General features: G+C 39.4%; 9 protein-coding genes across 14 annotated transcripts; 4 read left to right on the forward strand and 5 right to left on the reverse strand.

Annotated features, from left to right (window-relative positions):
- Positions 1-11,025: 11,025 nt before the first annotated feature.
- knl1 (kinetochore scaffold 1) lies at positions 11,026-26,196 on the reverse strand. The gene is made up of 32 exons (XM_075459439.1): positions 26,038-26,196; positions 25,371-25,405; positions 25,159-25,195; positions 25,011-25,070; positions 24,171-24,253; positions 24,025-24,080; positions 23,911-23,932; positions 23,772-23,815; positions 23,619-23,671; positions 22,794-23,529; positions 22,427-22,476; positions 21,709-22,303; positions 21,093-21,151; positions 20,244-20,829; positions 19,946-19,998; positions 17,175-19,793; positions 16,459-16,573; positions 16,301-16,359; positions 16,122-16,220; positions 15,898-16,013; positions 15,542-15,632; positions 15,162-15,278; positions 14,987-15,074; positions 14,771-14,833; positions 14,583-14,622; positions 14,356-14,460; positions 14,164-14,264; positions 13,858-13,923; positions 13,574-13,683; positions 13,142-13,263; positions 12,696-12,821; positions 11,026-11,756 (listed from the first exon to the last, which is right to left on the reverse strand). The coding sequence occupies exons 2-32, from the start codon at positions 25,397-25,399 to the stop codon at positions 11,660-11,662; spliced, it is 6,597 nt and encodes a 2,198-aa protein (XP_075315554.1). The 5' UTR covers positions 25,400-25,405; positions 26,038-26,196; the 3' UTR covers positions 11,026-11,659.
- A 280-nt stretch (positions 26,197-26,476) lies between these two features.
- Positions 26,477-29,048, forward strand: knstrn (kinetochore localized astrin (SPAG5) binding protein). Its single transcript, XM_075459431.1, has 9 exons — positions 26,477-26,522; positions 27,057-27,122; positions 27,217-27,343; positions 27,477-27,506; positions 27,607-27,706; positions 27,788-27,902; positions 28,003-28,064; positions 28,320-28,394; positions 28,501-29,048. The coding sequence occupies exons 2-9, from the start codon at positions 27,101-27,103 to the stop codon at positions 28,627-28,629; spliced, it is 660 nt and encodes a 219-aa protein (XP_075315546.1). The 5' UTR covers positions 26,477-26,522; positions 27,057-27,100; the 3' UTR covers positions 28,630-29,048.
- LOC142375421 (adhesion G-protein coupled receptor G2-like) lies at positions 28,060-40,517 on the reverse strand. Its single transcript, XM_075459430.1, has 16 exons — positions 40,247-40,517; positions 39,922-40,050; positions 39,008-39,055; positions 38,787-38,909; positions 38,520-38,654; positions 36,870-37,023; positions 35,761-35,923; positions 33,951-34,085; positions 33,725-33,835; positions 33,600-33,639; positions 31,724-31,824; positions 31,495-31,616; positions 30,592-30,860; positions 30,377-30,470; positions 30,005-30,288; positions 28,060-29,386 (listed from the first exon to the last, which is right to left on the reverse strand). Exons 1-16 carry the CDS (start codon positions 40,308-40,310, stop codon positions 29,232-29,234), a joined length of 2,127 nt encoding a protein of 708 aa, XP_075315545.1. The 5' UTR covers positions 40,311-40,517; the 3' UTR covers positions 28,060-29,231.
- Positions 40,518-44,028: 3,511 nt separating this feature from the next.
- mtif3 (mitochondrial translational initiation factor 3) lies at positions 44,029-51,476 on the forward strand. 3 transcript variants are annotated; one of them, XM_075459805.1, is made up of 4 exons: positions 44,029-44,223; positions 46,032-46,491; positions 49,105-49,256; positions 49,475-51,476. In XM_075459805.1, the coding sequence occupies exons 2-4, from the start codon at positions 46,035-46,037 to the stop codon at positions 49,712-49,714; spliced, it is 849 nt and encodes a 282-aa protein (XP_075315920.1). In that variant the 5' UTR covers positions 44,029-44,223; positions 46,032-46,034; the 3' UTR covers positions 49,715-51,476. The 3 variants fall into 3 exon arrangements, with proteins under 3 accessions (XP_075315920.1, XP_075315921.1, XP_075315922.1); XM_075459806.1 differs by lacking the exon at positions 44,029-44,223 and adding an exon at positions 44,257-44,331; XM_075459807.1 differs by lacking the exon at positions 44,029-44,223 and adding an exon at positions 45,482-45,745.
- heca (hdc homolog, cell cycle regulator) lies at positions 51,178-61,421 on the reverse strand. The gene is made up of 5 exons (XM_075459804.1): positions 61,005-61,421; positions 56,379-57,435; positions 54,618-54,784; positions 52,888-53,042; positions 51,178-51,671 (listed from the first exon to the last, which is right to left on the reverse strand). Exons 1-5 carry the CDS (start codon positions 61,156-61,158, stop codon positions 51,507-51,509), a joined length of 1,698 nt encoding a protein of 565 aa, XP_075315919.1. The 5' UTR covers positions 61,159-61,421; the 3' UTR covers positions 51,178-51,506.
- Positions 61,422-62,479: 1,058 nt separating this feature from the next.
- abracl (ABRA C-terminal like) lies at positions 62,480-67,291 on the reverse strand. Its single transcript, XM_075459092.1, has 3 exons — positions 67,206-67,291; positions 65,771-65,836; positions 62,480-65,619 (listed from the first exon to the last, which is right to left on the reverse strand). Exons 2-3 carry the CDS (start codon positions 65,829-65,831, stop codon positions 65,435-65,437), a joined length of 246 nt encoding a protein of 81 aa, XP_075315207.1. The 5' UTR covers positions 65,832-65,836; positions 67,206-67,291; the 3' UTR covers positions 62,480-65,434.
- Positions 67,292-69,484: 2,193 nt separating this feature from the next.
- Positions 69,485-87,555, forward strand: reps1 (RALBP1 associated Eps domain containing 1). Of its 4 annotated transcripts, none has more exons than XM_075458861.1 (19): positions 69,485-70,254; positions 72,531-72,654; positions 75,404-75,633; positions 76,349-76,511; positions 76,814-76,944; positions 78,281-78,443; positions 78,542-78,605; positions 79,163-79,317; positions 80,236-80,357; positions 80,754-80,834; positions 82,230-82,317; positions 82,871-82,972; positions 83,671-83,731; positions 83,948-84,146; positions 84,270-84,464; positions 84,898-84,987; positions 85,154-85,311; positions 85,433-85,538; positions 85,632-87,555. In XM_075458861.1, the coding sequence occupies exons 1-19, from the start codon at positions 70,102-70,104 to the stop codon at positions 85,698-85,700; spliced, it is 2,454 nt and encodes an 817-aa protein (XP_075314976.1). In that variant the 5' UTR covers positions 69,485-70,101; the 3' UTR covers positions 85,701-87,555. The 4 variants fall into 4 exon arrangements, with proteins under 4 accessions (XP_075314976.1, XP_075314977.1, XP_075314978.1 ...); XM_075458862.1 differs by having other exon boundaries at positions 85,157-85,311; XM_075458863.1 differs by having other exon boundaries at positions 76,814-76,878.
- A 2,264-nt stretch (positions 87,556-89,819) lies between these two features.
- Positions 89,820-99,828, reverse strand: clu (clusterin). Its single transcript, XM_075459127.1, has 10 exons — positions 99,725-99,828; positions 95,315-95,476; positions 94,630-94,778; positions 94,301-94,471; positions 93,883-94,053; positions 92,986-93,190; positions 92,372-92,512; positions 91,621-91,841; positions 90,646-90,827; positions 89,820-90,460 (listed from the first exon to the last, which is right to left on the reverse strand). The coding sequence occupies exons 2-10, from the start codon at positions 95,430-95,432 to the stop codon at positions 90,448-90,450; spliced, it is 1,371 nt and encodes a 456-aa protein (XP_075315242.1). The 5' UTR covers positions 95,433-95,476; positions 99,725-99,828; the 3' UTR covers positions 89,820-90,447.
- Positions 99,829-110,921: 11,093 nt separating this feature from the next.
- On the forward strand, positions 110,922-132,419 carry scara3 (scavenger receptor class A, member 3). The gene is made up of 12 exons (XM_075459341.1): positions 110,922-111,389; positions 120,778-120,813; positions 121,406-121,450; positions 122,036-122,155; positions 125,500-125,580; positions 126,184-126,302; positions 126,479-126,723; positions 127,068-127,287; positions 127,690-127,778; positions 128,078-128,270; positions 128,642-128,819; positions 128,918-132,419. Exons 1-12 carry the CDS (start codon positions 111,383-111,385, stop codon positions 129,409-129,411), a joined length of 1,827 nt encoding a protein of 608 aa, XP_075315456.1. The 5' UTR covers positions 110,922-111,382; the 3' UTR covers positions 129,412-132,419.
- Positions 132,420-142,065: the final 9,646 nt, after the last annotated feature.

Here is a 142,065-nt window from a genome sequence, read left to right on the forward strand (position 1 = left end):
GTCAACTTTGATTTGATGTCACTGCCAGCTCAGAGGTCAACCTCTGAGTCAAATGGGATGCAACATTTGCAACAGGTCAATTGTTCGGCAACAGTATCATCATTTAGCTGTTGATGAGTGCATGTTGTCATCTTAAAGCATTCAGTCGATGACCCTTTCAGCTTCTTATCAGACAAAACATGACGTGAAATCCTGCCTCCTCGCTGTGCTGAGTAATGAATAAGAAATGGGTGGGGAAGTTCTTTCACACAAACTCTATCGAGAAGGGTGAGGCTGCATGATGTCACCCTCTAACATCAATAACAGCCTTATGATGAAAAACAATCTGCAGAAACTCCAATCTCCATGGGGCTGACTTCCTCTAACAAGCGAGCACCAGTCCACCGCCCACTACACAAGGACAGGACGTAACACTTTTGCAAACTGATTTACATCTAAATAAATACGAGCTTAGACGAAACAATGTGCAGACCCAAAGGAGGAACCGGCGTCTCTCTGCTGGGCAAATTCAATTTGTATCACCCGATCCGGCCAAGCTGCAGGGCACGATAAGACGGGAGGGACTGCTGGGTTGAAGCATTGTGCTGGTGTAAACCTCCTCTGGTTTGCTGGCACACTCTGAAAAGTTAACACAAAGAAACTATAACAGATGAAAAGAGAGATGAAACAACAACAAGTATAAATACATGAGGATAAATAAACGTTCCTATCAAATCAAGCATTTGTCTGGAATCAGTCTGTGAAGTTTGATTTTTGTAGACACACATGCAGGTGCAGCCAGTGCACAGCTCTAACTTACAGGGAACAAGAAGTGTCAGTGGACATAAAAATAGAAGTCTCAAGGTCTGAAAAGATAACACTAGATTTTTCTCACTGTCAACATAACCGCATAATGAAATCAAATAATGAATGCACGTCTGCACTTTCTATGTGCTTCTTTTTAGGAAATATATCTTAGAAATTAGTAAAAACATTAACATTGCTCAGTCACAACAAAAACCAAACAAAAAATCCCAACAAAAGTACTGCTAATGCACTAAAATATGTGCTTGTGTCTGATCTCTTATTATAAATGGTCTTTATAGATCAGAATTCATGAGTGTTGGTTTCCAGCTGTTAATGCTGCAGCTGCTTTTAAACTACATCTCTACTTTATCTCCTATTTTTTATTTTTTTGTGTGTAAAATTGTCAATGATTTGGAAAGTTAATTGAAATTAAATAATCTGGAATGCCTCTGATGGAGTTACTAAGACATAAACTAGATTCAACTTAGATACAAAAGCTTATCACTGAAAGAACGATCTTCTGAGCCAGAGGAGCTGAAGAAACCTCTGGCTAAAGGCACAATGTTATTTGATCAGTATGTTGTATTGAAAGTGTGCAGTGACGTCCATAATGCTGTGCAATATCAGTTCATTCTGCTACTTTGAGTCACTGGCTCTGATGCTGCTGCCCAAACAGATGGCTGCAAAGAAAACTGCACCACAAACTACAGACTTATTGAAAATATGTAACATCTTTCAGCAAAAAAACAAACCAAAATGAATAAATAGATAAAGATACACACTTCAGGAAATAAAATTTGTTCCATCCCATCTAGTTAACTGCCTCAGTGTTGAATTTCCAGTCTAGTCTGTTCTCCAGGTGAACACCCATGTATCTGTAGGGTATGTGGCTCTGTTCAGTGTGCTGCTTGTAACTCACTGGCAGAACCACTCCTCCTCAGTGACAAGTTGTCTGTTATGGTTATATTCATGTGCTGTTTGGGTGTTGTCACAGCCGTGGAAATGCCTCTGAACTTCTCCAAGTAGAACGAAGTCACTCTTTCTTAGGAGAGGTTTAATGCCACCACCTAATGCTGTGTCTATTCCTGGGCCTCTTGTGAACATCACTTACAAAGAGGTTTTTCCAAAAGTCTTATCAGCTCCTCAGACAGATCCTGGGGCACCCATAAAGTGTTAATCCCATTCTCCTAAGAACATGCAGGAGCACGGCCATCTTAGTCATGACCAATTACTGTCTGCAGCCGGTTGATGAAGGCCAGACTTCCCTCGACTTAGTTCCACGCCAACCCTGGAGCCTCCTGGAGCCTCCTGAAGCCTCCTGAAGCCACCAAAACCTCTCTTCCAGTCTGTCCACGATGCTCACCCTGCTCTCTCTTTTTGTCTTCATGAACGTAAATAGTGTCTTTTCTAGGTTAAAAACATAAATTCAAATGAAAAAATAGAATTAGATTATTTTAATTTAAAACTCAGCTTAAGGTAAGCTTCTTATTTCTTTATATATACACTTTTCCTTTAACCCCATTTTTAAGAAAGATTCACAAGCAAATGCATTTTCCGATAAAGATAAAAGTTAATGTTAACTGATGTAAAAACATTGTCAGATTCATTGATAAGAACACCCTTGTTTGGAGTTGAAAAAGCTTTTGAAACCAAATTTGGAGCCACGTTGCTTCAAAGTACACTTTGCTATTGTAAAGTCAGTGCACTAATGCTTATTTTAGAGGGAAAATCTTTTTTTGTGGCCTATCCATAGTAAAGTTTATCAGTCAGAGTCAAGCAGGGATTTAGGCCAGGGCCTTGGGGAATGCACTTAGCCAAGGTGGCTGCTGCGTCTCTGTTAGCAAGCTCAAGGTGTGGGTCAAGATGGCCGGTTTTCACCCGTCCAGCAGTCTGGACGTTCAGCCGCCACCGGCCTTGTCGAGGAGACGCTCCTAATTCCTCACACACAAGGTTAGATTTCAAAATAGCGCCACATGTCAAAAGGGCGCTTGATAACACAGCACAGAAATGTGCACTTTGTGTGTTAGAGATCTGTGAGGAGCTGACGGAGGATCCTTGGTGAAGACAGAGATGGTATGGTGACAGGACCAACCTATCAAGGACCACAGTAAGGTAAGTCCATGGTAAAACTTTGCTGTTTTACTGCAGATTCTCTGCTCTCATCAACTTGTATCGCTGTATGCCACACACTTTGAGTTATTTAAGCTGAAGAAATGTTTCCCTGAGATGTTGGAGAGTGAAAATTGAACTTACAGGGGAGCAAAAAACTAAAAGTTTGCCGTCTTCAGCTTTACAAAGTAATGAAATGTCAGTGTTGTGTTTAAATGTTGCACCATCCATAGATATTCTGTATGTGTGCCTCCTGATCATGGCTACAGAGGGTTGGGGTTGCCAGTTTGTTTGGGCTATGATGGTTTGTTGCTGAGAAAAGCACACGTGTTGCCCATAGCCAGGCAAGCTTGCAATACGCCATGGTCAAAGTTAAATCAGTGCATTGGGACAAGTACTCACAGAGCAAATGGACAGGAGGCATCCATCAAGGTTGAGAAGGAAACAAATGAGTTCGTACAGGACCTCTATCGGAGGAAAGATTCATATATTTCAAGCTTCAGTGGTTCCTTTTAAATGGGCTGATGCCTGCCTGGCGTCGCTGAAGTGAACTGTAGGTTGTTGCTTTGCTTTGATAACATTATTCACAGAGGAAAGTTGAGAAACCTTTAACAAGCAGCAGCACAGATACCAGCAAATCAAATAGTGGACTTCATGGCGTGTCTGATCACGTGACTGATTGTCACTATAATACAGAATGACAGGCATGCCCATCTTTGAGCGCTGATGTCTGCGTGACTCCAGCCTGAGAGAGCAGCACAGTTCCTTCTTCTTCCTGTCACTCATGCTTATACCGAAGGTTGATTTGGAATAACCAGTTAACTTAATACCCATGTCTTTGGAAGCTGGAGTACCCAGAGAAAGCATGTGGGGGAATCTAACAAAAGGTCCAACAAGATGCTGTGGAGCTGCTCAGCCTCTCATAGATACTCTGCTTAAATATTTCTATTTTGTGCCGTTTATCCATCCACTCCAGTACATTTCACTGAATGCTGTGTACTTCTTTTTTTCATCATACTAGGTTTATTTAACAAGTTTAGTTCCTGTAGTAGTTACTATTTTTTATATATTGCAAAATATGTAGTAAGAATGTAAAGAAAGTATTGGAAGTTGTTAAACAGTGATTTATTCCCTGAACTCATTACAGTGTTCAAATGAGCCAATATCTCGTCCAATGTCCAAAAACTGAACTGTATAGCAGAACTTTGCTTTTTCTTCTTTCTTCTACCATCAATCCCCAAACTCCTCACATTTACTGGTTGCCCCTGTTAATAAAAACATTTATATAAAGTAGCTCAATCAGCTCCACCTCCAGAAGCTTCAACAGTAATATGCAGCTTACACACTGATCCTTCAGTATGAAGAATTTAATAATGCCTTTTTTGATAATAAATCAGTCAGAGAGAACAAACCCTCACTCTTCCCTTGATACATTAGTTAGGGAGCTTTCATGAAGGACCTCCACCTGTCCCTGTAAGGTATGATACTTTTTTTAAGAAAGAGAACCCGATTCATTCTTTGACTAAAGCTACAAAGGATGCACTATCGTAGGTTTGAGTTACAAGTAAGAGAACTGTGCTTGAACTTAAGCTATTATCACAGTTTAAGCTTAAATTGCTGAAGTTACTTGGCTGGAGACGAGGAACAAATCATCTGAAGATTTTATTTTGCCAAAATTTTAAAAGATAATCCTTTCCTGTGATAATTTTCAAAAGACAGCAACAGGCAGATGTTAAATGTTCATGCAAAATGTAGATTAATAGATTATTTTAGAGACTTTTTATCAAGCAAACTCGATAATAGAGCAGCATAAAATACCTGTACCATAAACTGTTGCATACCATGTGGCAGGACCTAAAGTGGTGCTGCTCTTCCGCTGAATGATACAACTCTGTTACTGATCTGTCGTCATTATTCTACCAGAGAATAGGAACCGCACCCACAATGCTCTTAGTTTGGTGGAATTTCTGGCTCTTGTTTGTCTTCCTTGGATACAAATAGACACAAAATGGCATTGGGCTGAAGCAAAGAGATTAAAGTTTGGGTCCTGTCAGCTGTAAGTAATACTCAAGTAATTTGCTTTAGATGCACTACAAGTCTAAATTTGTAGATATAGATGGTTTAGAAGAATGACGAACAGCTCCTGCATCACCAGTTACCTTTTGAGTTCATACTTTATCCTTAACTTACATGCAACATATCTTTAATCATCTTTAATCACACAAATTCTGGTTTAAGGTTGCTATACTGTATAATGAACAGATGTGGTTCATTATATACTTTGCTATGACCAGGATTTAGCCTAGCCAAGCGGTGATGCTGGTAGAACTCCTGTGAAAATATTTGACATGCCACCAACAAAATGAACTCCATTGTTTTCTTAGTATTCACAAAAAAAAGCATCATATTTCTAGACATTCCTAAAGTCACACTGCCAAACACCTGACTATAAATTTCATTTCTATAATTCACATCACAATCCACTCATTACCAGTCATTTCATTCATTCCTCACAGCACATGCAAAGCCCCCCCCCGCCAGCATGTTGTCCGGATTGGTTCTTCCAATATTTTACGTTGAACATACAGTCTTTCTGAGACTTTAGATGGCGCCCTGCAGATTCAAAGCAGAAATCCTAATGGTTTATTATACGAATGACATTTAATACAGTTACATGCACAGATGACTCAAGCTACATTCAGAGCATGGCCGGACCATTTAACTGGACCAGTGTCCTTGTAACTGTTTACCTGCATGGAAGCAAAACTGAATTAATGACTGAAGTACGTCCAGTGTGGCAGTGTTGTGGAATGTGTGAGAAAACGTTGACATTCTGCTGCTTCAAACTCTCTCTGTGGGAGTCATTGCACATGTAAGTAAAGCTGAATTCATGGCAGAGACATTATCAAATTTAGCAGTATTAATTTACACTTAAAATACACAAAAAGATGGAACTTTGGAGCATGCATCTACATGCAGGGGTGATTTGATCCCCCACCTGCACTATCTGGGTGTGTTAGCCACTTAAGAAGTTTGATTTCATTCGTGGTGTTCGGACAAACATGTTGACATGCATTGTAAAAGTCTGGCTTCGGTCAGACTGACAGCTTACTTGTGTTTTGTAAATGTGCTATTTGACTGCTACAGTCTGTTTGCACAATTGCAATAATAATTAAAAAAAAAAAAGCATTAATTGCAAAAATTCACACATGCAAAATGTTTCATCTACTGTCGTTATAAGTGTTTCGAACATGTGAGTTTTTCATTATAATTTCATCAACAACCCATGTTAGGTTCTCTCTGCACAGCAGCACAGAAATTCGGGGGATGGGGGCGGTATGTTAATAACTCTTTGGTACTTCCCTGCTAATGAGATGAAATGTGTCCCCACAGAAGTTAAATAAAACTCTGGACTGGATGGTCTCTGTGGCTGCTCTGATCATTGAAGCTTGATACTATGGGACAGCTGCTGCTCCTCAGTGCCCCCTGCTAAGAGGGAGCCTATTTTAACCAGCCAGACCCATTGTCTTGTACTAAGAATGACTAGAGAATGTGGCAGCTCCGTGGGTCACATAGTCCTTCCTTGTGTATTGGTGATTAGGGTGAGGGGCAGGACGTGGTCATGCCCCCCTGTCATTCGCATCACCGTGGGAGCACATGCCATCAGAGCTAATTACCTGCCTGGAAGGACCAATTAAGATGCTCTCTAATGCTCCCTAACAATATAACCTAAGCTCCACAGACGGCCTACAGTATAGAGCGGGATGATTGTGAGTGGGAAATGTTGGGTGGGGGTCGCTGATGGACACGGGAGCATGGCATGACAACTGCGTAGACAAGGCCTCACACACCTCCGTTTCGACACACAAAGTCACAGTTTTATGTGGGATCCTTTGTGCTGGTACTTTATTTCAAAGGTTTCTCTAACCTTTAAAGTAAAATAGTGAGAAAACAATAATGCTGTATTATCAAATGTATAGAAATCGGTCATATTCTTCTTATTGGCCACATTTGTTTAAGTGCCAGAATGCATTTTGATTGATTAAGTTTTCTTTTGTGCACTGTATGTCCTACAAATGTTGGATATGTTACATATTTATACTCACTTAAAAATGTATGTCTGCCAATTAAAACTGAAAATTAAATGGATGTGTCAGGAGTGGATATATGTGGTATCAGAGTCCCTGCCTTTCTTTTAGCACACTTGAATGTACAGTGTAAGACCTTTCGAGTGCAACGGATGTTGTTAATGGCAGTAGAAACCCACAAGGCAATTCCTCAACTCCAGTTATTGTACCATTCCTCTAAATTTGAGACTGCTCCTCTCGTTGACAGTATTACATGCTTTCTCTGTCCAGCAAATTTCCAAACTGTGCTATCTTTGTTGCGAGTAAAGCTGCCACAGCTGGACTCCAGCAGCAGTGCGAGATGATTAAATTATGTACGAAACGTGGACGAGTTGTTCGATGGATTCATTTGGATACAAGGTCAGAGGAAGAGGACAGCTGAGGTGAATTACTAAACTCTGGATGTGTTGCTGCCCTGTAAGTACGGCTACAGTGATGGCTGCAGTTTTAACTTCATCTAGATCTTTTTACAAGGAGCAAGATTTTGGTACCGGCAGCTTTCTGGTTTCCCCTTGTAGTCATTTATTGGTCCAAGATGTATTGACTAGTCCCATTTATCAGGTCTTGGTTGTATGCATGTGTTGGGTGGAAGAGAATCTTGAAACTCTCATATGATGATCAATCGTAAAAATCAAGCAATGCAGAGAACACTGGCTCCAGAACTGGATCCCAACAGAATCCCATCACATTAATATATATTACACAGAAATATAATGTGCGAGTCCATCAGTGTTAGGATTTAGATCTAGTTATCAAACCCAGGAATCTATGATCAAGATTTAAATACCAGCAACCAACACCATAGTTGCTGTTGGTTGCTCAGCTTTAGCATTAATTCAAATCTATGTGAAGGAGATGAGTAATCAGCACTTATTCTATGAATCTGTATTTTGGCACAGGCCAGGAACTAAAATGATGGTTATGGAAACCTCTCTTAACAACAACATATACAGCACAATATCATGTCAACACTGTATAATTAGCAATTTTTATTTGGCCAATACTTTGAGTTGTAACCCGAGGGTGACACCTAATAAATTCAGCCATCTTACTCTGTCGTGTAGTATGTTACAGTCCTCAGCAAAATCATTCAGCTTCAATTGCATTAGATTTCACATGCAGTGGAGGAGGATGAATAATTGGGTGGACTGCTGCAAAATCTTAAAAAGTGCTTAATATTCATAAAGCACTCAGAGCCAAAGATGGCATCTGCTTGGTGGCCTGAAAGAGTCCTGAAATGAACCTCTACCATTAGGACAGAAATGTTGCATCATCAGATAATGGTGGTCTCTCAGAAACACTTTATGCTGATTGAGTAACAAAGCGAGATCCTCCCAATGTAGGGGTCAAGATTTTTCTCTATTGTTTGAAAAAAGAAACGACAGAGACGCCATCAAGTTTCAGAGAATATTTCACTGTTTCCAGCATTTAAATGTGAATTAACATATACAGTAGCTGTCATGTTCAAGTTTTACCTCAAAGCTCATAACCGTCATAGCTGATGTTTCTATTCCAATGGTTAAAATGGTCTTTACAAGTAGATTTATGTACAATAAAATGCACACGCTTCTCATGTCTGACTACCTGGAATAAAGCTCCCGTGTGATTGGTAGCCGGCTGCAGTACCTGAAAACGAATGAATCTGTAAAGCAGTCTTCCATCATCCCAAACAAATTATATTACCCCAATCCTTTCTTCTTTCTGTTGTCAGCAGAGAACACTGATGAGGTTACTTGGGTGAAATACTGCTCCTGGATCTCAGGATAAACAGATTTGAACCAGGTCACTCGAGGCCAAATGTTCCACTTGACAGAATTAGGCTTTTGTTGTGGTGACAATGGGTTGATACCTAATTTAATCTAAAATGCAATAAAATGTTTGTCTGTCGGGCAGAAAAAAAAATACATATATTTCACCAGATGATGTACTTTGAGTGAAGCACAAACATCCCCAATTGCTGAAGTGTATGGAACCCTCGTAAAATCCTTCTCTCATGGGTTTTAGTTCAGATCCCAACAACAAGCACAGTGTCATTTAGTGATACACTTCCATGCAATGATCAATGACTGGAGGGATTTAAGGACATAGATACAGACTTTTGTAATGCCCTGACTGTAAATAGCACTATGAGGTTGACATTTGTGGCTTCAAGAAAAATAGAATCAACTATATAATAGTTTGCCATGAATTCTGGATGACAACCATCTCTCCCTGTGTTTGCCTGATGAAAGGCAAGCACAGAAACATCACAATTAATTTAAATCATTCAAACAGAAAAACTGCTTTGCTGCTCAAGCTTACAAATGAAGAAGACCGAAGGACGTCTGGTGCCATAAGGTGGAGCTTTTATCTTTAACAGTATTTGAATTAACACGCTCCTCCTCACTGTCACACGTCCAGGACCCAACTGGCAGAGCAGTGTACAATGTGACACCAGCATTCAGACTCATAATACATCTGAAGCATGGTGCCGGTTATGGGCCCTCATCCTGAAAGCAGCAGTTTCTGGTCCTACCTGCTTTTTCAGTTTTATTCCGATTTATTTCTGTGCACATTCCACCATCTACCCACCATGGAAAGAAAAGCAGGAGTTGTCCTGGATCTCATGAGTTCCACCTTCAGCTCCTTTGTTTTGTTGATGCTTAGCTACCCGCTCTGCTACCCTGACCCACCCACCTTATGTTTAAGAGTTATTCCCTTAAAATAGCTCTAAAATCTAACTATATTATAACTAATTAACTAATTAACTAATTTATATTATAAACATTGGGATAAAACTTTCTCATTTTGCTGACGCAATATGTAAGAGCACCGACTCGAGCTAATTTCTGCTGTTATGTGACAAGGAGGGAAAAAAAAACAGATACAATCCCAAACAGAAAATTCGACCATCCCTTAAACTGGATTACTCTTGAGTTAGTTGAAAATCCTTGCTCCTATTTGCACTTTTGTATGATAATCTAATAAAATAATCACTCGGGCTCTTAAACGAATAACAAATAACTTCCACTGATCGATTAAAATCAAATCGAGTTGACCCTTTGGAGGTCAGGAGACCCATACGCTGCTGTCCTCCATTTAGTTTGACAGCAGCCATTGTTCCTGGGGGCAGGAGGGTGGAACCCGTCTCCCTGATGGCTCACTCGAGGGTGACGGTTTGGAAAGTCCACTCTGACCCTTGACGTTGCAGCTCAGGGAGTGGACTGTCAGTGCCCACTCCCTCCATCCTCTTGGAGGCTCGTCTCTGGTCGTTTGACCTTTCAGATGAACTCTGGACACTGTCCATGTCAGTCACTTCTTGACCATTCTGGGCTGAGGACAGCTGCAAGATCAAGCTCACGTTTTCTACTCCTCATTTTGCCTTTAACTGATTCTAAGTAAGTAAGGATGGTTTGATCTGGCAATACAGCTACAACAACAATAAGTCGTACACTTTACGATATTGCTATGAAATGATGTTTCATGAAAAAGCTGGGAACTTTAAGTCTAAATTTCCCATCTGATGGAATCAAAGCAGTAGAATATATTTCACATTTGTCGGCAGGAGCCCATAAATTCAAGCTCTTCATTCTTCCAATAATGTGAATTCAAACTTATTTATGGTTTATAGCCCACTCTCTACTACTTGTCCTTATTAACACGTTCTAATTTCCCCATTTTAAGAGTAATATTAGCAAATCACTATGGCAGAAACTTCCGTTTTTTTCCCAGCAAGAGACGATGGCTTTGGCATTATATATTTCATAAATCCATAGCGCCCTCTAAAGCTTAATCACAGAACAGCAAGTGCAGCAGAAACCATTCATTTGCTGTTCATGTTCCAGCATCACTACATCTCTAACCTCGCTTCACATTCTGCTAATCGTTTCTCATTACTGAAACATGATAAAACAAGTTATGGAAGGATTGATGTAAACCTACAAATGTTCCGTGAGGCGTGGCAGACAAACTCACTCACAGAATATTAATGCAAAACATGTATATTTATTTTACAACTCCTGCTTTTAAATGGCAACAGTAGCAATCGTTGTACATCTTTAAAGATTATGTGTTGATGGCGGTCTCAGTGTGAACAAAATAAAAGATATTTACATGCTGAATGCTTAGTTGTTCACTGAGTCGCTATAAGATGACGGTGCATGTCCACCATCTAGAGGGGACTGTGGAAGCTGCTCCGGAACACCGAAAGGCAACTGAGCTAAAATAATCATGATCACTGAGAGACATAGAAATTAAACCAAATTCTTATCTGGAAGAAACTCACTCCTCTTTTACACTTTTCAATAACAGGAATAAATTCCTAATAGCTCAAAATCTTTTCTATAAACTAATGTTGAAGCATAGAACTTTTTTGAAGCGGCCTATGTTGAAAACACCAGTTTTACTCCTTTTTCTAACAGTACGTTTATGTACATTTAACTATTAGATTCATTAGAAGGACACATAAGAAAAAAAAAAAAAAAATCAGTTATTTTACAACATAAGCGAGTGGAAACTGTACACATATTTTCTTTTGATTTGATTTTTGTTTTTAGTCCTTGGAATAGAATTTAAAGTTTTTAACACCTATACTGTTCAACAGAGTTTGATTACAAACGGTTCAGATGGAAAATGTGATGGCGGACGTATTCCTGATCTCAACAGAGCAGAGTATCATGAATCTTTTTGACGATCTTGGTCAAGAGGTTCTTGGCTGGAGTGAATGCTGCCACGATTTCTTCAATCTGTTGGATCCTGCAAATAAATGAAAAGACTGAATATAACACTTTGTCTCGTTTCATCTGGCTTTAAAAGATGTTGCAGTGCTGCTTGTTTGTTAACACTTAAGAACTGCCAATACTACAAAGAAATGTTACACTCAAGAATTTATTCATAGTGGATCCACATCACTAATCTGATGTGAACTTCAGGGATCTATTCAGTATCTGTCCATGAAAATTCTGACCGAAACAGTGTTCAGAAGTTAAATGAGAAGCATTTTGTTTGGAGAAAGGAAAACATACTCCAGTAGAAGAACTTTAGCCCATTTGTAAAACATAGTGGCAAGTGTGATAATTCGGAACCGTTGCAGGACTGAAACAATGAATTTGGGAGTAATAACGCCACATTTTTAAACGTGAGAGAACCTTGGCCACAACTGTCCTGAGTACACAGGTCGTTCTAACAAAGAGCGGCTGGATAAAGGTAATGTTTTGGAAAGGCCTTGTTAAAATCCTGTCTTTAATTCAGCTAAATGGTGTAACGGGCCCTGAAATGAGCAGTTCCTATAGGGAAATCCACAGATTTCCCAGAGTTGAAGCTGTCCAGGACTGATCAACAGTTACTGGAAATATTTAGAAACTGCAGCAGACACTGAAACAAATACATACTGATACTGGATCCTTTTCCACCATAAAATGAATGACAATTAAAAAAAATAAATAAATCTTATTTATTTAATTGGGTTGTGTTCATCTTTTATTCTGTGTAACATTTTTTTTTATTTTTTTTTTTTTATCTTGGACTGAGTTGATCTAGTTGGACTGGTGTGGTAACCTGATGCTGTATTAGGTCAAGTTAATCCAGAAATACAGAGAACTCTTCAGCATCACTGTACATAATGCAGCTTTAACAATGTTGAATGCTTAAAGAGTACAAGCAGACTTTTTTAAGCTTCTGATTATCATTACTTACGTTGTGCTTCCAATGATGTTGTTGAAGCTTTCAACGTGAAGAACGCAGAGTTGGTCTGCCAAACTGACGGAGAAGACCACCTCAAACTTGGAACATTTCTTGAGACTGCTGAAGACGATGTGCACTCTGGAAGAAGAAAACAAGATATCTTACAGGATGTAAACTCTCTGCTGGTTTAAAATTGCACGATGACTTGCACACACATCTAGATGTGAGTCTTAATCTATATTTATTAGGACAAAATGTCACAATGTTGTTGTTCACATGGAACTACATTATAGTCATAGTATCACTGCTGACATGAGAGGGGAAACATCAAACATTCAACATAAATCCCAGCTGAAGTGAGAAAGGAGTGCAGCAGGTTGGTGACTCAGATAAACATTTGCATGGATATTTGATAAAGGAGGGAAATAAGAATCATCTTCTGTGGAGCAGATTCTTACTGAGTGTCCATGCAGCTGATGTGGAGTATATCGAGCCGCAGACCTCCCCACATTCTCAGCAGACGCAGCTCCTCTCCCAGCAGACGACAACGACTCACCACCAAGCTGACGTCATGAAGCAGCTGAACGAAACAGCAGACAAGCTTTGGCTGAAAATTCCATTTACAGTCACAGTTTTATTGATTTATTTTTCTTATTTCTTTGTCGTCTGTCTCGTCGATGTCTAATAGAACACCATTAGTCACTTTCATCTGTCGTGCCGTCTCTCACTGGTGGCGCATCAGCTAGTGTTTCTGTCATGATGAAAGCCGGCAAACAAGAAGCTAGGTGGACTTTTGTGCTTGTGGCTATTTGCATCGTCTGTGAAAAAGTCCAGAATCCAGAACGGGTCAACTTTAACCAGACCTGAAAGTCATCTTTATTCACACCGACCTTGGGAACATGCCTCCTCGTTGGGTATTTCTCCACCCAGGCCGATTCTCCCTCAATGTACTGGGAGACCAGTTTGTGAACGAGCTGGGCATTGAACTGGGACTTCTCCTCTGGTAAGAAAACACATTTTCTTTTTTACAAAATCATCTTCACAAAGGAAAAGAGGTTTATTTAGCCTGGGAAATAACAAGCACAGATGATGTAGAGATGCATTTGAACCAATACAAAAGCAACATATTCACTTAGATCGTAGCAACAATAACTCCTGTGTTTTATTGTCTCACCGTCGAGCTCTAATTTGAAGGCAATTTTTGTTATTTTCTGCTCCGGTCCACTGTCTGCGTCATTTCCTTAAAAAGTAGAAAACATTTTAGGATATTAGAGTGATCTTAAAGTGAACAAATCTCCAGAAGTGTGAGGAAACTGTAGCTAGAAGTTAAAAGCGTTGGAGAACAAGCCTACAGACTAAAAAGCAGGAAGTGACATCAGTGACTGAAGTGTGGCTGGAAGCATTATCACAGGCCTTTAGAGATCAATTACTCAGATGTTTTAACCATCAGCCTGTATGAGGTAACACAGAAAAATCCTACCAGTGGACTTTTTGTACGCCAACTGCAGGAGCACGGTCTCATGGAGAAAAGTGTAGACTGTGCAGTTGTGCCTCTTCTCTCCGATCTTCCATTCATGCAACCTAATGTAAAAAGCATACAAATAGGATTTCCCTTTAAGATTCTGGCATATCAGAAATGTTGTTAGAAAAACCGATGAATTCAGAAACTGACGTGTCGAGCATGTCCACGTGGCTCTCCAGGTTCCTCGTCTCAGCTTTCAGTCTGTTGAGTTTACTGGAATTCTGCTTTTTCTGCATCTCCAGTTCAGTTATTTGTCTAAAATAAGAAACAAAAAGTAAGTCTTTATACATTTAGTGATTTTGCTTTATAACTACAGGCAAAAATAAAACATTGCTATTAAAATCAATTGGACAGGCTACTTGATAATCTCAACTCACCTGTTGTTATCTTCCAAAGTTTCAGTGACTTTCTTCATTCCTGTTGAGAACAAACAGAAAACAAAGTACAATGACTTACTCTGTTCAAGTCAAGTGAGAAAAACAAAAACAATAACGTAATAATAATACCAATCAAATAAATAAATAAACATAAATATATTTTTTAAACTAGCTGTATCACTAGTTACCTTCCTGCAGTGATTTCAGACTTGGTTCGTCTTCAGAGTCTTTTTCCTCAACTGCAGCAAGTTCTAAATGAAAGAGGGAAAAAACAACAGGTCAAGCTGTTATAACTCATCTGCTGTAGTGCTGTTGACAATTTCAGTTATTTAGTCTATTAAGAAAAATCCACAAAAGTGGATGGAATCGCCAACAAGACGGTCACCTGTCAACTGTAGCCATACCTGCTTCTAATTCACCAATGCGGTCATCCAGACTTTTTATCATCACATCTGCCTCCTCTATTGTTCCTCTCAACTTCTGATGCTCCTCCTGAAACAAAAGAACAAATCTAAATTACGTTTCAGGTTGGAAACAAAGCCCAATGTTAAAGTTTACTACTCTAAGAGAAGGTCTTACCAGGTTAGCCCGCTTAAGATTTGAGTTGAGGACCTCCTTCATTTCATGATGCTGAACTTTGCTTGTTTTTCTAAAGAAGTTATTTCTTTCCTTCAGTTTAGCACCAAAAGATTTGATCTGTTGGTTTAAACAAATATGATGAAGGTGAAAAGTGATCCTGAGCTAAATTCCATACTGTCACTGTTTCACACACACGCACAAAAAAAGCCGTACGGACTAAATCTAAAAATGTTCATTTAAAGGTTCTTTAAAAAAGTGAGTTGTTGTGCTGCAATCAATAAGTAATATTAGCCCATCGGACATCGTGAAAGTCACAAGAAACAGAGATGATACCGACTGACATTGTAGTTTTAGAAGGAAATTGAATGGTCTTTTAATACCTCTTTCTCTGACGAGTACCTCATCTCTTCCAAAAGAGGTCTATTAACAGTTGTAAGATGTTTGTCCAGATCCCGCATTCGACCCTTTAACCTGGACAGAGAATGAAAACAAACTTCTTTAACCCTTAAACCTACAGCCAAGTTCACCGAACAACTAATGAGCAATTTCAAACTTCAGCTCTTTTTTTAAGAGGCATTCAGGTTACAAGAGGCTGTAAGAACTTGAAGACACAAACTCTTCTCATGGAGATAAAAACAAATGTTTACGCACATTTCTTTAGATACTAAATGTACAGAGTTTTCCTCCTTTTTTTTTTTTTACTCATAAAGATGTTTTCAAGCTGAAGTTTACATACCCTTCCACCTTCTCTGCGAGGGTCTGGATGTCCGTCTCATAGACCAGCTGTTTAGGACGGCTTATGTGCCGGTCTTTTAATAAATCTATTGATGTGCTGTCTGTGTCAGACAAAAGCTTCAAGAACAAATAGACAAAAAGAAAACATTACAGTAGTATATTTGACTGTTTATCCTGTACAGACTGATGCATCTTCTATTCAAATGGAGATTGAATTGAACTCACTCTGCCGGGAACAACACTTTGCCGAGGATTATGGATGACAAAGTCTATGTTGAAGAGTTTGAAAAACTCTAAAACTGTTATTGTGCCATCTTCGAGTTTCTGTAATCAACCATTGAGCGGAGTTACATATGAGACCAGCAAAAAATGTGCTTTCAAAATGTATGTGAAAACAAACATACTTTCTGAGCATCACTGGTGTAATCCTCCAGCTGGGATTCAAACAGGCTGTGTTTAGTAGCTGTAATAAAGAAAAAAATAAAATAAAATCATAGATGATTAACAGGTGTGAGCGTCACAGGATCTAAATCACAGCCATCCATTTCAAATCAAAACTCACTGGACTCATAGGCAGCTTCACATCTGCTGGCTGAGTGACTATAGCTGGAGGACTCGATGGACTGTGTGGTGATATGAGCTGTAGCGATGTCACTGTCACACTCAACAGCGTCACACTGAAGTGTCGGAGGAGAAAAAAAAGCAAAGAAAAGTCTTAAAAAAAAAAAAGAACACCACAATACAAAGTAGTTACATATATCTTGAAAATGCAATCTTCATTCTCTCATCTGTGACATTTACTTAAATAATGATACCTATTTGTTTGTTTAAAAAGGGCCTTGAATTATCACGAGTGACACGCAACCCAATTTACCCAAGATCTAATAAAAACCTAATGTGAACAGAACTGAACCCAGAACTGGGTTTATTTCAAGGGTCACTAGGTGTTTTTTTATTTGAAACAACAGTTCAGGAAATACCTAATTTAACTGGTTCAAACTTAATGGAAACTTCAAAATACAATCACTTATGTGGAAATATCTATTAATCTGATTTTATCCAGTATACCAAGACAAGTCAACAAGGAAGTGGCTTTGACTTTGCATTATTTTGGAAATGAAACCCTGATACATATCCACTAAACAGGGGCCAAACAAAGACAATTAAGAAGCATTTCTTTAAAAAAAAACAAAAAACCTGATCTTTTGCTCAGTTAGAATTTCAGAATATACAGAACTCAACCTTAGTTCACACGTAAAGTGTTCAAAATGAACGTACCTGCTCAATAAACTCAGTGGATGCTTTGAGTCTCTTGTCGCCCTCCTTACTGTCGCCATACTCTGGCAGAGGTCTCTTTTGTCTGTGGACGGCGCCGATGAAAACATCTTCTGCTAAAGGCTCAAACACGTTGAACTCCTGGGAAGGACTCTCCTTTTCAGAGACTTTAGCAGGACTCCTGGTGTCCAGCGTTTCTGACACATCTTCATAGCTGCACAGCTCTTCATCACAGATATCACTGACATCATTTTCAAAGTCATTCAGCTGACTGGTTACATTGACATTAACTGTCCTTGTAGTTTCTCCCACAGAAAAAATCCTCTTTGAATTCTCAATGTTGCTTCTACGAGGAAGTTTTGCCTTAAAGCCTCCCACAGATAGTCTCGACATAAGCTGTTTCGTTTTCAAGTTGAAAGGAGTTGCAGCAGAAGTTTGTTCATCTTGCGAAACAACTTGAGCTTGCGTGTCATCTTGTGTATTTGCCAAACCTATTTCCAGCTCTGGAGCAGCTTCAGGTGGGGATGTGGGTTTATCGTTTGAATAATCATTCAGGTCGTGGTCTGATTGAGGCAAAGGTGCTGTGCAGCTATCCGTGGCCGTAGCATCTGGAGCTGTATTTATCATGTGGCTCAAACGTCTGACCTTTGACTGGAGATCAGCTAAACTCACTCGTCTAGATGTTCGTGAACGCTTGGCATCAACACCTTGGTCCACAGCGTTTGGTGAACTTTCCATCATCCGTGTCGAACGACAAGCTGCAGTTCCTGGTTCATGTTCTTTCATGGTCTCCGTTTCATTCGAGTCGAAAGAATGTGGAGGATTTGGGATTTCTGCATCATCGGGGCTGGATGATCCCAGTGCCTCAATGTTCTGAAAAGTCAACTTGGTTTCCCTCACATGGTCGGAACTTGGGTCCTGTGTTGAAAAAAGACCTCGAGGGGGCTCATCTGTGCACGTTTGTCCCAAAATGCACCCCGTTTGAACCTCAGTCATGTCCATACTTGCACTGATTTCTGGACAGTCAGTCATTGTTTCATTTACTGGCGTCTCGTCGACAGCTGAAACCAAACCTGGAGCTTCATAATAAGCATTTGTGTCAGGTTTCTGCGTTTCTAGCTGACCCACAGAGTCGTTTGAAGCTTGAGTTTCTGGTAGGAACGGTGCATCAGCAGCATCTGCTTTAGAAATAGCCCAGGGACCAGTTTCAGACAGTGAGTTTTTTAATTCTTGATCTAAACCATGTGCTGATGAAGACCCTTTTGAATGTGGAACACAGGTGTCACCGTCAGCCTTCCTCACACTAACAGAAGAACTGATATTTTCATGAATGGGTGCGGCACTTTGGTGTGGTAAAAATGAATCTGACATGGAGGTACCGGCAATATTAACGGTGAGGCTCTGGGTCATATCCATAGCGGCATCATCTGTAGTGAACCTCACAGTTTTCTCTCCACAAGTAGACACAAAGTCTGCATTTTGGTGATTTGATTTCAGTCCAAAGTTGGTGGGATTGTTTACAATGGGACTTTGTGTCCCATCCCTGAGTGTGTTATTTGCAGTGAACCTCCCAGTCTTCTCTGTGTTAGCAGGTAATAAGTCCACATTTTGGTTTAATGTAGGTTCAAAATTGGTGGCAATATCTATAGTGTGGCTTCTTGTCACGTCCATGGCATCAGCATTAGCTGTAAACCTAACTGTCTTCTCTCCGTTGGCAGGTAAAAGGTTCACATTTTGGTGTGACAGCATATTTATATTTAAATCAGTAGCAATGTTTACAGTGCGACTTTGTGTCACATCCATTGCTGCAGCTTTAGCAGTGAACCTCTTTGTTTTCTCTTCGTTCGCAGTTACAAAGGCCAAATTTTGGCGTGAAAGCATATTCAGATCAGTGGAAATGTTAACAGTGTGGCTTCTTGTCACATCCATGGCTGCGTCATTGGCACTAAACCTCACGGTCTTCTCTCCACTGGCAGGTAAGAGGTCCACATTTTGGTGTGACAGCATATCTAACTGAGTGGCAATGTTAACAGTGGGACTTTGTGTCCCATCCCTGAGTGTGTTATTTGCAGTGAACCTCCCAGTCTTCTCTGTGTTAGCAGGTAATAAGTCCACATTTTGGTTTAATGTAGGTTCAAAATTGGTGGCAATATCTATAGTGTGGCTTCTTGTCACGTCCATGGCATCAGCATTAGCCGTAAACCTAACCGTCTTCTCTCCGTTGGCAGGTAAAAGGTTCACATTTTGGTGAGAAAGCATATTCAGATCAGTGGAAATGTTAACAGTGTGGCTTCTTGTCACATCCATGGCTGCGTCATTGGCACTAAACCTCACGGTCTTCTCTCCACTGGCAGGTAAGAGGTCCACATGTTGGTGTGACAGCACATCTAACTGAGTGGCAATGTTTGCAGTGTGACTTTGTGTGACATCCATGGCTGCAGCTTTTTCAGTAAACCTCCCTGTTGTCTCTCCGTTTGCTGGTAAGTCGGCATTTTGGTACGACTGCAGTGGTAACTTACTGACAATGTTTGCAGTGAGACTTTGTGTAAGCTCCATACAGGCATCATCAGAAGAAAACCTCACTGTTTTATCTCGGCAGTCATCTTCAGCATCAAACTGAATCTGAGGATGACACGCAAGAAGAAAACAATCAACTTTTCGCTGAAATGTTAAATAACCACAATTCATGAAATTACAATCAAATAAAAAGGAATTATTTGCTACTTTTATCTTTTAAGAAAGGAAGGTCAGAGAAAGCTTGTGTTTAATCTCACCTGATGTCTTTGCACCGTCTTCTTTAAAGAACTCTTCAACAAGTTTCCCACAACTACACAGAGATGGAGAAAGGAGTTAGACACAATTCAAGCCTAAACAAAGCAGCTCTCCGAGTAGAATTTCAATCTTTAGCCAATTCTTACAGTAAGCTGTTTTTTTGCAACAAGAAGATGCATTGAAGAGCACATTTTCAAAGTATTACTTTGTATTTCACGTTTAAATCTACTCATTCAGAGCTGTTCTGATTATTGCGCTGAAGTATTTGGCCATCAGCCAAGTCATAAAAGGTTTTTGTACCTTGAGAGTTTGATGAGCCAAGGGCTTCACTGCTCTGCTGATGTGAAGTCATCTCTGCCTTTTTCAGTTTACCACTTTGTTGGTACATGCCTTCTGTGGGTAAACGACACTGCAGAGGATCATCTGTACCTGGAGTTTCTACAATGTGGCTTGTCTGAACCCCTGTCATATCCCTGCTCACATCACCTCCCAGAATGCAGCCTGTTTGAGCTTCAGTCATATCCATGCTCATGTCATCTTCAGGACACACTGTTTCATTAGAGGATCGTGCAGGTGTAGGTGCCATTCTTGTAATCTCAGGATAAACACTGTAGTCACTTGGTTTGGATAAACTTGTCAAAAGGTCCAAACTGTGTGTGGATGAAGATCTGTTTTCACCTTTTTGTTTCCTCACAGAATTGACGGAATCTGACATCAAAACAGTTTTCTCTCCGCATGTGGTCGAAAAGTCTCCATTTCGGGTCAACTGCGGGTTGAGATCAGTGGCAATATTTATAGTGTGACTTCGTGTCACATCCATACAGGCATCATCAGCAGAAAACTTCACTGTTTTCTCTCCGTAGTCATCCTCAGTAGCAAGTTTTTCCTGTGGAAAAGGAGGAGGCCGATCACTGCCAGTGTCCGACAAGAGAAACTCCTACTATTGACCATACATTTAGATCCAATATTGGCGTCATCGGTTCATTATCAAAACAATTAACAAATTCAGCGCAACTATAAATAGAATAAATGTCCAGTACCGACCAGATATATGACAAAAACCTTTTGAATACTCAACATTAAAGTACATTATTCATCAATTAATCTATCGGAAAGTATTGATAAGAAAATTAAAGTTGTTAATCTCACCTGTTGTCTTTTCAGCGGTGTCTTTAAAGATGGCTTTAATGAAGTTTCCATGCCTAGATCTGGAGACATACGTTAAAAAGCACTTAACATTTAAAACTCAGGTTAACCATGTGAACAGTTGACAAGGAATTTAAGGTATGTTTATGTGTAAAAATCTGTAATGAAATGGAAACAAGAGTTTTTTTTCCAGTTAAAAAAACTGACCGATGACTCCTGCCAATCAAAAATAAATAAATCAGTGTTGCTGCTGTTAGATTTATGTGAAAATGAACCCATAATCAACTGACAGTCAAGCAAAACAAAACATCAACTCTGGATTTCAGAAATTTAAGTTGTTTTTAAATTTATTTTACACATGCGGAGTATCAATAGAGGTAAATATAATTATATAGACTAAACACCTTCAACTCTAATGTTATTTTTGGTCTAAAAACATATAAATCATGTTGTTAAAAAAACAAAAACAAAACATAAATAATCCACATTACTAAATTAACTACAGTGTCAATGTTGCATCATTCCTTTTTGTTTTTACTGCTGTTACTTAGTTGTTATCACTCTTGTTGATCTTTGGTTCACTTGAGTCTAAATAAACTGTAGTTTGTAGTTTCCATACCTTTATGGGGAGGCGATCTGAATCCTTTTCTGCTCTGCTGTCCTGAAGTTACATCTGATTTCTTCTGACTTTCACAGAGAGGGTACAAGTCTTGTGAGGGAACGAGAAACTGAAAAGGATCATCCGACTCAGTGAGGACTCTGATGCGTCCCGTTTGAGCTTCTGTGATGTCCATGCTCACATCACCTCCCAAAATGTGGTCCGTCTGAACTTCAGTGCTTAGGCCACCTTTGGGACTGATTATGCCTCCACTAAATGGTTCACCGCTGCTTCTGCTCGTATTTAGCGACCAGTTTTCTTTACCTGCACCAGCCCTTGGTGTTTTATTCTGTGACACGGAGCCAACAGTGTCCATGCCCTGTTTAAAGGGTGGGGCAGTGTTAGGTTTCATTCTGTGAATCTCAGGATTTCCACTGCTCTCACTCGGTTTGGAAAGCCTCACAAGAAATTCATTAAATCCTGGATCCAATCTTTGCCCTGGAGCTAATGAACCACTAGCAATGCTCACTGTGTGGCTCCGAGTCATGTCCATGAACTCATCATCTGCAGTGAACATTATGGTTTTCTCTCTGCATTCTTTTGGATTGGAGCTGATCTGCGAAACAAAAGACACCAAGTAAACGCATACCGTAACAATTACCGATTCTCAAAACCGAACATACGTTTTTTATACACGTTGCACTTTTCAAAATTCATGCGGAATCATTCTGAAACTCACAACAGGTCTTTGATGAGTGTGCAGAGGAGGGTTTATCAAGGATTTCCTTCCTGAATGTGGAAAATGAGAAATAGAAAGAATTTGAAAAGTTACGAGTTAACTTTTCTAGTTGACAGAAAACATGACGCATTACACTGACAGGCACTCCAAAGCTGTAGCTGTGCACATTCATGAAGACATTCACCTGAAACTCCTCCTGAACAAAAAAAGATGTTGTACAACTGCTCTCAAAGGTTCAATAGTACTCATCATCACTAATAATCTGACCTTGATGTTTGCCTGCAGTGTAAAGAGTGCCTCTTGAAGTGGAGTCTGTCAAAACCTACGATAGAATACTGAAACCATTTAAAAATATAGGTTTTCGTACCTTTTGGATCAGCGGATCCCAAAGTTTCACTGCTTGGCTGCCGTTTAATTTCCGTCATCTGCGATGCTCTTTTGTCAGAGTGGGCATACATGTCTTGAGTGGGAAAAAGACACTGAAAGGGATCATCATCAATGATTCCCAGAATACGGCCTGTCTGAGCTTCAGTCATATCCATGCTCACATCATTTTGTGGACAGAATGCACTTCCATTCAATGATTCTCCAATCTTCTTGGTGGTATTAAGTGACTTTGGAACCTGGTTTTCTTTGTCCACATCATCTATATGCGTTTTATTCAGGCCAAGGGAGACGTTCGTGTCTTCAGATGAGGAACCAGCAAAAGGTGCCATCTTGGTGATTACAGCATTGCTGCTGGAGCCACTTGGTTTGGAGAGACTTGCAAGGAAGTTTTCAAATCCAGGATCCAAACAAGGTACTTTTGCAGGTACGTTCTTCTTCTCTACTCTACTTAAATCTGCGTTTCTGCCCGTCGATAGTGATATTGACCCACTCGCCATGTTTCCAATATGACTCAGAGACACATCTGTGGATCCATCATCTAAAGCCACTCTTCGTTCTCTGCCTGTGAGTAAAAAGTCATAGTTTTGGGATGTATCTCCAAGCAACCCTGCATCATTGCCGATGTTTATGGTGTGACTGTGGGTCATGTCCATAACTGCATCCTCTGAGGAAAACACCACTGTCTTCTCCCCGTCATTCCCACTGTCAACGTTGATCTAAAAAAGTTTGATTAAGTCGTGTCATTGAATCGCCCTTAAATATCAAGTCAGAAAACTGATAAAAAACAGTGACAAAATAAACTTACCATGTCTCTTTGTTGAGAAATATGTAGAGGAGCACTCAACAGGTTTTCTATACCTATATTTGAACATTTAATAACCATGATTTGCACCATAACAGAGCATGTTAACATTTGCTGTTTAGAAAATTAAAACAGAAGAATGAAACAAAATCCTACCCATGATTTGCTGACCCCCATCTTCAGTGGCCGTCACCTGAACCCTTTTGTAAGGAAACAGAGTATTAAGGTTGAATTTGTAAATCTTAAACTGAAATGCAGTTAAATAAGCATAGCTGTAAAGAAAATATCACCTTACCTTGTCTGTGTTGTTGCAGCTGCTGCGGAATAACACAGCAGAACAATTATACAGTCGCTTTAAATAAAAAATAAAGAAAATGTATATCGATACGCATACTACGATATTACGTACTTGCTGTCATTAACTCTTGCAGAGGACTTCGGGTAGGGGAGACATTCTTGGCGTCCCTAATCAAATAAATAAAAAAAGAAAACAACCGGTTAGGTTAGAATGACAGCATGTAAAAATCAAGCCTGATTTTTGTCCTGACGACTCACTTGGCAAACAGAAGAACATCGTTGGCAGGGGCAAAACTGACTCTCCTTGAATTCCTTTTTTCTGTTGCTTTGGCACTTTCCACCTTAGTGAAAATAAAAACAGTATAAAGATAAACTGCTTGACCACTATACATTGTTATATCTTTATATTATTGTAGAGATGAATATAGCCAATTAGTAATATATTATCGTGACAATTTTCAAGGAAATGTGGTCATTTTATTTTATACTCCCACATAAGATGCAGTGCTATATATATATATATATACACACAGTGTTTTAAATTGCACAGTTGGATATATATTTGGTTGATATACTGCCCATTAAACTGTTAAACTGTTCAGTCTTGGTGAGTGTGTGTGGTCTACTGGGAGTTCTGCTGGTTGTAAAGTCTGACAAAGCTGTACTCACTCTTCTCAAACAACAAACGCTTTATTTATGGCAGCACTGCAGCTTTTGCATAGCTCATCCATAGCTAAATGAGGCTTCTACAGAAAGAAATAATGGTTCCATACAGTTCCTTACATATGGAGGTAAAAATAAATGTAAATGGTGTTAAACAAATAGAGCATTATTAAGAATAAAGGTTAGGTAAAAAGTTAGTTATGTAGTTCCAAGATGGTGGGGTGAGACATTAGGTTTTTGTACACTATTTGAAGCTCCGACAGTGACAAGATTATGTCACAGTGTTGTTGTTTTTTTAAATATACTTATCATTGGATTGTTATCGGTGGGACAACAGACGGATGCAAAAGTGTCCAATGGCGGAAAAAAAGGTAATAACAGGTATGACGTGGGATATTTTGTTTGGAACATCATTATCACTAATTCCAATGTTACCTCGTTTTCCTGTTGTTCGGGGTCACGGATTATGGTTGATTTCCGAGGAGCTTTTAAAATCTAAAAATAAAAAAAATGTAAACAACATGAATCTAGGTCACTGCCCACATGAAATACTTTGTTCTTTGTGCACTTCGCAAACACTGACCGAGGAAATGCGCCGCTTGGAATATCCACTGCCTTCCCTGTAACACAAAATGGAATCAGATGATGGATTTGCATTTTGGCTGGCTGTTTTCACTTGCAGCACAACAGTCACATCACACTAAATATGTCAGAGTGGAGTGTAAAGATGCTGAAGATGGAAAAAATGTTGCTTTGTGGTTCACCCAGTGGTTCAGTATCATTAGTTTTACTTACACATTCTTGGCAGGATCCAGAGGCTCCATCTTCAACTACAAGAATATAAAAACATACATTGATTCACAGCCTTTGCAAAATATATGTTAAATGAAGTTGAAGAGACACATTTGTTGTTTAGTGATTTACTTTCACTGGTATACTGTACGAATTGCCAGAGAGCATTAAATTAATAACCAAACAATCATTTACAGGACAACTGTGGTGTGCAGCAGCAGCTTGTCACATCGAAAGGGCTATTCTCCCGAATTTATGGTTTCTATCGTATTTTATGGGGAGGGAGACATGGGTCGAGCAGAGGTTGTGGGCTTTTTATAATTGTTTTTAACTTTTATCAGCAAGCTAAATGCGCTAATATAAAGCGAGACATATTTGTACCATAACTGAGGCTAAAACACTTTAAATAATCAACCAGTAAGTACATTGCCAAGTCGCATAGGTCATTGGTCACTACTCATTTCATCCAAAACCCGTCTTCCAAAAAATCTTAACTCAGTAATTTTCTTTATTTTCACATAATCGATCGAATGCCAACAATCATTGCACGCAACTACAAAAACATATATTAGTGTTGTTAAACAGTTAGCGCTAACGTTAGTGTTAGCTGGCTATTCACAAAATGACAACATAATAACTACGAACACTAGAAAAACATGTCACCACATACCTTCAAGTTGTTAGGAGCTATTTACCTCGTTTTATGACGGATACATATGTGTTATTACTTGCTAACTGACTTTAAACTGTTTTCACGAGACGTAAGTTTGGCAATGAATCAATGCACGAACCCACAACTGGAAGCTAACATCAACGAGCTTCAAAGCTAACGTCTGGAGTTTTGAATTTAGCCGCCCCCACGCATGCGTACTGAATTTCTGCGCGTGTGATTCGTCTCACATATTTTCTTGTTTTACTTGCTCATTTTGGTCGTTAAAAATATCCAAATCAAAATTATAATTTTTCTTTAAAAAATTACAAAGTTTAAGTGAAATGAATCGAGGAATACAAACCTTTTGGAGACCAGTAAGGTCGTATTATTTACACCGGAAACCGTTGACTAACCGGAAGTGATCATTGAGGGCGGGACATTTTTAAAATTCGTGCGGCTCAGTTTCTGACTGTTATCCTTTTCAGCGTAACCTCACCTCAACGGTAGGGATTAATATCTTATTATTGTACAAAGTTGCTGCAGTGAGTACTGTTTGATAATATAGTCAGTTGTAATAGTTGTAAAGAACTCAACCTGAGCTCCCAAAGAGTAACATATCGTAATTCTGTGTTGAGCAAACACGTGAAACATTGATCATTTTATGTGTACGCCTATGTGCGTGGTGAGTGTTTTAGTTGAATATCTGCAGCTGAAGTCAACCTCAAACATTCAATTTGCTGTGTTTTGATACTCTTTTAGGCACCGGTTTGTGTCTTTTATGCAAGGACTTATGATGACTTATTTTTAATTTCTTTTATAAATGTTACCACCAATCCTAAAAACACTAGCTATCATGTGTCAAAATTTAATGGAATGAAATGCAGCAAAGCTCCACAGACATTAGGTTTTACTTACAAGTATTTATTCTCCTTCAGTCCTAATTAAATTTTTAGTCTAAGTGTCACTAGTCTCGTGAGGTGATAGTAAAACAATTTGTTTTTGTCTGTGCCTTGAAATTTTGTTATGTCTCCATACAGGTGTCTTTATCATTGCTGACATTCAATTCACTTTGGAAAAAGCCATGTCTTCAAAAATTCCAAGATGTAAGCTGATGTAAATATTATTTCACTTTCCTGGAGATTACATTTTTTGTGCACGAGGTAAATAAAGATGTCATATGGTTGTGAATATTCCCAGGTAATAATTTACCTGCAGAAGCCAAGAAAACTGGCCATAAACCTGAATCCAAAGATCCAGCAACTGTGTCCACAGCAGCCAATGCTGTCCATAAATCAGATGGCGGCCTTAAAGGCCAAAACGAAAGGTGAGAGTTGGTGTATGTCCTCTCCTGTCACTTAGTCAGCAGATGTTTTAAAGAACAACATGTCTGTGTGCATCTGACACCTGTTTGGCTCTGCATTTTTACATCATTGCTCCTCTTTGTTTTGTTTTTTTAGAAAAAACATCCCTCCTAAAGTTCACAAAGGGTAAGTCGTACATTATTTTACCTAACCTGACATACAGTGGGCTTTTCTTTTTTTTTTTTTTAATTTTATTTCCCCATAACGTAATTGCTCCTCTCTGTAGGATTTCCACCAGGTATGGGCAACAGGCAGAGCTCAAGGAACAAAATCAGCACCTTATGACTGCCAAAGAAGAACTGCAGAAAAACCTGTCAGAGACGCAGGTAAAAAAAAAGTAACAACCAAGAGCATTTATTGTCTTTTTTGTTTAGCCATCATATTCTAAATTCATTTTCATATTGTAGCAAAGAGTTGCTGAGTTGGAGCTGCGGTTCAGTGAGCTTAAGAAGGAGAATGCAGACGTCCATAAAAACCTACAGGACTGTCATGTTGTCTTAGTTTCTGCTAAAATAGACCCAGGTAAATATATAGATTGCATACAAACACCATATCCATGTTTAGTTTGTGCTTTTTATCAGCCATGTAACCCATTAGAACTAACCATACTTTTAATTCTTAGTTTTAGGAGAAAAAGTTGGAGAGGCTGTACGGCAGAATGAAGGACAAAGGAAAGAAGTTGTGGTAAATACAGAGTTTTATTTAGCTTTACATGATGTTATGTGTACAGTCATGCTTAATTTGTCATAAACATCACATCAAATTCACACAAATGATTAAGACCTGGAACAAAATTCAAGTCAAATTTAAACATACACTTATTAATTAGTTTCATGTCACATAATCACTTAAAAGAAGATAAAATATTGTTAACACACACATATGGTTTTGGGTATCGCAGACAGAGCCACCCTCTAAATATCTTTGTCTTTATGTCAGAGTGTTTCCACAGACCTGCTGAAGGAGTTAAAAGCTTTTGGCGATATTGCGTTACAGCAGCGTGCTCGGCTGGAGGTGAGTAAACCCCGGTCGCATTTTATAATGTGCTTTTGCTTTCTCTGATCAGTGTAACTTTGTTACTGGCAGTGGTTGATGTTTCACTGTGCCATTTTACTTTTAGGAAATCCAGACAACAATGGTGGACCTCAATAAAGCACGAGACATTATGGAGCAGGAAAGGGAGAACTTTTCGCAGCAGGCGGCTGAAATGGAACAAGCTCTAACGGAAGCAGAGGAACTCTTACTGTAAAGGTGTAGAACAATCTCTTAACTAGGAAAAAGAAGAGTTGTGTTTTTATATATATATATATATATATATATATATATATATATATATATATGTATATTTACTGATGCATAGCATGAGATTCCTATTCCTATTACTTTCTATGTTCAGCATCCCTTCATTTTACAGTGAAACGCAAATTACACAGCAGGTTCTTAGATTGAACATGATGTGAAATGTTAAAATCCTCCACATCCCATTTAAGAGGAATTTTTTTTGTGTGTTTTAAGTTGAACGTTGAAAGTAATCCGATATATTAGGCATTAGTAATCTTTAACTGTTTAATTTAAAAGGTGCACTAAAGTTATTTAATTGCATCAAATATTCACCTGTGTCCGATCCTTACTGTATTAAAGATGTGAAACTCTTACAGAATAAAAACTCTAAACTCTATCAATTCTAAGTATTTCTTAAATATTAATAATAATGAATATGATGGAAAATATGCTTCCTATTGCTACACGAAATAAGAACGTTATATATCAGATTAGACTCTAAATATAATTCATAGTACTTTTGTCTGAGCCATGAACTGTTCATCATAGCCCTCTTTGTTTTAGAGCTTGTTACTTCATGTAGGGGTTGCTAACGTTGTCCAGTCTAGTTTTAAGACTGCACGTGCTGGTGCTGGTGCTGCTCTGTGAGCTGTTGTTGCTGCTCACATTGGCCTTTTTCAATCCCAAGTTGCTCGTGTGGTTGTAGTAGATGAACAGGAAGAAACCTGCCAGTCACAGAAAGAAAGAAAGGAAAGAAGTTGTTGTTTTTTTTACAGGGGAATAACTAGACTGCAAAAATATCATTCAGTACTGTAGGTGAGTATGATGGACAACCGATAAATTCACCTTTTCTTAGTCAAATATTCTAAATGCACCTGTGTAGCCACCTTTCTTTTGAATATATGCCATGTGCCTCCTATCCATGGAGCCTGAAAGGGGACAACTCATTGTTGAGGCATTTGTTAGCTTCTTCTTGAATGTAAATACTACATACTGAGATAGTTGCCTTATGACTTAGCTTTAAAATACTCTATTTTTGCTAACTGCTAATCACTAACATTATTTATTAGATTCGCTTCCTGTTCTGTAAACAGCTGGGAATGCAACAGTTCCTGAGCTTAATTCACCATTGTTGTGTCACCATAAAAGATTCCTGTTATACACAGCCAATTAATTTGTAGTTAAAAAATGTTAACGATGAATCATCATCTTGTGAAAAAAAGAAGCAACTAATCTGCATGAGGAGTGACTTCAAAATAGTCTTAAATTATGCATTTGAGTATTATCATTCAGATTATTTCGAGCTGCTGGATCATATACAAGCCGGTCACAAATGTGGATACCTTGGAAAGAATTGAGGATTGTGAAAATGTAGGTGGCAGGGATCCGGAGGACACCGTAGGCGAAGAAGGCAAAACCCCACGTGATACCGAGCATGAAACACAGGCCCATGATGACTGTGACGCTTTTGCCATTTTCACTTTCTTGTGTGTTGTCCTTTTTAATTTTCTTGAGATTAAAGAGCCACGACAGAACGATGATGGCCGTACTGAAGGTGAAGAGGAAGACCAACGCATAGTAGCCTATGTTGACTATATAGTGAATGTCATTGTCAGTTATCCAGCACCTTGAAGCAGGGAGATGAATTAAATGTTTTATGAATTTTTCAAAGGAAAAATGGTGATTATGGCATGCAACATTATCTTGTCTCTCACATGGCCACGCTGTATTTAGGGTTATCAGTGTAGATGGTCAGTTCCCCATATTTTCCGAAGATAAGCAAGAGAATCACAACTACACTCGGTAGTACTGGAAAAGCAAATTAATACAAACAGTTTGTTACAAAATTGCAAAAGTCATATCCATTGGCAGATCAAAAAGCAAATGAAAAAGTCTGTTTTTGGAGGATAAAATACTGGCATGTACTTACCCCAGGAAGCAGCTGAGACTTTGAGTATGTAGCGTTTGATTACAACTTGGCCCCCTTTGTACATCTGCAGGCAGAGGTGGAAGCCCTGCGCAGCAAACCAACTAAAAGTGGCCAACATAAAGTAATGCATGACAGCCGCCATGATCTTACAGCCCAAAGAGTTTTTCATCGCGGCCACATAGTTGTTAATCAGGAAGGTGAGGTTCATCAGCAACATTGATGACACCAGGCAGATGAAGATAGTTGTGGTTTCACTGGCTTTAGTCTTCCTGTGAAGTATCATTAACAGAAAGGATACACATTATGTTTGTTTTTTTTTAAGGTTCCCTTTACTTTCTTTTTGCCTCCCAAACTGCATTTGCTTGCAGCTTCATTTTAAGAGGCAGTTTTTCTAGAAATAAGCAGCCGCAGATCGGTGCTCACAGTAAATTATGACTAACTTGAGGTTAGGGAGGCCTAGTTTTAATGATTAAAAAATAGGGAGTGAGAGAGCTGCAAAAGTTAAGTGAGTTTCTGAAGGCAGCAGACCTCTGACAGACTTCCCTTTTTTGCTTTGTAAACACTGCTGGTTTTCGGAGGTAGGTGATGAAGTGACTTTCAGACAGGCTCATGGAAGAGACGCGTGTTTTCCATTGCACTCGCACAACAAGGCCACTATTCAACAATCTCATTTCCATACTTGATATAAACAGTATAGGTCTGTTCTGGAAAGCTTATTTACATAAATGTTCCAAACCTCAGCCACAGTGGAACAGCACCACTGTTGAGCAAAGAGTTTTTTCTGGTTTCCTCTTGCGTTATCGCAAGCACAGTTTTAAACATCAGCATTCCTCAGACACGATTTCACGTTATTTTGTAATGTAAAAGACCTGTTTGTGTGAATAAATGTATTTCTATTGTTACCTTGAAAAAAAGTGCAGGAAGAGGATTATGCCGAGGAAGAAAATGGACAAACCACAGCCAACTTGTGTGATGATGGTCAGTATGTTCAGGTCAGAGCTTGAGATGGTTTCATTAATGGGAGTCTGCAAAAACAAAAAGCAAAGCTGGAAAAATAAGCACTTGAAAGTTTTAAGTTTGAGCATTCTCATTTGGTGAAATATGATGTGAAAATCTTTTTTTAAAAACTGACCATTAATATGGCAAAGAATGTCAAATGTGAGCACCGGCATGTAATAGCGTTGTCTTTTTCAAAGGTTTCACATCCTTCTTCAGTCCAGTTCGGTTTATTACCTGTGAGACCAGAACAAGAAATGAAAGAGTGCAGAGCAGAAACTAGAGGAGGTGAAGAACAACAAAGTTTGCTCTAGAATTAAGAATTTGGCCTTTGTTCTTCTGGTGAGTGCACCACGTTTCTGATTGGTTTCAAGTTCATTTTCAACTGCTGTACTCCACACTGTCATACACAACATTTCAGAAAACAGCAAAACACGAGAGGTGTACTGAAAAGCAGGATGACGGGTTAGTGAGCTACTGTATGTGGAGCGTAAAGTTAGAGCTTTTAACCTGGTTAAATCACCATGGTAACTGATGCTAAACACAAGCCGCTCTGGCTGAACTTGTGCCCAAAGTTTAGCCTCTGAATTGTCTCCATTTTCAACAGTAAAATCAGACTGAGGTGACATTTTTAGGCAGATGTGTTGAATATATACTATCGGAGAACTTCTCGTGTATTCTCTTTTAGCCCTGTCTCACCAGAAGTAATCAATTGGAACGTTTGTCCACACGTGCAATATGCTATAGTTTCACAGTCATGACATAGAAATGATGAGATGACAAGGTTTTGGTAGGCAATTGTTTTGTGTTGGATAACATCGTATCCCTGACAATGTATAGTTTCTAATCCTAACCATGCATTTTTGAACATCTAAACCTGACCTGTGTACTCAAATTCTAACCCTAAACATGTACTTTTCATTTCTAACCATAACAAACAACGAGTGGGAGCAAAGTAGAAAAGTGTATGGACTTGAATAGATTGTGCAGCAGCGTATCTGAAGCAGCAAGCGCTCACTTAAAAGAGCAGAGGGCTTAAATGCAGCCAACAACCCCTCTGTCCGCCCTTTGTGGAGTTCTTGTTCCACTCAAGAGGGGTAACCCGTTGCCGTTATTATGTCATGAGCGTATGCACGTTGCAACAGGAGTGGAAATGTCATCAGTCGTTCTCTTAATAGAGAACTGAGAAAGAAAATGTAGCGATTGCATCTTTTTTTTGTTTTTTTACCCTTTACTGTGAAATTGATATGCACTGTATTTCTCTGTGGGCCAAGAGACATATTTTCACTTACCCTAATTGAAGGTAGAGCATGAACGAAGTTTTATGGGTGTGCACCCAGAACCAAGGAGAAGAAGTCCTGGGCTTAATAAAGCAAGTTGATGATCATTCATTTTTAGCTTTAGGTTTTGTTGAGCCAGTTGTGTTTTGTGAAATGTTGTGTTTTGCACCTCAGGGTAACTTTCTATGAGACACACATCCCAAATACCACACAGACCAAGCAATAAAACATGAATCCCACATCAAATGAGGCTGTGAGGACTGAACAGCTGCCAGTCCCTGCACTTCTCTGTCTTTGTTGCGCTCCTACAGCAAAAACTGGGTGTTTAGAAAAAAAGATTTACCAGCAAAGCTGAGTCCCACTTTCTGCAGCCTCAGGCAGTGACCATCAGTATACAGCTGGCCACAAATATAATGCGACATTTGTTTCCTGCTTTTGTTTGTCTTCCCAATCAGGCACTTCGGCTAAAAAAAGTGCTCCGTTACCCACGAGAGATCATTGACAATGCCGTTGCTATATTTATTCAAGTCTTGACAGGTCACAAATGTCACAGGTCACTAAGAAAAGTGTCTGTTACACTATCTCACTGCATTTTTCAGCATTTTGTAAAAAGTGTCAGGCTGCTGACTCTCCATCGGGTGTATAGTTTTGGTAGATTAACAGGGGCAAATTTCAGTCTCTTACACCAACACTCTTAATGATTAAGTAAGAAAAAAAAAACAAAGATGTTACCTTCACCATTCCATGAATTACAATGTGGAATCTGTCTGTCCTGTGAACAAAATAGAGCTGGACTAAATATACGCTCTTAACAGTCATGCTTTAAAAACAAGAGGCTTTCTTTTTTTTGGACTCACATATTTGGTGTTCTTGAAAGTGAGGTTTACTGTGTCTGTAAGATTCTTGATATCTGCTCCCATCTCAACTGCTACAACCTCATCACCTAAAAGAGTGCTGTTGTTGTCATCCTGGGAAAAGTAAGCAAAACAAAACTATACCACCACATAACAGTAACGCACACACAATTCCAGGGGAATGGAACATTTCATATAAAAATGATAACAGGACTTTTTTTCCCCATACCTGAGTCATATTCGTGAATCGTAGGACAGCTGCAAATGATGCGCTTATATTTGAGGCCACCGCCTTTTCAAAAGCTTCCTTTGACACAGAGATAGTTCTTGAAAATGCATCCAGGAGTGTGTTGTCATCTATAATCTGCAGGAAAGGACATGACAAGTGTGTTTCCAAAGCACTTCAGAGTACAATGCTGCGTGGCTATTAGGATTCAGGTTATCTTAAAAAGCCCTGTGGCCATAAACATACAGCTGTTTCAAATATTTTAATCAATAGCATTGCAAAAAATAGCTAAACTGGTCATGCTTTTCTGGTAATGTTTACAAACCGCATTTCCGGAAAAGCTGGGAAGCTTACTAAAATGCAAATTAATGCATTTAAATGTCATTTTTCTTTCCTTTGAACTTCAGCAGAAACAAGTATGTATTCAGAAGATTTAAACAAATCTAAAATTTGATGCCAATTACCGAATAGAAAGGCAGTGATGGTAAAGTAACATACAAGTAACATTACTCTTGAAGATATAAGAATCGGCATCGATGTAGACCCTTATAAGAGAATTTTGGAAAACCAATTTGGAGAAACAAGTTAAGTCCTCAAGGCACTTCTCTTTTACAAGGTTTGTGTTTTTTTTATTTATTATTACAAATCCCACTCTGCATAACTTACAGCAGCGGAGCTGCATAGATAGTCCAGACTTGTCTCCTACTGAAACTAAATGACCCATCAAGTGGAAGAGAAACAGACAACAGCAGCCACGGACTGCAGAGCAGCTAAAATCTTGTGTTCAGCAAGAATGGAAACAGATTCCTCTTGCAAAACTTCAACTATTAGTATACTCAGTTCCCAAATGACTAAGAAGTATAATTAAAAGGAAGACTTTTCCTATTGAAGGCTTTGACATTGGAAGCTCCTGTAACCTGATCTTAGGCTCCGTAGGTGGTGGTGAGTGGTTTTTGTCAGCCCTTATTTATCTGTTTTGTACAGGTGAGCCCGGTGAACTGAGTTTCCATTTTGCAGGTTTCCTGCCAGGCCAGGTCAGCTGCTGTTTTGTCCAGCTACTGTTCAGTCTAGCTTTTGTTCAGTTTGTTTCTTTGCCCAGCTCTGTTTTGTTAATATACATTTTGTTTGCCAAGTTTAGTGTTGATTTACTATTGGTTTAGTTGTGTTTCAGTGCTTTTGCTTTGTCATCGTTTCAGTGGCATTTTTACTTTAGTAATTCTAATCTTTGGTTCATCCAACTGTTTTGCTTATATATTGGTTCATTGGTTCTGTCATTCCTTGTGCTGCCTTATCATGGTTGACTGTTGATCCTTTTGTAAGCTTTTCTCTTTTAGGAGCAGTGTATTGGATTGTGGGGAGGCTAAGCACTTGTGGAGAGGTCCCTTAACATTGTTGCATGAGTAGAAGCACTGGGACTATTTTAATTTTAGTAATGATAAAAATGTAATTATAACCTTTATTTCACTTTTGGTGTCTTTATTTTTGATTTTTCTCCTAGCAGCTCCAGCCCAGGTTGATTTTGTGCGTAATAGAATCAATTTTATATTTCTCTGGTTTGTCTGACTCTCTAATTACATAACCATCAGCTGTCATGCTGGATTCGATATATCTTGATCTTGAGGTTAATTTGTGTGGCTGCCATTTGACATAAATGGGGTGAAAGCGGTGTTTACAACAGTTCTAAGTTTAAAAAGTCACAGGTGGGTCTTGTAATGTTCAAATCTTAATTTCTTAAAAATGCACCACTATTCAGAATATTTCAGTGTCTTGGATGACTCGGCATATGTGTGATTGTCAAATGTAATGCACCCACTTTAATGCTGTCCGCTGGAGACTGATAAGCAAAGGATACTCCTTCCATCTCCTCAGGTTCTGGTCCTTTCACTAAGATTCCTGTGACTCCTTCTGCTACTGACAATGAAGCTGAGGTTCCCTTCATGGTAGCTACTAAGTTTTCCATGTTCTTCATCAGGTTGCTGTGGACAGATTAAGGAATATTCTTTCCACACAGATGTAAGACAGATACCTTTTCTAAACTGACTGAAAGCTTTTACAAAGTTCTCTAGGAAATAAGCTATAAATATGAACAGATGTAATATTTTTTTAACAAATTGCACAATTTACTGAAATGTTATTGCTCATATTGAATACATTATTAAAACACTCCCCTCTCTAATGTAGATCAGAGAAATTGAAAGTAAAAATGACATGTTCCAGCACTTGCAAAATACACATACGAGGAGACTCAAGTATTTTGTTTGTACACAAACTGACACAGTTTGTGATTTTGCCTCCCTATTTTCTGATGACCACATCAGGCTCAATCATTTCACCTCAAGTCTGACAGCAAATTGTCATCTGTGCATCGAAGAGGGAAAAAAAGATGATATGGACATGTTTCAGAAGTGCTTGAAAACATAATTTTCAAGCCCCAACAGGCCCCAGCATCTTTTTACTTATGCAAGCTCCCTGTGGGCCTTAAAAATTCCAAATTTAGGAGAGAAGAAGAGATGCTCGTTTAAGGAAAGACTGGTCAAGGTGATTTAGGTTTATCCTCAATTTCATGATTTAACTTTAAGCCATTAAGACCTGATAAAACACATGAGTCTCAATAGGTTGAGGTGTTTTGAATGGTGCATGCTTTCCAATGATGAACCTAAACACAGAGGTAGAGGCAACAAACTCCTTCTGCAAATGATCCCACAGCAGCACACAACAGGAATAACAGATGCAGTGGTACTTTTATGCTAAGATCCTGTAAAAGCATCAGCTCAGATTGTAGCTGTGTATACATCTACTGCCTTCAAAGTCTACATCAGTGTGTGCAGACTAACACAGAAAACATGAATTTGCTTCAACTCAAAGCAAGCAAGTGAAAAATATTTAAGAGAAGCATTAATTGATCCATAAAACATATCTTACGCAGCTTCGGATGCTGGAACCTTTCCGTCAACAATCTGGGGCGTATTGTTCATTTTTATTTTCTCGTCAGGGATTTTCAGTGGGCTGTCACAGTTGACACACTCCATCTCTTTTTTTGTCACGTTTATTATGTACTTGTCATTGTACGGTTGATCTGAAAAGAAAGAGCATTTAGTCTTACCTCGAGCATTTTTCATAAACATTTCAAGAAGAAAGACATGGGAAGAACTCTCTGCTTTTAGTCTAAGTTTTATAACAAAATAAAACTAAGTACACCCCATGATTCTACAGCTTGTAGAACTAACTGTAATAACTTGAGGGAATCTTTTTCTGACCTTGTCGGTTCCTCACATTGTTTTAGATTATTTTTCTTCTTTATAATAATGCTTCGGTTCACTGAGGTTTGCAGCATTGGTTTATGCGCAGCTCTCTTAAGGTCCCACCACAGCATTTCAATCAGGTTGAGGTCTAGACTTCGACTGGACCATTGCAACACCTCGATGATTCTCTTTTTCATACATTCTGTTGTAGATGTACTGCTGTGGTTGGGATCATTGTCCTGTTGCATGACCCAGCTTCAATTACGTGGAAAGGTAGAGACATAGTCTTCATTTGTGGGATTTTATTAATCGAAAAGTTTGATAAACACAATGTCTGATGACACTTGACATATTACACTGTCATTGTTCATTTAACAAATAGTCAAAATGTAGAGGTTTGTGAAAAACTAAGTACATCCCATGTATTACTTAGCCACATGCTGCTTGTCGAGCCACCTGTAGCAACCACAACCTAAAGTAATCATTTTGTGTACGATGTTATCAGTCTCCGCAAACGATGTATGGTGGACTCAGTGACTGCAAGGTGCCCAGGTCCTGTGGCTTCAGAACAAGCCCAGATCATCAGCCCTCCACCACCGTGCTTGACAGCTGGTGTGAGGTTTTTGTGCTGATATGCTGTGTTTGGTTTCCTCCAAACGTGCTGCTGTGCATTATGAGCAAACATCTCCACTTTGGTCTGGTCTGTCTAAAGGACATTGTTCCAGAAGTCTTGTGGTTTGTTCAGATGCAGCTTTGCAAACCTAAGCTGTGCTGCCATGTTCTTTTTAGAGAGAAGAGGCTTTCTCCTGCAGCCCTTCCACACAAGCCATACCTGTTCAGTTTTTTTCTAATTGTGCTGTCATGATCGTTAAGATTTAACATGCTAACTGAGGTTGTTTTACACAATTCTTAAGATTCAAAATGATTTTAAATTAACTTTGGTTAAGGTAGGCCACAATGTTTTCCTCATTCAATCCAAGTAGATTCTAATACCCAAACGTCAACCAATTCTGTATTAAGCATATGTAATCAGCTAGTAAAACAAAAGCAAAAGTGTGGAAAACGTTAGGCGGTGCAGATAAATTTGGTTCTCACTCATTCTTTTTTCTCAACATGTGTGACTTTTCTCCTCTTGAGAAGAAAAAAGGATGTGAATAAATATAAAATTTTTGTCACTAAGCCCAAAGTACAACATGCATCACTACTTCTTAAAGACCGTGTTCACAGCATGAGCAACAAAAAAAGCCAAAAGTGATAGTTAAGTTTAGAGACCTGCAGAAATATAGATACATTTATACATTTATGTTTTACTTATCAAAAGGAAACTCACCTTCTTTACTGCAGTAAGTTTCATCATACTTAGATTTTTTACATGCAGTCTTTGTTGATACGTTTCCAATATGGCAGCTGCTTGTATTACCACCATCTCCAAATGAACTTGAAGGTATCGGAGATGTGTCACGGTCTAGAAAATGTATAAAAACACATTATTTGTGCAGATAATATTTATTCACACCACCAGGCAAAATAAACAAATTCTATTGCTCCACATTGAAAAGGGACCGAAAAAAATCTAAATACTTTTCCGTAATATTACCTGGACAGAATTTTGAGCAGTTATTCCGCAAAACATATAAAAACATATCTTTATTGGCAACAGATTTAGGGAGGTAGAGAAGTCCGTCATTATCCAATTGAGGCCACCTTTTCCATAAAATTTCTGTTGATTATAAACAGAAATGCACATTTAAATTCGATTAAAATCTTGTTGCAAATAATCCTATATTTTGCAAATAGAAAGGGGTAAGCTGAACTCACTGTGTTTGGTTATGTTGCTGTTAAGAAAAATCATGCAAGAATGTCCAGCTGAAAAGTAAAGAATTCCTTTTAAACACTCATACCTGCTTTCACAAAATACAGTATCATGCAGCAGTTACCCAAAGGCCACATTAGTTACAAACACAAATATGCAAAGAAATAATAAAATCTTACTCTGGTTGTTTATTGGTGCACCGTCTAATTGACCTGCTGCTTTAACTAACTACTGTGACGTGCAAATGTTTGTGCACTGTCACTGTTTTAATGTATGCGAGAGGTTGAGCTGATCTCTGGAAATACTTCTTTTAATACCATTTTAAACCAGATTAGTGTATCATTTTTGTTTTGTACGATCTCAGAATGGGAAAATTAAAGGGCAACACACAAACGTTTTGGCCCACCAAGAAATTTCTTTTTTATGTCTGTGAACTTAATAAGATTGTTAAAGCTATGGCATTTCACCATTATCTTTAGGAAAGATCAGAGGATGAAAATTTGAAAACTTTATAAATAGTCTGACACCTGAGATCTCATCAGCAACAAACAGCAATGAGCTTTTTGTATGCAGCTGCCGAGCACTCTGGAAATAAAAATCTTTGGGCTTACAAAGCAGGAGATGGGAATTCAGAAAAGTTTATCAGCAGCGACTGGTGCTGAAGGTGAGATTTAGAAAACCTGGACCGACACGACAGTCCATGACCGTCTGACATACATTTCTAAATGATGGTACTGACGGATTGAACTGATACGAATCCAAAGACATTGTAATTCTTAACTTTGTGAACATGTGTCATTTTTTTCTCTAAAAAATCCTAATGTAATGAACAACTGCGAGAACAAACTCTGAAGAAATGAAAATGTAAAATAGGACACATTTGAAATAATAAAGCATAAGTAACACAGATCTGACTCACCATTTTCACAAAAATTTGATGCTTTGACGATGCCATAGAAGTTATCAGCAACAATATATGTTTTTGTGTCATTGTCAAAACAGTTTTTGATTTTCGAGTCTTGACGTGACGGTTTTGCTGATAAAATATCTGAATGAAAATAGAACACAAGGTAAGCGTGGGAATGAAATGGTTTCATGTCAGATGAAAGAACATGAAATGTTCCCACTTCTTCTTCTACAAAACACTTCTTGTTTAGTATGATTAAGTAAAAGAAAAGCACATGTGAGACACAAACTGACATCACGAGGTCCCTGTCAAGATCTAACAGAAAGTATGTACTTACAAATGGAACAAATCCACAAGAAGACCACCAACACAAGCTGATTTCTCCAGCTGAGCCGAGCCATGTTGTTCTGTTGGCTTCACGTCTTGGTCTGTGATCCTTTTAACAGCTACTGCTGATGACTAATATGTACAGAATTGTTACAAAGTACTTTTACTGCAAATGCTTTTCAACCAAAAAAAGGAAATGTTATTCTTAATTTTCCCTGGTTGAGAATAGAGTATTGCTCCGCAGCAGAGAAAAGGAACAACTGAACCTTTTGGCCAGTTGAAGATTTTGCCAGACTTTGCATATGTACCTGCTACAAATGTTTTCTTTTGCAAATTTCCTGAAAAAAAGGAAGAATATTCTAAACTCGCATGCAAAACAGGAACATAAACATGCTGGACATCCCTTTGCAGTCCCTCGTCCTAGTTTCCTCATGCCTGTATTGCAGTCCAAGGTTGGATCCCTCTCTTCCACTTACCTGCCTGCTCGCCCCATTGTCAACTCAGAAGCTTGCACCGCAGCCAGCATCCTCCCCTCTATCTTAGATTCCCTCTGGAAAATAAAGTTCCACGCTGTCCCGGATTCAGCTCACACTTCATTAATTGATCAATTCTGTTTCTCCAATCCTCCCAGTGTTCTGTGTCTGCACTTGAGTCCATACCTTCAGGCAGATAGTCACCTAGCAGTGACAGCAACAGCATTATTTCTGTCAGGTTTTTGATATCTGTTGTTGATTTGAATTTTACTGTAGTTTTGTGGTTCTTTGTGCTTGTCTTATTTCCAGAATGTATCCTTGTTTTTTAAACATGGGCTGTGTGTTATATCTCGGACTACTCACTGTATAGCTGACTGCAGGCGAGTTCTCCATTTTCTAATGTATAGAGAGATTTTACATATCCTTTATAGTGTGCTTGTCAGGGTGGGATGGGCACAGATTAATGACAGGTTTAAGTTAAACTAAGCTTAGTTTAACTAAACTTAAATAGAAAGCAAAGCCAAGCTGGAATAACGTAAAACTAAACTATAAAAAGAAGGCAAAGCGCAAGAACGAACAAAACCTTTCATGTCACACGCATGAAAGATGGCAATTTTACCATTACAACAGTCCAGTATCAATTAGAGAATGGATAACAGCTGAGATAATTAACACAGTGTGAGTGAGTGTGTGGAGCAAACTACCAGAACATGAAGACTGAGAAAACATGAGTGAGAACTTAAAATTCAATTTGCAAGCCTGTGATTCCCAACAAGACTTTAAGCATCATGTTGGAATTAATGTTAAGATTTGAGTGGAAAGGCACAAAACTCGAACCACTTCTATTCCAAAGTTAATAGACTTGTGGATAAACAATATACTGATGATTTACTCACGGTTGTCAGGTTAAAACTTTTCATTCTGCTTTGTATTTACCCCACAAAGCAAATAGTCAAATTTAGTCAGAATGAAAATTTGGTTGTGACCTATTTGTACACGCACGTTACTTTGCTGTGTAGAGGCTGTGATAGTGTCTACTGAAATATGTTAGCCTGGTGTTGGCAAATATGGTTGTTAATGAAGAAAGAAATAAAACAGACAGCAGCTAAATCCAAAATTAGAGAGTAAAAAGAGCTGTTGAGTTGTTGAAAATGAGTTGTTTAAAAAAAAAAAAAAAAAGTCATGATAATAATAATAATTTACGTAGCTTACAAAATTTAAGCTTATGCTTGAATTTCCTTCGGGATCAATAAAGTATCTATCTATCTATCTATCTATCTATCTATCTATCTATCTATCTATCTATCTATCTATCTATCTATCTATCTATCTATCTATCTATCGCCAAGCTTTTCATTCTGGAATTAAGACACACATGTTCAGGTCTAAACTCTTTTAAATGTGCTCAACTGAAATATATTATCAATTTCAAGGTAATTATCAAACTATGATGGATGGAAAGCTAAAAGAACACATATTGTTTGTAGACCGTGTTTACCCATCACATTCCCATATTGTTAAAAGTCCAGTGACTTTTACTCTGAAAAAATAATAAGTCAAAGAAGACTTATCTCATTTTATCATACATATAGAATAATGCTGGTGAAGTTGGCTTATTTCCCCTTCTCTATGGCAATTCATGAAAGCATGTATGTTCTGCATCTGTCAGCTAATAAACATATATGTTTCTTCTCTGAAATCGTTAATCTATTTTAGTTTGATTTATTATATATATACATATATTAGTTTGATTTTTTCATTTGCATTTTGTTGGCTTGTGGTTTCAGTAGTGATGCATATTAGTCTGCATTTTCTTCGCTTGCTTGTTGTTTGAACTAGCCTGGCGTCAACGCCTGTATCTGGGGGGGACTGGAGCCTATCCCAACTGTCAAGTCTCCTACAACTCTGCCAAACTCACTCTGCAACAGTCGTATTGTCAGAAAAAATAGCAATAAAGTGATATAAAGTGACAACAGCTGCGCAGATCTGCGTGCCCACGAAAAAGAAACAGTCTGCCTCAGACTCATCCTTCAAGAGAAGTCTGACACAGTGTCCTGCCACCTCTGGGAGGGAAATACATTCAGTTTGTGGTCGCATGCCAGTTGACAGTGTTGCTATCTGCCCTGGCGTCATGTGAGCAAACACAGGAAGAGAAATGGACTCATCAAACCTGCCTGTTAGTAATTTTGGTGTCTCTCAGATAAATGGTTGGAACAGCTTTGCAATTAGTTAAGTTGCAAAACCAAGCTTTTGTTTCTGGGTCAAATTTGTGAAATGCCTCTCTAAAAAAATGTCTTTAAGTATAACTGTGAAAACACACCAACATAAAACCGGTCAGAATTGGTTGAGTCTGGTTCCTCCAAAGAGTCAATGTGGTGACCCTGCCTTTCTGAGGTTGAGGGTCAAAGCACAATCCTCAGCCAAAATGCTGATGGCTGATTTTGCTTGAGACATGTCTTGTAACACAGTAAAACACTATGTCAACATGTTAACGAGGTCAAAAAGATTAGTTTTAGCAGAGGAGGACTTTTTAAACTTCTCACAGGACTTTTTTTTCTTGTGGAAATAAAGTTTAGTTTTCACTTCCCTTTTGAACCTGAAAGAAGCAACTTTTACAAAAGTTGTTTTACAAAAATAAAAGCAAGCAAGCCTGAATCATGTTTCCACTCAAGTTAAAATATACCCTTACCAACCATGTTAGATTTTAGATTGAGTGTGTTTTACTAGTAACTACATTTTGATGGGTCTGTGCTTTGAATAGGAAAGAAAGGAGCCTACTTTGGAATAAAGTGAAGAGTGCTCATACTTCTGATAGCCAGCAGTAAATTTTGCTGTACAAGTGAAGCCAACATGGTTGATTTTATCACAAGAAATTAAAACTTTATTCAAATCAAGTACTCATCTGATGGCTATGGAGTACTGATTGAATTGAAATTTATGTCACTCTTGCTAGTTTGTGCTCCTTTAAAAAAATGAGAGTCCTGAAACTGCAGCCTCCTTTACTGAGGTATGCATATGAGGTGTCATAATACAAAATAAATACAACAATATTATTTTCCCCGCATTTTGCCTTTTGTGTCTTGCTCATTTCTACTGAAGAGCACCAGCTCCCTATAAAGTATGCTGCCCTTTGCTCGATGCCATGACAAACCCCCATCAGGCCACACCAATGAATAAATCCAAATGAGCCAGAAACAGGACTTTACATAAAATGCTAATTATGTTCCGTGTATGACGAACTTTTTCATTTAACTGGTGGCAAAACCTCTTTCACCGATCTAACTGTTTGCCAAGTCAAACTACAACAGTCTCACATTGTATTCTTGATGCTTTTGATAGAGCTGACCCTGTTATGGTTTGCCGTCGTGTCCTCCTTTGTCCTCAGGAGGGCAGCACACCGCTTTTCTGTCGCATGTTCCGGTAGAATTAAACGAAGAAGTGAACCACGGAAGAAGACACAACAGTCCCCCTGCAGCTGCGCACGGAAAGCACAGATAAACGACATTGATCTACAGTGAGTAAAACAAGCCCAATTTTAAGACACACTGAGAGGGTTTTATTTGCTGTCGAGGACAAATATATTAGCATGTCTGCTAATTAGCGCATTTGTGCATATAAAAAGGTTTGTGACACCTACTGTGCTATTAGTTTAATCAAAGAAGAAGTGTCGAGGACACCTGACATTTGGACTGTTCATTAGATTTAACTTGACTGTTTCTGTCATATTATTATTATTATTATTATTATTATTATAATATGCAGTCATTATAAAGGTCTCAGGCTACTGTTTAAATAATTTAAAAGTCATTTGGAATAGGTTTATACATTTAAGGCATTTAATGAACTCCGATCAGTTGGTTGTTGATTAATGCACTGATGAATTTTCTCTAGGATTTATCTTCAATTGTTAGTGGGCAAACTCATCTTTATCAACACTACAGATATAATATTGAATCGTGAGTTGAAAGACAACTTCACACTTCACCCTTTCAACTAAAAACACAACCTGTGTATTAAAAAATACCTAAATAACTTCATCTCATAATCACTTATCTGAAAAAAAATGATAAATACTGTGGATTTGGAATGTGCTGTGATATGATTCACTGACATGCTGGCAGGTTAATTTCAGTTTATTGATCAGCTGCCTGATTGTTGATCACAGTTTATGTGTATACAAATATATCTGCCAAACCCAAAATATGCTCACATTTGGCCCTCAGCTGGTATCTTTCTTTCTTTCTTTGTGTCTTTCTTATTTTGTTGTAGCTGAACCTAGCAAGAAAGTGTAAAACAATTAGAAAATCATGTAGTCTAATTGGTGTATGACAGTGCAGATCCTGGCAATTTGGTAATATGTCTTGGCTTGTTTAATGAGTTGCTTTATGTTTTTTTTACCATCTAACGTGCCAGACTTTCTTGTAAACTTTTAAAGTGGTTTTGAGCAACAGTTCTTCTGGATTTCTGAAGATCTCTCAAAGTTTTTCTTGGGACATTGACTAAATTTTCACTTAGTTTCAGTCCAGTCATTTTACCTGGCAATTTAAGTCACTTAACATTGACCTATGAATTATTCAGGCATAAAAAAATAAAGGCTCCTAACTCAAGAGATGAAACAGTGTTGTGTCTAGACATCTTAGCTAAGAGCCCATTTTTAATTGTATCTTTTGGAACTTTGTTACTAGCAGCCTGTCGCAAAGACAGAAAAATGAGTTCCCATTTCTTTAGTAAACACAGTTTTTTACAGATGGCAACATGGTGATTCCCAATGAGCCATTAGCTGAAAACTTGGCATATATCAGCATCCTGTCCAGTGTGTCCTGAAAGAAAATGGTCTCCATGGAAGGGTGGCTGTCAAGAAGCCGTTCTTAAGGAAGGGAAACAGGGAGAAAAGGCTGAGCTGTGCCAAAGGACACAAGAAGTGGGCTGAAAATCAGTGGCAGCAGGTCTGATGGAGGGATGAATCCTCCCCAGAGCCCGGACCTCAACATTGTTGAAGCAGTGTGGGATCACCTTGACAGAGAACGGAATAAAAGGTAGCTGACATCTAAAGAAGAACTTTGGGATGTCCTTCAAGAAGCCTGGAGAACTGTTCCTGGGATTAAATGACAAGAAAGCTCATCTAAAAGGGTTCAGGCTGCGTTGAAGAATAAATGCACTCATACCAATTGGCAACTTTCAAGCTTGTTCAAACTCTGCTTTCTATGAATGTTTACACCTTTTTTTTTTTTTTTAAATCTCTGCACTTATTTCCATTTTTTTCAGGCAAGATATGAATTCGCAATTTCCTATTATCACATTCTCTCTTCCCTTTTCAACCAGGATATGTCTGCAGGTTGTGTGAGGTGGCTTCTTAGCCATGCAGGGAGAACTTTGTGCATCGGCAGGCCCGGCTACTGGACGCCAGCATCAAGATTAACTATATGCAGCGAAAGACACAACATCGTTGCTGCTTCATGGAGACGGTCTCCTTTCTCCACAGCGATTGATGATACAGAACAGACTCCTACACCCAAGAAAAAGAAGCAGGATCCCAGAGCTCATGCCTCTATTAGCAGTGTTGGCCGTAAGATCCCTCAGCGAGAGATTCAGGTGATCAGTGAGACTGGTGAGAACCTGGGTATCATGCATCGAGCAGATGTGATCAGAGTCATGGATGAGAAGAGTCTGAAATTGGTGCTACTGAGTGAACACAAAGAGCCCCCGGTGTACCGGCTGATGAGCGGCAAACAGATCCACGAAGAGCAGCTGAAACTGCGGGAGAAGAACAAGACGAAGGCAGGTACGCAGACTGGTTTGATACAGCGTTGCGTTGAAGTTGGGAAAACGTTTCTCATATTTACCTTGTACTTGTTCAGCAGAAGGGAGTTTATTTTTGTGAAATCATTCAAATTCATTGGATCTATATAAACTTTGGTACTTCAGGTTGACTTTCTATAGATTCAAAACAAATGAACAAGCCAAAATAAGGCTGCGCGGGAACATGTTTATTGTTACTCTTCATGGATTTATAGATGTCATGTTGAACAATCAGCCCTTGTGTCTTAATTAAAGGTGCCGTTATGGAGATTAGCGCCCCTTTTCCACCCCCGAGCTAGCCTTACTCTACTAGCGCGACACTACACTACACGACACCAGTACCATTTCCTTTTCAACACAAACCGTGACCTGGAAGTGGGCGGAGTCGGCCCGTTCACCACTAACGTGACGTCGGTTTCAGGCGACTACAAAGTGTCACGCCGCGGTTAGTCAAAAGTAAACACAACGATGGAGTGTAATGTGTAATGCAGTTGACAATTCATATTGTTTAGTTAAACCAAGCTCTTTATTAAAAAAGACAGTACAAAAGTAAACAGCAGGAGTTGTCTCAGATACAGGCGTCGACGCCAGTGTTGGTGCCGGTGGAATGCAGATCAGCTGTTGCCTCAGCTGCAGATTGCGATGCCAGTGTCGGTTCTGAAGCCTGCGGGATTGGAGGATCTTCGCTGACCTCAGCAACCGAACACTCATCGGTTGCACAAACCGAGTCTTGAGGGAAAATAAAAAGTGCGAACATACGAAACGCATCCACGTAACCGCATAGGTGAGACACTGTGCTAGCAATCCAAAACAGCGTTGTTTGCGAGCTCACTCAGAACAACTTACATTAGACACCTGTGTAACTTTTTACACAAGTTAAAGACTGAACATGTATTTGTTACGATATAAAACATGCATTTGTTAAGATATAAGCGTTGCACCAAGGGGATAAGAACAACACTTACCATTTTCCATCGCCTCCAACAAAGACGTCGCCGTATCCATGCCGTTCGCCGGGCGGTGACCGTAAATGCCGTCCATTTGGTCAAACCACTTCCATGTCTTTCGGTTTGACCCACTCCGGCTGTTGTGGTCCTTTATCTGCCGGTAATCACTCTTCAGCTTGTCTCACTCTTCAGCTTCTTCAGTTTGTCTCGGCACTGCTGAGAATTCCGGTGATTGCCATGGCTAGCCATCAGCTTGGCTATATCCTGGAACACCTTCTCATTTCGTGTCACTCCGTCCAGTTCCTTCTGTATGCGGTCCTCGGCCACCACACACAGAAAGGTCTGCAGGTCTCATCGTCCATGGGTTGGCTTTCCTTCTCTGGTCTTCCATCTTCACAATTCTGTTTATTCTCTGTTGCTCTCGCAGGTGTGTACCGGTACTAAAAATCGTAATGGGTCCCACCTTCAACCCGCGAATGAAAAGCTCCCAATCAGGGTAGAGTCGTACCGTGTAGAGCCGTACCGGTACAAAAATGTTCGGTGGAAAAGGGGCATTAGTTTTTGGTGTTAATTCACACAGATCAGGACTTTAGGATATGCTGTCGTACGTATTCCTCTTAAAATCTGATGGTATCATTTGGTCACAGGAAGTAATCACTACTGTGCGAAGATGAAGGCGATCAGTGTAAAAGGACGCAGGGAGTTTGTTTTTTCTGTAATTTACTGACTTTGCTTTTAAATGAAAATAAAAAAGTAAGACTTTTAAACAAGGCACCACTTCTCACACATACAAAAGCACACATCTCCATCTGTCTAATATACTAGAAGAAGCTTTGAATGTACACATTTAATCCAAAACTACGTCTAATCTATACTATTGTAATTAGAATCCAGCCAAAAGCTTTCCCATATGTTGACAATATGTTTAGATGTTTTTTATGATTTTTTTTTTTTTTTTTAATCTCTGAGGTGTAACACACAAACTGTAAAAAATGAGTTTGTTACAATTCCCATTCCTCCAGCACCCTTCTATCAGTTATTCCCAGCTTCACGAGTCGGTGAAACATTTTAAATGTTTTCTACGTCGCAAATGATGGAAACTAATGTTTGAAAAGCTAAGAATTTCCAAAGCTCGCCCCCTTCAGTTCCCTTCTGCCAGGGTGAGCCACCAACATTTATTCTAAGTGGAATGTAGCCTCACTCAGTTCTTCCAGCCTCTTGTAAAGCTGTTTTCTGCAAGAGCAAACACAAGAGGCTTCAGGTTTCTTTTGAGTGGGATTTCTTTCCACAACAGAAACTTTAAGGAGCTGACAGGAGTGAAGGAGTTTCCCTTAAATAGATTTAAGTGTCTGTCACATTTGGAATAATTCCATCGCTATACTTAGCTGTTTGAAAGAAGCACCTAGTGCTGCTAAGCTCCTAGCCATTGAGTTGCCTGTCCGTTGATGCCTCCATCTGCCAGATTGTTTGTGTTGAGGCTGTAGAGTAAAACCAGCAAAAAATAGGGAAAAAAGAACCAATTAGTTTGGAAGGTAAAATTAGTTTAGTTGCTGTAATGACAACAAATTGTTTGTCGACGACATGCCAGACAAACCTTTTTTATTCATTGCCCTGCAAAGTAAGTGACCACTCCTGCGTTATTTCCTCAGCTCCTGTGCAGATGAAGGAGCTGGCCTTTTCAGCTGGCATTGCATCCCATGACCTCACCACCAAACTGAAACAAGTGGAGACCTGGCTGGATAAGAAACAGCATGTTCGGATCACTCTGCGGGCAGGACATGCAAACACTGGGGTTAACCTGGTGAGGATGAAAACAAAGATGATGTTCATATTTCATGAATGTTGGCTGTGTGATGGCCATGAGACGAAAACAGGAAAAAATATAACACCTATCGCAGTTTTCCTAAACTGCACAGTTGACTTTTCTCTAAAGGTCATATCGGGTGAAAGGTCATTGGAGGAATATCCCCCAAAACATCCACCCATAACAGTGACACCATTTGCGTTTTCTTCCTGCAGGGCGACGCTCTGGAGCAAATGGTGGAACAAATGGATGTAACGGTGGGCTTCGTCTCCAGACCAAAAGTCATAAGAGACGGTCAGGCGGCCATGTGCATCCTTCGACCGCCGTCAGCGAAGGAACTGTCGCAAATAGAAAAGAACAAAGCTGCTGAGTCGCAAACTGCTAGCTCCAGTTCTGAGGCCCATCAGAGTAAAACTGCTCCTGAGAGCAGCACAGACACAACAGCAGGGATGTGATTAGAAAATAACACCCTTTACTAAAGTAAGTCAGTGCCTAATGTCACAGTCTGGTTCATCAATCAGACTCTGTCGTGCAATAGCATTCAACATGGATGGATGGACTGCTGGAAGGGCACTTTGGGCACAGAATGGAGGGCTCAAGGGTTCATGGTACTTCTTGTGCAGCAGTTACTCTTAATGTCTTGTTGTCAAGTCAATCAGGTGACTACAAAGGGACACAAAGTTATACAGAAAAAGAGGGAAAACTCCAAAAGCATTAACATAGACACCCACAAACAATCGCAAAACAATAAAACTTGAAAATTTAACATGCTACATAACTGTAAATACAACTAAGTATGCGAAATGGGGCACAGTTACCTAACGGGGACACAAAACTGTAAAACTCGAAAATTATACGTAGAAAATAACTACAAATAGACTCAAAATGAATACTGATACGAAAGGAAAACATCAGTAGGATACCAATAGACCCAAAGAGAGAGCCTAGGAAAGCTTAAAAAAAAAAGCAGAATGATTACAAAAACAAAGAAAATGACAACAAATACCTGCAAAATAGCTACAAATGTGCAAATTATGACAATTAATCAATCAAAAGATGAAACAAAATTACCTTAAAAATGCTAAGAATAACTGCAGCGGGAGGAAAATGACTTTTTATACTCCCATAAAAAGAATAACCCAAGAATAACTCCATTGGACACACACATGTTTGTTTCTTATTCAACATACAATGTGGGATTAAAGTGTCACGTTATCTTTAGATATTCGGGATGCTGAAAAGACTTTTCTCAGAGGTAAATTTATACGTCAAAGCAAGAGGAGAGAACAGATAAGGAGGCACATATTAGGTAAACCAGACACGAAATGACCATGAAAACGACTACAAAAAGACAAAACAATAAAGTTTCTGAATAGATACGCAAAAAAAAAAAAATACAGAGAGAAACGATTATCAAGCTACAAAGTTATGACCCCATGCAGCCAGGATATCTTGGGATGGTTAAATGTGCCGTTGTACCTGATCATCGCTGTTTGTTTTCATTGTGAACAAGAGAACACAAAAACCTTGTTGGATAGTTGGAGTATGGACAAAGATGAAGCTTGTTAAAAACATTCACTTCAGCATCACTCTCATTAAAACTGTGAAATAACAAAGTGCATCCCATATGAGGAAGTATCCTTCATCTCTCTGAGGAGTTTATCAAATTTTTCTTTGGGAGGAAGAACACTGGAAGTGTCTCTGGCTTGCAAAGGTATGTTCGTATGCATGTTTGGGATTGCAGGGATTTTTGGCCCAAGCGAGCTCCTGTTATTCATCACATCAGGCATTTCTGGCTTCTTTTTTTTTTTATGCTAGTTGTACAAGATGCAATAAGATGCAACGGAAGTTGGAATGAATTTGTCATGGTTGAAGATGCTCCTTTAAAAAAAAAGAAAGAAAAAAAGTCAAACCAACATCAGTGTGAATCTTTATCTTTATTTAGGATTGTTTTTGGTAAAAAATAAAAGCAAATTTGGCATACAATTACATTCACTTGTCACAGATAAATGTGTTTGCTTGACTTGAATGTCAGCTCCACACTTTATCAACACTTCTCTCCGACAGCAGAGACGCTGCCTTAGAACTTTTCTCTTTAAACCAGCGACATACTTTTTTCCATACATAAAAAAAACAGAGAGAACTTAAAACTATTAAACCACCTTAAGGCCCCAAAAATAATATCTTTCCTAGATTGTGTTAGAAAAAAAACAAAAGCAGCTCAACTAGCATGCATTAAAACATTTGTCAATAAGCCTCAAGCACTTTGTAGGAGGAGAAAGGTTTAACAAAATGATAGTCCAGGTTGCCGCAGTGAGGGCACTGCTGGACGTTGCTGTACTCGGAGAAATACTGCATTCCGACTCGAACGTCCACCACCGGCTTCCCGCAGTGCTTACAGTTGAGACGAGCCTGAGGATACACAGCAAACGGGTCGGGTAACAGACGGAGTTCAAGCCGCAAGCAAAAGTAACTTAGACAAAATAAAGGCCAAGTCAAACTCCATTTATTTATAACCCACGCTCTTCATTCAAAGTGATAAAGAAAAAGACAAAAGTTCACAGATAAAAACCCATTTTACTCCGCAACATGTACTTTGCAGGTTCAAGAAAACTGAATATTATTTATCATAATATCCTGATATAGGAGTTCATACCAGCACTCTGCAATCTCATTCAGTGCTTTTCCTTCTTGTGATTTAAGTTTATTTTGATGTGCAGACTTTCGTGAGTTCAAAACAAAGAATTTTTCAGATGATCTTTTCTTTTTTCTCATAGTTTCTTTAACCTCTCTTTCATGCAGAGCTACGTTTACACGACTGTTTGGCTCACAAGGAAGAAACGTGGGTGGATATGGCTGTGCTATGAAAAAAAAAGTGTTTGAAATTGTTGTAAAAGAGCACTTTGGGTATTTTGATAGTCGGATCAACTGTATTGGACCATACAATTTAACAACCTCGACAACAAAAATTGTCATAAGGTACCGGTACCTTCGTAGCAAAGCAAAGCCAAAGTTCTGATAAGTTTACTTATCTTTCTGTTGTCATTCACGTCTAGTATACAAGAAATAGCTGCAGCAACAAGTACAGAACGTGACTTCAAAGTTGTGTTTGCACATCTATTTAAAATTCAGGGACAGACAACGCTGAGCAAACCTTTAAATCAACATCACGTTGTCTAAATATTCCTACCCTGGTACTGTTCACAGTGAGAATTCCTGTTTTTGCTTAAAAGCAGCAGTAAAACATGCTGTAAACACGGGACTGACTTATCATAATCCTAAAAATGAAAGCTGGCTCAGAGATCTTTTTACTTTGGGCACGTTGACACATTTCCTGTGAAAGCAGAAGCTGCTTTCTTCCAGGAAAAGCCCAGTCTGCTCAGAGCGGTCTGATCAAACACCGCCGACCATCCTGAACCAGCTCCACTCAAATGGGAAATTTGAAATGTACATTTCATTAGATGTCAGATTGGCCCAGAGTACAAGGTGAGACATGGACATGAAGATTACTGCTTTTGGATTCCTGAGAGGAGGAATCAGGTGTTTGATTTGATCTTTTTGTCTTTGTTTTGTCAAGTTACTGCTTTCCCTGTTTTAATCGCAACCCCTGAGATATCAATGTGTCTACCTGGCAACACGGCGACGCAGCCAGTATGTCGTAGGTGTACATGGTACCCAGCTGATGCCAGCTCCCGTCCCAGCGTGACTTGCACTTGATGCACACAATCTTGTGGACGCCCTCTAGACAGTCCACGCAGATGGCGTAGAGGTGCATTAACCTACCTGTTGCAAGAAGAATGAGGAACTATTAGCTTAGTTTAAAATAAAAGGTCATCGGGGTAATTCTGAATCAATTTATACAGTATGCAGACCAGAGCGGTGCTTATAAATCCAAATGTGTTAAATATTAGCAGCATTTTTGCTTAAAAAGTTACATTTTCATTTACCTATTTATTTTGTGCTTGATTAATTGATCAATTAACTTTGGCAGGTCTACACTAAAGCAGTCAGGATGGAAAACACCAATAAATAATACCGTGGTGCCAGATTTCCCTGCTGATGTGATTTTATTTCCTAAAAGAGCAGTCAGGAGGAAACCTCCTCAGCCCCATGCTGTCAAGAGTGAGCCAAAAAAAAAAAGCAGTAAAGAACTGTTCAAAATTAAGTGAAATACATTCAAAAGCTATACTACTTGCCAGTTTATTACATGCAGTTACACAATTTCAGAATTTCTGGTGTTTTTTTTCTGAACTTGCTTAAAAGGACTGCATCCCTCTTTTCTAAAGGCAAGATGGAAGCTCAAAATGTTATTTCTAAATGAAAAATTTAAAATATAGCAATAGCCACTCTGACAAAATGATCACAATATAGTAGTCATAGTCACCCAACCCTATTTTAGATGTGTGTGAGACCATTTACACTTCTCCTTCGCCAGCATTTCCATTCGGGTAGACCGAAGGAGATGGAAAACTGAATAATTCTTTCATATTTATGCATATCAAGGACACAGATATCAAAGCTTGGGGTGGGGTGTAGTACATCAAAGAAGCTCCATATTGCTGCTGTGCTCATTCACATTCATGCTGGACTGTGCAGAAGCCAGAGGAAAAGCTTTCATGTCTAAATACACTGTGGAGTGAAGGACCCATCTTTCTTTATTTTAGGAACGCTGCAACAGTCTGAGCACAGAGTAGCGATAATATCATCTATTTTTATTCTGGGACTCGACTACAGTCACTTTGCATAAGATACAGTTTAAAAAATCCTTATTTATTTCATACTGCCTTAAGGCGACCCCTTGGTAAAGCCCACTTTCCTGTGAGTGGTACATTTCTGGAAGCCTTACAAGGGCAGTGTTTGTCAGCATCCCTTCTTTATCTTATGAGTGTTCATGTTCCAAATATACTTGTGCCAAGTAACATACTTCTTGCTTTTGATTGGAAATGGCAGCTTGTTTCTAAATCCAAGCTGTATTATGAGAGTGGATAGCACATCCAACAGTGTTTGGTCCTGACACCCCAAACTGACACCAAGAACCAGCAGCAAGAAAAAGACCTCCTTTTGTGTCTTGGATTGGCTGCATTGGGACAGAAAAGTAGCTTCTGAACATTCTGCAAAGACAGCATCCAAAGGCCAGCTCGGACATGTGATCTATGTCTTTGCAAGAGGAAAGCTTTCAGGAAATAAAAAAAGCTAACGTTGCCTGTAAAACATTGCTCTGTTGTCACTGAACAACCGACAAATGATACTAGCTGCCTGTATTTGTTTGCTCAGGTAAAATAAATGCCGGAAAACAAATTAATTGCTATATATATACAAAACTCTTTACTTTTACATGTTGCTCTTTAAAAACCTGACCTTGAAGGTGGCAGGGGACATCGTACTCAATCTCATCGTGGCGTGACGGGCTAAGAAACAGCGTCCCGTCGACCAGAGGAAACTGTTCAAAGACAGGCAGTGAGCGGTGGCACAGCGCACAGTTGACCACGTTCCTCTGGCTCGCACTGAGGGCAGACAGGATAAACCTAAAGTACAACAAGGACACAATAAAAACAGTCAGAAACTCACTTCCACTGGACTGCTCGGGCAGCTTTCTGTAGCACGTTTTTCCAAAGTATGGTTTTAGCAGGAGCAAAATTTAAAAACATCCTCTTGTACCTTCTGGAATGATCTTGTAGTGCTTCATACAGCCTTTTTTAGAATGGAAACAAACCCCATACAAAGACCACAACAATTATTCTATCACTCATCACATCGGTGAATCACACCTTCACACTAAACGATGTAATTCTTAACTGACATGACTCACATAAGGACTCACTGAATAATTGGACTAAAGAATGAACCAAAAACTCACCTGCAGACAGAAAAAGATGCAAAACAAGACAAATTGTTACAAGGAGCTCTAAATTCAAATATTAAAGTACAAAAAAAAAAAAAGTTCGATTTAAAAAAATATATATGTTGTTATTACAAATGATAAATTAGAAAAAAATTCCATTATAAAGTCAATCATTTCCACAACTGTGATTTATGATATTCACATTTTTACAACGGTGGAGAAAATCAAATGATGGATAAAAGTTAATATCACAGAAGTGAATTGTCCATTCCACTAATCTAAGCCTCCTCATCTCCTCTCACCGCTGTCCTCCTGCTTGTGACACAGAAATCGTTTACAGTCAAATATTTAATGGATATTTCAATCCCTGAAATGTAACTGGAGGAGCATGAAGAGAGGAGGCTCGCTGGAGGAGCTATCAGCGAGGACACAGCTGTGTGCTGCCACCAGACAAGGATTAGATGCAAAGCTGTCATCAAGGACGTCTCATTTTGCTGAAATGCCTGTCACCTCACCTCACTGGTGGGTGGGGCTAAGATGCAGAGTGGTCGAGTGGAGGAAGTGAGAGTGTGCAAAGTGGAAAATGACATGAGGGGAATGAATTTGATGTGAATTGAAGTTGTTCACATTCTCAGTGCCCTAAGTTTTCATTTCAATGCAGAATCCACAGTAACTTAGAATTGACACATTTATGGGTAATGTGGAGTTTGTGTCCTGACTGAGGACACTTTGACGTGTAAACTGGTCAAGCTGGGGCTTGAACCAACAACCTTCAACAACCTTCAACTCTTCCTCCTGAGCTATAACTATATGCTAAGTGCTATATGAACAGGAATGTGTGAACTTTTGTTCTTTGGCTGCAGAGAAAAAAACAACAACAACAACGGGCTGTGCTCTACTTTGATTTAGGAGATTATTAAAAACTGTAAAACCTTAATAAGCAGTTTAAATAAATAAATAAAAACTTAATGAAGACTGAGATTTAGATCAAATTCAGACTCCAACATATAGACACTGAAAATGTTTCTTAGAGAATAAGAATAGAGAGAAATGGTTATTCTAAATATGAATCAGCGGACAATCTGGCCAACTTTTTTTAAATATCACAGTAATAATAGGTCATATTTGACACCGAGTATGCGTTCAGCATCTGTTATCAAATGCCTGCAAAACAAATTAGGCTAAAAAACCAGGAGGATCATTTTTGACAGCTTACCTTTGTTATGGTAACATTTTTTAAGCCAAATATGAGAAACTACAGCTCCCAGAAGCCTCACCTGCGCAGCTCCTCCCCCTGGCCTGCGTGGGTGTCGTCCTCCATGCGAACATGATACGTGTTGAGTTTATGGCGAGGGATGTGGGTGAGGAGTTCCGAGAGGTCCAGCCTCCTCAGGAACTGCACCGGGTGCGGGTGGGTAGCATCCCCTCCGCTGCCAGGGGCGAGCCGGTGGTGCAGCGGCAGGGCGAAGGACAGGTGGAGAGGAAGAACAGACCCAGGGTCCAGGTGAGGAACACCAGCTCCACTGCCGGGGGTTCCCAAAGAGCAGCCACCTCCCCGACTCAGAGCCCCCCCGACCAGTAGTTGTTTCCTTTGTGGGTCCATGTGGACGGCAGATTTGAGGAACTCACCCAGCTGACGGGACCCCCGCAGACTTGCTCCTCCACCTCCCAATCCGAGAGGACTTTGGGAGAAGGTAAAGCCGGTTGGAGGAGACTGTCCAGGGGAGTCACATGGAGATTTCTGAGAGGGCACCAGGGGGAAAGGCCCTCCTGGTGCATGTGCTCCTCCTCCTAAAGTGCCCGCTCTCTCTGTAGAGTTCTGTCGGTCCAATGATTGTCTTCGAGGTAACTCCTGACTGGACGCCCTGTGAGCGAGTTTGCCTCCTACTGCTCCTCCTATAGGTTTACTTTTCTTGGGCTCCTCAAAAAACCCTTCCCTGGAGCTCGCAGCCCCTCCACAGGCCCCAGTCCTGCTACTGCTCCTCTCCGACGGCTTCTTCTTGCGGTCGTCCTGCATGCGTTTCACCTGATACCAGTCGGTGTCTTTCTTCAGGTGGCCCTGTCCACAGCGGCAGGAGCAGAACCTGAAGGCCAGGTCGTAGCCCTTCTTGGTCCACATGTTCTGCCGGCACTGCTTCTCGTTCCAGGACCGAGCACGACCGATGCAGTTGAACTGGACCAGGATGGAGCTCTCCCACTCGTAGAAGCACTGCAGGTGCATCCAGTTGCCGTAAGCGCAGAGCTCGTTGTTGCACTGCACCCGCTGGTAGTCGTCCTTCTCCAGGTAGATGGCCCGGCCAAAGCTGCAGCCCAGAGGAGAGGCACACTGGGCCTCTGAATGAGCAGGAGAGAAAGGATTATTATCATGTTGAGTTCTCATCACAACATCCCCAAAAAAAATCCTCATTTCTTCCACTTAAACAAATAATACTTTGGTTGATCATTTAAACATTTGAGTTACAAATTTCACAGTGATTAGTGTCTCACAGTGGGAGTGTTCAATCCATTCATTAGTTCATAAATATGACGTTAATAAATGTTACTCAGTGTTTTTGCCTCAGAATATCTTAGTCCGCTTATTCAAAATATTTATACGTCAATGTACTATTATTTATCATGAAAACAGTACAAAGACAACATATCAAATGTTGAACCCTGAGAAACTCAAGTGTTTCACAGAAAATATATGATCGTTTTTATTTTGATGCCCCACAACCGCTTCTTTTTTTAATGACAAAGTTTGGCAGCCAGATGCTGTAGTTTCTATTCTTTCTTCATATTCATGTCCTTTTTGTATTCTTTGCACTTCAATGCATTAAATATCATTAATGTGTGACATGTCTAGACTGCAGGGAGGCCAGTTTAGCTCCAGGACGTCGTGCTGTTGCAAAAACGTGCAAATTGTGCCTTGGAATCATCCTGCTGAAATAAGTAAGCCTCCAGTGAAAAACACATCCGGGTGGCAGCATATATTACTCTAAAATCTGTTTAATTCATCCAGCCTTAATGGTTCCTTACCAGATGTGCAAGCTATCTATGCTATACGCACTGATACACCCCCCATACCATCATGTATGCTGGGCTCTGAGCCTTAGACCAGTCAATGATTTCCAGAAGGAATTTCAAATTTTGATTAATCACCTTAGCTCATCTTAAATCACCCCAGGGCCAGAGAAGGCGGCAGTATTCTTGTGTAGATGTTGTTTTATCTTTGCATAGTCGAGGTTAATAACAGAACTGAGATTACAGGAGATGGTTTCCAGGAATGTTCCTGACCACATACTGTGATGTCTGCAGCAGAAGCATGTCTGTTTTTACTGCTAAAGAACCCAATCTTTCTTTATCATCTTTAGGTTTATTTTCTACTTGTGGATTTGTGAAGCTGAAAACGGGAAAAAAATTGTTTTTTTAATTATTCATATCATAAATAATTGATCAGTTTACGAACACCCATGCAGTATCTCTGAACCACAATAATCAGTAGAACCATCAAAATGGTCTGTCTCGCATCAGAAATAGTTCCGCAACAAATGTTTATTTCTATTTATCATTCATTTTCAACAGATTAGTTCGATTAGTTTGAGGAACAAGTTGAAGGCCTAAAACCGGTGGTTTTACCTAAAAAACAAGCAAAATTTAAGATGCCGGATCCAGCAGATGTCGGTCACTTTAGTTACATTAGTGTCATATCTAGGGGTTTCAGCTTCTCAAGAGACTTTAAAGACCACCAACTGAATAAACAGTGTTAGGATTTTACAGACAAGGCCTGATCATGAGTTAAAGCTGTAAGAAAGTATCTATCTTTTAATAAATTCTTTCCATTTCGGGTCACATTATATCAACGGCACTGACAGAGACGGACAGCAGTGCCTTCAAAGCAGTCTCATCTTCACAAGCTTCATTACAACAAACACATCACAAGGTGAAAATATTTAAAGAGTCATTTCAAAGTCCTCATTGGAATCTATTTGTGAAATTCAACTGGGTCATCAGAGCTTGTGAGCAGCTCTATTCAAGCCCTGCCAACTGTCGAGGCTGGATGTGAATCAAGCAAAATGTGGGCACACAGTCTCTGCGAGGAGTAGCACATGATAACACACTGTGGGTGTGTGTGTGTGGGGGGGGGTATTTCCTCCTTCCTTTTCCGGTACGCTGTCAGCTCTCTGTAACTCACCACAGTGTAGAGAAAAAGGGGGATTTTTATTTCTGCGCATCAACTGATAAAGTACTACAGTCAGTTAAAGCGTCAGCACGAATCAATCTTCTCAAACATCTTGATCACAACTCACAATGATACAAAAAAGTCAAATGCTTTGGAATCTCATAACCCACACAGCGTAACTTAGAAACATGTCAAACGTTGAAAGTGAGACATTTTGCTGTTTCATTGAAAATATTAGCTCTTCTTAAATTTGAGTTGAGACATCAGCAACAGGGAAAGAAAAAGAGATACTAAAAAGAAACAGTTGGGAGGAACATGTTGCAACGTATTAAACGTGTATTAAAAAGAGCACCTCAGAGAGGCAGAGTCCCTCAGGAGTAAAGGTGGACAGAGGTTCGGAAGTCTGCAAACGCATTGTTGGGCAGTTTAAAAATGATGTTCTTCTTCACAGAATTGTAAAGACTTTGAGTTTTCCATCATCTACAGTACATAACATCATCAAACGATTCAGAGAATCTGGAGACATCTCTGTGTGCAAGAGACACAGCAGAAAATGAATAGCAGCTGGTCTCCTCAGTTCCCAGATGTTTACAGACTGTTGTTAAAGAGGAGGGGATGCCACACAGTCTTTTTTAATATTTTTCATGAATCGTTCAAATATCTCACCTTCAGCATTAGATATGTGTCCCAACTTTTTTCTGGTTTTACTTCAGACAGAGAGCCTATCAAGAGCCTCAAGCGACATATTGTCTCTTTTTGTTCAAAGTAAACCGACTTCACTAAATTTCAAGACAAGAAAAAGCAGCAACTGTCACATTTGAGAGGCGGACACCATCTAATGTTTTGCCTCTGATTTATACTGACTCAGTCATTTATATGACTAATTCCAAATGCTCTTCACAGATTTACGTTTTTTAAATGAATAAAAATGCACTTTTCAAAACTGTATGACTGTAACTAACTTGCATGATGTTATTTTGTTCATTTTAATTGAAGTGTAAAATCAGAGAAGTGCTTTTGGCGTTCATGCAGTCACACAGGTCCACACAGTGACGCAATAAAGAGGTTTTATTGTCTCAACCTGTAATATCGCACTAATCTAAATATGAGTGGATTTGCCACGCCGTGAAATTTGCAAAAGCCATATTTGTGCAGTTTGTAGGAGTGCATGGAGCCAAGAAGGATGACTTCTCAAGTTGTGCGCGCGTGTGTGTGCAGGATGAAGTTGAATTTGAATGCGCACACAAGCGGTGAGGTGTCAGTATTGCTGTTGAGGAACAAGGCCACAAACTGTGGACAAGGTGCGCGTCTGGAAAGGCAGCTAAGGCCTGCAGGAGGAGAGCCAAATTCAACAGTGTGCAGTCATCGATTATAAATATGACAGACCGAGCAGCACCCCTTAAATAATGTTGCAACTGGTTTCCACGATCTTCCTGCACCAAAACAAACCGCAGCAGCCTTTAAAATCAGTGTTACCAACTGAGGTTACAGCGCAGTTGAGCAACAGCTACTCTCTGAATTACAAACACGCAAATCAGCCAGTTTATACGAGGCCTTGCATCGACCAGAGAAACCTGTGTTTGCCAAAAAAAAACCTCTCCATGCACGAATGTAAGGGGGTATCAACATTTGCAGCGGTGCAGTGCATGCATGCCACAGTCGTGCAGACAGCCAGGGCTTTCCCTGGCAGGAAGGCAGCATCTCCAAACTTCACTACCTCTGCGCCCGCTTCCTCTCTTACCACTTGAGCGCTCGTTCCTGGGTGCAGCAGCAGCGGCGGCGGCCGCGGCCGCGCCTCCTGCTGCGGCCGCCGCGCAGGCTCCATTTTCCTGCTCATCTCCGCTGCTGTTCGTGCGTTTGCTTTTCTTTCCCTTGCTGCTCTTCTGGTTGGGCATTTTACAGGATTCGTACGTCGCTTTTATTTTCGACCTCTATCAACGGCTCCAGTCAACGCTGTCTGACATTTCTGTGGACTCCATTCCTGCAGGGGCTCCTGGCGCTTTCTGTTTTCTGGGTCCCTGCTGGGCTCCTCTCGGACGAGGCGCCGCGGGGTCGATTTCAGCTGCAGGTATAACAAATAAGAAGCTATAACCTTTAAGTGCGAAGGCGTGTCCGTCTCTTGTTTTGATTCCTGCTCTGCTGTTTTCTTCCACCCCCTGACGTCACGGAACCCCGCCCCCCCTCAGCAGTAGCTGTCAATGATTAATGCTGCGTTTAGACTCCGTGGGAAAAACAATCCTGCGTGATAATCCTTTCCAAAAACAACCAAAAAAAGAAAAGTGTACAGAGAATAAAAAGTCAAATATGGAAACATTGAGGAGGAAAAAGGGATTGGTAGAAGTAGATATTCTAAGGCAAATGATAAACCATTAAAGGAACTGAACCATCGTGAGCATTTTCATTCAGTTAGAAGGAGTAACGGGAAAAGGCGAAAGCAAAAAGGGAAAAAAGAGAGAAAGAAAAAAGAAGGGTAAATGGAAATGATTAGATTATATTAAATAATTAAGATAAAACAATAATTTGATTGATTTTAATTCTGGTATAGATAAATGAATTTACATTTAAATATAAGAAATAAAGTGATTACAAAGTGATTTACACATTGCTTTCTCACATAGTCATACAGCAACTCTTTATATACTGTCTGAAGAGCTTTTGCTCTGTCCTAACGAGAGAAATGTGTTTTGTCCGAGTTTACGTTAGAGCCAGTGACTGAACCACTGACCTGTGGTGTAGAGGGCGAACACCTTATTTGTTATCCACAAATTACATTTCCCCTTTTATATGATCTGTAATGGGGTAGGTATTCATCCAAGGGGCTATTTTAATCATCATTGTGTAATTCTTTTTTTTTTTTAAATATAGTATATCAAGGGATGACGGATTCTCACAGACCAAATCCCAATCCAGTCCTCTTCTTTAAACAATAGATCTAACACAGTAAGTTGGACCTAAAGCCATTTGACATGAGTTAACAGTCTGTAAACTGCTATGTCAGATATTCTCACGGTACCTGAATGCAGCAGCAGACTCAGCCAGGACAACAAAGATGAAATGATCAGAAATTATCACACAAGTGTGTTTAAAGCCTTATTTGGTGTATAAATATATAATGATTGCGTTATAAAATAAGCTGCTTCCATTTACCATTTATGAAGCATTTTTACTGTAAGTTAATAAGTTTTTAAATAAAAAAACACACACCAAACAAAGCAGTTCAAGGCTTCAAGTGTAAAGTCTTTATTCCTCAGAGTGTTTTCCACGGTAAAAAAAAAACCTCTGCTCTTTCAGGAATGTGTTATTACCAACACAAAATACAGTAACGACACACTTGAACACATCATGCAACCGTCCAGTAGCTCACAGACATAGTTTGAGGTATTCACACCGTTCTGATAATTACGAGAAAGTCACCTGAAACTCGCTTCAGAGGAACAGCAGGATGTTTGTTCCACAACTTTACAGACCATTTCAGTTTAAGCTCATCTGATTTCACTAAACTTTTCATCCATTTCTGAGCAGGATCCCACGTTTCAAGTCGAACTCAAACAACCCATGACTGAATGGAAAAGATTTCGTGAGGTTGATAGAACAGCAGTGAAATGAGTCTGACGAAACTTGTGGATCGGGCGTGCTCTCTCAAACCTGATCAATAAGAAGCAAATGGTGAGAAGATGGTAACACAAACAAGAGATAAACTAATTCAACTAAATATGAAGAAAAGATGGTATACTTTCAAAATATAATGGCCCAAATGTTCAAAGTTACAATTAAAAATGCATTATTCAAGTTCCACAGTAGAATAAATGTGAAATAAAACAATCAAAATATTTAAAATTTCTCTGCTTATTTTCATAATTCAATCTAGTAGTTCTATTCCTATAATACTGTGCGTTTAGCATGCAGTTTATTGATTTCCAATCAAATACATTGTAAATCTTAACCAAATCTTTTAAATAATCAGCTGAATAAAACCCTAATTTCTGCATATTTGGGCTGGTCACTGAGGTTGGCAGTAGTTGGTGCCAATTCTCCACCCAAAGCTGCAGAGGAAGAGTGCAGCGAGATTCACGTGACCAACTGGGGGAAAAGTTTAAAAACGGTCCGTGATAATACGACATGGTTTTTAAAATACATTGAAAAATGCGACCAAAAACAGGGCCGAACCCCAAGTCTTTGTCCTGTGAAGGAGGCGAGTCGGCCTGTGACTGGAGGCAGATGTGTTTCACCTCACTCCACACTTAGATGACCTGACAGCAAGTTTCTGTCTGACTGAGCTCACGAATACTTTGTGGTGAGTTGTGAAATGAGAGAGCGCCGTTAAAATGTTAATGAACAAAGAAAGAAAATAAGATCACCGCCCAAAGTTTAAACCTCTGTGAATCTTTCTCTTCTATTTGTCTGCTTGATTATTTATTACACACAGTTTTATTGAGCTAATGAATTTTGTCAGCTATGGGCTTCCATATAGGGTGAATGTGCTTGTCTATTACTTCTTATCATTGACAAAAAAGCCATTTCAAAAGTCAATATAAATCACCCTGATTTGTTTTGATATTTTGATATTAGGAAATATAGGGAAGTGGTCATGCCTGATCTGCAAGTTTCATCAGACCCACAGTACAGAATTAAGAATATATTTCAAATATTAATTAGAATTAAAAACAGCAACAAAACTAAAACAATCAACTGAATTAAGACATATTTTGGTTGTGTGAATTTGGTCCTGAGAATCATTACAAATTCAGTTTTGCACTTGACACCAATAAAAAAATTGCACAAAAAAATACATTCGCCATTTGTTCATCGGCTGTTTCCACAGGGAAGGCAATTTTTGGAGTTTGTTCAGCAGATAAAATTCATTAGTGGTCACACTTAAAAAGTTGGAATAAAAACCACTTTTGCACATTGTGATGAATACAAAAAGCTGCAGGCGTGTCTCGAAATGCACTTTCTTTGTGGTCTTAAGACTCTATCAAAGGACTGTTCGTGGATCTCCAAAAGCACGAATAAAGGTCTTATCAAAGTCCAAAAGAGGTAGCAGAAGTGGTCCATGTAAACAGTAAATGAGAACAACCATTTGGTGACATGGTGGGCACGTACTGACATTTACCCCACAGCTGCACTAGATTTCCTTTTAAGTAACACCCATCAGAACAGCTGATAGTAATAAAGGGAGAACCTGCCTCGAGCAGCTATTCCAAGAGAGCTCCAATTAAAAGTGTGACGACCACTAAAGATGCTGTGCGACATTTTTCCTGACACTGACACTGTAAAGAGAGGCATCTGGCTGTGATCCACTGGAATTTACCCCTTAAAAAGACTTAAAATCCTAAGATAAAATATTACATTCCTGATTCATGCATTTACAATCTTAAAAGAGTAACAAAATGGCGCTTATAGTTGATAAAATGGCAGCGCCCAAGAAAGAAAAGAAGATAAAAAACACGTTTTTTTTTTTTAAGTAATCTGAACCTAAAACCGCGTTTATATGCGAGATGTGATATCACAACTCGGAATACTCCAGAGTGGCATCCATGCAGAGCACACAGGAGGCTGCATACGATGCACAGGATGGTTGAAGAGACTCGCTACTTATCTGTAATATTGGCTGTTTTTGTGTTAGTAAGCATACATGTCCGCATGACAGACAAGCAAAATGGAAAGCAACACACAAGACAACAGCAACTGTTATTAGCACACATGCCTGGTGTGAATTTTCTGGAGAATTGCCTGTGTGATTCTCACGAGGGGACATTCAGAGATACATCAGACTTCCTGCTCGGGAGCTGGAAGGTTAAACTTATAAAAGGTACGGTCTGATTGATGTGGACATTTGCAAATTTACACGCAGCCCCGCCAGAAAATGTCTAGAGGTGTGAAAAAGGCTTTTTAATGTGATCAATCAGAAGCTGCTAACCATGAAAACCATAATAAATCATCAAATTTGGCACGACAAAATCAAATAACACGCAGACATGCTGGCCAGGCCTGTAAGTGTACAGTTAGGTCTAAACTGATAACTGGTTATTGTGTTTCAGTTTTGATACAGAGCCTTGTTAATTAACGGGGAAGGCAGAAACCAGAAGCCCAAAGTCAGGCTGGTGCACTGCTGGAGGGATTCAGTCAGACCCACAGCTCCTGGAAGGCCCTCCGATTCAAGCGTCGGTCTCATTCTTGCAGCAGGATGATTTCAACGTTGTCGTGGACGCCCTGCAGAAGCAGCTCGCTGTGGAAGTCGATGATTTTCCTCTTCTTGGCTGCCTTCAAGGTGCCCACTAACGCCTCGAAGATATTGGCACAGCGGTCGTCGTTAAATAAGACCCCAAACGTCACGCTAGTTTGACCGTTGGCATCTGAAATAAGAGAATAGCACGGATTAGTATTTAAGTTATTTATAGACAAGAGTGGTTTTAAAGTGAATTGCTGCTTAAACTCATGATACGATATGCCAAAGTATATCAAGAATAAACATGTCATTCTGCTATGTTCACCAGCTCTACTCACTTTTACTGCCAAGTCGCTGAATCTCCTCTACCAGCAAGCCTATTTCATGTGAGACATTCATTGTTTCTGAAAACAGAAAAAAAAACACACACATGACAATCAAATATACTGATGCAAACAGGCTTGTGTTAGGAATTTAAACAATATTTGTAAAAATGCAAAAAAGGGGTCATGCTGTCACATTTTCTGAAATGTTGTCACGTGTATACATTTGGTGAAATCTTTTTGCATTTTGTGAAAAGTTCTCAAATGCTGCATTTTTCTCTTTTGTGGTGGTGTTTCATACTTCGGGGGCCATCATAAACACTGGCCAAGGAGGGCGAGCAAAACAAAAAAGGCAACAGTCAAATATAATAACGCAAATACACCTGCTAGAATTAAACAAGTCTACTCCTTTTTTAAGGCCACCGAAAGGGCGTATCTGACGTTCCAAGCCAAACTTTGCTCAAATTTAAAGCATTTTTAGTTGCAATACTTTATGAGCACGAGCGCGATGAAAGGTTTCCCAGGTGCATCATTGATCAATTTTGCTTCAGGCTCCAAGGTGGGAAAGTGCAAGTGCTCTCTTTGTCACTGCAAATGTGCCCACATTTCAGGCTCTAATGAGGAGCCTTATGGATAAATTTATGTGTAGATTAAATCTATCAAGAAATGGAATAGGTGTTTGTCAAATATAAAGGAAAGTGACACCCAATACCCAACACCCAAAGTGACACACAACCCAATTGTATGTGGGCCAATCCCCACTGACATGACATGATTGTCTGTGTGTGTGTGTGTGTGGTGGTGGGGGGGGGGGGGGGTTGTATGTCTTTTAATGTACTGCATATTCTTATCTGGACCTTGAGTCTGTGAAATAAAGTTTATTATTATTATTATTATTGAGCTCCACTACTCTAGTCTTTGCAGTTGTTCTCCTATTAATCACATTAGATTTATCCCAAAATTGACATATTTGTAAATGTAGTTTGGTAGATTATTTCATTTCAGACATTGAAGGAAAATATTCTATTTGACTTTATCGTTTACGCACAAAAACACGAAGGTGGGGAAACTCCTTATTTAAACAGTCTGCAGCTCTGAGATCAACAGCCTGAACAGGGCGGACTATCACCAATGCGGAAATGGGAGATTAGCACTCACAGCTAGCCAACTCAAGCCGCAAATGCTAAATGTAAACTCATTCATTTTGACGATGTAGAGCAGTCCCTTGCGTATGGGTTAATATTCACAGACCAGTGACATTTTACGGGAGTTTAGGCACCGATAAATATTTCTCTGAGCATCAGCTGTCTGAGCTACTGACGCCCGGCAAATGATCTGGGTTAGAGTTTGTTATGTTGGCTAAACAGATGTGATATATGATGGAATAATTCCTGAATAAACGCGTACACAAAACAAGCTCAAACACAACACTGGAACATTATTTTTTTACCTTATTGGTCGCGGCTGTTTCTGCTCGTAATGAGGTGATGGACGACTTTCTGATGAGTCGGCACCGGTGAAAAATCTGCTGCATTCACCGTCCGCTCGGAAAGTACCGCTTTCACAACACAAAAGCCGAGAATGCGGATAAATCACATCACCTCTGTTGCTTGGGAGCTCAGGTAGTGTGTTTAAAACACGATTGAGTGAATTGGTGTTACTTAGTTAAGCACTGTAAGGTTTATAAATGTATATCTTTTTTTTTAATCGACATATGGTTAAGTGTATTATTCACACATTTCCTATAACGCGTGAAGGCAGCGTGAAAGCTCATCTGACTTCATGGTGACACAATGCCTTACTTTCAGCAACACTGACCCATATAAGGCTTTAAAGAGCTGGAAGATAAGTTGGCCAACAAGTTATGTGTATCAGGCCTCACACAACCGGTAATACAGGTGCTCAGAAGGTAAAGTTAGCCATCAAACCTATTAAGTTTGCTTGAAGTCAAATCAAAATCAAATCAAATTTATTTATATAGCACATTTCATGTACAAACAATTCAAAGTGCTTTACATAAAATAAAAGCATTGCAGCAGGGAGTGTAAGAAGCATTAAAAATACATAAAAGAATATAAAGAGAAACAAATAAAATCATTTAAATGAATTTAAAAACAAGCAACAGTCTAGATAAGTTAAAAGATATTTCAGGCATAGACACATGAGAACAGAAATGTCTTTAACCTGGATTTAAAAATGTCTACATAAAATATAAAAAATGATATAAAAATTTTAAAAAAAATAAAAAAAAACAATATACAGAGTATTGAATCCATGCTCCTCCATTTTTCAGATAATAAAGTGTATATTGCATAAACCATAATGTTTACAAAGTGGATGACTGGCCATGCAAAGGGATAAAAAACTACAGTTCCCATATTATTAAACGCAGTGACAATGGATTACCTAATTCTGGGTAAAGGTAAAAAAGAGCAGCATCTGTAATTTCCTACACTAAATCATACTGCATCCATCAATTTAGTCATGTTTTAACACCTTTTACTTTGAAATCACTCATACGGGTCCCCGTAGGCCAAGCAAGCTCGCGCTGACTCGGACCGTAGCCCTGTGACGTCAGGAAACGTCAAGTTGGGTCATAAGAAACGTTGGCGTGGACCGGATGTTATCTAATTTTGCTTTCAAAATAAATTTCCCACTTCTAGAGTATTTAATTTTCTCTGCTTTCTCACTCATTATTCATTCTGTGTATTAGTTTATGCAAATATGATGCATATTTGATGGGTAATCAATCAATCTCAACGCTTCAATTGATAAACCAATAGATAAAGTGAAATGTCAGGAGAAAATTGTTTTTATAATTTATTTAATGTATGTGTTTATTTATGTAAATATATCAATTAATTAATTAAGTCACTGACATTGATGAATCAATAAATAAAGAGACTAAAATAAGAAAGAAAGAAACACAACTTTTTACATTCAACTTCTTTTAAATTAGATATTGGGTCATTACCACAATGATTGTTTCACATGACACATTAACCTGAAAGTCAGGAACAAAACTTAAACAAAACGTTAAGGTACCTGCTAACAACATATCCCTTCTCTTTCTCCTTTAATACTCAAATGTTTTTTGTTTTTCTTAAAGAAACCACGTCAAATACATTAGTAGACTGTATACTCAACTGGAAAAACAGTATGACCATTAACTGAGACTGTCCAGTGCCCTGTAAAGTGACTGTAATTACAAACTATCTTTATACGGCCTTCAGGTCATCTCCCATTCATCTCTCCAGTGTATTTTAGTGTGACACTTATGTGTTTATTATGTAAATAGAAAAAACAGGTAAACAGAACAGTTTAAGATGCATCACACATGAGAGATAGCCTGGATTATTACTGTTGTCTGCTGCTTTTGCACATCTTACATTCCCTATTAAATGTATTTCAATATCTTAAATGTTCTTTATGCCTTGGGGAGTGGTACTTAAATGTTGTCTCATTGTCATCTGACATCAATGTAAAGATGATAAAGTTGCTATGTACTGACAGAGGGCTTTAATATCAGATGTTTCCACACAAACTGATCAAATTAGCACTGACTATTTACATTATATAAACAATATGAGGCATTTGGATAATTCAACAGCCAGAGGCCACATAATTGTTGAAGTTGAGTTGAAGAATGTTTTCTTTTTATAAAAAAAAAAAAAAACTCAGTTACCTTTACTCTGAAGGACTCTACCGGAAGTATCAATTTAACTTCAAATAGCTTTACACTGGAAGCAGGAATGGCGGCTATGATTACTAGAGGAAGGAGCCCAAAGACCCTGAAACTTTACTTGTAACGGCCCCGCAGAGGAATCTGTCTCCGGCGAAACGCAGAAACAACACCCTGTAGCGGATTCAGGGCAGAAGAAGTGCTGTAGCGTGTGGTTAATGTGGCTAATGTCCAGATCGAGAAGGTGGACGCACTTTACGACTTGCTAGTTAGCCTGCCGTAAGAGCCGCTGACTTTGATTCAAGGTAGCTGTTAGCTCACATCACTACTAGCCAGCTGTTGGCCACTTTACTTGGCTGCCCAGTAAGTTAACTAAGTAATTAACTGTGTGAAAACATTCAGTATTTGAAATTTCCATTTGAGACTGGCCGCTGTTTGTTGGTGGACAGTATTAAGGGCGCTTAAAGAGAGTGGGACCACACGACAACAAGTTGATACAGCGTGTTGTGAACATTATTATTGCTAACCTCACCGTTAGCTAGGAAGTAAAGCTAGCTAAGTTGGGATCCTAAAGTCTCGCCCATTTTCGGATCCTGCCCCAGCCATTGGCTAAGGGCTAATCAACAGCCAACTAGTCTGGTTTACAGGTTCACTTGGTACTACGATGGAAAGTCTAACGCTGAGTGATGTCGAGCAGAAATATTATTCGGAATTGTTCGTATACTGCGACACGGACAACACCAAAAAAGTGGCTTCCAATGGGAGAGTTCTTGACCTTTTCCGGGCGGCCCAGCTACCCAGCGAAGTTGTCCTGCAGGTAAGCTAACTATAGCAGGTATCGGGTTTTAAACAGTTATCCTCAGACTGTGAGGCTAACTGCAAAGCGTGGCATTTTTATCAGATAAGGTATAAACTTGGCTGCCTGTCCGAGCTGACCTGTCATTCTGTTTAGCTGAAGTTAGCTTGGCTGGTTAGCAAAGCTGCGCAGCTAGAGACACACCTTCTTCTGGCTAATGTTAGCCTCAGCCAAAAGAGTGAAGGCAGCCTAACCACACAGTTAACAATAGCTGGAAATAAGAGTCTCTAACTGGCGTTGTAACAAAGATAGGAGACGCCTTTATGTCTGCTTTTCAGTCGTGTTTCTATGTGGTCACGCTTTTAGTAACAACCAATTTGTATAACGTAAATAATGTGCTAATCAGCAATGTGCCCACTCTTTCCTGTCCTCTCCTTCCACAAGCATCTTCCTTTATTTTAGTGGGTTGTTGATATGGTGGAAACACAGACTCAATGTCACCGTGTCTACTTGGTAGTGCGATTTATTAAAGTAATCATATAACCTGAATAGTTTCCCAGAAGACTGTTTCCTGCACAGACTTTGTAGATCAGCTCTTAATTGTATTTGTATTAACCCTTTTCCAGAATGCAGTTGTCATGTTGTACCACTGGTTACACATGGGTATGCAAACCAGTATACATTGTTATAAATGCATTACTATATTTGGAGAGAGCTAGTCACTATAAAATGATTTAAATTAGTTTAGAGGGACGTGCAGCTGCATAGGGTAAAAATGTCTACATTTAGATTTTTATAAAATCCCTTTATAGCAAGAGTTGTTTTGGGTGCAAAGGGTTCTCCTAGACTTTAATCAGAGCAAACCCAAAAGTAAGTCAGTACTAACTACTACTTTGAAACATTTTTGTGGTTTGATATAACTGGTTGGGTCACGATGTTTGTTGTAATAATACTCAAATCCAGACCTCAGTAATGGAACTAACATCTGATTATTGTTTTTTTTCGCCTTGGGTGGAATTCACCTCAGGCATTGCACATCTAACACTGGGCTTTGCTGTGCTGATTTTAAATGATCAGACTAATAAGGCGTGTTGCAATGTGCTGTAGCAGTAATTGCAAGGCACTGCTGACACCACCCCCTCTGTCAGGATGTTATTTACATACAAGTGATGTTATATTTCTTTGCAATAATGTTTAACGTGTTAAGCATTCCCCTAATTTTCCTCTCTTCTCACTGTGCTCACACAGAGACTGCTTGTGTCTTTTAAGGGTTTATTAAAAAAAACATGATGGAGTATTTTGTCAGACAAAAAGTTTTGGCTCGAGGTGTTTGAGTAAAGTCACCTTATGATGTGATTATTGCATATGCACAACAGCATCTCGTAGTTTCATCTCTGGTAATCACATCTATAGAGTCCCTGCCACTGTCCCTTAACTGCGAGTCATGAGTAGCCAGTTAAACTGCAGCCGCCTGTTCTTGTGACTCCAGGTCTCTCAACAGGCCAGTATTTGCAGTTTGTGAGTCAGCATCCTTTTCAAGGTCAACAAGGGGGGAGCTGTGTGGCAGAAGAACCGTGCAGCGTCGTAGCTCTCTGCTTTGGAAGTCTACATTGAGCCCATGAGACGCTACAGTGTCATGTTGTGACAGGCTGAGAAAAGTGACTGGTGCTATTTTATGCTCACACACTCGGATTAAGTCCTTTGTCAGCAGAAGAGGGATCAGCAAGCTGTGGTGGGCTGTTGGTGTTGTGGCTCGCAGTGCTGAAGGACCGGCAGATGAGGGGTTTTTGTAATGCTATGAAAATTAACTTCATTGGTATTAATCACCCACAGGCTGCAGTTGTACTTTTATTGCTTTTATTCAGTGCCACACTATCTATTATCTGTGCGTCCATATTTCAGACATTTTAGTTTCTCTTGTGTTGCTCAGCCTTCCATTTTGCACACAGCTTTCTCTAGTGGACATGCATTACATCAAATAAAGGGATAATCAGGGTTATAACTGCTGAGACCCATTGAACATCTGCCAGTGAGTGCAGTAAACGAGAGGGTTGCTTGTGCTGCATTTGTGACTAAAAGCAAGTATCAGTGTCAAGTGTTTACAATGTTTTATTTGACCACAGAAGCAATTAATCCAACTTTTAAGGGAAACCCTAAATAACAGCTATGGCTTTGGTTAATTTCTTTATTGTTAAACTTACCTATTGGCGAATTGTCAGTGGGAAGCCCAGCTGTGCTCTTTCTGGATGAATACAATGTTGTTAACTGTTCCTCCTTGTCTTTGTGTGGGGGTTCAGATCACAGAGCTATGTGGAGCCACTCGGCTGGGCCACTTCGGACGGAGCCAGTTCTACATTGCTCTGAAGCTTATTGCCATCGCCCAGTCTGGGCTACCCCTAAGGGTGGAAAGCCTCAACTCGGGTGAGTCCAAACTTGAATCTACTCATTGTTGCAGTTTGGCGGTGCAGGAACACACATCAGTGCTTTTAACTATGTTTTTTTGCTTCTCTGGGGTTGATGGTATGTTTGGAGATGCCAGACCTGAAAAATACTTTGTACCACACTGATATATGGTATTTACTTTATGTATTGATATACGTCAGCCAGTAATAGTTGTCTCTTTTATTGTCAAAATGAAAGCTGCATGAATTTGAGGTTGTGGAACAGGAAGCAAAGGACAGTTGTCCGTTATTTTCAGTCATTGTAGCATTTTGTTACATAAGAAAACCGAAATAAAAAGATGATGTTAACCGATAGTAGGGTTGCAAAATTCCATGAATTTTCAAAGTTGGAAGCTATCTATGAGACTTGAGGGGAATTTGTAGGAATTAACAGAAATAACCTGGATTTTTTTCAAAAGTGAAGCTTGGGAAGCTAAATATAGTTGGTAAAAAAATAAATAGTAGCTTCATCTTGGCTAAAACAGTCAGATTTCATACAAATGTAGTTAAGTATCTGTGCTATTCCTCAATCAATTGGCACATAGCACAATTACTGCAGTGCCATTGAGGCCACACCCCCAACTTGCATTGTGCATTCCTTCATCACATGCACAGATCATTTCTATTGTGAAATTCTGAACTCCTAAAGCTCCTCTTTCGACCACACAGACACAGACTGTTGAAGCCACACATTTGAGCCCAAAGACTACATAAAGTCAAGTACGTTTTGATGACATTATGAGGCGGATGTATTTGATCTGTGGTGTTAAAATTTAACGTGCAACTATTAAATCAAAATGTAAATTTTGTCATCTTATTCAAGAGAATGAGATCTGATGAATGGAGGAATATTTTCAAAATTCCCAAACTCAAGTTTCCTTAGAAAGTTTCTGGAACTTTACAGGGACTTTTCCACCCTTTTGCAGCCCTAACTGATCACGTCTAAAACATCAAATGAGTTTTTCTACAGCTAAAGGGGTGAGGAAACAGGTTATTTAAAGAATTTCACATCATGTATGCAGGATGTATGTTTGACCATAGGGTCCATGTTACATTGTCTTGATGGTCAACTGATAAAGATGTATCACAATTTCTAAAGACGACAGACTATATAAGTAGCTCTGGGAAACAGGTTGGCCTGTATATTAAGAAATATTGATTTCTTTTTTTAAAGGCTTTTAACTAAGCCTTTTGGATGGCTTATCATTCATAGTGGAAGACAGTTTATCTTAATGTAAAGTACGATGACCCCAAATAGCGGCTTATCATACATTTTTGAGAAATTTATCATCCCTTCTGAACTGTTTTTGGTCTAATATTCATGCTACAGATTACCAGAGTTTGAAGTCTTGAGTACTGATGAGTTTGTTAAATTGTGTTTTTACGTTAAAACACAAACACTCACCGACTTTGGCCCTGAAATATTGCAACATGCTGAGATGATTTTGTAATTTGATAAACGCATAAGGAAGCACAAAGCCAACTTCCTCTTAGAAAAAGGGTCACAGTGTACAGCGTGATGGTGGTTATTAGGTTTGGGGATGTTTTGGACTTTGGAAACCTGTCTTCACAACGATGGTGTCTCAGAAGTCGATAAAGGTAATGATGAACTGGTTAAAAATGTTGATTTACTTGGTGCTCTCAGACAGTATGAAGGCGGCCAACTGTGCCAAAATATGGAACTGAAAATGACTGCAGGATTGACGCTTTTACAGGTGGAAAATGATCATCCAGAAAATAAATACTTACATGTTAGAACAGGGCTACAGTGTCGATTTACTGTGGTTGCTGCATGCTCCCGTCTTTTCAAAATGTTCCTCTGTGTTTTTTCACCAGTCTTATCCATTTTGATTTGTAAATTAATATTTCTAGAAGATTGCGATGTAGGGCTGCTCGAGTTTGACAATTAAATTAAGGATTGAGATCATTTATTGACTGGTTTTTAGAGAGGGTCAAAAGCCACGAATGGAAAGTCACACTGCGTTGATTAAAAACAAGAGTATGATCGCAAAACGAGATGCAAAACGCGATGCAGCACAATAGTTGTTCTACCTCGATAATCGTCAAAAGCCAAAATGAGAATTTAAAGTGAAATTCCGTCTTCCACCGTTTCATTGGTCAATTTAAATCTGATATAACAACACTGGTGCAACTAATCAGCCACTATTTCTGGCTTTGTCATTTGAAGTCCTTGTTATTTCCTGTTTTTGATATTCCTGTGGTCACAGTTTATTTGACAGTGCCCACTGGTGCTCTCTACTATTTACTAAATTCTGCCATTTCCATGTAATTCCCCTGTTTGAAGAATCTGTAGCGCAGGTTTTTTTTAGAACTGGGATACAAACCGGAGCAAAAGTCAATATTTTCATTGCAGCAACATCAGAAGTTAAGTTTCCATGTTTTGCTTTGATATTCAGCAACATAATGAACCAACTTTATAAGACACTAACACTGCATGTTGCGTGTTTCTTTTTGACGAAGCATTCGTCCCTGTGAGGACTACTCACACTGCTCCCATTTTACAGCTCTTTACAAGCCAATTTACCATCATCTGACTGTAACAAGTATATGACTCTTCCAGGCATTCTGGGAAATATAAACAGTCAGTACACAGAGAACTCCTGTAATCCATCACAGACTGATTGTATTGGACAATATCAGTGCCTTTAAGGGTGAATTTGTTAGCATGTTTTTTGGCTTCTTCATGACACTCATTTCTGTTTCGCCAGTCAAAGATCTGCCGCTGCCCAGGTTCGTGGTGGGGAAGAACGAAGCCGAAGCGAGACACGCAGCACTGTACCAGGATACAGACAGCCAGGGCATGTACCCAGCTCCTGGAGCTGCAGTAATACCCAGGCCACCAGGCAGGGTTCACCAGAACAAGAAATGTCCCCCTTCATCCACCTCACATCCTGTCCATGAAGTCATCCAACCCCTGGCACCCAGCATAGAACCACAGGTTAGTAACTAAACTGTTCCGTGGAGATGTGACACATATTTAAATCGTCTCATTCAGTACTTGTTGACGTCACGTCGGCCTCTGACCCTTCAACATATAAAATGCCAACAAACATGATAACAGGAGGGATAGTGTCAATATTCCCTTGTATGGGTAAGGCTTAGAATGGACAAACCTGTTTGTATTTATGTTGCGAGGCACATTATACAACAGCTGAACCCTGCGGTTGCTACAAATAAACTGCTGGTTCAATGCCACTTCTTGAGTTTTTCCTTATCATGTTTGGTTACTTGTTTCTCAAATTACCTTCTGAAATTTTCCGACATTACTTTGCGTGTGTGTTGACATGCCAGTCAGTTATGCAGATCTCTCATACAATTTCTATTTGCGAGCAGTTGTGAAATGTTTTTTTCGCTGGTTGTTTGAACATCCCACATCTGTGATGATGCAGATAAAAAAAAAACCATTTGAAGTAGCTCTTACATGGTTCAGATGTGCTGCGCTAAAGATAGAAGTCATGTTGCACATGAAACAGGATCTGAAAGATAACGCTCATGATAAGGCAGTGTCGCTAAATGTTTGCACATTCGTGTTTTATTTATATACTGTGTTAAAATACAGCACATTGACTTATCTTTGTTAATCAAATGCTGTATTAAAAAAAAAAATCCATTTTATAGAATAAAAAGCCTTATATGTTTGCTTGTGTTTCCAGCCCGAACCGACGTCCCCGGTTGTCTCGCCTCACCAGTCTCCCCCCACCTCCCCTCACTCCTGGAGGAAACACAAGCGACAGCATAGCGGCGGAAACGCAGACAGGCAACCGGTGGTGGCTGCAACTGGAGCTGTGTGGACGCAGTTCAGAGAACCACAGACAGGTAACAGCCACCGCTTCGAAATGTCGCCCTCTCAACCCGCTCTGACCTGAAAAAAAGGGTTACAAATGGGGGATGCGAGGTACTCCTGCTGTAGCTGCGATTTAAGTGAGAAAGAGTTGGAAAAAGAAACACATTAGTTGTGTCATGTTATTTCATGGCATATATTTGCTGAGAAAGGCAGCGGTTAGTTATTAGGGGAATAAAGGTCTTTGTCAGCATGGAATGGGTTAGAGATATTGCTGTCATTTAGTGACTTTGGAATGTTTGATGTTAAACATACTTGGCTGTGATCATCCCTCCAGGTCCTGTCACCGGTGATGGCATGTGGTCGTCACACTCGCCGCCTCCTCCAAGTCAGGAAAGTTGGGTCAGTTTCACAGCAGACACCCCTCCCTCCAGCACACTCCCAGCAATGCACCCCTCATCAGTCCAGGTAGAGCAGCAGGGATATTAATTCCTGCTTATCTAATTTCTTGTTTGTTCACTCTTATTTTCCCAATTTTCTAGCTAAGTTGGGTCCTTTTTATAATTTTAATAGGCTCGGCCATTTTAAGAAAAAAAAAATGATGCAACGCTCCAAATTATTTTGGATTTATTTAATTTGTCCTCAGTCTATCAGAAAAAACACAGTAAAACAAGATGTCACAGCTCAGATTGTAATGAATTTAGGTCTGCATGTAGCTCAGGGGGAAGAGCAGTCAACTGCTCATCAGAAAGTTGGTCGTTTGGTCCCTAACTAATGTCTTGGAGTGTCGCTAGGCAAGATACTGATCTCTACAATACCCCAAAATGTATTCCTTACTTGTAAGTTGCTTTGGATAAAAAGCATCTGCTGTATAAATACAGTGCAATGTCTAATGGGAGGATGACTTCACACTATTGTAACAGCCTGCGTATAGCCTCCCAATGAATTTCATTACCCTCGTTAATGAGCTGACATTCCGCCATCAGATGTTGCAATAATAAATAAATAATAATGAAACACGATATAAACTAACCCCAGTTGTGTGTTAAACATCAGTCAGCATTTTAAATCAGTGACTTGTTTACCAGCACACTGAGATGGAAACTTTAGCTCCCAGACAAAGGCTTCTGTTCCCGGTGCCTAATTTTAGGAAGATGTCCCATTTTCTCTTATCATATTGGAGTCATTAAAGCCGACAACATGCTTCAAGACAATACGAGTTTTACTCTACATGAATTTCTGCCATCGTCGTGTTTTAAAGTTGACTAGAATTATCATAATTTCCTGCTGTAATTGATCCCGAATTATGTTTTTTCTTTCTTTTTTTTTTTTATTTTTTTTTTTTTTACTGTAAAAGAAACAACATTTTCTCAAAATTTAAAGTCTGGACCTGAAATCCAGGCAAAGGCAGAAGGGATGTCTCAGACAAGATTTCTGTCTCCGATACCAATCTGGGTAATGTTAGTTGATATCACCTGATATAGATTCTCAATCTGACACTTAAAGTTTCCGTGTATATGCTTGACACCTTGGCAGCTCTGCCGTGCAGGAAGGAAACCAACCTTTCCTTAATGCAGTTATTAAGTTTTGGTTCATAACAATATAAGCAAAATTACAGCATAAACTGGATGAAGGTAGTTTTTTTTTTCGTTTTTTTTTTTCTCAACATTCCTTGCGACGTTCAGTGTAACATTAAAGAGATAAAAGTGGGACAATCGTACGTGTTCAGTAGTGACACTGAATGCAGCGTGGATCAGAGCTTCCCTGATAGACATCCACTCATTTCTGTTTATTTTCCCTGCAGGAAAGCACAACGATACGAACCGTGGCGTCGGCTGCAACAACCAATGAGATCCAGCGACAGTCCAGCAGCTATGATGATCCTTGGAAGATCACAGATGAGCAGAGACAGTATTACATTAACCAGTTTAAAACCATTCAGCCTGACCTCACTGGTTTCATACCTGGTAGGAAAAAGCAAACACGTGCACACAAAAAGGAATCCAAGAAGAAACAAAACGTGGATTGATTGGAACTGACTCCACTCTGTGTCTGTGCGTTTCAGGGTCAGCGGCAAAAGAGTTCTTCACCAAATCAAAGCTACCGATCTTAGAGTTGTCACATATTTGGTGAGCCATTACTATTTCTGCTGGATTTGCCTATCTTAGGGAGACATCTGAACCGCCTGTATGGTCTTCAGGATGACATGTTACAACGAATGATATTGATAACTTATGTATTTTCATATACATGTAGGTTGGAACATATTATTCGAATTGCAACAGTCCACATTTTTTATTTGCAAGTAGTTTTTTTTAGCTTCTCTAATTTGATCATTATTCAACTTGATATTTCTCTCGACTGCATACTGCAGCTAACTTTATTAGCCAATTGGTTTTCAGCCGAGTGTTGTGCAGGGCTGTTAGATGCAAAGACTCTGAGGAGCTGGACGGATTACTTTACTGTGAAGTTTTGAGCAGGTCTCATTACTGCTAATTTCATTACAACTAAGTGTTAAATGCTGATTACAGAAGGATCTATGTGCATTGATGAGACATGTGCATAAGGGCTAAACTTCATTCACAAATGCAGACAACGTCGGATTTAAAGGCTGGTGGAATAATCAATGTAGTGTCTGGCTTAAGCTTCAGTTGTCATTGTAACACAGTCTAATGTGTGTCTGAAGGGAGCTGTCAGACTTTGATAAAGACGGAGCGCTGACCCTGGACGAGTTCTGCGCGGCCTTTCACCTGGTTGTGGCCAGAAAGAATGGCTACGACCTCCCAGAGAAGCTGCCTGAGAGCCTGATGCCAAAGCTGATTGACCTGGATGATTCAGCAGGTACGCTGGCTCGCTCTTTGTGTCTCCTGCACCCTTTTCTAATTTCTCAACCTCAAAACTGTGAGGCAACGACGCTGCCATGTGCTTGGTAGCAGTTGATTGATGCGGAGTTTCCTTGGCAGAGCTTCATACTCTGCTGCCCAGTGTTAACACAGCAGAGACCTTGTTGTACGTGTATACAAAGGACAGTTGTAAGCACTTGTATGAAGTCATATTTCTAAGAGAATGATCGTAAAGACACAGAAGAAGAAGAAGATGGTCTTGTGATTATTGATCGCAGTGATAATAGTAAGAGTAAAGGGTTGTTTACCATACAAACGATTAGTTTCTATTAATTTGACTAATACTTGACATTCTGGTGGGTCCTTTTTAAAGAAAAATCTCATAACTTTCCCAGATGTCACATCTATTTATTTGATTTTTTTTTAGTCTTAAAATATGGAATTTTCCATGAATTGCCTTTGAATAGATTTAATAATTTGTTTCCCTAATTTTTAACCTTTTACTCATCATTATTACACATTATTATTCATAGTTTTGGGATTGTTACTGTAGGACAAAGTAGGACAAAGGCTCAGTTTCTCAGTTGTTTCCAGTGTTTGTGTTGAGGTAAACTAATTGACTGCTGTTAACAGAATCCTCTACTTCCCAAAAAGGAAGCCTTTTTAAGCCAACTTTCTGTTCCTTTGGGGAACATGCAAAATGGTTGTTGTAACATGATATCACAGGAAAAACAAAGTTTACTTTCTTTGTTTTGTTCATGGAAAAGAAAGCTCAAACAGGATCTTTCTCAGTAAAACCACAGATAACATTAAGAGTGTTTAGTTTAATTTTCTAAAGAAACATGGATCTCTAGGGTATTTGTGTTACCAGGAGCCCACTGCTATCTAAGTTTGTGTGCAACTTTCACACCTTTAGAAGTCCCGGAGCCGACTGCTGATGGTGGGTACTCTGCGTCGCCGGTGGAGGTCACCCCCAGCAAGTCCCCCTCTATGCCTTCACTCAACCAGGCGTGGCCAGAGATGAACCAGAACAGCGAGGTTCCAGCATGCACTCAACACCCGACTCTGTGACAAATTTACACAAACTTGAAGCTCTTTGCTTGTTTTCGCTTTTGCTCTGTTTGGGTCACTTGTTTGAAAGTGTTCTTCCTCCATGCATCGGTCATGATTTGATTGCCATCAACTTCCTCATCATCAAACATAATTACTGATAATCCAGCACCTCTTCTTTTTCTCCGCGGTTCTGTGACGGTTGCCTGCAATTTAAAATCGAATTTTTTTGTGTCCATGCCTGCTGATGATGTCATGTCATCAAGTCATCTGCCGATGACTGATGTCCCATCAGCGTCACGGCTGAGACTGATGATGTAAATGTGTGATGTCACTGCACTGGCTGACTGACATGTTTTTTTTCTCACTGTCTATCTCCTGCAGCAGTGGGAGACGTTTAGCGAGCGCTCCTCCAGCTCACAAACTCTGACCCAATTTGACTCTAACATTGCACCAGCTGACCCTGTAAGTCAATCACTTAGAATGCATGTTTTCACCATTAATGGACAGACATTAACCCTCTTTAGAACTCTGTGCCTGTCACTCTTTCTGTGCATGTTGTTCTTTTAAAGTGCAATGCCCATCATCAGCAGTGGCCACTGCGCTGTGATTTGGCTGGCTTAGCTTCCATTGGACATCACTTTTGTGTGTTTTTTTTCTACAGTGGGACCCACCAATACCACGTTTATTTTCAGATTGCGATACACATATTTAGTGGCAACTGTTTCATGGATAGCTCAACACATTCGGCTTGGCAGAAAAGAGCAGTATCAGTAGACGACAACAAAGTATATTTTTGCAAGAATATGCATGTTTTTTTAGCTACTCGTTCATTCTGACCACAAACTCGAGCAGAAACAGCTGTGGTGTATCTATTAAGTAACCCTTAATTCTTCTCAAAACTCAATTTTTTTTTTCTCTTGATTCTCTTAAAATTAATCAATTAAAACATAATAGAAGGAAACTTGTATAGGAAGAATCAAGTAAGAGTTTAGCATCCAAACACTGAGCCGATCGGCTCCTTTGGTGGTAGAAGTGTAATCTGATTTGTATTTATCAAATCACATTTCATGCACATTTCATGTACAAAACAATTCAAAGTGCTTCACATAAAATAAAAGCATTGCAGCAGGGAGTGTAAGAAGCTTTAAAAATACATAAAAGAATATAAAGAGAAACAAATAAAATAATTTAAATGAATTTTTAAAAAAAAAACATAAATTAAAAGATATCGTGTAGAAACTCAATAAATGTAACATTTCAAATCCTGTTGGTTCTCAAGAGAAAAGTAAGACTAAACATTGAGAGGACGAATCATTAAAAAAAAAAAGGAGGATATCACTTGCAGAATAACCAAAAATATTGCTGAAAGTGTTGTCATTCTTCATTTATCACCAGCAAGTTTATTTTTTTTATTTTTTTTTAATCCATCAGCTGAAGTGGGTTTGATACAAATATTTACTTTGCCAGCCACCTCTTCATACGAGCTGCAACATTCCAGCTCACCCTGTCTGGACGATATTGGGGTCTCCAGAGTAATGTGTACTGCCATAATAAGTTAAAAACACAATGTCTGTTTTGATCACCATCTCAGTTAGAAAACCAAGAAAGTGTGTCTTTCTGTATTTATACTCTTGAAATTCTTCAAACCGCTGCAAACTGTGAAAATTAGGTGTCTCTGAGGTGAAATGGATCACTTTTTTTTTTTTTTTTTTTCCCACATTGTGTGTACTTGATTAATCACTGTTACAAGGACGAGGCTAAAAGACTCGGCCTGTCCAAGTAAACGGTTTGAAAAAAGACGGAGTTCGCCTTATGTCAATCCTCATTTTCTCAAATATTCATCTGTCTGTCCTGAAGGACACGGCCATCGTCCACCCAGTGCCCATCCGGATGACGCCCAGTAAGATCCACATGCAGGAGATGGAGCTGAAGAGGACTGGCAGTGGTGAGACTTGCTCTGGCCTTTAGCCTAGATAATACATGTGTGCAGCTGCAGGCGTTCCCAATGCTCATTTAGCCTGTTTTTATGGACGCCGTTATGAAGAGCTTAACGTCACTTCAGTGTTATTTGACGCTAATATGAAAGAAAACATTATAATCTATACCAACTCACTTTTAAACTTAAAAATAAAGTCATTTTGACTCGCTCTTTGTGCCACCCCCCCCCAGTATAGAAGTGCTTCAGAATACAGTTTGTCCTGCTGAGTTTGCAGTGTGGGAAACCTAATGACAACCCAAGAGGCATAATTTGACATTTGATATCAGTAAACACACCCTGATGTATCATTAAACACAACTGCACAGCTTTCTGTTCATAAACATACAGTGAAAATGATTTGTGTTCAGGCTCATTAGCAGTTTCTGCAGCTGTTACTGGAGCATTGTGGCTCCAAACTAATGGCAAAGCTGCTTACTGTTCATTATCAGTGTTTATTTTAATTTCTAAGTACTGGCTGCTGTAGATTCAACACTTTCCCTGTTCCTTTCTGAACCCTCAGACCACAATCACCCTACCAGTCCTCTGCTTGTGAAACCTCCAGAGCTCTCTGAAGAAGCCAAAATGCCTGCTTCCATGAAGTTTGTAGCTGCCAACACTGCGGGTGAGTAAAAGATGGGCTGCTCTGAAACAGCGTGGGTGGAGTATTACGCTCAACTTCTAAGACTTATAATGAAAGCTTTTGGGAAAAATGTACAATCAACACTGATGCTGCAGAAGAAGAGAGATCCCTATGTTTTCCTTTTTTAATTACCTTTGTTTCTCTGCTGCTTGCATTATTTTGGATACATGATATTAACTTTTATGCATTAACATTTTATTGCCTCTAACTGGTAACTTTGTCATTGGGGAGAAAACAGAAGCACCTGGCAACAAATTTAGTGACTTTTTTGACTAATTGCAGCCAGATATTATTGAACAGTCGCCATAACAGGCCCCATGAAACATAAGGAGGCACCTTCCTTCTGATATGTCTTAATGCCTGTTCAGTCACTGGCAGCAGCGCAGCCGGCGGTGCACATACGCATACTCAATATAAGTTATAGTTATATCGATATAACCAAATTCAAAGTGCAGCCGTTGACTGTGGTCATTTTTGTCGATATCAGACCAGTGACTTTATTTGCTGTGTGTCAGAACTGTTGGACACAATGTCGTTTGTTCATGTCTCTGCAGGCTCAGCATAGTTTGTGTCTGTATTGCCTTTGTGTCAACATATTGTTCTGTCTCTGTACTTTCTGTTATGAGTTGTACACTTTGAGGTTAATAGTTTGTTTTAATTTGATTTTACTTTCCATGAAGCTGATGGTTACAGCAGTTCAGATTCCTTCACCTCAGACCAGGAACCAATCACCAGGCAAAGGTAACTTGTTTTCTTTGGTTGGAAGAGAAGTTAAAACTCGACCTTGTGCTTTGAATCATCATATTTTATCTTTCCTGGACTTTTTCACAGGTGACTTAGACCATTTATAACTTGAAGTGGGGCTGTCTGTATCATTATCCATTTGTTTGTTTGGACTAATGTTGATACATGGCACAGTAAATCGGACTAAATCTAGAAACAAATTTTTCTCTTAAGGTCTCAGTCGGGTACGTCTCCAGAGGCTCTAAAGGTGGTAGCTCCACCTCCGCCTCCTCCCCGCCCACATCCCTCCCACTCTCGCTCCTCGTCCCTGGACATGAATCGCACCTTCGCAGCCACATCCACTACAGGGCAACCGCAACCCTCTACGATAGCGTTCCCTCCTGCAGTGCCTCCTCGACCACTACCCACACAGGTACATGAACAAAACCGCGTATTTGAACTGAAATCATTTTCACCTGCTCCACCTGGACCTGGCACTTTTTTCCCCATTACAAAAACCTTCCCTCCTTTCTTCCCTCTCCTGCCTGCTTCCCAGACATCAGCACCACTCACAGGGCACCGTGTGGAAGCTGAAGCTGTACCTGGAGGCGGGGCGGTGCTCACCACAACCTCCCCCCAGCAGATTCCTCAGCAGCCCAACTTCGCAGACTTCAGCCAGTTTCAGGCCTTTGCTGCCTCTGAACAGCCGTCCAGTCTGCCGGAGGTCGACAAACACAGCGAGGCAGGACAGGTAGATTTTTACCCAGAGCAAGCAGTTGTTATTTATTATATCATTTACCTTAAGACACTTTGATTTTCAACTCATTAACAAAACATTTCCACCGTTGAAGCTGTTATTTTGGTCTTTGGGCGCATGATTATAGGCAGTGTTGCAAATCACCGTTTGGGATCTTAAGCACTCAAACATTCATCCTTCTATGGATCTTTATCCAAGTTTGTTTAACATAAGATGGTTTATAGAGAAAGCGAATGTATATTAGGCTGTGTGTGGTGTTTCTCCTTTTTAACTCTGTTTATTTAACTGAGTTATAGACAGAGGGTTTTAGTGCCTGTTTTACACGCTAACAGAATGTTTGTCCTCTTGTTGTGAGCCTTCTATTTTGTAGTTTTAGTTTAACATTCATGCTCTTTTTTTTTTTCTTCTTTTTTTTGTATGTCAACAGGTGGAGAAAACATCAGAAGGTGCCGGCCCTTTAAGAACAGTCAAGAGTGATGGTCCAGCAGATGAGAGAACTTCAGCTACAGTCAACTCTGTACATCAGCTTTCTAATATAAACTTGAATGGATTATCTAATGCTTACAGTAAAAAACAAACTGCACATCATTTGTTTTGTAAAAGGAGAAAATGAACAGCTGCTGTCTTGCAAACAGCCTGTGTGACAACAAGGTTTTCACCTTATTTTGGTTTTGTTTTCCCAGCAGACCAAGGGCTCATCGGGCCCACTGGCTCCGCCACCAAAACCTGTTCGTCGGAGGTTGAAGTCTGAAGACGAGCTACGACCGGAGGATGAGCAGCACGGTCCGCAGAAATCCAGCATCATAGCTGCCGTCCTGGCCACTCAGCCCTCCATCCCCAGGTAGGAAACTTCTGTTGGTTCAGGAGACTTTTTTTTTTTTTTTTTTTTAAGAGTCTTATCACAGTTAGTTGCTGAATTTGTTTGCGTCAGTTTAAGTGTGTTTTTATTTTTATTTTTCCAGGTCGGTCGGAAAGGACAAAAAGGCAATTCAAGCTTCAATTAGAAGAAACAAGGAGACGAACACGGTCTTGGCGCGACTAAACAGTGAACTACAGCAACAGCTGAAGGTATGACGGACATCGGCTACTGTCTGTAGTGGTTAGAAAAAGATGGCTTGTCTCGTGGCTCTTGGTGTGCTCATACCTCTCACTGTTTTCCAGGACCTGCTTGAGGAGAGGATATCTCTGGAAGTCCAGCTGGAGCAGCTCAGACCTTTCTCCCACCTTTAACTAACGTGTGGAACTAAATTAGGCTGTAGTTCATCTGGATCAAGGCTGTGGCCCCCCCTCCCTTCCTCCACTCCTCGTCATTTCCGTCATTCCGGCTTTTCCTGGCGGCACCGTCACGCCGCAGGGCGTTCCGTTAAAAACTCTCACGCTCAATTACACATTGACCAACCAGAAACCGGACGGACCTGAGAGTACAGTCTTACCAGTTGGGGGAGGAGACAGAAGGGCGCCTTACAAACGGGCACTTTTCCATTTTCTTTCTAAAGAGAGGTGAAGGTGAGGATGACGGCGAACGCAGAGACGGTGTTCAACCAAGAGACAAACTGCTGGCGTCTCATTACTTTACTCTGTAAAGTGACCGAAGAAGAAATGCAGAGTGCATTTGTTTTCGTGTGACTGTTTGTGGCCATGTGTTCTTATTGAGTGACTTACCTGGAGAGTGCTACCAGTATGTTTGAACCCCCCCCCCCCCCCACACACACACACCAAACTCCTGTTCAATCAGGTCAGTTTAGGGAACACACTTGTTTTCTTTCTGAGAGAGAAAATGAGAGGTGAGAAAATCTGTTGGTTTTCCAGTTGGTTTAGATAAGCGTCTTCCAGTTTTTTGGCATATGAACCCCTCCTGCTACTACAGTACAAACATAGTCGCAACTGGACAACAGACAGCTGCTCTCAAGGCGTTAGTTCAGTAAACATCTTCAAAAATAGTAACTGTCAAACATTTGCCACGTGGAAGTAACTGACTATTAGTTTAGACAAAAACAGATTTCACAAGTGGGAAGAAACTGGTGTGGGGCTCCTCTCTGTAAACAGACGGGACTCGTGTGTTTGTGTGAGGCTTTAAATGGCTCAATCAGCAAGGCAAAGGCTTTTTTTGACTCATCCTGTGACATGAATTCAGCCCTTCCTCTTACTGCCCTTCTAGTCTACATATAGATATATATGATTGTGTGTGTGTGGTTGATGGCGTGATGCAGTGTGTGAAAGTTCTGTGTCCTCTATTTGTCTTCATGTTACAGTGTTTGAGGATTGATGTGACTGAATGGTTTAACTTTATGCCAAATGACTGAACTGTCACTCTGCTCTTTCATCTCTACTTTGGTTGTGTTGGAAGACAAAAAGAAGCTTCTTTCTTTTTTCTTTTTCTTTTTTTTTAATGTTTTTTTTTTTTTTTCCACACTTAGCTGTGGTTTGACATTTCAGCTTTCCTTTTAACTTCTCACACTGCAGTTGTCTTCAGTCTTCAACTTTTTCGGGAAAGCATGTAGTGGAAATAAATGTTCACTTGAAGGGTTTGAAAATTTCCAGCTGCTTGGCTGCAGAAGGCGCCGTTTATGAAGAATCGTGTTGCTGACCAGGGAGAAGTTTTCCTGCGATTTCTCCTCTGCGAACACGTGTGCACAGATCCAAACTGATGGTGCAGGAGTTTATGTAAAAATGTAGCTGTTTTCCAATCAGGCAGGCAGCACTATGCAAGTACGGGCGACGCATCTTCACAGACCAACTCTACTTTAGCTCTTTGTTCTATGATAGTAGCAACTGTGTGAACAGTATACTCTGGTTTTTGTATCATAGATCTTCCAGAACACCATCTATTGTATGTATGTTTGTGATTAATTTTGCCTTTTTTTTTTTTTTTTTTTGGGTACTTATGAGCAGTCCACTTCCCTCTGCTCCTGGCCCCCAGAGGGAATTAAACTCCAGCTCAGTGTTTTTATCAGGGCGGTTTCACCTGAAATCTGCAAAAATGTGACCTTTTGCTGGGTGGAGACAAAGCCCAACAAGAGACCAGTCAACAGAATGGGAGACCTGAATGACCTAACTGCACTTTGAACTGAAACCCCCCCCCCCCCCCCCCCCCCCCTCCTCACTCTCCTCATTATCTCAGCTATTTGTTACGTCCCCCTTTTTTAATCTGCATGTTTGTTCTTGTCTTTCACATGTATTTAAAAAAAAAAAAAGATGCTTTAAGAAGGAAAAAAATAACAAACCCCTCAAGTTATATTTCTCCAATACAATCTGGAAACTTACGTTTTTGTCCAAGTGTCTTGAAATGTCCCTATTTGTCTGACCAACTATTTTTTTTTTTGTCCCTGTGTTTTGGTGAAGCACCAGACTTCTTCTAAAGCCTTACTCCCACGACTGGCGTTCAGGTTTCCACGGCGGCTGACTGACCTCTCTCCCTTGTTGCATCAAGGCTCGCCTTCTTTTTTTCTGCTGTTGAGGACGATGGTGTACTTCGTGTGTATGTGTGCGTGTGTGCGCGCGATATCGTTTCCAGACCTGGAACTAATAACACTTAAAACCCGATTAAACACCTTCAAGTGGGATTGTTTAATGTTTGCTCGCACAACAGCTCCTTCCTCATCCCAAAACCCAAAAGGCAATCCAGGCAGGCAGAAGCAATCAGTCATTTAATGAAGTCTTTGATGGGATTTTGAATGCTATTTGCTCCCAGATCTGTGGTGTATATTGTATATGATACACACTTTTTGGACTCATATGTAAATTTGCATTAATTGCTGACTAACAGCGAAAGAATATTCTATTTAATTCCTTCTCTCTTGGCTGTGGGATCCTAGATGTTTAACTGCATGGATGTACTGTATCTCTGCAGATCTAATTAGCAGCTGTGTGATTTTTACACAAAAATAAAAAACGGCACAATATTTTAAACACGACTCTCCAGTCAGTTGTTTCTTTTGTTTATTTGAAGAAAATGATTTGTATTTAACTTAAACGGAAATGGAACAAAACTGTGCTTCAAAATTGGTCACAAATTGTCTTTTTTTTTTTTTGCCAAAATATGTGAACTTCTGGGGTTGGCAGGTAATATTAAAGTGGAATTGGGTGTTTCCAATAGATGGGGATTGCTATCAGGTGGGAGTAAAAGCATTTCAAGAACCGTGATCTTTGTCTGAACTTTGCAGAACGCTAAAGTGGAAGTACATCGTAGACAAAACGGACGAACAGAGATCAAAGGTTAACCTTACATTTTTCTGCCTTTCAGTTTTTTATTTTCAATATTGTTTTTCATTGAGCTACTTTTAACTCCTTTCTCTTGCACTTATGAAAACAGCTCGTCATCGCTGATGGAACAGTTCATTTTGAGTCGTGTGCATGAATTCAGGAGGACAATGTCACAATCTCAAGAGAAAGTTTCCCACACCAGTGATGGCGATCTTAATCCCACAAATGAGTACACCAAGAAATGGTTAAAGAAGAACAAAGTTCATGCTTTCTAGGCTAAATCAAAGTCCTGACCTTGATCTAAAGAAAGCAGTGTGGACAGATTGTGTTGTGCAACCAACCGATTTCTCAGAGTAGAAGCTGTTCTGTACTGAAGAACGAGCTGAAATTATTCTGAGCTGGTGGGCAGAAACGGGTTGAAAGTTACCCGAAATATTTACCCCTTTGGGTTCACTTACTTCTGTCATCCACAGGTAATGGAATTTCTGATTGAATTGAGATTGGGCCAAAGACATGCATCCAACTCTGTATTAGCTTTAGTACACTGAAACGTGAAAGAATAATGTTCAGTTTTTAAAAAGTAGTTTGAGAAAATAGTGTTCAGGTAACCGTGGTTACCCTGAAACGGACACAGATTTAATTTTAACAGCACTTCTAGTGAAAGAGATGGCGTAAATAAGGTTGCAGCACTTCATCACCCTAACCCAAGTTACTATAGTTTGAGTGCATGAGTCACTAAACTCTTTATTTTTGATATCAAACGCACACCTGCACCTGATATGTTCAGCCAATCGTATGTTGCATCCCAGTGTGACTTTGACTCTGGCCAGGTGCAACTGATGGTGGTAGACGAGCTACTCTTGAGTCCAAAATTAAAAAAAAAAAAAAAAAGTTTAAAGTGTGAAAAAAAGTTGCATCGAAACTGCAGGAATCTATGAAGCCCGTCTGCCAACTGACCTTCATCTTTCTGATGAATTCTACGTCCTTTTAATTCTAAACTTTTTATCAAGCTTTGCTAAAGTGTGGAGAATACTCTCAAGACTTCCTCTTGCTGACACGTGGATTGGAAATAGCTTTCTAATTTAGAGGACAAGAAGCTGCTCAGAGAAGCCCAAACTGAGTCAAAAACAGACAGCGAAAACAGAATGTGTTTGAGCAGGTTTTATTAAATCTCTAGGTATTGCTGTTTTAAAGAGCAGCTCAAAGCGACTTAAATCTCTCAAATCAACTACTTCAATTCCAGTTAATCAACCAACTTTAACCATCTCAGACATTATCTACTTAGATCAGGTCATTAAAATCACAGCAACAGATTACAAACTTAGGTTAACTGTAAATAAATGCAAGAAATCATACTTGTATTTTCCCAAACTGGATGAGGAAATATTTGTTTAATCTGTTTAAACAGCAAGATACAGTGATTAATATCCAAAAAACAAAGTAAAACACAACCACATTTTGCAGCATGGCTCTTATTTAGGAGACCCAGCTTAAATACAATAAGGCCTTCTACATAGGAGGCACGACAGACGAGAGCCAGGCCTCTTGTCTACTTAATATCTTCTTACAGCAGGACTAATGTAACAATATAAACCTCTGAAGGCTGTTTGAGGCGGAGATAAAAAGCGGGACTTAAAGAGGAACAGTGGAATCTGTAGGTTAGCTTCAGGGTTTGTTTCCATGTGGGTTTAATCTCCGCAGATGTGTTTTGATGAACTCAGAACATTCTTTTGTCAGCAGAAGCTGCAGGTTTGGGTGTAATTCCAGCTGAAGTTTATTTGACCACACTAGAGGAAAGGAACAAGGTCAGAAGTTAACAGAGTAATCTCATTCTGTGTAATTCACATCAGAGTCTCTGCTGCTAAGCTAACCACCTGCTGGCTGTTAGGTGTTAATCTTGTCTTCCAACTCTGAGCCAAACAGATTAGAAACCTTTTTGTAAATTGTTCCTTTAAATTGATTTGACACTCACACGCTGGTTTCCTTGTAGCGGTCCAGAGCCTCCTGAGCCACCACCTCAGAGAACTTGGGGTCGGTCCAGGGGATGTCGCCCGGTACGGTGAAGTTCATGGCTGGTGAGTCGAAAAGCTGCACTGACACTTTGGTATCTGAAGGCTCTTCATCCGCTTTCTCCTCGGTGTCCTTGGACATCACCTGCAGCAGAGAGAAAGAGTGGACTTTAGCTAGCAAAAAGTACTGGGAGAATACGAGCTATTTAAGGACTTTTCCCTTTCTCTGACTTCATAAAGAAAATGATGAATCTTTTAAAAGGTAAATAACTCTGATTGGGATGATTCCCTGCGTTTAAAGTCAGACTGACACATGCAGATCATTTGCAGACATAATGTGCAGATTACATATCCTGCTTCAGTCATTTTTGGTAAATGAAAAAAAATCTTAAATTTTGTTTTATGAGTAATACACACACACATAAAAAATCCCCATTGGGTGAACTTACATAGAAATATCCATGTTTAACCCTGTTTTTCCCTTATGTGAAAATCTTGTGAAAACACTGAATCTGGGAACATGTTTTCTTGGTTTCCATTTGTAGCAGAACGTGGTATTCATCAGTTATGTTTGAGTAGGCATGCAGGTAAACGTTGAGTGTAAATTTAAAGTGACAGAAAAAAAACCTGTTAAACTATTGCATATTGATGAAAATTTAGTATTTTATACATTTATTTAAATCAGTCTGGTTTAAACTGCCGCCACATAAACTAGGAAGTCTTGGCCCAGATATGCGTCATCGATATATATGCATCGGAGACACCCAAGATCTCAAAACACTGATTGTTGTCTGAGGAAGTTAATCACTTGGCTGTAGCCAATCAGTTAGCGAGTTACCCCACAGCAAGCACTGACTTCTAGCATGTACAGACAGATGAAAAAGATGCAAAAACTAACACTGACTGCAGATTTATCACAAAAGACATATAGTACGTACTGCCTGAATATGGAAGTTGCCGTCTTTGGTGTTATTGGCCAGAGATGACACCCAGCCGAACTGGCTGTTGAGCATGTCCAGGATGGAGGAGGTGTTGAACATCTGCTCTTCAAACCTCTTCAGGAGGGAGTTGTACTGCTGGGTGAAACGCTCGGTCATGGCCAGAGCCTCCTCCAGCTCCTCTTTCAGCGGGCCTTCAAGAGGCTTCTTCCCGGAGCAGTCTGTGAAGGAAACATGTGGCAGACACACAGCAACCGTCAAGTCAGGCTGGAAATGACATCCAACTACTACATCAGTCTTTTTGTGAAAGCAGCCTGAGGTGACAGAAAAAGTGAACACATTTTCTTCAACAATGAGTTTATCAGCAGTTTAGAAAAGAGAAACGGAGGAGAAATAAGTTATTCCAGCTGTGTCTTATCATCTAAATCTTAAACACATACTTTGATGTGGGAAACTAATATTGCCACAGCTCATGTAGAGCAGCGAAACAACATTAACATAAAGGAAGACAGTTCATGATTACATTCCACTCTTTCCAGAGTCATAAATCCTAACTGTGCTGCTCTAATGGAAACATTCCTGGATCACATTCAGGTCTCCATGTTTGGTTTCAGAGGAGGCAGCGGTGGTTGTTTGATGGCTTCTGACATGATTTAATAATCAAGGATGGTATTTGTAATTGACTATTTATCTATTAATTTTTCCTCACAGTCAAAGAAACGGGTCATGTTTCACCAGTGAGTTTTCTCACCAAGATGCTGGATTTCTTTGCATTTCTCACACTCCTCGCGGAACTTGATGCAGCCCGCTGAGTTGCGACGAATCTCTCTGCAGGTCATCCTACCGTTACCGAAAGGTTTTGTGATGACGACGTCCTCGTTCACGCCACCATCTGCAGTGTACAAACACAGATTCTGCTAAACCTGATGCCCGGTGCAGATGGGTAAGCAGTTCAGGACTGTGCTACATAAAAGTCTGATCTGCTGCTCAGTATTCTTGTAATAAAGATATTGTAAACTCTTCATGAAAACATCTTTGAAAACAGCTGTATTTGGCCTAAATTTAAGTTTGTTTTGGTGATATCGGAGTCTATTCTGCCAAATTTGCAGCATGAGAAAAGGTCTCATCATCTTCATTTTGACACCAATCTATAAAAGGAGCAAACCGACAAGCAATGCATGAGCTCTGATAAAGGACTTAAGTTCCTCCTTGATAAGACATTTAATCATGAATTGCATGAGATGTATGGAATCTACGTCAAGGCACTGCTCAAAATTGCACTACAACGAATCTTATGGCAGTTAAAATAAAGCTTCTGGCAGGCATTTAAGCTACAAAGATCTGTCGCTCCATCAGAAAACGTACCATCAGTTGGATGAGTGTCACTGTCCATGTCCATCATAGAGCCGAAGACATTCCTGCTCATTCCAATCATGGGGGAGAACAAACTCTGGAAGTTGTGGAAAGGATCGTGGAATAGAGAGCGGATGCTTCTGCTGCTTCGAGTGTACGGCGCCAGGAAATTAGGGAAAAAGAAGACGGGAGGGTTTGGGTGTATGTGATCGGCCACCTGAAAAACAAAGAAGAGAAACAGCTGATATAGTCCTGGAGAATGTTTATAGTCCTTTTAAATGTTTCTCATGCACCAGAAAAAAAACGACCTGAAAACACATGACATTAGGTTTTTAAATCATTCAAGTGACTCTAAAGCTTTAAAGTGATCAAACTGGATCACATTTTTAACCTCAGAATAAGGTTTTGATCTGAGGTGCAAAAATCAGATTTGAACAAAGCCTTCGAGAAACTTAAGTTAAACTGATTCCTTCTCCCTGCTTACTTACTCAGCACTGTGACACCAGTGGACATACGACTTATAAGAGCTGAAATTATTCCACATTAGTTTGTGTTATGAGGCCGGTCACAAACTGTGTGCAGATCATCAAATTAAACTCAGAATGAGAATAAATAGAGAAACTTTCTACTGTCGGCATTTGAAAACACATCTTTCTGACCTCAGCTCAGTAATTCACTCAGACCTCAGACATTCATTCACTCAGCCTGCAATTACCAGCCTACACACTGTCGTTTAAGGTCACAAAAACAAATGCTGTGGTTACAGATGACTTGTCCGAGATTATGTCATGTGAAAATAATGTTAGCCTCAGTCTTTGTAGCAGTAGATGTTGAAGCAGCTGTCTCCATCTAATTCTACCATCACTCTTGCCTTTCTATTCAGATGAGTAAATCAATGTTGAGCCATACCTTCATACTATCTGAGAAGATGCTGTCCACACCAGCAGCCATCTCTGTATATGTTTCCTCGAGGTTCATGAACTCCTTGTTCTGTCGCTGCCCCTCCTGCTCCAGAGTGTCAATCCTCTCCCCGTTGATCCAGATGGAGAAGGGAGACGTTCTGTTCAGCACATCTTCAAGCTGTTGATTAAAGGAGCGAGTGTGGCTTAGTGTCAAACCTTAAATATCTTCCTTAGGTCAACATGTCAGAGATTTGGGGAAGTATTTCACACTGGAAGCACTTATTCTGATTTTCAGGACAATCTAAGCAACTAATGGAACCCCAAGGCAGAAACCAGAGGCCCCTCAGCTTCAAAGTTTAATTAAACCATTTATAGAAGATTAATCTGACCAGCTAAAATCAGTATACTGTATCTTAGTGTCTGACCTGGCGTCCCACCAGTCCAGATCCGCTGCTGCAGGTCCGGGAGTAATACTTCACGCAGGTGTTCTTCAGGCAGGGCTTACACTCCTCCCACAGAGCCTTCATGGTCTCATTGCAAACCTCCTCCTCCTGCGCCAGCTTGGCCTCCATCTCCTGAGCCTCAAGCATTGCTTCCTGCATGAAAACAGGTAAACTGTTGTTTGGGTGCCCTCTTTGTTCATCTCTGGTGTCGTGTGAAATGTGAGATTCTTTAGTGAAGAGTTAGAACTGAAACACTGAAAGATGTTGCTTTAATTTATTAACGTCAGTGCTTCCGTCTGACATGTCTCTACCTCCTTCTGCTGCTTGGTTTTCTCCAGGGCATCCACAAACTTCTTGTGGTCCTCTGAGGATTTCTGCATCACAGTCTTCATCTCCTTCACTCCACTAATGGCGTTCTCAATCTGTTTGTCCAGGTACTTCTCCGCCTGCAGGGAGATCTCTGTAAACCACAGAAAATGCATCATCCTCTGCAATTTGGCCTGTTAGTTTTATGTGTGATATTTTTACTTGTTATTGTTACTTGTTAGGAAGCCAAATTCATCTTGGCAGGGTTTTAATGAAGGCTTTTACTATATGGGTGAATAAGATTAACATCAATATGAGGAGGCATGAGCCGTCCAGTGTCTAATATAAAAAAAAAAATTGAAAATAACTTCCCCCACAGTAATTTACATTCTGCACATCAATGTTAACATCAGTGGCATAGAAAGCATTGCAGATCCAAAAATGGGTCTCTATTTTGTATTACTCTGCAAAAGTATGAGCTTCAGAATGAGCGGGATGGTTGTGAAGGATCTTCCCAACTAAAACAAATGATAATAAAAGCTCATCCTGGTATTATCTCCACACCTATTATGAGAAAAAAAAAGGAGGAATGTGCCTCAATCTCTCTAAATGAACCACATTTTTAAAAATCCAGTGAGTTTTATGTGCAATTATCCTTTAATTTCAAGCTCAAATGCTCCACACACTTACCATTAAGATCGTCTTTTGATGGAGGCAGGATACAGTTGGCTGAGGCCACAAGAAGAGCAAACACAGCCAAAGATCCCTTCGACCCCTTCTTCCTCATCATCATCATCATCATTAACATCCTCTCCGACTCTCAGAGGGTCAGCAGGAAACGATAAGAAAGACCTGGAGAAAAATACAGAAATACAGCATTAATCTGCTCTCCTGTTGTAATGGCTCGCTGTTTCCAGCAGAGGGTGATGTGAGCTGCAGAGCCAGCGGGCAGGGAGCTACGCAGCAGAAAAATGAGCACGTTTGCTCAGCAGTTTCCAACCTGACACAGCAAAGCATGAAAATAACCCCACAAATCAATACTGATAAATAATTCAAAGGGATACCAGACAGACTGATCATAGTCTTCACCTCCAGTTTCGAACATTAATGAGGGGACGTTATGAACAAACGTCCCCTGTGATACGGACTGGCTGAGCCTTTCTAAAGCTTATATAAAGAGAACAGCGAGCCCTTTCTCTGTTTTCCCATTTTTTTCTCTGATGTGTGCTTGGTCAGCTGCCCGTTGATTCAACAAGGACAGATTCAGCAGAGGGTGACTATGACTTCACTTTTTTCCTTCCCTCCTCGCAAACACACACAGACAAGATGAGCAAAGAGAGAGGAATTCATCCAAAAGATGGATAGCTTTCTCTCATCTATGAGCTCTCTGTAAATCCAATCCCTTGACCATAGTCCTTCCTCTTTCCTCAAAGCACACAGCACTGTTTGAAGGTTGCAACCTTGTAAATGGAAATGAAAGACTTTCACTGTAATTTTATCTCTGTGCCACATCATCTTCGTCTGCTGCTGAATGCTCATAATCAAATGACTGTAATTCTATCTCCCCGACTACTCATCAATCTCACCCTGCTGAGGAAGGCTGCAAAATGTGGCAGCAATTTCTCCCTTAGAAAAAAAAAAATCCATAATAACTTTATTTTTATACGCGTTATCAAACCTGCAATCGTTCTGCGCAGGTTGCAGCACTCGGCAAACAAAGCGTAACTGACCTCAAATGGATGAGTCGTTTGCTCTGCTTCAGTTTTGCTGAATGTTTTTGAACTTTTTTTCCAGGGTGGATGATTTTGATCTTGCAGTTGAACAACATTTACTGACTGCACTTGGGAGGCTTTCAGGCTGAAATTTCACACATTTTCCATGTTGTAGGGTGCTGGCAGACAGCAGATTGACATTCTATTAAAGACGTGTCAGATTTGTTCACAGGGGCATCGATAATGACTCAGGACATGGTCTTTCACACACAAAGTTGGAGGCATAAAATCCAGCTTAAACCAACTTAACCAACCTGATTTTTAAACAGTAATTTGGGGTGGCACCGTTGGAAAGAGTTAGAGGAAGCTTAGGAAAGGGCAAGCCATTTAAAATATAAATAGCTGAACAAGCAGATCATCAGGGTGGATCCACTGGATAAATCAAAAAGGAGAACTGTTAAAGACAGCCGGTGATTTTTCAAACAATGAAGAGAAAATTAAGAATAGTTGCTCACACTCACCCTCCTGTCCTCACATTTATTAACATGTATCACGTGAAAATGAACGATTGTTGGTCGAAATGTTACTGCAGAGTTGCAATGTTGCAAAGAAGTGTGGGATGGCGTTATCTCCTTTATTTCCTAAATGATGGCTCAGTGTTTTTGATGCTTGAGGAAGAAATAAAAGGACTGAAGCTTCTTTCCTTGGCTTTAAGAGGATTCAATCAGCTCTTAACATGGCTGTCATTTACATCGTTTCACCTACAAAAGTAAAAATGACAATTTGACCGGAGTCAAATTGTCATTTGAGAGAAGATGAAAAAGAGCTTCAGAATTATTCTTTGCTCTCCTTTCATGAAGAAATCTTCTTCCGTTCTAGAGCTACAGTATCATCGAGATAAACCTTTTTAGGAACGTCACTGTTGATTTTCATCACATCTAAAACCCTGAGTGGTTTGACCTTGTGTGCTTCTGGTAAAGCGGTCTTTCTCATGACTGATATCTCACGATTCTCATGAGAATCCAGCTGCCTCTCAAGGATACATTTGAACATTAAATAAACCAATTTTTATTTGGTCTGGACCGAAGAAAACAAAGTGACTTTCTTTAGCTAGAACTCAGGTGCCCAGCCTAGAACGTGAAGAATCATAAGTATGTGGGCAAGGTTGAAGTTTAAGTTGCATTATTTTGGATCATGTCCAAAATAAATGGGACTTACAGCTACATGTAGTAAAAAGTTTAGTTGTTTTCATTGTTGAATTAGAACAGAATACGGAGAAAATCAGTGTCATGTAACTAATGCATCTCTGCAGTGGTTTATGTTCAGTCACCTGCTCACCTGCCATCACCTCTTGTTTCTATGGAAACAAGCAAAGTTCAGAATCAACAGCATGTTGTTGTAGCAGATTTGGTCTAAAAGCTTGTAATATGTACATTCAGCAATCGTGTAACCTTCCTGGCTGTTTCACGCGGCCCTTTAATCTGCAGTGAAAAGTCCAAACCCAGCGGGACTCCAAACCCACCTTGGAGAACAAAATGTCCTACTTTCTCCTCCCTGTTTGAACTCACATGTTCATGAGTTTAACGCATAAGCTCGAGCCAGCAAAATGAGCTCATTGATTACAGAATGATAAACCTGAAAGTTGAATGTTTTTACAGCCAGGAATGACAACTTTAAGTATGCTTTTTTTTTTTTTTCTTTGAGACATAAGAGAAAGTAAATGAGAAGCAGAATGAGTAAACCTGACAATGTAGGGGGGGGGGGGGGGGCAGTGCAGCAGAGGAGACACAACAGCAGGGAGAGCCAGACAAGAGAGAGAAAGTTAAACAAGTTTTCAAAGTCATTAACAATGCAGAGGCTGAGCTTCATTATTTGCTGAGTAGCAGCTGCAGTGATCCCAGTTACACAACAGAAATGCCAACACTTCTCCGCTCCAGATGTTGCCTGCGAGGCCTTCCAGAAAGTTCAGCTCCAGCTTTAAAAACACGAAACACCAAACAGTTCTGAAGGCAGCACCATCTGCCCACAGAGCTACATGTGGCCTCGTTTTGCTGGTGGGCATTTTCACAACAGTTTTCCTTATATCTACATGAAAAATGTATCATACACTTCATTTGATTAATGATAAATCAATATAATTACAGTAATAATAATAATAATATGAATTTGCTGTTATCTTTGGATTTAGGACTGAGACAACTGACCGATTAATCAATTAGACAATGTCCAGAAATTAATTCTCTTTCATTTTTGATGATTTACATTATGGATTAATATGTAATTTTAGAAGAAATTTACGTGACATTGAACATTATCACATTTGCAATTCTGCTGCTTTTTGTTGTCTAATATTTTCTTTGCCTAAATATATCCATGAAATTTAAACTATTAGAAAGTCAAAACAGCACTTGTGAGCTTTGGAAAATAATGAGCATCTTTATTCTTATCTTATTACATTTTTAGCCTTTAAAAAAAACTTAAAATGCTCCACATACTTCATATATTCATATATAACACTAAATATTGTGAAAACATTCTTATGTTTTTATGATATAATTGTATTTCTAGTCACATGCCATAGTTCCTACATCTGACATGTAGCTAATCTAATCTAAATTCTAAGCTGTTTTTCATCTTTCCATCTAAAACCACCCAACAAACCACTGTCCAAATGCCAGAATAAGAACAAACTAACGTGGATGTTCTGGGCTCTGTGTTCTGCAAATGGGACACTGGCACATGTGGCCTCATTTCAACCTTATTTTAAGTGTTTGGGGATTACTGCACCCTGAGGACGCACTTGGCATATAGCCATGTGGAAATTAGGGTCAATTCTAATCTAGGAATAATGAATATTGTTTTCATCAAACAAGAGCTTCTCTACATTTAACCAGTACATGAAAATTTAACAACCTGCATGCAGCATCTCCACACCCTGTGAATTTGAAAATAAAAATATTCCTAACTCTTTCCCGTTCTGCAGTGGGCTCTGCTGCAGATTTAAAGCCTGAGTATGAACTAACAACAGAACGACGTCATTCACCCTAATCTAGTTGTTTTGATCTAGAAATGGATGTCACACCCACGAGTAAGCACTATGAACAGCATCAACAATGAGGTGAGCATTTTGGCACGATAAAAAACAAAAGGATGGACTAAAATTAACAAAAAAAAGCCTCTTCAAATGTAATGGGATATTTTTGGTAGTCTGATAATTCAGCATCCAAAATTAATAAAAAACGATAAAAAAGACGATTTTCTGCATTCTTCTACTCTTATTTATAACAATTAAACTCTTAACAAGCACAGCCTGCGCATGAAAAGGTCATTATCCCCTGAGTATCCCCGACCTGCAGACTTTAAACAAATCTATACCTCTCTGACTCACCTCTGCTTGTTTCCTGAGACTCCAGACAGTCTGAAGCTGCACCGGAGTCTCTGCTGCCTGCATTTATACCAGCGAATAACGGGAACGGCGCAGACATGTGATTTACCGAGCAAACATACCGAGTCAAAGCCCCCGCAGTGTGAACTTCACTTCCGGTGTGACCCTTCAAAACAAAACCATTAGCTGAACTGTTCACTTCACAGAAGCAACAAGGGAAAACAAAAACATTATTATATTATAACCGCAAGAGGGAATGAGATGTGAAAAGAATAATAATAAAAAAATACCCTGGCATTTAGAAAAAAAAGCACTATTTATTAGCCTAGCTGGTTGGCTTAGCTTCGAGATTCCTACCTCGCTCAAAACACCACAAAAGTCTGTTTTCACATGTTTTTTTTTTTTTTTTTACAGTATGCACCATGAAAGGTGTTATTTATTTTTTATAATTGAGTTTTAGTGTTACTGATAGTTTGGCCATTAGTTTGACCTTATCATTTTTAAGATAAACTAGTTGCTAGTGGTAGCACTATGTGCTTGAGTACTTAAAATATTTTGGAACACATATTACAATTTTGGGATAAACATTTTCATCAGGAAATCTTTTTTTTTTTTTTTTTTCAAACAGTAAAATAAAAGATCCATGCCAAAAAAAGCTAATTTTTGTTTACAAAAAGGCCCCTCCGGCATCTGCATGTTAAAACAGAATAAATAGTCATTGGCCATGGTTCTTTTGCTCCAAAATAGCACATTTAAAAAAACAAAGAAATAAAAAAACATCAAGCATCTCCACAACTGACCTTAAGAGTGAGAGTGCATAGCTTTTTGTCTCATTTGTCTCCCCTCATGACCGTGAGTTGGATTGGGTGAGTTTTGTGAATGGATATATGACAGTATTCATCACTTCATTGTGATTTCATAGCAGATGGCAGATATTTTGTCAGTTGAATTTAAAGTACTACAAAATATTATCAATTAGATCATCATAGTGATGTAAAACACATGAATAACAAAATTGAAAAAAAATAGAGTTGCAAAATCATTTAACTTTTTTTAAAATCATATTTTCTACTGATATTTGAGCTATAAATATGTTCACATTTTTTTGTAATCACTGATAATAGTTACAGTCATAAGATATAAAGATAACTTTAATATTGTAGATTCTACTTTGAAGGAATAGTATATTATTGTCATGCATACACTAATGTCATGCCTCACTAATTACCTTCTTTCTATCTTTTTGTGGAGTCCACTATGAATAACAGATTTGTATGATTAGATCTTCCCACTCTTCTACAATTTGAAAAACACAAACATATTTTGATATATCACTGGACTTTCCTGTAAACGTGGTGTAGATTTCCTCTGACTTGACATCCACGGTGCTTGAGGACTTTTCCAGAAGTTCTGTAATTTATTGGCAGCACCCAAAGCTGCTGAGCACAAAGACAAACATCTGATTCACCCTGACTGTGACTCATCGTTTTAAACGTTTTTGTATCTGCTTATTACAAACCACACTATACAAACCCAGTTTCACAACATTTTCATTAACACGGTGTGCCTCTGTGATGCAGAAGGTGACATTTATTTCAATTTAACCATTCCATGCCTATATTTTAGATGATCTTTATCATCATTACACTCAAGTATAATGACAATTTTTGTCATTCTTCAATAACACAAATCACTGGTGAAGTGGTAAAAGAGTTGATATCATGAAGTTATCATGTATAGATAATATAATTTTATTTATTTGTGATAAATACAGCATCTGGATGATTTATTGAATCTAATTTTCTAAATTTTATTCAATCACGATGCCATATTGTATGCAACATTATGAACACATACACATAAAAAAAGCATGAGAAGAGTGTGCAACAAAAAGTAAGATTTTCTAAAGATTTCATTGCTTATTCTTTCAACTTCAGTGCAATGAGACACAACTGAATATGGAGAGCAGTTGAGCTCAGACAGCTCTGAGATCAATGAGTCCCGGAGGCTTTGGGAGAACGTGCACCTGCAGCAGTTTCCTGTAAGCGGGAGTAAACATTTGGGAAGAGAAGAACAGAAGGGCTCAAAAACTCACACGTAGGAGCATTTTGTAGAAGATGCAGCATGACAAAGTCAAACATAGCGTTACTGCTGAGGTGTCCTTAAACACAAATCCTGTAATCCTAAAAAAAACAACACAAGAGGACTGTGTCATCTTAGGGGCGTCATTCCAGTAAATCACACACACAAAGTATACCTGCGCACCCACAGAATATTAATCATGCACATTCTTTCACACTGTATCAGCTGCAGTCATGTCTCTGCAGAGATCAGCTTTTAAAGAGTTCAGACGTTTGTATTGTATCCACAAACGCATCCTGACTCAAAGTGTACAGAAGCCAGACAAAGACAAATCATTTCCTACAGCCAACACACATTATCAGGATAAGCTGCTGCAGGTGGAGTCTGGCAGAGGCATTGTTTTATGTTTGAGATAGGAGAGATAAGCCTTTCCCATGGCTGCAGGGTCAATTATGTTTTGAGAAGTAAAAAAAGTTTGCATTTATCCAGAAGTCATAAATGATCACAGGTTAGATTGGATAAGATTGTATATGGCGCTAGCCTGGGAATTCCCAAGCTGCTTTGGAAACTCAGCCTGGAAACCACCGCCCTTATTTTTGCCTGAGTTTGGGAACCAATCACAGAAGGGGGGGCGCAGCAAGACGATGACAACGTCTATGCACTACACCGAAGCTTGTAGAGTGTTAATCCAACATGGCAGCGGACACAACGTTACCGTTCGATGCAGCCTTAGAAAGTGTTTCGGAGTAGATTCATCCTAGGGTCATTTGAACCGTGACATCCAGCCAAGTAGCCCACCCGAAGTTTTTACGATATTGGCGAACGTCAGCTGAGTTACTGAGTTATCCTGAATAGCTTCGTACAAGGGTTAATGGATCCTGGCAGTATCTCCAAAATTACCACACTAAAATCACATGCCATGACACCAAACTTCTACAGTAGTACAAATATGGTATGTACTCACAAAACGATGCATTTGGAAGTTTGTACATAGTCCAGGAGTTTATTATTATCAACACAAGCCTAATAGCTTCTCTGCTGCTAAAGCTGCGTCGACGTCACTTCCTTGATCTGGGAGCTTCAAAGTAAGATGAGGGCTGATCTACTACTGTAGACAACAAAGTATATGCTATATTCTACGTGAATTTTTATGAATTTTTATGTTGTAGAATTGTGAATTTATTTTAACAATGGAGAAATTGATCAGCCTTGCTTTGTTGTCTACAGTAGTAGATCAACCCTCATCTTACTTTGAAGCTCCCAGATCAAGGAAGTGACGTCGACGCAGCTTTAGCAGCAGAGAAGCTATTAGGCTTGTGTTGATAATAATAAACTCCTGGACTATGTACAAACTTCCAAATGCATCGTTTTGTCAGTACAGACCATATTTGTACTACTGTAGAAGTTTGGTGTCATGGCATGTGATTTTAGTGTGGTAATTTTGGAGATACTGCCAGGGTCCGTTAGCGCTTAAAGCTGCAGTCTGCAAGATTTGTTTCATGTCATACGTAAAGTCCTACTTTTTGGCATTTTAAGAGTTTACATGATCTATCAGAACGCTTGAAGTTGAAAACGGTGACCTCCGTAGTCGCAAAATGCAAGAAATACTTATTTTTTAACCGAAAAATAAAAAGTTATTCAACTTCCTGTCCCGCCCCTTCAAAACACATGAGAACTCGTGCACGTAGATGCGCCAACACGACTCCTCATTCATCAACTCACCTGTCATTTGCGATCATGGAAGACACAGTAAGTAGACTAGCCCATAATGAAATTCAATAGTCTAGATAAATAAGCGTGGGGACGAGCCTACCTTGTATCGCGCGTGCACAATCGGTGATTGACAGGCAGCAGAGCCCAGCTCGTAACCTGATTGGTTACCTTTTACCGGTCCGGTCTGCAATTTTGTAAACAAACCTGCTGGCTTTGGAGGGACCTAGCGGGACATATAGGGGACCTAGAGAACTCATTTTTTTTTGTATTGGGGTATTTAATGTACTACTTTCAGAATCCCCGGACAGTTCCAGGCATTATGCTTGAAAAAGAGTTGCAGACTGCCGCTTTAACTCAGCTGATGTTCAGCCAGTATCGGAAAAACTTGGCTGGATGTCATGATTCAAATGACCCTAGGGTGAATCTACTCCAAACCATCATTTTAAGTAGCTTAGAGCGCAAGTTTACTTTTATTTAACTTTTTTTTCTTCTTCTTCCTCGTCGAATTTCTGTCGTCATCTGGTATAAGTGATACAATTGGCTATGAAATGCGCGCAAAGCAGCATGGGAAGAACCAGACGCCATTTGATAGACATTCGTAGCGCCCAATAAACGGCTCTAGGCATTCGTAAACCACGCCTCAAATACGAGAAAATGCACACCTAGTTCCCAGACCACCATTTCATCGAGATTGTGGACGCGTCAGCCAGGCTAGTATGGCGCAATACAATTTGATTTACTTTATCTTTCCCTTAGAGATTTGTTTTAGTTTGTTTGTAGGCTGGCTTTGCTGTGTTTTCTTAGATGATCTTTATTATCATTATACTAAAATAAAATAATTTTTTTTAAAGACAAATATGCACGTGTTTGATACAACTTCAAATGAAAGGACACGAGTTAACAGTGCATGTTTACAGATACAGGTTGTTATGCAGAGATGCTGATCATCATTGTATCTGTAAACTGTATCTGTGGTGCCAGTCTCTAAGGGTGGTGGTGGGCATGTTAGTGCCTGTGCACGTGTGCCACAGTCTTTGATGTAGAATAGTCCTACTTGACAAAACACACTTTGAACCACCTTTGTGTGAGGAGAGTTGGACAGGTGAGGAGGTTTAGTCTACTTCGGGAAAGCAATAAAAGCAGGTTGAATGGTGCACAAAGTCATTTTGATTGTTCGTGTCAGTTAGAGGTAAAACTCATGGTTAAATAAGGCGGCATCATTGGAAGGTAGAGTAAATATTTATTGGTGTATGAGGTTGAATGATTTTAGAATTTTCACAATTAGATGCTGATGAAGCATCACAACAGAGTGGTGTTATGAATGAAGTAAGAAATAGGACATGACCTCCAGAGTCAAGAAACTTGTGGTGGTGGAGCTGATTTCACAGATGGCTGATAAAAGCTGTGGATGAGAAACCCAAACAACCAACAGAGGGTTGAAATAAGGACGGTAAGGGAAGCACAGGAGTGTGGGAAGTGGGACAAAGAGAATTAAGTGGCAGCAGCAATAGACCCCATACACCCAGGAATGAAGGCAGATGTTATGAAACAGATCGTCTTATGTTCTTTGTTCAGAACAATACCATCAAATCATACAAGAAAATGATCAAATGTTTTTAACAATGAGGAACACATCTGCATTCTTAAAAAAAAAAAAAAAAAACATTAAGTCAAATATGACATTTTAGTGTACAGAAATGAAAATAAGCTGAATTTGATTTATTAAATCAAATATCTTGCTTTCCTGATATCAGATTAGGGATCAAGGAGCAGGCAACATCTGGACAGTTTTACTAATTAATGGCTTGACATTCAACCTCAGGGTGTTTCTATCCTCGACACTTTACTGAAGTCACAAGGTTTCAGTCATGTGATTTGATGTGGGATCTCTAGATAGCCTTTTCTCTGCCTTTTAGTAAATATGATACGATAAATAAAACAATTAAATACAGACACGTAATGCTGAGGTGGGGGAAGCTTCATGCATGTTTAACTAATCCCAGCAGCCGTTGTACTGTTTTATCTTTGCCAGAATTCGTTTTTAGAAGTGAATCTTTATTTCTTGTAAATCTCACTCAGCTCTCAGTGTCTGATGAATTGTGAGCACAGATGCATGTTTTCCCATCATTTTACAGTAAAAACCGATCAGTGTAAGACATTTGTTCATCATTGTAAGAGCAAGATTTAACACCAGATGGCAGGAAATCCCCTCTGAGAAACTCTCCTCCCTCACGTTCTGAAAGTTTTTCAGGGTAAATTTGATGATTGCTTCACCATGTGTTTAAAGTCTCAGTTACAAGTGAGGGCTTTATTTCACCATGGACAAACTCAAAGACTGCAGCTTTTCTTTGCCTCTTCCTACAGCAGCTTGCAAAGCTCATTGTTGTATAGCTCCACCTAAAGCTTTTAAGCATTGACATTTTTCAAATAACATCTTTTTATTTTTTCTAAAATTGTGTCTGTCTCAATTTATTTGGCCCATTGAGTCAGATCCTAACTCTGTCAGGAGGTAAATGTTGCTAAATGTGCTACACCAAGTCATGCACTGAAGTCAGAACTACAACAAAGACAGATTGTATTTTGGATTAGGATTAGCCTTAACCCTAACAATAAGGTTACTTAGTTTTTTGTCAGCTGTCTTCACTTCTTAAGTAACAAAACTTTACAGGTGTGTATTGAGCTCAAGATGAATGCTGATGATAGATACTTATACATTTTGGGACAAGTGTGATCTCATCACAAGATGATGCCTCGCCTCATGAGTTGTAATTCCTCTTTGAAGTAGAATTTTAAATCATAATCACATGATAAAATTACCAAATTTGACACATTACAAAATGTTAAAAGTGGCATCATTTCAGTTTGCTGTGACTTCAAAATGCTGCTTTTATGTAAGTATATAAATAACAATCTGGTAGTAATTATAAACCTATTTACAGGGCCAGTAACTAATGTTCATACTTGAAGGTGAATGTAAACACAAAACATTACTATGAAACTATGTCAGGTCCTGATTGGGTTTGGGCAATAACTTTACTTAGGTTTACAAATCAAAGAATATTTCATGTGTTTTGGCAAATAAGATGCAGTTGCTCTCAAGACCACTAGAGGTTGCATATTCTATAATTCTGATCATTTCAGCCTGCATGAACAATTGCTACATGGGGGCATACTTCAAAGGAGGACTATCTCTTTTTTTCACCATCAGGACATATTTAATAAACGCTCACAAAGATCTCTGAAACTAGGATAAGATGCCCGACATATATCTGAAATTCTTACAAAAGCCAATGATATAAGGAAAAGAAATAGTAATGATACAGTCTTAGTTGTTAACATGACAGCTGATTTAATTTAGGAGTTAAAGTATCATCCATCAAAGCGTTGCAGGGATGTGTGACTGTTTTAAAGTCATGGTAACTGCCTAAGAAGTAATTGTCATTGATTCTCTCGCCTGCTGCTTCTACGCCTGGAGCCTTGTTCATAAAACACTCTGTACAGAGCTCTATCACATCAAGATGAATGTTGTTGAAACAGAGTAAATTGCTGTCAGAGGGCAGTAAAGGATGAGGTTCTTGGATCTCTTTGTGGTATTCATTCTTAAAGCTGATTTACAGCCTCACTGAAGTCTTACCAAAGTTCGCTCACAACATGGAAATTTATGAAAAAATGCAATTGATCACGCCGACGGAGAGCAAAAACCACTAAATGAAACAGCATGTAGCTTTTTGTCTAATCTGAAGGCAAAAATATGTTTGCAATGAGCAATATGAGAATCCTAATGAGCAACAGAACCCCTCCTCTTCAAATGAGCACAACTATGTAACACACAAACAGTTAGAGACAATTCTAGCAGACGATTAGCTTAACAGAGACTTTAACATGATTTGTAACATTGTTGTGAAAGGAAATATGGAGCAAACAATTTCAATACAGAAAACTTGTCATAATACAATTAATGAATTCATTTTGACAGCCCTTGTATAGGCCTATATAGATATATCCATCCCTTTATGAGCACAGTGTACCATCTTCTGATGGCTACTACATGCAGGAAGATGCACCATGTCACAAAGCTCATGTGATCTCTAACGGGTTTCTTAGAGTACCTTTGGGATGTGGTGGAACGGGAGATTGACATCATAGATGTGCATCCGACAAATCTGCAGCAACTGCGTGATGCTATCATGTCAATATGGACCAAAATCTCTGAGGAATGTTTCCAACACCTTGTTGAAAGTATGCCAGGAAGAATTAAGGCAGTTCTGAAGGCAAAAGGGGGTCCAACCTTTTACTAGCAAGGTGTACCTGATAAAGTGGCCGGTGAGTGTGTATTTTCTAGAACTGAGATTGTATCATTTTGGAAAGACCAAACCTTAATCTGTTCAGTTTTAGCATCTTTTGGATGAAATTCCCATTCTTATTATAGTGTCACAGTTTTCACCATTGGATATTGAATATTTTTGGTGACATTTATAATAGTCAGTATAAGATTCCTGGTTATAACTGTTTTCACATTACCTATATCAACTCTAAAGGTGGTGCAATTGTAGCCCTCTGAGGCAGCTAAAATGAACATTTTAGGTTTAAATCTGCCCTGACTCTAACCCAACATGTGTGCTGCCCTGCCTCTAAAAGGACAAATGATATAAGCAAAAGCAATCACACATGACTGCTGCTTCCTTTAGGAATTTACCAGTCTGTGCAACAACAAGCAACATCCCACAAACGGCACACATGTGGAGTTAAAACTTTCTTGCCTTAAGGTACGTTAACTTTGTCTTGCTCAGTGTGGGTAGTTTAGCAGAGGCAGCTAAGCTAATTATCTGTTGCGTGACCCATTGTAAACATGTTTTTCCTCCACTTTTTCTTTGTGTAAGAGAGTTTGTAGATGCAGGTGTCCAGATGGTCAACAGGGTGTGGTGTGCTGCACTGGAAAACCACTGATCTCCAGTCCTCAACTGGTACCATGACTTTCAACATACTCAAAAGGAAAGGAAGAGCTTTTTCCGCTGGCTTCCAACACAAAACCTGATCAGAGTGTATATTTGGTCCCTTTGGTGATCCTGAGCGAATGTTGCTGACAGCATGTGGCTGAACTTCTAACATTTGCATGACTCTGGTGTAAATTGAAGGAATCGTATGCTACTTTGTGAATGCAGAAGTATGCAGAGTGTGTTGGAATGTGAGTTAACCAAACAGATTTAGTGACTTCATGATGTAATCAAAGACTGGTGGCCTCATGATTAGAGACTGACTGAGAGCAGTTGGTCATTAACTTACCTCATTGGGTCTGAATTTTTACAAACCATAAAGAAGTCAGTGGCTGTAATAACTTTTCCTTCCAGTAAGGACTAAAAGGGGGAAGATTACTTCATTTCTGATCTGGACAACAACTGTGATGATATCACAATGCAAAGCAATTTGGCTGCCCTGGATTATTCTCATAAGACTGAATGTCTTTTAGCACCTAACAGATTTTTGTGCTTAATCTGGAATTTCTTGATTTATTGACTTGTATGTGGTCAATTATATCCTTAAACATCGTTTGACATTTTTCGATTCTTTTGTTATTTGCCTGATAAATAGTTCTGTAGAGATGTTATCATCATTCATTCCGTTTTATTTTCTTTTTACAGCTTTTGCCTTTTATGGCTTTTGGTGCTCCTTTGCGAAAATAAAGTTTATTAGACATTTGTGGGGGAAAGTTATTTACAATACTGTAATAAACATTGAGCCAATTTAAGGAATATTTGGCAACAGAAATGTTGAGATATTAACTGAAAAATATTAGCTCATCTTGAATTCGATGGCAGTAACACTTCTCAAAAAAGGTGGGACGGGGTCAACGAAATGCCAGAAAAGTAAGTACAAAAGAAGCAGTTGGAGGAACATCGTGTTGCAGCTTAAACAGGTTATTTGGCAAAGGTTCAGTAACACGATCGGGTATAAAAATGGCACTTTAGAGACTCACTCAGAAGTAAAGATGGTCTGAGGTTCAGCAATGTGCAAATACTGCAGAATCAAATTGTGGCGCAATTTTAGAATAATGATCCTCAAAGTGAAATTGTGAAGACTTTTAATATTCCATCATCTACGGTTCATGATATCATCAAAATATTCAAAGAATTTAGAGACATTTCTGTGTGCAGGGGAAATGGCTGAAAATCAGGATTGGATAGAGAGCCAGACTGACCTGCCAGCAATCCAGACCTATCACTGAAAACATTTGGTGCATCATAAAATGCAAAATACAACAAAGAAGACTGGACTGTTGAGAAGCTATGACCTTATATCAGTCAAAAATGGGACAACATTCCTCTCCCAAAAGTCGAGCAGCTGGTCTCCTCAGTTCCCATATGTTTAAAGACTGTTGTTAAAAGAAGAGGAGATGCTACAAGGCGGTAAAGATGACCCAGTCCCAACTTTTTTGAGACATGTTGCTGCCGTCAAATTCAAGATGAGCTGATACTTTTCATGGAAAAATTAAAAAAAAAAAGTCTCATTTTCAAGGTTTAGTTTTGTGTGTTGTGGATAAAATACCGATTTATGAAATTTGCTAAATCATGCACTCTGTTTTTACTGTACAATTTTTTGGAATCGGAGTTTGGACTTTTTCTTTAGCAATAACACCCTCGTGAAAGGAGGATTTGTTGCAGAACTGATGCACTAAACTGCAGTGATTTTAGCAAGGTGGACAGATACCTGATAAACTGCTGACTATCCTTACTTACCGTATGTATAAAATGATCAGCAAGCTATTTTACGCTCTGCAGCTGTGGTGGGACTGTTTAAATTCCTGTATTTCATCAACTGCAGACGGATATGTACAGATATATTTATGTAGTGGTTCATGAGTGTGTTAAATGTCACAGTGGGTGCAAGAGATGAAATAAAGTAGCTGGATTACAAAGTTGCCAAACAGCCGCCGGAGCTGCCTCGTCAGCTGGTTGGCCGGATGTGTGTGTCGGTGCGAGAGTAACACCTGCCGTTATTCTAACACACTGTTAGTTGAGGTTACTGGGAGCAAGCTGAGAAGAGGGCAAACTGGTGCCAAATAGGGATTACAGCTTTAAATTGTGTGTTACTCTGTGTGCATAGGTGCGTGTTCAGAAAAAAAAACTTTTTTCCAGTCTCAAAGGCCAAGGCCACATATATTCAAGGTGCTCACCCCACAATGTTCAAACATTTGTTAGCAATTAGCCTCGGCCACGAAACTGACTTTCAACAAAACATATGGACCCTCCCTGCTTCTCTCCCCCTCCCTTTACTTTTTTCATCCTGTCCCTTTTCCAGTCCCTCCCTCATTTTCCACTTTCTTTGTTCCCCTCCCATATCTCTCCCTCTTCTGTCTCTCTTTCTTTAACCACTCTTCACTCTTTTTTCCCTCCTCCAACATTTCTCCCTCCCTCCCTCTCAGAACTTGCACATGGTTTCTGTCTGAGGAGGTTTAGCTTTCTCGGGCTCTGCTTGAGAGAGGGAGGATGCCAGAGAGCTTCACGCAAATGCACATGTTCAGAGAAACAGTAACTGTTTTTCTTCTAAATCATTGACATAATCTAGATATCAGATCTTTTTTTGTCTGTTTTTTTTTTCTAATTGCAGACGTGCTTTGTCAGTCTTTTTTTGGATGAGGGTGAAGTTTGCTCTCTGCTTGCTTTGCATCCATTTCAAATTTGTGGAAGTAAGACACTGCAGGACTCTGGGGTTCCCTCCTTTCTGTGGGGTTTTGGTGACAGTTGGAACACAAATGCCTTTGCTTTTTGGGAAAAAAGGGGAAGAGGACTGCAACATCAGCACCATCATCAGCTCAAGCTTCAGGAAACTGGACAAGAATCTCCACACAGGTTTCTAGAGCCAGAAATCATGAAAGGTAAAGGTGCTTCATTCCATTTATAAATACATTTTCTTTCTTTGTTGACAAAAATACCACACACATGCATGTCCTTGACTGAAAAACATTCAAAAATGCAAACAAAATGCAACATAATCTTTCATGGTGGCATGCAGTTCTGCACCTGCACGGAACGATCACATATGCTCCTCATCAGCTCTAAAACTTGGCAGTGGAGATCGCAAGAAAGTGTGCGGTTGTTGTTGTTGGACGTGAAACTTTGATCAGTCAGCCTTAAAACTCTCTGTATGTGTACCACAGAACCTTTTTGTTGAACATAAAATTTTCTCTGCCACTGCCAATCTCCCACAAACTGACTTAATATTCCCCTTAAAAGGAGGCGAGGGAAAACATAAGAGTTGAATTTGAGAGTTTTCACAACATGGCATGAAGGGAGAGCTGCCAGTAGCTTTGAAGAGGGCGGGGGCTCTTTCATGCTTCCCAGACTTACAGTATGAGAAGTGAAAGTAAACAGACATGGGAGGATAAAGTGGGAAAAGAGGATAGGAGAGTGGCAACAAAAGTGGGCATGAAGAAATCACCCAAGAAACTTATTATCTTAAAAACATGTTAATGTGTAATATGTACAAGTAATTGGAAAATTGTATTTTTTGTTTTCATTGTTGTCATTATTATCACTGTTATTATTCTTAGTAGTAGCAGTAGTAGTAATAATAGCTCAATAATGATTATTACTGTGTGATTATTGCAGATCAATACTGCATTTGAGCAATGCAACATAAACAAGACAAGCTCAGCCTGTACTTAAACCGATAGGAACCTAAAAAAACCGAGCTTTCTAAAATGTGATGGACCTATGTGATGGACCTATCTATTCTAAGCTAAGCCATGATGTTTTGCTATTCTCAACCAAGTAATTTCAATGTCTAAACCCAACCAGTGTATGTTTCAGGTCTAAACCTAGTCTAGACTGGTTGTTTTTATGTAGATTTGAGGATTTTAATAACAGTTTTCCAGCTTCTGCTTTTAAACACAAATCTGTTCTCTGTTTTATTTTGTAAGTGATGAAATTTAAACAGGTTGCCATGAAAGAATTTGACTCTAATTAAAGAGCTAATTAAAGAAAACTGAGGTTAGCTTATAAATAGAAATATACAGAAGTTAAAGAAAAATCTACTTCTTCCTGGCATGTTGCACTGGAACCGCATGATGACATTGCAAATTAACTCACTTTAGAATATATACAATGATCGTCTCAGCCAAATAGTGCAGGAGCTCTATAAATGTGGTTTCCAGCCTTGCCCAACCAGAACAAAACATGCTGCCTCATACATTCCTAACTGGGCTGAAGAGGAGGAGGAGTAATGCGGGGTACGGGGGGCAGGAGGCAGGTGTATAGCTGGCAAAGAGCAAAGGAAAGAGTGAGTAAAAGGAATAGTCCCACAGTGAAATACATTTTATGGATTTTTGTTGTGGTAGATTTAAAGATTTATATTTAAAACATCTTCAGTTTGAACAAGGAGAATGAATATCTGAGGCAACTGGATATTTAATTAAAATGTTTGTATGTTTATTAGTTTGAAAGGTAAGATCAGCTTCCAACCTTTATTCAGCGTTTTGACTTTTATTTAGATTAAATAGTGTTTGTCTAACCTGATCTGATAAGGCAACTAAATGAGAGACATAATGCTGATGAGCTAGCTGGAGTAGAGATGGAGGAGAGTCACAAGACTCATAAACAAGAGACTGAAGTTCAACATAACCTTGGGACATCTGTTTTGTCTCTTTTTTTGTTTTTTATTCATTTGCTGTTTATTCTAGATGTTTATGCACTCACTGTTTTGTTTCACTTAGCAATCATAGCTACTGGTTGAGGTTTAGGCAGCACAATTTCCTGTTTTGGGTTAGGCACTATGAAACCACTTGGTTAGGTTTATGGACCAAAGCTCGGTGGTTAGGTTGAGGAAAAGACTGGTCTTGTTCAAAATACACCCCTTTATATTGGCTTTAGATAGTGACAAAGAAATTTTCACCATGTTTAACTGGCACATTAAAATCTGGGGCTAAAAGCTACCTTATACATTCATAAGATATGACACTACTTGAATGATACTGGAACTGGAGATAGACATAATGCCACTCATTATTTCATGACAGATTACAAAAATAAAGCCCTTTTTATAACAATTACTAGTCTGAAGGCTTTTCTTTTAATACTGGTTGTATTTATCAGGGCGTTTGGTTTTGAACATGACATTTGGTTCTTTCAGTCTGGGTTTTGTTTGTTTTTGGTCTTTCTGTTGTCATCATTTCAGACATCTGAAGTCCCCTTTTACTTTCTATCCTGTCTCCAGCTTGCTATTCGCCAACTCCTTAATGTTGCTAGTTACTTTACCCTAAGCACAACCAAAAAGCCTCTGAAACACCAACAAAATACGAAATAATAAGTTGTGCTCGCAGTATGAAATGGTAGCTACTTCTGGTCACCTGAATGAGCAGGGTTAAAGTCTTAATGTTGTGTGGATAAATGAAAGAAAAGCTGCATGTGTTTTATTTGATTTTAGTGGTAGAATATGTTTAGGTAATATATTCATACTTCCCTATGCTATGAGTTGTTTGTGTTGTCTGATTTGTTGGTCTGGGAAATCATTTATGTCAGAACATTCTAATGATGTGTGGCATACCACTGAAAAGCCATAACTTTTGTTACATGCTTGACTTTCATCTCCATATGAAGTTATGGTGACAACTTCATGAAATTGGAAGGCAAGTAAATACCAACAGGCATTGAAAATGAAACATTAAAGAAAACTGTACCCACCCATTGGCCTCTCAGCCTCGTAAACCTCCCCATGCATGTCTTAGTGTCTCACCCCGGCTGTCCAAAGCAGTTTGGTCCAGAGGCATTTATGTGAAGTGACTCTAAAAATCTTTGTCAGACCACAATAAAAGAACATTCTCCTGTAATGGCTCGTCGACAGTTTTGCAGACTGTAGCAACACATTTTTAGGCATTTAAAGTTTTGTAAAGAGACCACACATTCCTGTCAAAGGGTACCCAAATGGCTGAGATTTCAAAAAAGGTTTGGAAAATGACTCGTTAGGCTTTATGAGTTGTGGTCAGGACCTCCACTCTGATCTTGGGCAGGTCCATCTCCTGGCTCTGTTTTCACTTGGAGCCTGTATTTGCTGATGTTCTCAATGTAAAGTTTGTCCTTGTTGTTCGCAAAAGAAATGGGCACGTTAAAAGCAAAGGTTTCTATAGATCTTTATTTGATGCAGGGAGGTCTCTGGACATTTGGGGCTCGTTACTCACAAGGCTAACATTTTGTACAACAGAGAGTCCACAGAGGGGGCGAAGGGAGGGAGAGAGGGCAGGGATGGGTCTGGAAAGTCCAAAACCCCGGAAAGAAACCGCAGCAGAGGAACCACAAATGTGGGATATTGCTGATGTTTAACAGGCTTGGAGATGCATTCACAAATACCAAAGAGCTGATTATGAAAGATGGAGACAATGTGGGTGAATGGCAATATCATTATATTTGGAAGTTTAAGTATTTCAGTCTTTCTGAAATGTATTTAATCTATAATTTCATAAAGCAATTTAGAAAGGCTACTTTCCTTTTGCAATTTTACATCAGCCCCATGCATACACTTCAGTGCATAAAGAAATGGATATTCTACTTTGATTTAATATTATTAAAAAAAACCCAGGCGCCAGGTGTCACAATTACAATGGCCATCTTTAATTCTACTGTCTTGGGAGGGATATTGAATCGTGTTTTGTTGTAATTAACTTAACACATCTTTAAACTTCTCCTGCAAAATACACATTAGTACAAAATATTTGCTGTTTCGTCTGTCACAACTAAGAGTACACTGCTGAGTATTCAAGCTGAAACCAACCTTTCCATCCTCAGTCTGCCTCATAGTCTGGATAAACACTCGCTCTTCGCCATGCATTTTGATCCCAAAAATCTCTTGTACATGTAGCTGGACATTGCTTCAAACTATTCACTTTTAAAATATACCGGCTGTAGCAACAACATAATGAATAATAATGAAAATATAATGAGGCATAAAGCAGAAGTCTCCCTTAGCGGGGGACCACAGTGCTGGTTGTAGTCAAAGCCTGCTTAGGGTTATTCGCATCATGAGACTGAAGTGGTATAAGTAAAATAATAAAAGACATTTTGAAAATGTACACACCCATGGATCAGATATCTTAATGTAAAACTGTGTTTTAAAGACACAGGATCTAAAACAGCTTGTTTTGAACAGTATACACGGGACAGTATAAGAAAAACAGGTTGTATTTTTAACTGTGAGTAATGCAGAAGTACTCCTGAAGTCCTACAATGAAAATATTGAGCTGGCTAAATCTTTAGTTTTTGATCTTTATTATGTAGATGCCAACCTTTACTTATTTAGGTTGCATACTTTCAAAAGAATGATCTTTTTAAAGTAATACAAAGACATCTGGAGGGGTAAAACTAAGAAGCGTGAGAAAGTACACTGAATTTTCTCTTCATGTAGAGTGTTTTTCCTTTCTCTGTCTTACTGTATTAAACATCAGATCAGTTTAAAACACTGAAGTAGTTACTGGCGTTAACACCATTTGTTTAGGGTTAAAAATTCTCAGAAACCATTTTGACCTTATAGTTTTATATGATAAGACCCAACCCAGTGAGAGGAAAACCCTTTATTCTGCGAAAGATTTGCGCAGATGCTCTATGTTTGTTAAATTTTGGAGGAAATGTTTAGTTGTGCAGCATTTCAGCCTGCTGAGATCTGAAAAAGCCTTTTCACGGAACCAAAATATGCTTTTTGGTAGCTCCACAACTTTCTGCTTGATTGAATTGGTGTGTCTGGCTGAGCTGTGCTGCTGTCAGATCAGCTCGGTTCTGCTTTGTGTGCATTGGACAGGTCAACTTCCTCCCTAACGAGACAGACATGAGGTTTTTTTCCACCGAGAGCAGTGAAAACATGAGGGAAGAAAAGTGAAAGAAGGAAAGAGGCTAAGAGGGAGAAACAACCATGAAGTGGTGGATATTTGAGGGTGGATACTGATTGTGATATTTCAGATTTCAGCTGCCAATAATAAATTATTTGCTGACAGTTAAACATTTCAGTAAGGTTTTTTTTTTTATACCACAACGCCCTCAAATATGACAGGAATTCAGCTTGTGCCCCAGATATGTTTTTTAATGAGGGTGGGAAAGTCTCTGAAACAGGATTCAGACTGGTTTGGGCATGAAAATGTTTCCCTAAAACCCAGAATAATGATGGTATGCGATGTTACAGCTACTAAAAAAAGAGCCGAAAGTTGATAAAACACTATTTAGAGCTGCTGGCCTTGTGTAAATCATCTCCACAGTTTTTTTCAGATAGGTAAACATATCATAAGTCCGTTAAAGGGAAAGCAGCTTGTCATTTAGGCAAAAGTCACTTTTATCTTGATACTGATATATCCACATTCAGAGACACAAACAACATTAAAAGAGCCATGGTGATTGTGTGAGATTTATGTTTGTCATGACTTTAGATAAGTAAGGTAGGTATTTTGTACATGGTCACTCTATGTGCCATTTTGCAAAGAATAATTCACACAAGCCTAGCAAGCTATGCCATGTAAAACATACCAGAGGTGGATGGAAATGGTTTAAACATTGGTTTTCTGAAGGTTTCAACTTTTTGAACAGGCATGGTGATAAAGGGCATTTTCTACTAGCAAATGTTTTTATTGCACTTACAGTTGTCTTTACTGTTTGCTCTGTGCGTGTTAGATCAAGGAGTGATTTAATGTGAAACCATAACTGATACAACAGGAAGCCAATGATGAGAGGTTGAATTAGATAACAACATACCACTAGGAGCAGTTATGAGGGCTTTTTTTAAAGCATTTTTTTAATTGATTATGTTATAGCTGTTAACAAAATACATAGTTTTATATCTAAATCCAAGTAAATCCTTGCCATAGAATCAAATTCATAAAGCCACGAAGGAAAGAAGTTTGGACTTGTGAAGTGATAAAATTCCATCTACAATTAATATTTAGCTACATTTTTGTAATGTCCTTCATGTCACTGATGATATCGCCACATCAAATGAAATAATGGATCCCACACAGATAAAGTTGTCACATTTATTTCCAAAATAGGATATAATCAAAAATATCCATCACACTAATCTTGGAAAAGCAGATGCAGGTCAGCCTTCACTTCTCTTGTGTTTTACAAGTTTTCTGTTTGATAAAAATCATTGCGGACATGCAGTTCTTTCTCTATTCCCCATCTCCATCTGTGTTCCTCTCCCTCTCTTCTCCCGTCATCATTATGTAAGCCTTGGTGTTTAGTGACTCGTCCACCCAGACCTGACCTCAGCTGTTCCACCGCGGACTTGTGTAAACATTCACCTCACTGCTTCGTTAGCAAGTACACAATCAAAACTTCACTTCACCAACATTGTTTTTGTAGATTCATCTCATGAAGTCATTGCTTTTATTTGGTTTTAGCAAACCTGGCATTTCTATCCTCAATATTTCATCTCAGTTCAGACCCTAGTGACTTCACCACCTGTCAAATTATTGTATTTATACATGGTTATTTGAGGTATAACTGTTAAATACATGCCACATGAGCAGCAGCTTGAAAAGTTGGTGAAAAGTTTGTTCAGAAACAGACTGTTTCCGTTAAGAAATCTATAACTAATGAAGTTCTAACCCCAAGATATTATGGGAAACCACTGCTAGCATTCTCTTGCCAGCCATTTTCCTGTCCTTACAATCAGAGGCGAGACCTCTCCTCACTGGTTCCTCCTCCCCTTCCTGTAAATACTGTCTGAAAGATTTAATTTGTACTAAACTGTGATTAAAAACTAATAGCAAGTCACTGATGATTCAAAGCATTTAATTATACTGATGTCATATGTGAAACAGCCTGTACTGGAGAAATACTTAGTTTTATAACCAAACCAAAGCACTCATGCCAAAAACAACTGCATCAGCAGAGCCAGATGCAAAGTGTGATTACAGCATTCACCTGTATGCCTGTAAGAAATATGACCGGGTGTCATCTGGTATTTGGCTTATGTTTGAGATACATGTGGGGATAAAAGCAGTTGATAACAATCATTTAGGATTGCCTCATCAGTGTTCATCATTGGTGTTCACCCGAACCAGCCTCTATACATGCAAGGAGGAGAAAGAAACTTTCCAGAGTCACATTACAAGCCTACTCTACAATATTTGATATACACAAAACCATTGCCAAAAGGACAACTTCGCCTTTTATGTTCCAGATTTATATATTTTTAATGTTTCTCTGCCATAGAAATATATCCTACATCATGTCAAATAAATCCTTTATGAGGAGCGTGAACTGGGATATTTTCCTAACCCTAACAATGTAGCTTTAGTGCCAGAAGTTCATTATACTATCCATGAATTGTGAAACCATCCATTATATTTTACAAATAGTTTCACTCTAGAGTCAAACTCCAATCTCTCTTACGAAGGTAAAGCAGTGTATTTGAGATATGTATAATCATCCCTCTAACCCTCACAGATGGAGTGCTGCCAGCAAGCTAGTTCAGGCAGTCAACTTGAGCTGTACTGCTGCTTCACATGTTATCTCTCTTACTCTGCACATGCCATCAACCATACCCTTCTGCTCTGGTCAGTTTGTGTAAACTGCAAAATTACTACCTCACTCTCATATCTGTGTCACTACTGCTGCTGTGAATGCTACTATTACCGCCCAGCACCTGGGCTCTCGCTTCTCTGAATCTTTTGATGATATTATGTACAGTAGATGACAGACTATTTAACGTCTTCACACTCTTAGGTTAAGGAACATTATTCTGATATTGCTCCACAATTTGTAGACTCAGTTTTTTGCAGAGTGCTGAACCTTTGGCCATCTGTATGTCTGAGAGACTCTGTCTCTCTATGGTGCTCTTTCTATACCCAAAAATAAATATGTAAATGATATAAATGACCTGTTGCCAATTCCTAATTATTTGCAAAATGTTACTACAGCTGTTTGTTGTTAATGTCACTTACTTTTTCATGAAAGCCTTCTTATGTCACAACATTTTTAGAGATGTGTTGCTGCAATCAAATTCAGGCTGAGCTAATATTTGAAATATTAGGTCATGAAATAGTAAAACGTCTCACTTTCAATATCTAATATGTTTTCAATGTTCTCTGCTGAGAACAAATATTGGTGTATGAGATTTGCCAATCACGGCATGTGTTATTTTGCACTGTGTCCCAATTTTTTTGAGGTTGCATATTCTGCAATAGAGATTTAATTATTTCAATATTTTTATAACTTAACTAGGGATTACATTTATGCAGGATGAGGTGCACATGTGTGGATGTTGCCCGAGCACTTGTTGAGAAACATCACACATATCCTTGGCAGAGAAATGTTTAGATAATACATATCTGTGGCTAAAAGGCATTGAAATGATACTTATCCATGGTTGGGTTGTTTTAAACACACTGAAATTGTACGTATCTATGTCTGAGAAACCTTGAGGTTACGCCTGTCTGTGGGTGATCAATGTTGAGATTAAACACATTTGTTGCTAAAAAAATGTTGAAATTATACATAAGTGGTTCCTAGAAATGTGAAATAGCATCCTCTTACTCTGGCAACTGGGCTGTTTAAAACACATCTTATCTGTCTGAGAAACGTGATTGCAAAGTCAAACACTTCCAGGTACAAAGGGAGGAAAACGTTCAGCACTCTGACAACCCTTCTTACATCCATGGATCGCTCTTCAGCATCTTGTCGAACCTTTTTCATGTGTGTATGAGTGAGTTTCCTTGTTTTTTTTCCTTTCCAGAACACTTTGCTGTGTGTGTTTCCTAAACACTGTCCAGCTCCACACCTGAGGCACTGCTGCTGTGGAGCTGGATGGTGTACAGCGAATGACGTGTTGTATGAAATCTATAGTGGTTACATACAGCTATGGAAACATGAAGTTAAATGTTTTGTGGGGCTCCAATGCAAACTGGGGGTATTTGGTTTATAGGACCCTCTGGTTAAATTCTGTCTTGCTTACTCTAGCCCTTTTCAGTGTGTGATGAAAACCTCCTCAAACTTATAAAAACTCCCCCAAGAATCGGTGGATAAAACCACCAGCTGCTCTCATGCTTTTCTCCTGAGTGTGCAGCAACTCAGGGAATCTGAGCAGAACAAAAACATGCATGTTCTGAGATAGCAGCCTCACGCTGCACATTACTACACTGCAGAGGGGAGATGGATTGTGGGGCAGCTGGCTTGCATGATTTATGGGACAAGTAATAAAACTTGTCAGAGGTTACAGAAGAATTTCATTTCAGTCAGCTTTATTTTTCAAATATCTGCTCTTTGTCTCTCTCTGTCTCTGTTTCACAGACAACTACGGTGGATATGAAAACCAGCTTTTCAAAGGTAATGAACTGAAAGTTCAGGTTTTTGGCACCAACAGCCATAAATGTGAGACAGTTTATCATACATGATTGTCATTCTGTGCTGTATCTGCAGTAATATGCACTGTTCTGCACTAATTAGCTCATGAGAACAAGCTTAACTGGTCTCAGAGCAAGGGAAACAGGTATTGAGTGAGTCAGGGGCCCCTTGAAGTGATAAACTACTATTGAGTTGTTTAGTAGGATTTGTTTTTTTTTCTGAAAGACATGAAAAAAAAAAAAAGATTTGTTGACTTCCTGGCAGCAGAATGAGTTATGGGCACTTTTTCTTATCAGACAACTTGTATCCTAATGATCACAAACTCAACAACCAGTGGTATCTATCAGATGATCTCAAGCAAACACCCTAGTTCTGCTGAACGATACCAAAGTGACTGAAAGCAAAACAATTTAATTGACATAAAATCATGTGGTCAAAGCAAACATACGGAAGTTCACATTCATTCCTTATGCATGCTTTGAAGAATATTATATGATGATACTTTAACAGATTAAAATTTAAGGTAAATTATAATGGTTTTAAACTGCTGTTTGCATGTTCTGTTGTAACTCAGACGAGGACTTCACTGGAGAGGAGGATGAGATGCCCTCATTCAGAGGTGGGGTCCGCATGCACTCAAATCTAAAAACACTCAGATGACATGCAGTCTTGCACAAGAATGTGTGACAATGTGTAACCTTATTGGTCCACAGTGCACACTTTCTTGGTTAGAAAATTGTAACATGTTCATTTTGAAATACATAATAATACTTGCATGCTCAAACTTGCATGCTCAAAAATAGCAGAACTATTACAATTTCAAGGCTCCAAAAGTGTTGCTAATTGTTTTCCTTTCTAAATTGTAACTTACTTTACTTTTTGAATGACACGAAAATGTGTTATCGCAATATTGTTACATGTTCCAAAAAGCTCATAAGGAGGTAGGAGGGGCTGGATGGTGGCTTTACACCATATATTATCATGTAAGAAAATCTATTTCGACTTCGATCCGACACTTTTCTGACTTTGCTCTTTGCATGAAAATACATGTGATTAAGCTTAGAAATGAAAAATATATGTTTGGAGAATTGCATCACTTAACTCTACCCTTTACTAAAAACAGGCAATGAAAAATGGGTGTGGACAAACATTTTTTGCTTCTTCTTTGGACACATTCAGTCACTGTGATTTCCTGCATCCTCAGGTCGTAGCAGAGGTGGCTGTGTGAGATGCCAGCAGAGCCAGTCTCTTCAGCTGGCCGTCAAAGTCCTCTATGGATTTGTTGCTTTTCTCATCATTACTGTTGCAGTGCTGGCATCACTTGGTGAGCTCTGTGTGACTTTCAATTCTCCCTCTTCAGCCCCCATATTTTTTACTCCCCTTGTTGAGATTGAATTTGCTATGACTGGATACATTCAGCTTTGTGATTTGTTTAGGTAATTCCACTGATTAATGCTGACATTTGCATTAGGAAGAGCAAGTTGCATGATGGTCAGAGTTTTCTGATAAATCACAGTCCATTTAACTCCCATTGATCATATGAATTTGGTCCCTGGTTCTGCATGATGTGTAGCTGACAGCTGTTCAGCACCAACAGATGATTTTTACATCACTTTTTACTGGGGCTGTAAGCCGTAAATCTTCATCTTTTACTGGTATTCAGGGAATTTTGGAGGGGAGAGTCCAGCCTGGTGAGCAATGCAAAATCTCCCAAAAACACAAACCTACGTTCAGGTACATAACATAATAAAGTTTAGTTTTGTTTGGAGTATGCTGTGAACTGTGTGTGGGCATTTCATTTATTGATGCACATGTGCAGGAGACATGTAGACACACTGAACCTTTTATCTAAGGATTGTCACGTCTAAATGAACATTGTGTTGAAGTAACCAGGCAGAGGCACCTTTTTGCAGAAGAAAATAGAAGTAAATAACAGGAATCTAATGTCCCCAAGTGTCTCTGATAGAGAAGCAATTAATTCAACATTTATTTTTTCTGACTGTTGTTTTTATTTTCACGTAATCACTCAGATTATTGGCTACTAGGTAACATGACTTGACATCAAAAGGGCACGTTAGAGAAGAAGCCTCTTATACATATGCCGTTTTGAAGCTGGGACCAATGTGTCTTTGTTGCGCATCGTGTCATGTGTGAACGTGAAGTGGCTTGAAGTTGATCTGTCTGATCTGCCTTTGACTCGGCAAGGGAGGTAGCAACAGAAGCAAAATGATCCTGCCTTGTGTGTGTTTACACACATCAAGCTGGTCTTGTGCCACTTGCCACTCAATAATGGTCCTCAATTTTAAAATTGGATGGACTTTGAAGATTCCACATACACTACTAGATATCAAAAGATTCAGAGAACCTGGAGACATCTCTGTGTGCAACAGACACAATCAATATTGGATACTCGTGATCTTCAGGTCCTGAGGTGACACTGCATTAAAAACAGACATGATTCTGGCATGGAAATTATGGCATGGGGTCAGTAAAACTTCCAGAAATCATTGTCTGTTAAAATAGTTCACCGTGCCATCCACAAAAATGAAAACATATGTGAACATGATCCAGAAACACTTCCTTCTTCTCTGGACTTAAGCTCCTTTAAAATGGACTGAAGCAAAGTGCAAAACTATTCTGTGCTCAGATAAATCAAAATGGGAAATTCTTTTTGGAAATTCTTTATGCTGGTATGGGGGTACATTGGTGCCTATGGAACTGGAAGTTTGCACATCAGAAAGACACCATCAGTGCTCAAAAGTATATACAGGTTTAAGAGCAACATGTTCTCCCATCTACACAACATCTTTTTCTATTGAAGGCCTTGCAAATTTACGCAGGACAATGCTAAACCCCATGCAGTGTCTTTTATAACAGCATGGCTTCATGGTAGAAGCGTCCGGGTGTTGAACTGGACCTACAGTCTGGACCTTTCACCAACTGAAAACATTTGGTGCATCATGAAACACAAAATACAACAGAAGACCCAGGACTGTTGAGCAGCTAGAATTGACAACATTTGTTTACCAAAGGCCCAACAGCTGGTTTTCTCAGTTCGCAGACTTTTACAGACTCAAGTTAAAAGAAGGTAGGAATGGGCATGGCCCTGTCCCAACTTTTTTAGGTGTGTTGTTGCCATAAAATTCTAAATGAGTTCATGTTTCTCATGACATGGTAAAATGTCTCACTTTCAACTGTTGCTTTGTTCTCTATCCTCTGTTTTTCTTTGTTGTGAGATTTGTCAATCGTTGCATTCTGGTTTTGTTTACATTTTACAGCCATTCCAACATTTCGGAACTTGGGTTTTACATATATATTTCTGAGGGATTAAGTAAACAACACATCACACTCAGACTTTGAGATAACTGCTGTGCCTTCAAAGGGTTTTTAACCAAATGTTTAGCAGACTTCACACAGCGTTGAACAGTTTCCATTTCAGCCGTACTTTTTTAACCTCATTAATCTGCATTTCAAATGTATTTAACCTTCTCTCTTGTGTGCACTATTATTAGTGGAGGTTATAACTGTAAATTATGAGCTGTATTAGGAGTTATTACTCTTTATTTGATATGAAGTACCACGTTTCATTGGCTACTTTATTTGATAGAAAATTTGTGTACTTTTTTTAAAGATCCATTACTCAACTCTTATCTTCAATTATTTTTAAACAAAGATAAAACTGTCAAACTTTCTTTCTTTCTTGACACATTACAACACATTTACAGCAGATACAAAGAATAACTGCTGTTAGAGTGAAAACTTTATGCAGGTTTGAGTTCAGTTCTGCACATCTTCCATAAAAACCTGTTGGTTAGCTGAATGTTGAATGAGTTAACATATTTTTAGCTCATTACATCATGTAAAAAGAGATTTTTGAAGGTGAATGCAGTTGTTGATATCCAAAGCATTCAACAACTTCTGTTCTACAGACTGTAACAAAGGCCATTAGCCAACAAAGCCCTTTAGCCAAGTTCATCATCACTGTCACAGCAGCTAATACAGTAGAGCGGATGGTATGTGCAGAACATGTGGAAGCATTTACATGTATGCAGACAAGCTATGGTAAAGACCTCCATCAGTCCCCTGGGTCAGAGCTTATGCTGCTGAAAAAGCCTGAAAATACACACCACACAAGCTTGCACACTCACAAATGTAAACTTGTACACACAAAGCCCTCACACTCATTAAAATGGCTGCTGCTCTCTTGGGAAATATGCAGGGGAAGCAGAACCTGGCCAGCTGGCCAAACTATCATTTATCAGTGTTTTGTTTGCATTTTCTAAGATAATGAAAACTTAACATGTTTTGTTGTCAGGGCTTAAATTACAACTTCCTTTTTTTTACGCCTTTAAATACTTCCCAATTCTGTGGGAAGTAATACTTCCCAATTCCCAAGTGCTGCTGATGTTAATGCTTTCTGTGTCGTCTCAGCAGCTTTCTGGGCCGTCTTACACTAAACTATTTATTCCCTAATGTTTTTGCATGTTTAAATCTAATGGTTTAAGTCCTCTTTTCCTCAAACACAAAACCACAAAACTATGGCAGCTTACAGCTGAGTGTGTTGTGATTGCTTCTTTCTATCCCTGAAACAGAATTTAGGGGAAAGACCATATGTAATTTCATAAACCTCAAGGATTTTCCCTAACTTTAAGTTCTCTGTATCATCAGTGTTCAAAAAGGTGGATAACTTGTCTGAGGAGGAAGCAGTCTACCACAAGAAGATCACCAAAGTTCAGCAAGGAATTGAGGGTAAAGTGACCAGATTAAAAGAAAATCTTATTCTGACTGAGGTTTGCATCTTAGATCTATAAGAAAACAATAACAATGGCTAAACTTCTGCACAGAGAAAATAAGCTCAGGCCTGATAATTGCCATGTTTTTGTTGGTAGAACCTTTTCTTGTAAATTTACTGCTTAAACCAGGCACCTTTAAAATAATGAAAGCCAAAATGATGTTTTCCATTAACTTAAGAACTATATCTTATCTTAACGATTACTGTTCATGCCTCAGTTCATTCTTGATACCGAAAATAATGTCATGATAACATCAGTTTAGAAACTATTCTGGACCTCTCGTCTAAAAGTTCAAGATTTCATCTCTCTGAACTTGTTAAGGACTCCTTCTTCATCATTCCTAAAAAATATCTGTTTAGTATCACCAGAACAAGCATTAGTTTTGTCATGTGGATTGTGCATTCATCTAAAATTTTAGGGATCATTAATGAGGTGTGGAGGAGATCTGATGTTTTTTCGCTCGCACGAACACACATATGGTCCTAATAATCTATATCATGTACAAGCAACTGCCTCTTTCTTTCTCCCTCTCACCTCTTTCTTCTTCTTTACGTCTCAGATCTGAGATCTGCATCTAACTGCTCAGGCTGCCTGGATGTGACATTTTACAGTGAGGAGATCAGTAGGCTGAAGAAAGAGTTTGAAGACATCCAGAAAATGTTACTGGGACAAGAGCAGGTATATCAAACTGAAAAACAAGCTCACAGAGCAACAGGTTTTGTTTTTGATTGGATTACTCCGGCAATTCAAAACACAAAAGTACTCAATTTGTAATGTCATAAATAAGAGAGAAGCAGCAAACTGTCTGCTCTGGGGGTGTCTGATCACCCCCTTTCATCACTATTCCCCTCCAGGTCCTGGATCAGACCTCCCAAACACAGGCTACCATAAAGTCCACCAGTAACCAGCTGACGTGGGAAGTCCAAAACCACCTCGTGTCGATCAAACTTCTCAACCAGTCCCTGGAAAGATACCTGGATCGGGTGGAGGGTTGGAAAGAGGTGATTGAGGAAACTGAGGAGAAGATGAAAACGCTAACAGAGGATCAGTATGACATCAAAGCTACAGCGCAGCAAGTTAACACAACAGTGGCACTCAGGTGAATGAAAATAACTTACAATAGCACAGAGATTTATGGCACTTAGTCCACGGATGTTTTATGAACAGACACCCCAGTCTAACATAAAAAATATGTTAATGAGGCATATTAATCGGGTGAAATGAAATGCACTGCTAAAAACAATCAATGCACTGCTAAAAACAATCAAATTAAGTCGCCCACGCCATCAGTTTTATCAGTCAATATGATTTTGGTGCAAGCTAAAAGGATCCAACAGTTCTTAATTATTTTCTTTGAGCCATGCAGCGAGCATGTGTAAAAACGCAGTTTGTGTTTTATCCACTGCACCTCACATGTCCTCTGTGCATCTCTCTGCCGTTCAGCAAAATGTGGATCGATGCCTTGCAGAGAAAAGCAGACGAGGAGACTCTGGTCCTCCAGAAGTTGTCCAGTGACTGGCAGAACTACAGCCGGGTTCTGAGCGCCATCAAATCCAACACAAGCAGCACCTCGCAGACCATGCGCTTTCTCCAGAACAGCATTATGATAGATCAACAGAGAATCGCCATGTCTACCGATATGTTCTACGACCTCACACAGCAGGTTAGCGCATGATTTTCATTAAATGTAGTTATTCATCAGTCAAACATTTGAACAATCAAGCATTCTGATTGTTTAATTGCACTAATGAGGAGCTAATAGTGTTACTTGCTCATATCAATATTAAGTTACTTTTGTCTCCCATTCTCTTGAATCTAAACGCTCAGTTTCAGCTTGACTTTATTTGTAGGTTGAGCACTTTGCATTGCAGTTGAGTGCTGTCTGGTGTATGTGTGCGTGTTCTTCCCCACAATGTGGAGACCAGTTTAAACCCTGAGAGCAACAACATTTTTGGAAAGGGGACACGTCTTTAACGATTTTAAAGTTTATTTGGCCAAGCTATGTGGCTGATGCTGCAGTATTATCTGACTGAGATAAATGTGTTTGTGTTTGTGTTTTCTCTAGATGATGAACCTCCAGATGCAGCTCGACAATGTGACATCTTTCATGGATGAACACGAAGAGAACATGCATGACCTTCACTATCATTCCAGGTAATTTGCATACAATACAATCTGAGAATGTTGTTTTGTTTTTTTATTACTTTTCCACTTGCTTATTATAATCTTTTTATTAACCCTAAACTCAGGTTTAGGTCTAAACGTTATCATACATTCTAGTCTGAAAAACAAACTCTTAACCATAGATTAACTATGAAATACAAATTTGAAGTTAACCCCTGATATGTGACAGTATTGACAGATGCCCCCTCAACATAATGAATATATTGTGCACAAACATGCAAAGTGACATGTCAAACAGTCTCATCCCAAAGCTCTACCGTCTTCTCTAGATATTACGAGAACCGGACAGGTGAGCGTTTCTCTGCATTGGACAGTCGTCTGAACTCCATTCAGATGGAGATTGATACCATCTCCTCAAGCATTAACGCCACCGTCAGCCACGTCCAGAGCATGTACAAGTACATCAACATCGAGAGCTCCTCTTGCCAGAATCGCCTGGGCAGACACACGGAGGATCTACAGGTTGTGAAGAACTTAATCATAAATATTCACGTTTGGAGTATTTCTTTTATGAAAAACCTCCTGTGGAAGATTTATGGTAGTATCATCATCCATATTAATGATTAGATATATGCTCAGTTCAGGCATTAGATTAGCTTTCAGTTTTTTTTTTTTTTTTTCCTTAATGTTGTAGGCAGTATTTTCAAGACACTGATAACTATAATGATCACCCAGGCTAGTTTGTTGGTTGAAAAATCAGCTGATTTGTAACATTTTGACACATGAATTATGTGCTGATGAGAAGTTTCTCTTCTATCTGATTTCTCTTTTTCAGGCTGTACAGTCCACTACATTTCTTTATCCTGATGTTCCTTTGCTTTCTTTTTATCCAGAACATGAACAACACAGTCTTGTTACTCCTCCACTTAGCTGACACACTGAGACAGCAGAACATGCTGCTGAACGTCCGACTTGATATGGATGTAAGGAACTTGTCCATGGTGATGGAAGAGATGAAGCTTGTGGATGTTTTACACACAAAGATCATAAGGAACTTCACTATACTGAAAGGTACAGCAGATGTTGTCAAAAATAAAGTAAAAACAGAACATTGTACATCCACTCTTTTAAAAAAATTTGTTATTCACCCCTCAATATTTTATAAACAGGTGCTCCTGGACCACCTGGGCCTAAAGGGAACCGGGGTGAGAGTGGCTCCAAAGGACCCCAGGGACTGTCTGGCGGCAAAGGTGATAGGGGCCCAATAGGAGGCCGTGGACCTGCTGGGGAAAGGGGTTTTCCTGGCCCTAAAGGAGCACTGGGTGAAACAGGCCCTAATGGCAACAGAGGACCACCAGGTATCAAAGGAGCCAAGGGGTCTCTTGGTCAGCCAGGACCGAAAGGTGAGAGGGGCCAGAAAGGTGATATGGGCCCTTCTGGTAAAGATGGCGCACCAGGACCAACAGGGCCTCAAGGTATCCAGGGCCAGGCAGGACTCCCTGGGATCATTGGACAACCAGGACCAAGGGGAAAACCAGGGCCAGCGGGTCCATCCGGACCACCGGGTACCCCCGGACCTCCTGGCTATCCATATATCCATGACCACACCAACACCGCTCAGCAGCGAACTGTGACGCCTGCTGCTGGGTCCAAAAGACATTAGAGAAGACTTGGAGTCTGAGGTGATTTGTTTGGTAAAAAGAAACCGAAGAATCATGATAGGACATGAAATGAAAGAATATCAGTCATCATGACTGGAGACACAATAATCCATTTCCATGGGATTGTGCAAAGCAAATGAGAGCTTTCTGAACAAATGCAACAAACCCAATTTACCATGAGACTTTAAAGGAGGCATTCCCTGGATAAAACAACATGGTCACATGAAATGAGAGCGGAAAGAACTTCGACAACAAGCCAAACTGTTGAAAGATGAAAGTCCTGCAGGACTGAACATAGACTATTTGGAAACACTTTGAACTTTGTAAGGTGGTCCTCATACCTCTCATGAATGGACCTGCTTGCCTAGAAGTTGAGGTGCAGATAACTATACAGATAAACTATACAGATTAAAAGTAATAAAAAGAAAACAGCTCTGTTTGAACTGTTGAATGTACTGAAAGCAAGAATGTCTTTGAAGGGTTTGTCAAGCCACCAAAATCTTTTGGTGCATAATAAACAAGAGGGCTGTTAACCACACATTTGGACTTGGAGTAGTTGTGTTTCCCATCCAGACTACTCAAACATCCACAGTCCCATGTACTACACAGTGAACACAGAAAAATATCCACATTTTTTTTGCTGCATTATGTCACTGACACATCCAAGTCCAATGGATGGCACTTTATCTGTTCTTGAAGTGTGAAAATTAAAGCCAGTTCTCAGGGCAGGTACTCTGAAGACTTTTTCATCTGCTGGATCTGTGTTCGAATTGCAGCTGCAGAATTGTTTAAATTGTTTTTACTGTTTTATATTGATACAGTTAGTCAAAAGAAAAAAAAAAGTTAAGGCAACAACTTTTGAAAATGAAAATTCAGCTAGTTTAGTCCGTGTCTTTGTTGGAATCAGGCTGAGCATGAAGCTAAAGGTAGTGAGTACGTTCATGTGACACATTCAAGCGTAAGTGTATATTAATAAAGCTGAATTCCCAATACCTCAAGCTGAACTTTAACTGTAGCCGGACTCAACTGTGCATGTAACCATGCTGACTGATTATCCTAAGACATAAAGACTGAAAGCAGTGGGAACAGGGTTACATGCCGCCATTCCAACATCCCACCATTCCAATATGGGCCTCCAATTGTCGGTATGGCGACACTTCGTTTTCTATAAACATCCCGCCATTCCGACAATTGCTTTAATAGCCTATTAATGCATATTTCTTTTTAGAGGAACTCCACAACCTCGCAAACCAACTGTCATAAATTATTCTCAAAATCCCCTTAAATTCCAAATATCAAAATACAGGTATTAATGTAAATGGCGCGAGTCTGAAACATGTTAGATTACGCAGAAATAGTGTCAGTGACCTGTCACAGCAGCCAGCTGGAGCGGAGCTCTCCACAGTCCATGCATCTTTTGCATGCTGGCATCATATGCAACATTAATAATGTCAATTACAGACATCAATGACAGCTCTCCTGTGTCGGACGTCCCGTTGCTGCAAATAAAACCAATTTCATATATTATGCCCAAAACATATATATATTTTTTTATTAGTTTTAAATCAATAAGTGAACAGTGTTTGTCTATGTTTGTGTAATAAACTATTTGAATATCATTAATTTGCTTTTGGAGTGCGTTTTGAAAATTAGCACGGACTCATGACATTGTCAGGATCTGACGGTATCCGACACACCTACATGACAGCTGTTACACGCACACACCAGATTTATGGTGAAACAGTAACAACACAGCCCTTATGGATAGATTCTGAGTGCCATCATCTTTTATTTTTAAAATCCGAAATAAACCCACATCCACCTGATCCTCCCCTCTAACTGTAGATTTGACCCTTAAATCATCCTCCAGAATCAATTTAATATCATTCAAACATCACAAGCTTTAAAGAATAAGGCAGAGACAGAGGGGGAGAGGCTTTAATTACGCTTTTAAAGACTGTATCACATCTGTAAACATGTCTTAAAACATGTAAAGTGCATGAACAGAAAGAAGGGACTTTTATCTGTTGAGTAATGCACATTTCCTTATATGAAAAACCTCGTTGGAAAGGTGGGACGTTTGTATGTCGGAATGCTGGGATGTCGGATTGGGGGGTGCAACCTGGGAACAGTTAGCATGACTGTTTACAAAGCTAATTAACACATACCTTTAAAATAAACGAAGAAAAAAACCCACTCCTAAACTAAATTTCTGTCAGTCTGGGATCAGGTTATACATCTAGCAAATGCTGCCTGATGTTTGTAGTCTATGGACATGCACAGCAGGGAAAGATTCAACGATAAAAACCCTGAGTAGATCTGAGCCCATACAATGATCTGACTATTGAGATGTCTTAGAATTGCTCCCAGTGACTGAATTTAGTTTCAAATAGTAAACCACAATCAACATAATATGCAATTGTTTATGATTCCTTGGAATTCATTTGAAATTGGACAAGAATTCAGTTTGTCACTGTCCATTTTGGAAACTAGATTTCAAGTGGAAATATACATCCTCAAACTTTTTTCTATCTGTGCAAAAGTAATTAGTAATAGGGAAGATTTGTTCGCTATAGCAAATGTTTGACTCTTATCTGGGGGTGTGTGTCTACATCGGACAGTGAAATTGGGGTAAATTTTCATGTAGAAAGGGCTAAGGCTGCTCTAGTCTTTCTGCTAAGTTAAAGCAATGAGCATATTTTGCCAAATTTACAATACTCAATTACAAGGCAAGACATAGGAAGGCCAACAAGTCATAAAATATGTATATTTCTAACCATGTAATAAAAACACGTGAGTTGAAGTCAATCTTTATTTCTTCTATAGACAACTGGAATAACAGTTTTTGTTTTCATGAGGGTTTGGGTCTTATAATGCACAAATAATCATGTATATCTCAAAGTAAAAGTTTTATAAAAAGGGGAAAAAACATTTTTGTAAATGTTGTTGTTGTAATGAAATGCAACTGGTTTGCATTGAACTTCAATAAAGGGTTTTCTTTTTTATCATAGTTTCTGTCTCATCAGTGTCCTACTGTACCTCCACAGCTCAGTGCTATTGTTGCACTGAGAAGGAAAGGGAGTGTTTTTGTCAATAATTCAAAACACATGTTAACCCCTCCCATTTGATTCTACTGTCTATATTCTGCATGACCTTGTTCTGACATTCTGTAGGACCTCTCCCAAAACTGTGGCCTATAACTGACATCTTCTTCTTGCAGTATCAAATATCTAAATATCACATGAATAAGTCACAATACAGCAAACTCTTTAACATGACTTTGACTTTTCTTTTTGTCTCTGAGACAAGCTGAAGCAAATGTGAAAGAAAAGACATATGAACGCCTCCCTGCAGAAGACTGCCCTGACCTCCTGCTGAATTTTATTTTCCCAGCATTTCCCTCTGTTTCTCAGTGCTGGAACCTGACAGGCCGTGTGGGATGTTAAAGAAACCTGATCTCAGACTAATCTTCCCTCAAGAATCCACCTTATTCCCGCGGTTGCATTACTTTTGGTTACGAGCACGAAACCATATTGCTCCAAATCACTTGCTGTTTTTCCCTCAGAAACCTGATGCAGAAGCATTCAATTGCAGCTGTTTCTGATCTATGAAACAGGAAAATGTAAAATCCAGAAAATATGCTCACTATTCCTTAGGCTAACGCAAAACATTTCTCAGCTTTATTTAAAAAGTTCGAATCAAACTTGTGAAGGAAACCTCTAGCAGACACATTTGAAGTGCTATCAAACAATGCTGAGCTGCAGGGCGTAAAGTTGCAGATGTCACTGTAAACCAGGGGTCTCCAACCTTTTTCCCTCTGAGAGCTACTTTAACAAAATAAAAATGGCCTAGAGCTACTCGTGTTTTGTAACATTTATTATCATTGCTCATTTTGAACAAACAAACTCAAAAAGCCTTCTTTTCCTGAACATTTACAATATGTTACTGTCCACATCTCACATTCTGTATTAAAACATCACAAACATATTATTATCATTACTACAAATACAGATATTGTTACTTATTCACTTATCCTTGTTATACAGTATATGTCCATGTCACTGTATCACACTTCACAAAACTTTTTACATGCACCAAGACATCTGAAAATGAAATGTTATTATGGATCACTTACAATTTGTACAAACCAAGAATCAAAAACTTGACCCAACATAACCTTTTAAATCATCAATATATCAGTATATTCTAAATGGCAAAATTGGCCCTTTGGTGAGCTACTTGGAAAGGGGCGGCGAGCTACTGGTAGCTCGCGAGCGACGCGTTGGAGACCTACGCTGTAAACAGAATAGGTGAGATCAGAAAAGAACACAGAACTTGTATTAAAAATTGAGATGAAAGAAAGAAAAAGCTGTTAGATCCGGAAAAGATTGATGAACAAATTGTATTTTGGTCAATAAGATTCTTCCCTTGCGTTGCACTTATGCATGAGCACAGCTATGAGACTGTCCTCCCCAAAAATAATCCCATTCTCTGGGTCGCACGGGCGAGCAGCCTTTAGGGACCCACTGTTTTGTTTTATTTTTACAATAACCATTATAAGTAATGACATGATCAAAGGACAGAGTGAAGTGAAATAAAAATGGTAGACAAATGGAAAATTCCGCAGTGTATCAGGTGTTAGGTGTTGGGTGTTTTGTCCTGAGATGGAAAAGTTGCAACAACTGGTTCCAGTGTGCACACTTATGGGAGAATGGACTCCCACCAAATTATGTGTACTCCCACCATCATCAAGACACCAATATACCTCCAGTACCACTACAGTTGCAAACACTTTTTGAATCAATGTTAAGGTTCATTGAAATTGTTCTGGCAGCTCAATGTGACTTGTGTAAATGTGTAAATTTAATAAGTCACTTCATCTTTGGTTTTTCTTTTTTTTTCTTTTATGCTTCAAAATGTCTGCAGTTACAGAGTTACAGTGCAACAAAATCCATACAAGGAGGAGGTTGGGAAGGAAGTTAGGATCTTAAACAGAAGACTGCTGTTTGTTTCCTGGTTTGAAACCAAAAGTCAGAGTTACTCTCCTGGTATTTGCCTCTGGACAAAACAGACCAACAAGTCTTCCAACAGAAACAGTCATATAACTGTAGGTTGATTGTTCATCCACTTCAATACAAATCAGCCCCACAGCTTTTCGTTTAAGAAGCCACAAAGTCTTAATAAGGAGGAAGGATGGAGGGTGGATGGCGCAGTTAAACGTAGTGCTTTCAGCCATTGACCTTTGTGTGATGTGACATCACACCGACATATGTTCCATCAATAATAGTTTTGTCACTTCCTGGTTGGATTTAGGCAATAACATTGCTTGGTAGGGGTTAGAAAAACCTAATGTTTAAGCCTAAAATGGATTATTTTACAATGCATCTGTCACCTTCTCTTGCACCATTTTACTGGCTGCCTTGGTTACATGTATACACAACAGATTAGGACAAAGCTTTGTCAGTTTCTGGTTGGCTTGAAGCAATAACACCAGTCAGTAAGCGTTAGAAATCAAAACTACTGTGGTATGGTTAGAAAATAATCATGGTATGGGCTAAAAACCTTCTTTTTACAATTCTACTGACACATCATAGATGCCATTTCACATGCAGTTGCTCTCACAATCACTAAAGATCACATATCCTTTGAATGCAATTATTGGTTGTCTCCATCTGCATTGACAAAAACTACATGACCTCGTTTAAGGTAGGAGGAAAGTCTCAAACAGACCCAAAACCAGAGTTCCGCTTACTTTTACAGAATCTGTTCTCAATCCACAAGATTGTTGTGCCAAAAGTATTCTGTTGTAGTTTACTGACTAATCATGTTTGAGCAAACTTTGATTGCATGTGGTCTGTGTGGAGAAATCTGTGACTTCCTTCTCAAGACAATTTGGGTTTGTGGAGACTGTCCTTTGCAAAAACCCCTCCCCATAGGGTGTTTGTTTATGCAGGCCGATACGACCTCTAATTACGTCTGAAAACTATGTACTGCCATATTCTAATGCTATAGCAGTAATAATAAGTTATAGTGTTACACAAAATACTTTGCAAAATTGCCTAAAGCATGATTGATATGAATCAATTTAACACGGTGTAATCAAACAGTCACAGGGGCCAGTTTTCTGCGCTGATTACATTTATTTTTGATACTTTAAAAACATCGTCTTGATTGGACCCATATATTTTTTTCTTATATAACCTATTTTCACACTTCTGCTATACTTTTTTACCTTCACAGCAACTTTAAGTGCCTCATGCTTCAACCAAAGTCCCAATCAACTAAGAATTGCTTGAGTAATAAGGGAAAAGGAGAAGGGAAGCTGAGGCCCGTTATAGGCTACTGGCAGGAATTCCTTGTAAGTTTCACCCTTTGCACCGCACTCTGACTTGCAAGGTAAACTTGGGAAAGAGAAAAGTGACTGCAGGGGGATTTTTGGTGGAGCTAAATCGTTGTTTTTCTTTGTATTGGATTGGCTCAGCATCTCTGGACTCGTGTAAACAGTGCAACGACAAAAACACCACAAATGTTCACTGAGGAAAACAGCTGCTGAGTCATATTTTTGTTGACTCAGAGTCACACTGGTTTCAACTTGCTTTGGTTTATCAAGTGGGTTTCAAAAGAGTCTGATTAACCTGAACGTTGTGTAACTTTGTGAAAATACAACAGTGACTAAAGCTAGGACATAAAAATCTCCTGCAGCTTTGAGAGAAGGCATGGTGTGCTTAAAGCCGAGCCAGCACAAATCCTGCCTCCAGATGTGCTTTCTGGAACATCTGACAAAGTTTAATTTTACCAAGAGGAATACATTTAACCTTTTCATATGTGTATATTTTTTTCACCCAACAGGGAAAAAAGTTTTTAAATGTATTTTTCCCCCAGAAAACATTAAAGAGGGGATGTAACACCTCTCTACAACTTAATGGTTGATTAGCTGTAAAAGTGGTTGGGTTCGCTGTGATGTGGAGTAAAGGAGTAATAATGTGTTGCCAAACGCACCCACAGGATCACTGCTTTCTGCTGACTCAGTGATGTAATGTCATGCCTGCACATGGTTAATTGAGTGATGTTAATAGACCACTTTGTGTCTACAGCTCACAAATGTCAGACAGTTATTCAAATTTGACCACAGAGGGCTTAGTGTTTAAACAGTTGCTCCAGAGCGTCTTTGTTCACCTTCTGACTTTATGTTGAGATACAGGTTCACTTTTTCTGTACCTCTTGGAACCTTTTTTGTTGGTTAACCTGCCATAAAATCAAGTTCTTTTCTAGCATAGATCAAACTCTGAGAATGAGAGTTTTTGAGTGAAATGTCTTGACTGTTGTTGGACGGATTGCCAAGTGATATGACAACTAAAAAATATTGAAATAAACAATGGTTTACATTGGCTGCTGACCAAATATATACAAAACTAATGACGTGGCCATCAGCATCAGCTTTGCTTTGTGCAAATACTTAAGACAGAGAACATGGCAAACATTTCATCTGCTCAGCATTAACACTTCATTACGAGCATGTTTTTGCATGTTGATTTTCTATCTCCACTGCAGCAAGCTGTAGACTGTTAGTCTCTTATTACTAGTTGTCAGTGCAAATGTTGGGCTGCAGGAAATTCATGGCTTTACTTTTTAAGCAATGTGTGCATGGTTGTGCATCTTGTGGGCCTGTCGACCTCTCCAAGGTGTACCCCGACTCTAACCCAATGACAGCTGGGATAGGCTCCAGGCCTATAAGCGGGTACAGAAAGTAGATGGATGGATGTCTCAGAGGATATATGACAAAGCAAAACAACAGACAAAAACAAATGGGGGACATATTTCCAAGTAGCACTGTCTCGAATATTGGTCTCAAAATGCAACTCAATGGTCACAGTCTGGAGCTCTGCTTTAGGAGAAGAAACATGCAACTAAAATATAATGTTATGAGTTTGTCAGAAAACAAAACTATGTTTCTAAGAAGTGAAATCTGTTTGCTTGGTGAGGGCTTCACCTGTTGATGTTCCCTGTGTAAACTTCAAATCCGTCTGGTGGCCTGCAGCCAGACTACTTCAGAGCTATTAAAATGTGACAACTGTCACTGTAATGATTTATGTTGCTGGTGGGTCATTTCAAAGCCTTTTATTAAGGATTTTCACAGCTTCTCAAGTTAAATATATACAACCCACATCAAATGGTTTTTGATGTAAATGCTGACATTGTTTTTATTGGGATTGACAGCGCTGGCATCCAAACCTTTGATCTTTCTAAGGACGATGTCGCTCATTAATAGTACATGCAAATACTCTCCCTTTTTCACTCCAAGATTAAAGGTAACTGTTCCCTGTGGAAAACTTGAACCTCATCAGAGTAATGTTTCATGATCTCAATCAGCCTCTAAGGTCACGTTGTGTGATCTCAGTCATATTGACATTAAACCTGCCAGAAGTGGGAGGTGGCACAGGGAGACATTACCTAACCTGCACCAACACACTCACATAAACACACAGCGCGTAGCGCACAATTTCAGACGTTAGCTAACCGTTGACTTGACAGGCCCCCAAAGGGCTTATTACGTGCACAGCTGTAAAAACACACTTCAGCTTTCAATCTGGCTCAGGTAACTCAGTGTAGAGGATGGAATCACACCTGCTTCATAGTGAGTTAACAAGTAACTCTAAAAATAAACTGATATTTGGTAATGAAAATAATTGCAGAATGGTGAAATTGAACCTCAAACCTTTGAAAGCAGTACTTCCTCAGAATGTTCACCAACACAGCTGGTTGCAGAAAACTGCAGGTTTTTACACCGCGTGATTTATAAAGACTGGGGGAAGTTTTTCGTCATGCTTCTGAGTTTTTGACATGGAATGCGGTCCCCTCCCCGCCACGTGTTTGTCGCAAGAAACAAACTTCCTGCCTTCACACTCCTTTTTTTTTCTTCTTTTTATTATGAATGTAGGCATAGCACTGAGCAGGGGAGAGGTTCTTCATTCAAAACAGTGTATTTTAGTTGAGTTTGTAGCGCAGTTTACCTGAAGCTGTAGGATTTATACAGGTTATGGCTACAAGCAGATCTGTCTAAGACCTGAAAAAAGGCCTGAAAAAACCTTTTGAACCTTCTTGGGTAATCCAGCTGGATACCTTATTTGTAATGACAGCGACTAAAGCGAAGAGAACATCTGCTGAGACATGTTTAACAATCTATTTCCTTTTGCTCAGGTTTACTTTTTCAGATTTCACAGACTGAATGTCTGTTGTACTGTGTAGAGAGAAAGTGTTGATATGAAGGAGTGTTGGTCTTGGAAAAATGAAATACGATTTGCCTGATCCTGCACACACATTCTGAAGTCAGCTTATTTTATTAAGTAACCTCACTTTTGACCTCGACACTGGGTTAAAGGGGAACTCCGGGGCATTTGAAGCGCAATCCCATTGCTAGAGGTTGTCAAATACTGACAGTAGGACACAGACTGGTGCAAATCGGCGCTCCCTGTGCGGCGATTGCGCTGTTTGCGCAGCCTGTCATGCTAGCCAAATACGTGGTGGCCAAGGGGCAAATTCTAAACCTTCCACGTAAAACAACAACTTGCACACTGCAGAAACGTCACACCACTTTATAAACCATCCGACAATAAAGTCACAAGCCTTACCATCAAAACCATATGCATGGTTCTCACATTACTGGCATGGGGACGTTACAAAACAACTTTATAAACAGCATGTCACTTACCGGTTGTCGGTATGCTCGCGCATGTGAAAGCCCAAAAGAGTCAATGGACGATACTCCCATATACAAAGCAATTATCTTCTCTAGAAAAACTGCGTTCAAGTATTTAACAACAATACCATATACTGCTAGGTTAGCATTACTTCATGTTGTTTCATGCCCAGTAATAATGTTGTAATGTTTTAAATAGTTTATCATGGCTGTTCTAGAGAAGATAATTGCTTCGTATCGTCCATTGACTCTTTTGGGCTTTCACATGCGCGCGCATACCGACAAGAGGTAAGTGACATGCTGTTTATAAAGTTGTTTTGTAACGTCCCCATGCCAGTAATGTGAGAACCATGCATATGGTTTTGATGGTAAGGCTTGTGACTTTATTGTCGGATGGTTTATAAAGTGGTGTGACGTTTCTGCAGTGTGCAAGTTGTTGTTTTACGTGGAAGGTTTAGAATTTGCCCCTTGGCCACCACGTATTTGGCTAGCATGACAGGCTGCGCAAACAGCGCAATCGCCGCACAGGGAGCGCCAATTTGCACCAGTCTGTGTCCTACTGTCAGTATTTGACAACCTCTAGCAATGGGATTGCGCTTCAAATGCCCCGGAGTTCCCCTTTAAAGCGTCATATATTTGTTTTGCTCTCCAGCTGAGTAGGTTCTGTATTTATACAGCCATGTGTTCAGAATTAATATGTCTCGAAACAACAGATAAATGGCCGAAGCTCAAGATAAAATCTTTATGACACAATGTAATTTTGGTTATTGTTTTGCTCAATTCTCCACAAACATTAGCACATTAACTCATATCCTTTTCTAGACCAACAACTCGACAAACAACAGAGTGGTGTCCAGACTAGTGTTTTGTTTTACTGTTTGAGTGCTTCTTTTTTGGAACCTCTTGGATTTACTTATTAATGTGGAAATTGGTGTTTTGATCTCCCATTTGACCATCTGAGATGTTTTGCTTATGAACTACATTTGCTCTTTTTTTGTTTTACAGCTTTGCCAAACAGTCAGCTTGAATCTAATTGGTAAAAGCTCTGGGTCTGGACATCATCACTTTCTTTTAGTAGCAAAATAGTGGTGGTCTTGTTGTGGTTTTTTTTCTTATTGCAGTTTTTGTTTGGTTTTATGGGCCATATTCAGTCGGAGCCCTCTGTTACTTACAGTTGTGAGGATAAGCCGTGACAGTAAAATCCAGCAATTTGGTTACTTAAGTAAAAGCACATTTTACATTCTTTTAAACTTTGCTATTGTGTATAGATGTCCTTCATTTTACCCACAAAATACTTGTGACAGTTTGCAAGCTGCAATTAATGGAATGCTAAAATACAATTCAGAGATTGGCCACATTTAAGGGATAAATGGGATTTTGTCTTGGCTTTATTCTAGTTGAAACAACACTGTTACAGTGGACGTATACATATAACCACCATCCAACCACACGTTTAGCACTAACAATGCTCTCTTTATTAATCATGCTTCTTCAGGCAAGATTTAACTGAGACCAAATCTTCAATAGAGGAATGGCCTCTTTCATTAAACTGACACAGCGTTTAATGATAAAACAGCCTGACCTCACCAGTGGATTGGTGGTTGATTGTTTGAGGGGGTTAAAACAACAGTTGTCCACATATATTTGACCTTGCGCAATTGTGTGAATTAGCAAAATGTCTGAACTATAAAGGGATGTTGTTGCTGTCAGCAGGAGTTGTTACCATCAAAGTGGAAAAGAAGTTTGTTGAAAATGTGAAATTTCTTCCCTCTAACATGTGGTTGTTGTTTAAGGGTTTACTTTAAAGAAGCCAAACAAGAAGGTATAAAACTAGTTGCAACAATATAAAATCACAATTAATAATGATTCATTTTTCAGAAAAAAAAAAAACTACTCCAGTTATTACTCCTCTGAATGGTATCAATTGCTGGGGAAGTGATAACATCTTTTGAGGAACATTATTCTGAAACTGCTCCATAATTGCTGAACTTCTGCCCATCTTTACTTCTGAGAGACCCTGCTTCTCTAATACTGATCAATCTAATCTCCTTTTTGTCCGCGATTGTGTGTTTCAGTGAAGAAAATGTGAGCTGTAAACATGTTTTATTGACCCGACCGCAACATCTTAACTGAAAAGTAGCAGGTTGTGCTCTCATTGAGTCAAGCTGGAGCCTATTAAAACCTGTATCTACTGCAGAGTCATTTGAAGCAATACTGAATACCTATTAAAACAATTACACATTGCACTCCAGAGCCAGCTGTTAATGGGTGTCAGCGGGTTTTTGTACCACTGTAAAAAGAGCTTCAATTGCACCCAATCATGTAACTGACCTGTTGCCAATTCACCTAATTAGTTGCAACATGGTCCTCCAGCTGTTTCATTTTAGTACCTTTCTTGAAAAATTGAACTGCCATCTAATTCAAGATGAGGTGATATCTTTCATGAAACAGTCAAATGTCCCACTTTCAGCATTTGATATTGTTTCTATGTTCTATTGTCATAAGTTTAAAAGATTTCCAAATCATTACATTCTGTTTTTATTTAGACCCAACTTTTTGGGGGATTGGTGTTGTATACATATATATGCTGTGAAAGTAAGATCCTTTTTGTTGTGAAATAATAGAGGTATGTTGCAGTTAACAACTGTGGCCACCAAAGCAAGTAAAACAAGTTCTTAAAACTTAAATTTGATCAAATCTTTTAAATATCCCAAAGATAAAAGCAGGGCTAGAGGAGTTTGTGTGTTTTTTCTCCTGGGATATAGTCCAAAGGCCAAAGGGAGGCAAAAAAAAGCACTTCCTACCTAAAGCAGGGTCTGTTTCTTTAAAATCTCATCCCAACACAAGACCTGACCCAGACACAAACTTTTGTTTTTGGGAGGAGCTGCAATATAAGATCCTGTCTTCATTTCCCTCCCTTTGTTTTGAACAGCAGAAATCCAGCTGCTTCAAATGGAGG

Source organism: Odontesthes bonariensis, chromosome 24 (genome assembly GCF_027942865.1).
Source record: "Odontesthes bonariensis isolate fOdoBon6 chromosome 24, fOdoBon6.hap1, whole genome shotgun sequence".
Taxonomy (NCBI): Eukaryota; Metazoa; Chordata; class Actinopteri; order Atheriniformes; family Atherinopsidae; genus Odontesthes; species Odontesthes bonariensis.

Bases quoted from the DNA above. Each gene is read 5' to 3' on its own strand.
- LOC142375421 (XM_075459430.1), bottom strand. From the start codon at position 40,310: ATGGCTCGGCTCAGCTGGAGAAATCAGCTTGTGTTGGTGGTCTTCTTG. The intron at 30,471-30,591 runs GTAAGTACATGC...TTGCTTTTCCAG, and splicing joins AGTCTCAGCTGCTTCCTGGG to TACTACCGAGTGTAGTTGTG. The intron at 30,289-30,376 runs GTGAGAGACAAG...CCCTGCTTCAAG, and splicing joins CCTAAATACAGCGTGGCCAT to GTGCTGGATAACTGACAATG.
- reps1 (XM_075458861.1), top strand. From the start codon at position 70,102: ATGGAAAGTCTAACGCTGAGTGATGTCGAGCAGAAATATTATTCGGAA. The intron at 80,835-82,229 runs GTAAGTCAATCA...TCTGTCCTGAAG, and splicing joins ACATTGCACCAGCTGACCCT to GACACGGCCATCGTCCACCC. The intron at 82,973-83,670 runs GTGAGTAAAAGA...CTTTCCATGAAG, and splicing joins TGTAGCTGCCAACACTGCGG to CTGATGGTTACAGCAGTTCA.
- abracl (XM_075459092.1), bottom strand. From the start codon at position 65,831: ATGAATGTCTCACATGAAATAGGCTTGCTGGTAGAGGAGATTCAGCGA. The intron at 65,620-65,770 runs GTGAGTAGAGCT...CTCTTATTTCAG, and splicing joins TCAGCGACTTGGCAGTAAAA to ATGCCAACGGTCAAACTAGC.
- knstrn (XM_075459431.1), top strand. From the start codon at position 27,101: ATGTCTTCAAAAATTCCAAGAT. The intron at 27,344-27,476 runs GTGAGAGTTGGT...TTGTTTTTTTAG, and splicing joins CTTAAAGGCCAAAACGAAAG to AAAAAACATCCCTCCTAAAG. The intron at 27,707-27,787 runs GTAAAAAAAAAG...TTCATATTGTAG, and splicing joins AAAACCTGTCAGAGACGCAG to CAAAGAGTTGCTGAGTTGGA.
- clu (XM_075459127.1), bottom strand. From the start codon at position 95,432: ATGTTAATGATGATGATGATGATGAGGAAGAAGGGGTCGAAGGGATCT. The intron at 93,191-93,882 runs GTATGGCTCAAC...TTTGTTTTTCAG, and splicing joins TCTTCTCAGATAGTATGAAG to GTGGCCGATCACATACACCC. The intron at 92,513-92,985 runs GTACGTTTTCTG...TGTACACTGCAG, and splicing joins TGACACTCATCCAACTGATG to ATGGTGGCGTGAACGAGGAC.
- scara3 (XM_075459341.1), top strand. The intron at 125,581-126,183 runs GTAAAGTGACCA...TTTACGTCTCAG, and splicing joins AGTTCAGCAAGGAATTGAGG to ATCTGAGATCTGCATCTAAC. The intron at 126,724-127,067 runs GTGAATGAAAAT...TCTGCCGTTCAG, and splicing joins AACACAACAGTGGCACTCAG to CAAAATGTGGATCGATGCCT.
- mtif3 (XM_075459805.1), top strand. From the start codon at position 46,035: ATGTCTGCAGGTTGTGTGAGGTGGCTTCTTAGCCATGCAGGGAGAACT. The intron at 46,492-49,104 runs GTACGCAGACTG...TTATTTCCTCAG, and splicing joins GAAGAACAAGACGAAGGCAG to CTCCTGTGCAGATGAAGGAG. The intron at 49,257-49,474 runs GTGAGGATGAAA...TTCTTCCTGCAG, and splicing joins CAAACACTGGGGTTAACCTG to GGCGACGCTCTGGAGCAAAT.
- heca (XM_075459804.1), bottom strand. From the start codon at position 61,158: ATGCCCAACCAGAAGAGCAGCAAGGGAAAGAAAAGCAAACGCACGAAC. The intron at 57,436-61,004 runs GTAAGAGAGGAA...CTGCTCATTCAG, and splicing joins CAGGAACGAGCGCTCAAGTG to AGGCCCAGTGTGCCTCTCCT. The intron at 51,672-52,887 runs GTAGACACATTG...GTGTATCCTCAG, and splicing joins CTGCGTCGCCGTGTTGCCAG to GCTCGTCTCAACTGTAAGCA.
- knl1 (XM_075459439.1), bottom strand. From the start codon at position 25,399: ATGGAGCCTCTGGATCCTGCCAAGAATGT. The intron at 23,672-23,771 runs GTAGGATTTTGT...GTTCAAATATAG, and splicing joins TGGGGGTCAGCAAATCATGG to GTATAGAAAACCTGTTGAGT. The intron at 13,924-14,163 runs GTAGGATTTTTC...CTACTTTTTAAG, and splicing joins GGCGTACAAAAAGTCCACTG to GAAATGACGCAGACAGTGGA.